Genomic DNA, 144179 nt, shown 5'->3' on the forward strand with positions numbered 1-144179 from the left:
AGCATATGACAGGTTCTAATAGATGAAAAAAATGCAGGGCAGACTGCATGGTGAACAGATTTCTTCTTCACTCCTTGCTGCTTCTTGCCAGAATACGTGGAAACAACTCATTTTACAAAATATGCTTTTTTGTAGAAATAAGGAGGGAGGGGTGTCAAACTGATATTTCAACATTGTAATGCTAGATTGCCCCTTTTTATGTGTGTCATTTTTATGTGTGTCATTATGTCACACACATATGTTATGACCCACGGTTGGCAGACAAGCCACACATACTAGGCAGAAGCTTGGCAACTTTTATTCAACCACCATTCCCCACCATCCCCACAAACCAGCAATTCACAGTCCATTCTCCAAGATCTCTGCCCCCAGATTACTCTTACAGTCCAAGAGCAAGGCTTAAACACACACAAACACCCGCACACACTTCATGCAAATTCTGGGCAGTGAAAGTCCACAGGAGCAGCACCGCTCTACTGGGGCAAGACAGATTCTCAAACTTGGCAAAGTTCATGATGAATGTCAAAGCAAAGGATCAAACCTCAGTCCACACCAGCAAGGATTCTGGACCAAAGTTCTTCTCGGAGCCGTGGACCATGTTGTCACAAAGTACAACATTTGTTCCAACAAAAAACCCTCCCCATGGCATCTCCTTCAAAGGTATTCTCCAGGTGATCCTTAGGAGAAGGGGTGGGGTACCCTCCTCCCAAGTAATCAGGTCCCCTGCACTGACTCTGCCTCCTCTCCATTCTTTGCACTCGGGAATCAGGTGAGGGTTGTCTCTGGAGCTCTGCCCCTCCTCTGCTCCATTGCCTGCCCTTTCCATCTCCTCCCCCCTTCCCCAGTCAGCCTGCATCCTCTCTTCCTCCTTGCCTACTCTTCTGAAGCCTGAGGGACCTGGGACTGCCTTGTCCTCATTCCCAGGTTGTTGCTCATGGGCCATAGGGACTGTACCCTCCCCCTCTGTCAACCCCGGATCCATCTCCTCCTCCTCCTCCTCCTCCTCCTCCTCCTCCTCCTCCTCCTCCTCCTCCTCCTCCTCCTCCTCCTCCTCCTCCTCCTCCTCCTCCTCCTCCTCCTCCTCCTCCTCTTTGGACCCAGGTTCCAATGGGGCTATGACACACATGCCATAAAGGTGTAATATTTATATTATAACACTGCAATGTGCCATTAAACATTTTGATGAATGTAGTGAGATCCTGCAGATGTCATTGATGATCAAACTACTTCCAAGACTTAGGAAGCCCATTGAAAACTATCTCTTCCTTCTAAACCATCTGGGGACAAATAACACTGCAGAAGAAACGCAACCATATTATTGGCAACTGGGAAAAAAGTTTAACTCCAAGGACTCAGATGATGATTTCACAACCCTCCAATCTGATGAAGATGTCTGAAAAGAAAACCACAAGTGCATAACAGATTCTCTAAATAGTATTTAGGGCAGAAATGTGATTTCTGGCATCATATTCTGATATCTGGATGATGAAATGCTGGCACAAGATGAGTTGCACCTCAGGAGAAATAGTAAACCCTGAAGGATTTTATTTCCTTAAATAAAAGCTTATGTGGCGTAGAAGGAAGTGGGAAAGTTGCTGTAATGTAGTTATTAAACCACAGAGTGAAAATCAGAAAGAACAATTGACTGTGTGCTATTCTCATAATACAAATTCAATCTCTTGATATAAGAAAAAAAGTATAATTAACTAAGTGTAACAGAGACCTGTTGGGATGACTGTCATGATAGGAATAAAGCAACTGAAAGAAAAATATTGTTCAAAACCAGCAGAAACAACGGGAAGGACAAGGTTGCAGTACATGTATTAAAAGTATCTACACCTGCTCAAAAATCTATGTAAATAAACTTGACAACAGTGGGGAGGGAACGCTTGATAAAAAGTGGAAAAAACAAATAAAAGTAACATTGCTCTTAGTGTTTATTATTATTGATCCAATCCAGAAGATATGGCGATTTCAGTTGGCAGTAGCCTGGTAGCTGGTTTTTCCATCTTTTAAACTTCAGTCTATATAGCAATGATGTTGTCCTCTCCAGTCTCAAAGTCCTGCTTTTCAATGCCACATCACTTGCCAATACCTAGTAGCATCTAATGTCCAGAATTTAATTTCTTGTGTCAGTGCTGTTCCGGCTATATTATACAGCAATAATAGCAAATGTACAACATTTTGAATGGCATGCCAACATTCAGCGACAGCCAACAACTATTCTTGAAGGCATGCCTCATTCTTGCATGATTTTCGATAACTGCTGAGGCTGTGCAGAAATAGGATATGCCTCGGATAGACACAGGGACTGTCAACAGAAAGAGAATACCACTTAAAGGTGAGCAGCTTGTGGCTTTGCTGAGTGGAAGTGGTGGCCTTAGGGCTGAAGTGAAGGCCTATACCTCCACTTCAAGCCCACCCTCAGTGCTGCCACTAAGTACTGTTGTTCAGGGTGGTCTAAGATGGAAGTCAGAGGGAGAGATTTTCTCAATTTTTGATGTGTTGAGTGAAAAAGATTTGCCATCACTATTCCTCTTTGCTGCAGCAAGCTAGGTTGATGAATGTGGTAGTTTGGCTCCATATGTGCAGCAGAGCACATGATGGAGTTGACTTCTATTCAACTGAGGTCAGCGATTTGAAAGTGGAAGAGCTTTCTGTAACTCCATTGTCAAATGGAGTTTGACAATGTTAAATGTACTTCTAATGTTTCATGAGATAAAACAGGAGGACTTGGAAAATTACAGTTCATTCAGTTTGGCAATATAATTTTTCTTATATTCAAGAATGCAGGTTGTGTGAGACTAAATCCAGTGTGATTCAACAGTATTGTATAGATGTACACACACACACACAAACACACACACAAACATGCACACATATATGCAATACCACTAATGAAAGCAAGGAAAATGCAAAGGAGGAGGAGGAGGAGGAGGAGGAGGAGGAGGAGGAGGAGGAGGAGAAGAAGGAAGAAGAAGAAGAAGAAGAAGAAGAAGAAGAAGAAGAAGAAGGAAGAAGAAGAAGAAGAAGAAGAAGAAGAAGAAGAAGAAGAAGAGAAGAAGAAGAAGAAGAAGAAGAAGAAGAAGAAGAAGAAGAAGAAGAAGAAGAAGAAGAAGTAGTAGTAGTAGTAGTAGTAGTAGTAGTAGTAGTAGTACTGGATCAAAGGATTTTTTTTTTTTTTACAAATAACCTGAATCTGTTCAAGATCATCAAGTTTGGCTTATTTCAGATTCTGGAGCAAGGAATCATTTCATTATAAAAAACGGAAAAACAAAATGCCTAATGTATCTTTTAATCTTAAAAAAATCAGAAAGGGGAAAGTTAGACAGTTGTGTGAGGTGAAGGCATAGAAACCTAGTGCAAAGGGCCTGTGAGCAAACAAAGAAGAAAGGCAGAACCATTGAAATATTTAAAAAAACAGACAAAGCAAAGAGATACAAACAAGGATAAAGAGATTTGTTGTCATCACTGTTTTCTGTGTGTTTTAACCCCTAACATTTACAATCACTCAGCTGAATCCAAGTGAAATAGATATTTCTTGTTTGCTTTTCCTTTCTTTTCAGTGATTTTACTGCTATATTTTTTGTAGCAGGTATCTTGTGGTTGATCGTGATTATATATCAAAGGGGAGATGCCAGAAGACACTTTCAAACATATTGTTCTTGTTAAACTTATCTGTTTTGGGGATCTCTCCAATGTTCAAATCAGTTTGAAAGACGTGGTATATACCTCTCTTCTTTGTGTCAATGCCTGCCAATTCTCTTTGCTAATTGGTCAGAAAACAAAGAGCCGAAATGTATTATAGCTTTTGGGACACTCTTCTTAAACAGAAGAGAGCTTGCTTGATCCAAGCCCAAGTCTGTGGAATTACAAACCTCTTCTTGGTGCTGTATGGCTGTCACATCAAACCAAGAGGTGAAAGGGGAGGGGGAGAAATACGCTCTGAAACAATTTATATCTTCACCACAATAAAAAATCAATGAGATTGTTATAAATTATGAAGAGTTATATGCTGGGTGACTATGAGGCTTCAAAGTCTTATCTGGCACAGTATGTATTTGTAACAAAATGAAAGCACTCATTAAATCATGAAGCAAATCAATCAGCTCCTACTTCTTTTGCTTTGACTATAAGAAGAATGGATGAGAGATGAGAACATTTTTGTATTTCAGTAAAAAAAAAAAAAGCCCAACTATAACTAGAAAACATGATTGCCAATTGTGGGAAATATTTTGCATGAGCTCTCTTGAAATGAATAATCAGCCAAAGAGGGCTATTACGCTATTTCAGTTGTTCCTTGTATCACAAAGATGTATGCACATGTTTTTGGGAGGTAAGAGCAAACTTTAAAGTAACTGTACTCCATTTTTAAAAAAATCCATATAACAGATCTTAGATTCAAGATATGATCTGGAGCAAAATCAGTTTTGATAATCCTACTGGACAAATTAAAGATTTCAGCGCTAATTGTATTAATTCTCCTGGACCAAACAGCATCCTTTGATATAATTCTGGGCTTTTCTGTTATAGGAGAGGTACAAGATATATTAATATCACTGATTATATTCTTATTAATGTGATCAATTTTAAATAAAATGAACGTATGGTATGAATCTTCATCCCAGGTCTTTCTTTCCTACTCAGATTAATACTCAGATGAAAATTTTCTATGAAGACCTCTGGGGTTTTGCCACAAGATTGATGTGGGGGGGAAGTCCAAACTTGAGTGTCCAAAACACTCAAGAGGCCCAATATAAAATCATTCTACTTTAGTTTTATGTTCACTTGGATGAAAAATATCTAAATCATGTTTTCCTTTACAATGGCAATAAAAATCTAATCTATTTCTCCCCTTTTTTTAAAAATAGGGAAAGAGAGAAACACCATAGTTTCAATCTTCTTAATTACAGGCAAACAGAGGCAGCTGGTATTTTTCTGTCTTCTCTTGGGGTTTGTATTTGCCCTGCAGTGGTAAGGTGAAAAGATCACAAACAGAAATGCAGCAATTTTGAGAGGGGATGGGTGTGGAGAGATGCTTTTGGATGTATATATGTCTGTTGGAGGACTTACTTGAGTGTTCATCTAAGTGAGTTTCTTGCTAAGTATGTAGCACATACAGGATACTGTTGACTCTCTCTGAGGAAACAACTCTGAAGTGTGATCGGCTACTAATTTCTTAAGCCTCATTCGCTAAAACTGATTTGTATATTCAGTTTTCTTTTGGAGCACAACAATAATGGTGGCCTGGATATATAGCCATCCATGTTGCGAAGGCTCCGTCATGTTTATTGTTACTGTTCAGTTTTCATAACCCATAGAACTCATTTTACCAGGATTACCTATCAATAACTGCTCTGAAAGGTGTTTGAATATTAGTAGCTTGGGTTGGTAGTAGTTAGGCTGTTGGTTTAAGCTGTGAGCTTGGCAATTTGGTTGCAAACGTTTTGCCACCGTTGGAGGAGGCATCGTCGCTGCATTTTGAATTGTGCTCGTCTGTCAGAACACAAGTCTTTAAATACCTTTTTATGAGAGGCAAATTAGTCTGAATTGTTGTTTGTTCAGATATTTCTGAATCCTGGTCTGATTTCTGATTGTTTGATTGGCTGGTTGTTGTTGCTGGGCTATAATTAAGTACCGTCTGTGTGATGCAGATTAGAGTTATTTTATCTGGGTGCTTCTGAGTCATGGTTTGGTTTCGGCTTGTTTGATAATTTGAGTGGCTGGCTGTTGTTACTGAGACATGGTCCAATTTCTTGTGAGCTGATGGGTTATGATTTTTGTTGTTGCATAGGGGGTGCCTGTTTGTTCATTTTAAATGCTACCTTTGGGATCATGGTTGATGGAATTCTTTCGTTCTCAGTGATTGATAGATTGGATCGATGTCAATGTGTTCGTTGACTTATTGGTGGAAAACCAGGCTTCAAGGAATTCTCTTTGTCTCCTTCATTTCACCTGGGTTACAACTTTGCTCCCAGTTAGAGCAAATTTGTGATCTTCTGAATCTTCATGGACTGACATGATTGGTTTTTTTTTTAAAACTTGTAATTTCATGATTTTGTTATCAGTAATAATACAGAAGAGACAGCATGACAGTGTCAGAATGGTGCCAGGGAAACTCCGGTTATAGTCTACCTCAGCTCCAGAGAAAGCTCAGAGGGTAACCAAGTCATTCAACCTTTCTCAACTCAGCCTATAGTATGAAATAGTTGTGAAGAAGCATGGGAATGCTACTCACACTGCTTTGAGCTTCTTTCTAAAAGGCAGGAGATCTGTAAAAAACAAACAAACTAATTATATAGGCTGTTGCAGTAATGGAGTTTGCCCAAAATACTATAAAACTTAGTCCCAGCACAGCAATGATGGGTTTCCTTTTTTATAACTAACCAAATTGTTGATCTAATTCTAACCTAGAGGAGATATTCCCTCCATTATCTTTAATCATCTATATCACACTCATATCTCACAGGTGTGGGAACATCCGAGATATTTTCCTCATTGCTTGTACGTTGGTCTGGACCTTTCCCAATTGTGGAAAGTAAGCAAAATTAGGGTGGGGCCATGAGTGATTTGAGGTCTTTGACTATTTCAATCCATTTGAAAGCCCATAAAATGCCAACAAACATTATGACTGCAATCTGTCCTTTAAGAGACCTTTTAAGAAAGAGCTTGAAGAAATTTACTGCAGTGTGCATGTGCTGAAATTACCAACATAATAATTATCAAGTTGCTGAGATACTTGGTTTAGTTTTTAATAGCTTTATCAATTTGTTTCTTTTTTCGTTGTTCATAATAGAAAGAAGAATAATTCTGAGGAATAGGAGAAAGAAATAGAAATAGAACCATAGGGATGGAAGGGTCCTTGGAAGTCTCATCCTGCCCAAAGATGATTTGGAGAATAAATCAACCACTACCAAGACAATAGTCAGATAAAGAAATATGAATCTGGGCTAGAACTGTAACCTGAGAAAAAAAAATCAACAAAAATTTCCCTAGTTCTCATGAAGATGAAGGGGGAAAGGGGAGGAGAATGGCCCCCACTCTAGCACTCTTTCGGAAGGCACCAAAGACCTGGTTTTGTCAGCGGGCCTAGGGAACTCAGAACGGGATGGAGCCCATCAAATGGCTAGTGTGATCTGCTGTCGTCGGGGCGGGGGGTGGGAGTTGGGGGATGATTTTTTATTTTTATTTTTTCTAGATTTTGTTCTATTGTACTTTATTAATTTATTTGATTCTTTTTGTTAGTTTTTATTGTTTTTTATTTTTATTTTTTGTTTTAAATATGGTTTTACATTGTGTAAGCTGTCTCAAGTTGCCATGGGCGAATAGGCGGCAATATAAATTAATTAAATAAATAAATATTCAACATGCATGATTCTGTTACAATAGCTCTATATTAAAAGTAGTATTCGTTTGTATGACTTTGGTTTCCTAGTTTCATCTACCTCGAAGGGCTGACCATATGCATTGGCCACTAGTTTTCTATCTATCAATCTACAACAGATTGACTGATGATAGCAATGGCAAATATCTGCTCAGTCCTCTTAGTATTCATTTTACTATTCATTTTACACACTTTCGCCCTTCTGATTTGTGTACTCCGTCTATATACAAGGCATGTCTTTTCCCCCTTTTTTTCTTTGACAGTCAGATTTTTAAAAAATATTATTTATTTATTTGATTTGTCAATAGCTTACAAGATTACAGGTATAAGTATAAACATAGTTTTGAATACATGAGATGGATACGTATAAGAAAAATAAAAAGAAACAATAGGACAGGGATGGTAGGCACGATTGGTGAGTTTATGCACGCTCCCTACAGACCTCTTAGGAAAGGGGTGAGGTCAATAGTAGACAGTCTCAGGTTAAAGTTTTTGGGGTTTAGGGAAGAAACCACAGAGTCGGGTAGAGTATTCCAAACATTGACCACTCTGTTGCTGAAGTCGTATTTTCTGCAATCAAGTTTGGTGCGGTTAACCGTGAGTTTGTATCTATTTGCTCTTGTGTTGTTATGGTTGAAGCTGAAGTATTCATTGACAGGTAGGACATTACAATGTATGATTTTATATATCATGTTTCTCCAACAATACGGCCTCCCCCAATAGAAAGTCCCGGCATGTTTTATCGGCATAAAATCAAATTAAGCCCCTCCCCCCAAATTAAGGCCTATATTAAACATGCAAAATGGGGGGGAATGGTGGTGGTGGGGGCTTGCCGTTAGGAAGTACTTTTGTTGCATACCTGGATATGGTGCTGCCTGCGTTGACTTTGGCGTTGGTGGGGCACTTCGTATCAGGAGACCTTCCACCACCGTTGCTTTCCCTTCTCCCCATGCTGCCGTGGCATTTACAGCAACACTGTGGTGTTTGGCGCAGCCACGTGCGGCCAGCCAGGGCTCCTCCCTGTAACACTCGGAGACACTCGGCTTCAGGTGCTCCTGTCGCTGCCTTCCCTTCACATTCGAAGGCAAAGCCAATTCTTTTAAAAACAACACCCTACTACCGGTACAACAAAGCCTCCCCTGCCCGAGAGGGCAGCCCAACCCCACGTGGGGAGGCGAATCTCCCGGGGCCAGAGCGCAGGATCGGCCCACCCCGGGAGAAGCGCCCAGCCGCCATCCCTGCCTGGCGCCGGGCAGAGCGCAAAGAGGTTCACCTGGGGAGCCCAGCACAGCAGACAGGCAGGCCCTCCTGCCCGGTGGCGGAGCTCTCGCCAAGGCAGCGAGCGCCTCCCTGCCGGGCTCTCTGCTCATCCCGCCAGGGCTGCGCCAGAGCCGTGCGGGCTGGGCAGAGCTGGGAAAGCGAGCTGCGGTGCGCACCCACCTGCCAAGCGAAAGAGCCGGGCCACCCCAAGCTTGGCTTCCTTCCCAAGTCCCTCCAGGCCAAACCCGAAGGGGCCACCAGGAGAGGCCACCCGAGGCAGTGATAGCGCCCACCCATCCATGGACAGAGAGGCAAGGCGACAGCCTGCGCCGCATCCTCCTCCGAGCTGAGCCCTGCCGTGTCAGTGCCTCTGCCCGATGCCCGTGCCGTTGCAGCATTTGGTGCTGCCAGCGCGCATTTGCCCAGGGACGGGCTGGGCGAGGGGTGGAAAGGACAGGCAGCTTCGGGCTCTCTCCGCTGTACCCACCGGCCAGGGAAGCAGTGCTGCCATCGCCTTGCCTCCCTGTCCACGGATGGGTGGGCACTATCACTGCCTTGGGCAGCCCCTCCCAGTGGCCCCTTTGGGTTCGGGCTGGAGGGACTTGGGAAGGAAGCCAAGCTCGGGTTGGCAGGTGGGCATGCACCTGCAGCTCGCTTTCCCGGCTCTGCCCAGTCTGCATGGCTCTGGTGTGGCCCTGGCGGGATGAGTGGAGGGCCTGGCAGGGAGGCGCTCACTGCCTTGGCAAGAGCTCCGCCTCCAGGCAGGACAGCCCGCCTGTCAGCTGCACTGGACACCCCAGGCGAAACTCTTCGCGCTCTGCCCGGTGCCAGGCAGGGATGGCGGCCGGGCGCTTCTCCCGGGGTGGGCCGATCCTGCGCTGCGGCCCCAGGAGATTCGCCTCCCCACGTGGGGTTGGGCTGCCCTCTCGGGCAGGGGAGGCTTTGTCGTACCGGTAGTAGGCCGTCGTTTTTAAAAGAATTGGCTTTGCCTTTGAAGGCGAAGGGAAGGTGGTGGCAGGAGCACCTGAAGCCGAGTGTCTCCGCCGGGCTCCGGTTGCAGGGAGGAGCCCTGGCTGGCCATGTGTGGCTGCGCCAAACACCACGGCATTGCTGTAAATGCCACGGCAGCATGGGAGAAGGGAAAGCAACGGTGGCAGAAGGTCTCCCAATATGAAGTGCCCCACCAACACTGAGGCCAACATCCAAGCCGTCGCCGCCCGCCCACCCGAGGATGCAAGGGGGGGAATTAAGTCACCCCCAAAAAGACGCCCTAGCCATTTTTACGGGGGTCACCCCCCAAAAGAGGCCTGGCCTTATTTTGTGAGAAACACGGTACTATATTTAGATCTGACCGAAGGCAGAGTAGTTCTAGGTTTTCTAAGTCTAGAGTTTCAAGTCTGGTGGCATAAGGTATTCTGCAATGAGTAGAGGAGCAGAGAACTCTTCTTGTGAAATATTTCTGGACTTTCTCAATTGTGTTAATATCAGATACATGATATGGGTTCCAGACTGATAAGCTGTATTCAAGTATATTCTAGCAAATGTTTTGTATGGTCTAGTTAGTAGTGTGATATTACCAGAGAAGAAGCTACGTAGGATTAGATTAACAACTTTTAATGCCTTTTTGGCTATGTAGTTACAGTGGGCTCTAGCACTTGGATCATTAGAGATGAGTACTCCAAGGTCCTTGACAGAGTTTGGATCCTCAACAAGGTCTTGACTACTCAGCTTGTATTTTATTTTCTGAATTTTTTTTTGCCAATATGTAAGACAGAACATTTATTTGTTGAGATTTGAAGATGCCATTTGATTGACCATTCTGATACATAGTCAAGGTCTTTTTGGAGGGTAGTAGTATTGTCTGTGGTGTTGAATAGTTTTACATCATCAGCGAAGAGAATGCAATTGCTCTTAATATGATCACAGAGGTCATTTATGTAGAGTATGAAGCAAGTTGGTCCTAAAACACTGCCTTGGGGGACACCACTGTTGACAGGTACAGAATTTGATAGGACGCTCCCAATTTTGACCATTTGTTGTCTGTTTGACAGGAAATTATCTTTTTTTAGTCTGCTGTTTGTAAATGTTATAGTAACAAGAACCCTAAAAAGGTTAGAGATGATTGGTTCAGTTTGGATTAGTGCTCACAAGACTATATGATCTTATCCACAGCACCTCTGTAACATTTTGGATGGAAATATCATTGCAAAACCTTCTCTTCTGAGATTTCCAGCTAAAGGTTTGTAGAATTAAGGGTTTCTAGGTAAGCTTTATATAAACCTCAGCTCCATTAAGGTTAGATCCAAATTCTAAAGGTTTTGAATTTAGCAGATTTCCATATATATAATCTCCTAGCACTAAAGAGCTTTTGACAACTTAAGCCACTCAGTCTGGAATGTAAACAGTTAGGCAAAGTATTAAGTGCTATGTGTCTTTGATTTGTGAGATTGGTATGTACTATATTGATCAATCTGTACAGAATGTAAAATGTATTGTCCTTTTATCATATCTAGATAATTCAATATTTTGCTGTGATTTTTCTCTGAATTGTTTTAATTTTTATTAAAGTATCGTAGGTTCGGTTTTAAAAAAAGAATTGTCTTTTGTTGCTGTGGGTTCACTGTGGACTGATCATTTTGTACTTGGAGGTGAAGATGATAGTTATTCTAGGGAGTAATTTAAACTCAATCATTTCATTAGGTGTATAGGTGGAGGTAAACTAACATAAAAAAACAGGTTCAAGGCCAGCAAAAAGACCTATTCATATGACCCTATGCTATTTTTAGATCTAGCCGGAAGAAATTTAGTCACATCTACTACTTATCTATCTATCTATCTATCTATCTATCTATCTATCTATCTATCTATCTATCTATCTATTTATCCTCACCTTTATTATTTGTATAACTAATTCAAGGTGACAAATGTACCTAACACTCACTCTTCCCTTCTATTTTCTCCACAACAACCACCCTGTGAGATGGATTGGCTAAGAGAGAGTGACTGACCAAAACACCCATTTGGCTTCATGCTTAAAGCAGGACTAGAACTCACAGTCTCCTAGTTTCTAGCTTGCTGCCTTAACCTCTAGTCTAGATCAAACTGAATCTCATTGCAAATATATCGATTGCACCTTAAGTAGTGCAGAATTTGCATTATGGTCCACAATGAAGCTTCACTGTTGGAATAAATCAAGACATTTTGATCAATGAATAAAAAAAATACAATTGCAAATATATATTCACACCAAGCAATGGTGTATCCAATCAATAGCCACACCTAGTCATAAATATATTTGAATATGGTATAATATATATGGGCTGTGTTTTTGCTGATGATTCTGAAGGTTTAGCTAACATGGAATAGAACTACCAACATGGTGACCATTTGCTGTCATTTGAAATCACATTCAGTATTTCATGTTTGTTTGTTTGTTTATTTCTAAAATGGATATAGTCTCCCTTCTCACAGATATGTTTATTGGTTAACTGTGTTTCTCAATCTATTTCAGGGACAAGGGAATTGTTATTAATTTGTTTGATGTATACCCTATTTTTTTTCTACAGGACACCAAGGTAGCACACACTACATTTCTTCCTCCATTTCCCCCCTCCAAGCAGTATCTTTGTGGATATGTTGAATTGACAGAAAACAACAGGCCCAACATCACTCAGGAAATGAGTTTCTATGGCAGAGGATGAACTAGAACTAATTCTAGTTCTTCTGAGACACTTGGCACTATATATGAAATAAGGAAGAGAGTTATCTCTGTAGCAGTATCCTGGTAAGAATATCCTTCCCATTGAGGTACAACTGACTTATTTTAATGCACTGGATCAAGAACTATTAGTATGCTTAGATATTTTCAGAATAATCTTCTTCTTTTCCTTCTTCTCCTTCTCCTTCTTCTTCCTATTCCTATTCCTCTTCTTCTCCTATTAGTTCCAGTTGTATTTATAAGTGATTTATTTTCATTATATTTTGTAGGTTGGCTTCTTAACAGAAGATTAAGAGGCAGTAGAGTCTGTTTTAAATAAGTAAAACAAATCTCACAGTGATAGTATTACTTTAAAAAATAACATGAGTTTCAAACAAAAAGTTAACTCTAAGCACCAGATTTAAACATTATACTCCACCTGCCAAGTATATATGCAGGAGTAAAGTATACAATGAATTGGAATTTTTGGTCTTGGTGTAATTGCCTTCTTTTGGGATCTATTTTTGTTATTGTTTATAACTTTACTATAAAGGAATATGAAGCTCAAGATTCTTTATTATCTGATAGACCTTGTCTAAATCTTGTGCACAGGTAAATGGGTTGAAAAGAAGATAAGGGTTTCATATAAGTTGCTGTATATGTGTTTATGTATATTTTTAAAATACATCTCAGTCATCCTTCACTCACTACCTTCATTCATTTATGTACATCTGTACCTAACTTTAAAAAATTGAGAACAATTTAGCCAAAGACTTATATATGATCAGGTCCACATCAGGTCTAAAAAAACCACCCTTTTCACACATACCATCAAATATGTCCTTTTCTTTGCTTTCAGGAGAAATGTGGAGAAGGAGGAAGAGAGGACAAGAGGACAAGAGAAAAAGAAGCTGTAGTGGGAAGGACAAAGAACAGAAGGAAACAACAGAAAATGGTAGAAGAAACAATGAAAATAAAACGAAGATGTTGGAAATTCTACATGGGATTGTCCTAGTATCAGCAACCTTAAATTTATGCATTCTTGTTCAACAGTAAGTTTTCCTGAGTTCAGTGGATCCTCAAATAAATAAGGTGAGTACCCTCTAGTCCTGGGCACTCATTATTAAATCCAGCACCAGTTGGTCCTACCAGATGGGAGTTTACTCAGGGGTGGGATTCTACTAGTTCGCACCTATTCGCTGGAACCAGTTGTTAACATTCTAAGCAGTTCAGAGAACCAGTTGTTAGAAGAAATTATTGGCCTAATCCTGTAAGGAAGGCAGGAAGGAAACATTCTGGTGTTGCTTACAGAAACTGCCTCTCCGTTAACCCTTATTACATTCTTGGCAGGACTAGACTTCCTGTCTCAGGAACTTCTCTGGAGTTATTTTTCCCTCCTTTGCTGGTACTTTGCTTGTGTGGAGTGACCATTCAAAGTTACAATGGCACTGAAAAAAGTGACTTATGACCACTTTTCACACTTACGACTGTTGCAGCATCCCCACAGTCATGAGAGGCCATGCGAGGAGATGCGTGCCTCGATGTGAGTGATGTTGAGTTAACCACGCCCAGCCAATAACATGACAACCAAGCCACGCTGACCAACTTAGCCACGCCCACAGAACCAGTTGTTAAAAAATTTGAATCCCACCCTTGATTTTCTTCACCCATTGCCCTTTCCCATTGCTCTTCATATATAGAGGCTGAATATTTGCAGAGAGGGAGATGGGTAGAATAACCACTCCCATGTTAGCCAACATTGTTTCTGCCTCACTGAAAGCAGTCCTGGATTAGCCCTCAAGCAAAATAAGTAGTTGGCTAGAACACTGGGGAGTGGGGGAAACCACAAAGTATTCCTCCCTAATGATCTTGCCCTTACCACACTCACCTTTAGTTTTCAGCATTTATTAAACTCAGTTGCTTAAGGATTGAGGAGCTGTGCTTAGGACATCAATTGGCCTTAATCTGGCCTTAGAGTCCATGACACAGAACCCATCCTTGGACTACTTAGCTAGTTCAAGACAGATTCTGTTGGGTGATTCTCCAATTTAAAAATGAATTATCTGGAGATAAATACAGTGCTTTTACCCAGCTGTATATTAAATTGCTCAGGCAATGTTAATAAGAACATTAGCGTTTACTTTGTGTGTGTGTATATACATGTATGCGCACACACACACACACACGTGTAGACTTTGGGGTTCTTAGTTTTGGGGGAAAAAAACCCTGCATGTTTGAACCCAGAGGTAGAAAGAGTGATCTAGATTTCTTTAGTAACATTTTCTTCTGCCCAAGGCTATGTGGGAGGACAGGATTCTTGTCCCTGAAACCAAACACTGATTATAAAAACATGACAGGGAAAGGTTGTGAACTTTGTTGTGATAACACATAAAACTCTTACTGTTTCTATTTCTGCTGACAACAAATGCTGGCTGATTTTTAAGAAGTACATGTCTTACTGCAGGCAGAACAACAGACCTGTTTTGTGTTCAGTATTTAGGTGAGGGAATAAAGTTAAAACCACCATTCAGTAATATTTGTAATATAGGTAGTCCTCGAGTTATGACTGTTCATAGTCGTAACTTGTGACAATTGTAAAATGGGTTGGTTGCATGATCAACCTAATTTTATGTTATTGTGGCAGTTGTTAAACAAATCACTGTGGATATTCAGTGAACCAGTAATTCACTATCAGCACAGTTTTGACAAAACCCAGAACTAAATGCCAGTTTTCGGGAAAACTGTTATAAAACTCAGTGACATGACTATAGGGTGCTGCAAATGGCCATAAATGCCCAAAGGCATAATCCAGATCATCAGGTAGGTTGATTAGAAGTAAGCAATCAGTCGTAAATCTAGTACTACCTGTCTATTTTTGAAAATCAAATTGGCATCTTGTTTCTTTGCTGCCTCCCCTCTTACAAACAAACACATTCTTCATTATGCCACTATAAGAATCTGTCACAGTCAGGTAAAAGTAGTTATCTTGAGAGAAATGTTGATTTCTCTGCAGTTGCCTTGATATATTTGCAGCGGGGTGTTCTTATGAATGAGTTGCAGAAATCTATTTATAGTCTTAAAATTGACTATCAAAGGTTATCAGTACTTCAGACGGCTTTGTTTCCCCTATAGCCCTGTGGTGAAAAAAAAGTTTGATTTATTTGCGCAGTTTTTTACAATTTATTTTTAACATAGGAATAAAAACTGTTAAATGGCAGACTGCCCACTTCTGGGCCCTGGCTATTTCCATTTTGCAGAGCCTTATCCTCAGTCAGAAAAAAGGCCAGGCTAGGCTGGAAAGAAATAATCTGATCAAATGGTGCATTTTTTCCCATTACTGCCCTGCTATCTGGAAAAGCAAGATGGGCTTTTGGACAGTGATTTTATAATTTGGTAAATAGATATATTCTATTATATGAAATAAGGGACCCTATTTAGGATTTTTAAAAAGTTCTTAAGATTTTATGGATTGGACCCCAGATTCTGAACTGTATTTCGCTTTAACAATGTCTGAAGTATCCAAATATTTTGTCTCTGTCAATCTTTTACAATTTTCTTCAGATTAGATGTTTTTACTTCAGTGCCTTCTTTCACTGACATTTGACCACATTTTAAAGATCTTTTTTTAAAAAAACAAAATGCCATGTATTTCCTTTGTCTGTTAAAAACACATAATTTATCCACTCTCCACACTTAGTATGGAAATTGTTTTTTCTGTAATAACAATTTTAATGTACAAAGGCATGGAATTATTTATGGTAAAGATAATGTTTGACTCTAGGGGGCAGTGCTCATCTCTTTTTCTTAACCAAGGGAGCCAGCATTGTTCAAAGACCCTTCTGTGGTCATGTGACCAGCACGCCTATACACCAAGGTGCGTGGAATGCTTTTACCTTCCCGCCAAAGTGGTACCTATTTATCTACTTGTATTGGCATGCTTTTGAACTGCTAGGTTGGCAGGAGCTGGGGCAAATAACAGGATCTCACCCTGTCACATGGAGCTTGAGTCTCAAACTTGGACTGTCAGCTTTCCAGTTGACAAGCTCAGCGTCTTTAACCATTGAGCCATAGTACCCCTTCATGGAATAATGTACAAAGGCAGAAATCTGTCTCTGACAACAAATGAATGCAGTAGACCTATACTGTTCTCTTCTCCCACTATAAGCCCTATCTTGTTTAATACGGATATAGACAGCAGCAGATACACATTTTGTGCTGTAAACCCTCTTTCCACTAGAATGATCAGTTGAGTGAGATTTCTATTACAGTTCAACAAGTTTCTAATGCTAATCCTAAAATGTTCTACTCATCAAGGCAATAATTTCATTTCTGCAACAATTAAATTAAATAAAGAAAAGTTTCTGGGCTTTTTGTTACATGGGCTGCCACTTTGTATATATAAGGATGGTTCTACCATATAAGGTGTTCAGCCTAGGGCTTCTGAAAGCGTTACTTCATGTCTCTTGCTCAGCTTCAATGCACTCATTTGGTAACTTAGGCAGGGCAAGAAGAAAGAACAAAAAGCAATGGATGGAAGTTAATCAAGGAGAGAAGCAACCTAGAACCAAGGAGAAATTTACTGACTGTTAGAACAGTGGAACGACTTGCCTCCAGAACTTGAGGATGCTCCAACAGTGGAAATTTTTAAGAAGAGATTGGACAACCATTTGTCTGAAATGGTACAGCAAGGTGATTGGTCTAGAAGACCTCAAAGATCCCTCTCAACTCTGTTGTTCTGTCATTCACTTACACTTGGCTGCAGTTTTCTTGGGGCCCACCAGGTGTTTTGCTGTCTCAGATTTTGGATGAAACAAATCTTTTGGAGTGATTTTTTTGTTCATGTCACCCTACTGACTAGATTTTCTTTATTTCTGAAAAGTCAGTTGATTCTGATCTGCTATATTGTGACATCTATTATTGATAATATCATTTAGTCAGGTAAATCAGACTCAAACAGAGGATCTGGGATATATACTACACCTAAATGAACCAACATCACTCACTGGCATTATGTGCATTTTCAGGCTGTCCATGGATAATTCTTAGATGTTTCTATAATATCTTACATGTTTCAAGCAGCACTTTTTTAAACCTAGTCTGAGTTTGTCTCACTATATACTTTCTATGAAGATTACTGGTAAATATACTAGTCATTAGTACAATAACCAGATATTTGCTCAGATGTAAAGGTTTCATTAGTAAACCATGTACTGGTACACTGGCCTTTGTACTATCCATGACATCTGGCACTCATAAACTTGACTGTTGGAAATTTTAGTTGGCTTATAATCAGAAATGACAATTTTCCTTCTGAAACTTGGACAACCACTATAAAAGTTGCCAAGTTTCTAGCAAGAGCTATCACTTGTGAAGCCAATTGACATTGTTTTCTCATTATTAATTGTTTTGGATTTCTATTTTATATATTTTAAATGCTATGTTTTATTCATCAGCAAATATGAATTTGTTATATACTGTTGAATGCATCCTGTACCAGAAAATAGCCTTTTTCCTTAAATATTTTAAACAACTGTAAATAAACCTGACAGTGCGCATTCCGGACAGCAGCAAATTATGTCAAATATGTAACTTCAACTTTTAATACAAAGGCAAAGTGCTTAAAATATAAGTTTTTTTTAAAAGCTCTAAAAGATAACAAATCTTTTCTCCTCAATTTTCTCAAGACCTTCAAGGGAAAGAAATTGACTATAATCTTATCATATCTGAAAGATAAACAAAATCTAGAGATTTTCTTCTCTGATTTTGGAGAGGGATAGGATGAAGAAGCAATTTTGACCAGGAATGTATGTTTAAAAAAAACCAAAGGGCCAAATATTGATATAATAATATGTGGTATTCTGAAGTATCACCGTATCATTAGTTAGTGGGATGGTATCCAGGGATTGACCTGTTTTGTCCTATTTTCCCCCTTAATGACAGGAAGAGAGATTATTACAGGCTATTTCTTCCTGAACAATCCTCCTTCTTGGCATGTGGCTTGCTTAACAAGCGCAAACAGCAAATTAACAAGCTCCCTGCTTTGACCTTAGTAAGATAATTGGTTTGTGCTTTCAACTTTGGAGCAGCTTGTATCTCCCTGCTACTGGTTAGCAAGGCAAACAGCTTGAACTATTACATTCCTTTCTGAGGATAATCCCCATTGTTTGTTTTCACATTCATTTCTCATTGTTTTTTTATTGGAATTTGGTTAAAGTATGTGGGAAGCCCCCCACAGAGAATGAAATATTTTGGGGAATATTAAAAAGAGGCAGAATGTTATATTTCCCCAAAGGAGAAATGGAGAAACATGTTCTTAAAGGTAGAAAGCAACCCCAGTTTTCCTGCCACAGGAAAACAGCCTGAAGCAGAAGCTTGAAGAGGCTGGTCGTTTGGAATGGAGATTTAGTATTCCCACAGAAACTCTGGGCCAATCCAGTCATATCAAAAAATATCTTTAGCCACAAGCTCCCACAGAAGGTTGGAGCTGATAGGATTAAAAAGTAGAAAAACAAAGACTCCTAAAATCTACATTCCTCCACCCAAATTCTAAGGACTGGACATGACCTTTAGGACATAATAGGATTTACCCACCACCATTAGAATAGCAGATAAAGACACAAGGTTCACTACATTGCACAATCCCACTGGAGCATCTCAATCACCAGAACCCAACCAGAACCCTATAAAAATCCAACCATTCACTCAGCCACCCCAGAAACATACTGCTGTCACTAAAGTTTTTCTGGCATCCAAATAAACAGAGACCTTCTTTCCATGCGGCCTGCCTCCATTTTATTTTCAGTTTCTTTCTCCTGGCTTGGAACTGGACCAGATTTTTCTTCCAACAAGTAAATAATCTCATGCTTTATTAATCTCCTGGGACTCTACTAGTTTGATATATCCTAATGGTATATTCTCTGAGGCCTACTGGCATATTCTCTGGGGCCCTACTGATTTGAAGAAACAGTCCCAGTTTTTCATGTGGCTACTTGGGAAAATCAATTGCCCATTTCTGCTCCAGATCTTTAATGTATTGAAAGCCTATGTACCTGAAGGAAACCCTCTTGTGAGTACTTTTGACATTAAAAAAAGAAAGAAAGCCTTGGGACAAGGTTCTCTCCAGGATCCAGATAGCTCCAAGTCTGCTGTTAATTAGAAGAGCCTAAAGACCCTTTCTCCCAGGTCTTTGGGAAGGGAGGACAAGACCCCCTAAGGCCCCCTAGCTTCACCGTGCTTACCATCTTTTATCGTTAACGTTTATCAGTTTTATTGTAGTGTTTTTGATTGTTATGAACCACTCACAGTCACTGAGAATTGGACAATATACAAATTTAATAATAATTATTTTTTGTGAACTTTTAGAATTAGGTAAGAAAACCCTTTTAAGCTACAGCCTGCATTTTGGTCTTCCTTAAAGAAAATTTAAAACTTTTAAAAAAGAGTTTAACTAGAAACATACACATATACATTCATATTTTTCAACCATCCAGAAAACAATCCAGATAAATGAACATATCAAGCCAATTCTATCTTCAGTCTCTCTGAAGAAAACAGAAGCTTTTTTTACATTCCTATGTGCAGAGGTTTAAGTATAGGTCTGAAACTGAGTAGAGGAATAATACTCTCTCAGTGCCTGCGGACATACACAAAGAATCTGTGTCATGGTAATATCTTGAGACTTCACTGTTTTGAAAAATAACACAAAACAAGAATGCTGGTTTTAGAATCAACCAGAAATAGTATTTTTCCCCTTAATCTTTATATTTACCATTTGCTGTGCTGCAGAATTGCAGAAGTCCACCAGGAGCCTTCTCAGAAATTTCTCTCTTTCTCTTCTCTCTTTTTTTTTCTCCCCATAATTCTTTGCTTTGGAAGCCCTTGGCTCAATTTTACATCATGGAAATCAGCCTCCATGTTGCTTGCAAAAAATATCTTTCTCCATGCATACATAAAATAATTGCACTGTAATATGCCTGGACATATAACTAGTTTTCCTGTAGTAGGAGATGCTTTATGCATATCTATCTACAGTCATCCTGAGAATATGTTTCTGCTCAGCTGCAGACCTCTAGTTAAATTTTTCCAGAAGTTTAGATGTTATTTTTAAAATAACCTAGCTTTTAGTTTTTTTCAAAAAGAGTCAGAGTAGGGCTTTCTTGACATAATCATTTTTTCATTGTTTGTTAGAAGGGTTTATTTGCCTTGAGCTCTTCCTGATGGGATCAGGTAACATCATAATAACCAGTAAGGTTTATGGTTTGCTGCCATCTGCACCATAGAGTTATATTTACCTTGATAGCACCACTTAAACTCTGATAACATCCCATTTATTGATTGAAATAAATTCTTTTGTTGTGTCTTCAGTGCTGAGAATAGAATAGAACAGAATTTGCCTTGGTGTAAATACTCTCAGTATACGTACAAGAAACGATGCATTCGTTAAGAATCAAGAATCATAACGTACAACACAATGATAGTCATAGGGTACAATCAGCAATCAAATCATACTAGGAAACAGTCAATATAAATCATAAGAATGGAGGATGGAGGCCACAGGCAAAAAAAAAGAGAGAGATAAAGATAGGGGTTCCATTTGGGTTCCATTCCTTCAACTAGGCCTATGATGTTGATGCCTATAGAAAAGGAGTAGAGATTCTTGTTCTTGCATTATTAAAGAGAAAATATTCATATAGAGTTTTATGGGAAAAAAGACTCAATGTTCTTTCTGTATCTTCTCTCATTAACCTTTTGGATTTTACTGAAGATGTTAACATACTTGTAGACAGGGGTGATTCAAGAAGCAGGGTAAACCCAGAATTCCAGAAAATCTTGAACAAAGGCAGTGGTGGTATTCAGCAGGTTCTGACCAGTTCTGGAGAACCGGTAGCAGAAATCTGGAATAGTTCGGAGAACCGGCAAATGCCACCTCTGACTGGAGAATTTACAGTATCCTTCCCCTGCCATGCCCACCAAGCCACGCCCACAGAACTAGTAGTAAAAAAAAAAATTGAATCCCACCACTGAACAAAGGCCCTTATCAAAACAGTCAAAATGAGCTGCTGTAGGCTAGATGACATGTGCTGCCTAAGAGGGGAATTAGGTGAGAATCAGGACACAAAATAAATGGACTATGTCAGGAAGTGAAAGATTTACTTATATTAAGTTCAAGTGGTTACAACATAAGCAAAGCTGGATCTGAGAATTCTTATGCATTTTCCCCCTTTCCCTGGCCCTCCCACTTTGACCAGTCCACCAGTGTCCAATGGTATTCATTTTTGATGTTTTGAGAATGGCTTTGAGGTTTCTTTGGTGTGGTTTAGCATACCGTTCTAAAGCTCTGTCCTCAATCAGCTGGTTCCTTCTGGATTGACACGTCTGGTTCCTGTCATCCTGTCATCCCCCTTTCTCTTCCTATTCACATGCCCCATTCTTACTTCCCCAGCTGCATCCCTCTCCCTTGCCTTTTATGGCAGCATACCGTCAAAGCAGAGTATGCTGAAGATGGCAAGCCTGACAGACTAAGTGGATTATATGTTCAGAATGTCACCCTCAGCGGATAGGGACCAGTACATTAAAATTATTTGTAAATGTTCTAAGTTTACGTTTAAATATGTTAATCAAGTGGATTGATGATATCAAGTTATTCAAAAATAAAATGAAAGAGGGATTTCAAAGAAACACACGCATAAGTTTCCTGCCTAAGCAAGGGGGTGGACTAGAAGACTTCCAAGGTCCCTTCCAACTCTGTTATTACACACACACACACACACACACACACACACACACACACACGCATATATATGGTATTCAGCTTTGTTTGGGTATTTTCCCACGTCATTATAGTTGTGCTTTTAAAGTTGTGGCAACGTTTTGGCAGAATCTCATCTGCCATCATCAGGCTTCTGTATTGTGTTCGTCTGTGAGTCAGACTTTCACGGCTGTTGATATACACACACACACACGTGTGTGTGTGTGTGTGTGTGTGTGTGTGTGTGTGTTTTTCTTAAGTTTTCGGGTACTTATATGTATGGTATTCGGCTTTGTTTGGGTATTTTCCCACATCATTATAGTTGTGCTTTTAAAGTTGTAGCAACGTTTTGGCAGAATCTCATCTGCCATCATCAGGCTTCTGTATAGTGTTCGTTGAACACTATAGATGAACACTATACAGAAGCCTGATGATTGCAGATGAGATTCTGCCAAACGTTGCTATACTTTAAAAGCACAACTATATACCAAACAAAGCTGAATACCATATATATATATATATATATATATATATATATATATATATGTTTTCTTAAGTTTTCATGGTACTTACATGTATGGTGTTCGGCTTGGTTCGGGTATTTTCCCACGTCATTGTAGTTCTTTTAAAGTTGTAGCAACGTTTCAGCAGAATCTCATCTGCCATCATCAGGCTTCTGTATTGTGTCCGTCTGTGAGTCAGACTTTTACAGTAGTTTCAGATTTGAATTTGGGGCAGCCTATTGCTGTGCCAGAATGGTTTTTCTTCATCCTGATTGGTTGGGGTCTTGGTCTGTGTTTATTGGTCTCGGAGTTTGCTGTGTTCTGCTTGATTGGTGTCTCTAATATCTTCTGTCTGTTTTTGGCTCTTTTTGTATCTTGATTGGCTGGCAGCATTGTGTTGCTTTAATGGAGGCCTTTAGTGCAGCTTGGCTTCGGGTAAATGGACGGCTATCATTAGTTAGGAAGCTGGGTTTCATCTGGGTGCCTGGTTGGGGTGTGTTTGAGCTGGAGGTATCAGGGGATCTGTTTGTGTCCCAGGTGTTTGCCTGGCTTGTGGTGTGGAGATTTTTTGTTTGTGAGTGCAGGCTTCCAAATGATTGACAGCCTGGTGGAATCATCTCTTCTGTTCATGCTTTCTGGTCTTTTTCAATCTCTATGGCTTCTCTGATGATTCTGTGATTAGGGTTTTCTATAGTGGCCAGGGTTTTGGTGCCATTGAAGTTGATGCTATGACCTGTGGCTTCCATGTGTTGGACTAGTGAGGAAGTGTGTTCCAGATTTTTGACTGCATTTTTGTGTTCATCCAGGCGGGTGCTTATTCTTCTATTGGTCTGTCCAATGTATGTGGCCGGGCATGATGCACAGGGGACTTCGTATATGCCTTGGTTTTCCAGGTCAATTTTATCTTTGGGGTTGCTAAGGATGGCTGCTATTTTTCTGTCTGTTTTGAAGGCAGTCCTGATGTGATGTCTGTGTAGTACCTTACTAATTTTGTCTGTAGTACCTCTTATGTAGGGCAGGACAGCTGTTCCATAGGTCTGTTCATCTTCTGGGTCTCTATTATGTTTCAGTGTGTTTTTGTGGATCAAGCTGGTGATTTTGCTTTTGTGGAAGCCGTTGGCTGTCAGTACTTTAGTCAGGGTGCATAGTTCAGTCTTAATGTGTGTCTTGTCTGCCAGGCGTTTGGTTCTGGTAATTAGTGTTTTAGCTACGGAGTTTATCTGTGCTGGGTGGTGGTGGGATTGGGCGTTGAGGTAGCGGTTGGTGTGGGTTTTCTTCTGGTATATGGTGTGTCCTAGTGTGCCATCTGTTTTTTTGTAGATTAGTACATCTAGGAATGGTAGTTGTTTGTTTGTTTCTGTTTCCATGGTGAACTTGATTTTGGGGTGTGCGCTGTTTAGGTGTGTTAGGAAATTGTTTAGGTTTTCTTGTCCATGGGGCCAAATCACGAATGTGTCATCGATGTATCTTAACCATAGTTTGGGTTTGAGGGTGGCATTGGCCAGGGCTCTGGATTCGAATTCTTCCATGAACAGGTTTGCAATGACAGGTGACAGTGGTGATCCCATGGGAGCTCCTTCTATTTGTTTGTATCTTTGTCCTTTGTATATGAAATATGTGTTGGTTAAGCAGTGTTCTGTTAGTTCCATGAGGTGTTTAGCTGGTTGGTATTTATTTTTGATATGCTATAGCACCCCAAAAAATCCCCACAGAATCCATCATATGTGCAGTAGAATCCAGCCTAACTAAATTAAATACAGATGAAGCTGATAAAATAAGACACCAAGTTACCAACATCTTATGCACAAGCAAACCACCAAAAAGCAACTTACAGAAAAATGAAATCAAAGCACTACAAACCCTGAAAAGAGATAGCAGCATAATCATCCTCCCAGCAGACAAAGGGAATGCCACTGTAGTAATGGACAGAAATGACTACGAAACAAAATTGACAGACCTACTCCAAGACTCCACATACAAACCCATAAACACTGACCCAACCACATATCTGGAAAAATTAACCAAGAAGAAAATTATAACCAGCCACATAAGCAAAGAGATCCAACACATGATCATACCCAGAGAGAAATCTTCCAGATGCCCCAAACTATACGGCCTCCCAAAAATACACAAAGAAGGCATACCTCTCAGACCCATAGTCAGCTCCAGAGGAGCACCACTACAAAACCTAGCTAAACACCTAGCAAAAGAGCTACAGCCCCATGCTGAAACAGCAGCTTCTCATGTAAAAAACTCATACCACTTCTTGGAAATGATCAAAGATCTACACGTGGAGCAAGAAGATCTGCTTGTAAGTTTTGACGTGGTTTCACTATTCACTCAAGTCCCGATAAAAGAGACCCTTGAAATCATCAAAAATAAATACCAACCAGCTAAACACCTCATGGAACTAACAGAACACTGCTTAACCAACACATATTTCATATACAAAGGACAAAGATACAAACAAATAGAAGGAGCTCCCATGGGATCACCACTGTCACCTGTCATTGCAAACCTGTTCATGGAAGAATTCGAATCCAGAGCCCTGGCCAATGCCACCTCAAACCCAAACTATGGTTAAGATACATCGATGACACATTCGTGATTTGGCCCCATGGACAAGAAAACCTAAACAATTTCCTAACACACCTAAACAGCGCACACCCCAAAATCAAGTTCACCATGGAAACAGAAACAAACAAACAACTACCATTCCTAGATGTACTAATCTACAAAAAAACAGATGGCACACTAGGACACACCATATACCAGAAGAAAACCCACACCAACCGCTACCTCAACGCCCAATCCCACCACCACCCAGCACAGATAAACTCCGTGGCTAAAACACTAATTACCAGAACCAAACGCCTGGCAGACAAGACACACATTAAGACTGAACTATGCACCCTGACTAAAGTACTGACAGCCAACGGCTTCCACAAAAGCAAAATCACCAGCTTGATCCACAAAAACACACTGAAACATAATAGAGACCCAGAAGATGAACAGACCTATGGAACAGCTGTCCTGCCCTACATAAGAGGTACTACAGACAAAATTAGTAAGGTACTACACAGACATCACATCAGGACTGCCTTCAAAACAGACAGAAAAATAGCAGCCATCCTTAGCAACCCCAAAGATAAAATTGACCTGGAAAACCAAGGCATATACGAAGTCCCCTGTGCATCATGCCCGGCCACATACATTGGACAGACCAATAGAAGAATAAGCACCCGCCTGGATGAACACAAAAATGCAGTCAAAAATCTGGAACACACTTCCTCACTAGTCCAACACATGGAAGCCACAGGTCATAGCATCAACTTCAATGGCACCAAAACCCTGGCCACTATAGAAAACCCTAATCACAGAATCATCAGAGAAGCCATAGAGATTGAAAAAAGACCAGAAAGCATGAACAGAAGAGATGATTCCACCAGGCTGTCAATCATTTGGAAGCCTGCACTCACAAACAAAAAATCTCCACACCACAAGCCAGGCAAACACCTGGACACAAACAGATCCCCCTGATACCTCCAGCTCAAACACACCCCAACCAGGCACCCAGATGAAACCCAGCTTCCTAACTAATGATAGCCGTCCATTTACCCGAAGCCAAGCTGCACTAAAGGCCTCCATTAAAGCAACACAATGCTGCCAGCCAATCAAGATACAAAAAGAGCCAAAAAACAGACAGAAGATATTAGAGACACCAATCAAGCAGAACACAGCAAACTCCGAGACCAATAAACACAGACCAAGACCCCCAACCAATCAGGATGAAGAAAAAAACCATTCTGGCACAGCAATAGGCTGCCCCAAATTCAAATCTGAAACTACTGTAAAAGTCTGACTCACAGACGGACACAATACAGAAGCCTGATGATGGCAGATGAGATTCTGCTGAAACGTTGCTACAACTTTAAAAGAACTACAATGACGTGGGAAAATACCCGAACTAAGCCGAACACCATATATATATATATATATATATATATATATATATATATATATATATATATATATATATATATATATATATATATATATATATATATATATATACACACACACACACACATATATATATATATACACATATATACACACATATATATATACACATACACACACACATGTATGTATGTATGTATGTATGTATGTATGAATAGGATTTTATAGGAAATATATGTATGAATGGGATTTTAATTATTAGAAGCCAATCGTGAAAGAATCTTGAAGGCATAGCTGATAACTGAATAAAAAACATCAGCTCCATGTCCAGCTGTCCAGCTTCTTTAAAAAGGATTTATTCTCTGTTTGGCATCTTGGGAAGGAAACTGAAAATAGCCAGTGTAGTAATCCCATTATATAAATCAAAAGTGAAACCACATTTGGGATATTGTGTAGCTTTAGTTACTGTGCCTCAAAAAAGATGTTGTATGGTTGGAAAAATATCAAGGGACAACCAAATAATGAAGAAGCTGAAGCAGCTTTTCCATAAAGAAAGAATAGTACAAATGGGACATTTGGTTTTAAGCAAAAGATTGGGAAGTTACAACTAAAGTGAATAAAATCATGCATGGTATAAAAAGAATACAATAAATTGTTATCCCTCTCTTATAATGTTAAAGCTTCAGGTCCTTGAAAAAGCATTAAATAAAAAAAGATCAGTACTGATAGAAAGAAATACTTCTTTATGCAACCACAATGTTAAATTGTAGGATTTGCTGCCATTAGATGTGGCCTAATACCCGATTTTGGACAGATTTAAAGGGAAAATAGATAAAATCGATCTCTACAAATCATAAACAGCAGACTTTAAATTCAGGGCATGAGAAACCATTGGTGGGGGGGAGGGACTATCATTGTCCCATCCATATTTATGAACTTGCTTAATGCATCTGAATGCTCCTTTCTGACATAAAAAATATATAGATGAGTTGCTGGTGTGATCCACTAGGCTCTTCTCTAGCAGATACAGGAGAAACTGTACAAATAAGCCTGATCATTATATTAACTTTTCCAACATTAGCTTCCAAATGAATCCTCCCATAATTTATGATATGGTTTATCTATGAAAGTCCTTTATATGTCCAATTAGAGAAATTCAGTTGTTAGATGTTTGAGTTATAACTTTTTAGTAGGAGCAATTATTTTGGACTTTTACATATGGTAAGTACCTTGGCTTTCTTCCTTTATTTTCCATAGGTAAAACAGATTATTGTGTTTTATCAGGCTTTTAATTGTTTCATTAATTGATTGAACTTGATGTTGATGCTGCCTGTATGTAGCAAAGGAAACACCAAAAGAGCAATCCTGGTAACTGACATCAACACATACATAGATCCAGGGGTGGGATTCAAATTTTTTAACAACCGGTTCTGTGGGCGTGGCTTAGTCGGTGGTCATGTGACTGGATGGACATGGCTTGGTGGTCATGTGACTGGGTGGGAGTGGCCAACTCAACATCACTCACATCGAGGCACGCATCTCCTCGCATGGCCTCTCATGACTGTGGGGATGCTGCAACAATCGTAAGTGTGAAAAAGGGTCATAAGTCACTTTTTTCAGTGCCATTGTAACTTTGAATGGTCACTCTACACAAGCAAAGTACCAGCAAAGGAGGGAAAATAAAACTCCAGAGAAGTTCCTGAGACAGGAAGTCTAGTCCTGCCAAGAATGTAATAAGAGTTAACGGAGAGGCAGTTTCTGTAAGCAACACCAGAATGTTTCCTTCCTGCCTTCCTTACAGGATTAGGCCAATAATTTCTTCTAACAACTGGTTCTCTGAACTGCTTAGAATGTTAACAAACGGTTCTAGCGAATAGGTGCGAACTGGTAGAATCCCACCCCTGCATAGATGCCAGAGGGATGTGAGATTAATTTTGTGGAATTGCTTCTCACTGTTCAGTTTTAATTCAAATGTCACTCTTATATGATTTTGTCAGGATGGGCAAATACCTGCAAGGAGGTCCTGCAAGTATAACAAAATAGTAGAATTGGAAGTGTCATTTGAGCAGAGGTGCTATTCAGCAGGTTCTGACCAGTTCTGGAGAACCGGTAGCAGAAATTTTGAGTAGTTTGGACAACTGGCAAATACCACCCCTGACTGTCCCTGCCCCCATCTATTCTCTGCCTCCCAAGTCCAAGCTGATTGGCTGGGTCTTCTTTTGTTGCCCTGCACAGGAGAACGGAGCTGGAAAGCAGGTTAGTGGGGTGGGGTGGGAATGGAGATTTTACAGTATCGTTCCCCTGCCCCGCCACCAAGCCACACCACACCCACCAAGCCACACCCACAGAACCAGTAGTAAAAAATATTTGAATCCCACCACTGCCTTGGAGGTCATCTAGTCCTACCTCCCTGTTCAAGCAAGAGACCCTTATACCACCCTGCAAGAGCGGCAAAGACGATGGTGTTTTCCACTTCAAGTGCCCACAAGAGGAGGGAAAGGACTCTCCATCTTCATGGAGTGAAAGGCAGATGGAAACACAAACCTAGGAAGGCCCATCGTGCCTACCAACCCTCCCCCTTTTGCAATGGGGGACAAGAGCGGGGGGTCTCCCCAGGGAGATTGAGAGATCCTTGTAGCCCAAAGGCAGAAGTTCTCAGCTCGGATCCACTGGTGGCCCTGGAGCAGGAGAAGAGGCCTCTGCAGCCCCTGATGAGCTTTCAGTCAAAGGCCCCAGCCCCGTCACCATTGGGGGGCCTAGCCATATATTGACCCTGGTCCATGTAGAGCTTTAAAGGTGATAGCCAGTACCTTGGATTGTACCTGGAAAGCAACGGGGGAACCCATGCAGCACATACAGCAGTCATGTTACTCAAGTGAAATGAACACCACTCAATTCTGAACCGGTCGCAGCTTAATCTGTGGCTGTTAGCATTAAAATGGAGGCTCTTCTAATCCCCCTTTCTTGGCTAACAGAAGTAGAGGGGGAAAGCCTACCGATCTTAAATATATGAAATGCAAAAAAAAGGGACATTTCTGAGAAATCAAGCAGAAAGCATCTAGCAGATGCAAGTGAGTAGCTTGAAGGAAGGAAGAAACAAAAAGAAAAAAAAAAAACATTTCACAGACCAGATGGGAAGGAACAGCAAGAAACAGACTTTCTCTTCTGTAGGATCAAATCTACAGAACTGTGAGAAAATTCAGATTTGTGAGAACAGTCAAAAGAACATGAAAAACAGATAAATACCACTTCTTCACAACTGCCATACAATTGAATAAACACGCTCCCTTCCCCTCCCCTCCCCTCCCCTCCACAAGGTAACAACATGTAAAAGTGCCATTTTTCCAACCAGCAGTTTAATTAATGATATTTTAAGCTCAAATTGAAAGTAGCTATAATGTTACTAGCATAGAAAATCGGAAGCATACACCAATAGGTTAAGAAAGCATATACAGTACAATAACTGTCACACATTCCATAGCGGAACCAAGTGTGATATAGGCAGCAACTTTCATGTTTCAAGTGACAAGGAAACAGAAATAGTCAATCCTACTCCTTTGTTAGGAATAAACAAAACCTGTCATGATTTCAGTGAAACCAAATGGTGCACTCAAACGTGGTGTTTGATGCAACACAGAAATGGAAACAGGTATAATTGGACATTGTGTGCTCAAAAATACACACAAAACAGTTTATAGGGTGTTTATAAGGGAATATATTTTGGATAGTTGCATCTTTGAAGAAGCTACTTAAATATGACATATAAAGGTTTAATTAAGAAAAATAACAACACTTTTGATTGTTTTAATTGCAAGATAACCACTAACATTAGTGTCATTGGCCATTGTGTAGAATTATAAGTAGATCCCATCCTTGGCTAGTATTGATCAGAAAAGTATGACAAATATCAGGTGTTCAGTTTGTATTATGAAGATTATTGCCATGGTAAAGAAATGTTTATGCCCCTGCTTCATAGTATGTATAATTTATATTATGTCAATTGGCATATAAATAGCATTAATTAAAGATAAATAGGATCAACAATCTGATTACAGTAGAGTCAAAATGCCTTTTTTTAAAATGAAAAATTAGATTGAGATGTCTTTATAAAATAATATACTATATAAGATTTTTTTATGTGTCCTCATAGCATACCAGTAACTATAAAGTACATTTATACCCAAGTACCAATACTTTAGGAGGTAGGGAAAGGAAGGAAGGAAGGCAGGAATATCACTGTATGTTGTTGTTTTTCTTAGAACATTTCCAGGTAATTCTAAAACAATGACCATAATTCTCCATCTTGAATCACTACTCATTTTTCACCAAGGAAATAAAGTGATTTCTTCATGGTAAATCAAAACTGAATTTCATTACATTCTTTACCCTCAGGAGCTCATTAGCTGCTAGGGAGAAGTTCCCTCTTGCCACAAATGTTGCATCAAGCCAGGAGTATAGATAACTGAAAACTCCAGGACAAATCTGACCTTCAGTGGAGTTTCATAAGAAAATGCTAGATTGGTTGAATGATAATGTAAATTGTATATGACATTTTAAAAAGTGGACCCAAGAGAAGCTGTTTTGCAGGTGTTATCAGTGAGAGATGTCCTTTATGTGAATCAGAAGCACATAAAAATGTTTCAAAGAACATGCCCCAGATTTGCTTGAACTATAGTAGAGATGTCAAAATGATGTTTAAACTTTAATAATGGCATTAGCTCTGAAGCACCACAGGGGTATCAGCTATAAAGCACCCTTGAGGAAACAAGTTATTTAGATCTATTTCAGTTTGGATTCAGACTCTGTCATGGGTAAAATAGCACTAGTTCCTTTGATTGATGACTCTGGAGAGTTGGAGGAACCATGATATTCTCCAAGACTGGCTGCAAGGGTTTAGGGTCAGGATCTATTGAGGGACACTGACATAACTTTTAAGAAGGAATGCAAAGTGATATACCAAGTACAACTCTACTTGCAACAGGTGGCCATTATCACAATGACGTATGCTCCAATCACCACCCATTTGTATTTACTCCATGACCCTGCCTTGGAAGGATACTTGGAGACTGCAATTGCTAATAAAATGTGGTAGCCCAAGTATTAATAAATTAAAGTCATGATGATCGGAGAAGACTTGATTGATGGTCGCTACCCTAGTTTCCAGAGACACCTTGGCACCAAAGTACTTACAAGAATGATTCCTCCACACAGAAAGCAACTCATTGCTTCACCCACTGCATCCATGGCCCTCAGGGAAATGAGATGAAAGGGGAAGGGCTTGTAGGCTTTCGCTTCTACTTCCAAAATTGCTAAAGTTCAGAATACCTCCTTGAAGTTGGATTGCAAATTGCATTATTTTTCTTCTGTATTCTTTCTTAGTGAACATTTATTTTGAAGACTATGTTTCTCTTGTTAACGTGAGGTAATTCTTCATATAAAAGATGATGCCAATATACCCAGGCAGTCATCAGTTACACCATGTAGTATGGATTTCCAACAGTTTTTTAAAAAAAATCATAAACTTCATAAGAAATTACTGAATTAATGCATCAATAGATATTTTTCTTCAACAGTTGGTAAAAACAATCATTTAGTGGTGAACATGTTTCTAGATAATAGATTTTAATAAATTAATACAAGGAAAATGAGTCATGGGATTGGTAGTCTTATTAGTTCATTGTATAGGGCTTGTATATCCTCTCCGTACCATGGATAGCAATATCCTGCTCATCATTTGTTAAGAGGATCACTTCTGGAATAATCTGCAGTTTTTAGTTGTTCAAATAACTAGTTCTGCTTCAGGTGATATGTTTAGCTGGCTTTATTACTTTCCTGCTAAAAGTAACATATACTCAATCATAACCTAATCGTAATGTTTGCAATTTGCAGTTAAGAAGCAAATGTTAGTTTACTGTTACTAGATTTATGAAGAGAGCTTGCTTTAGAGATCCAGAGAGGTTTTCTTGGCAGGTCCAGGCCAGCTTCCAAGACAATTGGGGTTCTAAACAATCTGGTGGAACAACAAGAACCCCACTACTTCATCAATTGCAAATACCAGTGGTGGCATTCAGCAGGTTCTGACCAGTTCTGGTGAACTGGTAGCGCAAATTTTGAGTAGTTCGGAGAACCGGCAAATACCACCTCTAACTAGCACTAGTGCTGAAGGATTGTTATTCCATCTATTCTCTGCCTCCCAAGTCCCAGCTGATCAGCTGGGTCTTCTTTTGTTGCCCTACACAGGAGAACAGAGCTGGAAAACAGGTTAGTGGAGTGGGGGCGGAATGGAGATTTTGCAGTATCCTTCCCCTGCCACGCCCACCAAACCACACCACATCCACAGAACCGGTAGTAAAAAAATAATAATCCCACTACTGGCTAATACATTTGCTATCTTGCATACATTTCCAGATCCTCACTAAGAACCAGTTTTGCTTTGTTAAAAACACAGCTCCACCATCTCAGATTCTAAAGCTAAGATCACAAGTCTGTGGTGGTCTCCCATGGAAAGAATGAGACACAAGCGTGTGTACTCGGGATGGGAGCCCAGAGTAAATTCCAGTGCTCCCTTTTATTGAGATTTTAGTACATAGTAAGCATAATCACATTGTGGATTACAATAATTAGATATAGTACAGACTTGTTTACAGTTGTCTGAGCTGCTTAATTGTTTCTAGTGTTTGCTTTTAATTTCCTTGCATTATCTCAGTGACCTTTAAGCAGGCATGTACGTATAAGGCATTATATTAATCATTACTCAAGCCCAAGCCAAAGTTTATTCCCACACAAGTCAGACTATTTTCTTGCCCCATTCCCTTGACACAAGCCCCGCCCTGCTCCCACCCCATGCAGCACTCCTTCCCCAGCCACCACTCCCATTCTGAACTGGAATTGGATGGAGAAGTAAACATATTTACATATTATCTTGGCTCTGTACTAAAATTAGGAATTAATGCAACAACACTGTGTATGGCTGTTTCTCTCTGTGGAATGAGCTGCACACCTGAAATCTTAGCTGTAAATTAATAACTAAAAATCTAGTGCTGAAGGATTGTTATTCCATTGCCTGAAAATGCAATGAACAATGCTGCCTCGAGAATGCAGAAGGCAGACTGACAAGTGATAAAGCAAAATACTAAGACCCAAAGAAACTCATATGTGTGAGGAAAAATTGAGGCTGAAAATTGAACACATGTGATTTTCCTTCTGAACAGATATACATCCAAACCAAGAGCTAGAATGATATCTAACAATTAATTATTGCCTGTTTTTTTTTTCTGTCGGTGCTCCTTAGCTTCAGAATTCTTTTCCCTGGAGGCCAGACTGACATGGATGCTGTCCATCTTTTGACACATGGTGAAGTCATAACTTCTTAGGGCTACCTACAGAACTCAGCATTCAGATGATTTTTGTCCCACTGTATTACTGTGATAATCATTTATATGTGTCAAGATCAGTCTGGGTGGGGTGGGGTGGGGTGGTCTTTCTGAATCCACAGCTTCTGCTCAATGAACAGGTGGCAGTCATGACTAAAGGGACCTTTGGGGTGGGTGCCGGTTGTGTCCTTTCTTGGACCACTTCTGCCCTCATCACATCCCATATGGCTTACTCCAATATGCTCTACATGAGTCTGGGCTTAAAGAGTATTTGGAAGATTCAGCTGGTACAAAATGGGGTAGCACAGACAGATAGGGCAGCACACATTATACATTTCCTGTATTAAATCATTGATTATTAGTTTGCTTCCGGGTTCAATTCAAGGCGCTGGTAATTATATGTGAGGGATCCAGTTCACATCTATTCAATCACATCTACCTATCTACTTCGTTCAGGTCTGGAATGTTATCTGACGGGATGAGGAAAGACTAATGTATATCAGATGGACTACATAAATTTACCAAATAAAGAAATAATAACATTCTTATTTTATCTGTATTTAATGTTTTAATCTTCCTTTTTATCTAGGATCCTCTGTATAGTGAGCAGGTTATTTCTACTTAAAATAAATTATTTCATTTTTTCTGGTTCTCCCAATTCTCCCAAGAATAAATCAGTAAGCCTCAATTCTTGTGTGTGTGTGTGTGTTCATATTGAAAAATCCAACAAAGCAAATATTTTTAAAAAATTAGTTTCATAATATTTCATAAGGAATGTGTGTATGTATGTATACACATATATACATATGTATGTATACACATATATATACATATGTATGTATATATTCACACACACATCACATCTAGTGGTCTCTCTCTCTGTGTGTGTGTGTGTGTGCGTGCATGCATGCAGTAAGTATGGATATCATGCAGTCTTAACTTGTCTCTGATTTTGAAGAGCTTTGAGAGTCTAAAAGAAGCGTCACATCAAATTATTTCCAATTTAGGAGATGAAAGAGGAAAAAGATATGTATAAAGCACTCCAAATCACTCCACTGTGTCAACTGAACAAAAGTAAAAAATAACAGACATGTGGAATGATGTAAAAGACAGCAGCTGTCAAAATGAGAGACAATTTCAGCTCCTGGTATTATTTTGTACTATTTTGTTCTAAACAACATTTAGTTTTACTAGAAACAAAATAATACAAATCCTACCAAGTGTAAATAGGTGTGCATAGGTATTTTAAAAAAACCTAAACGCATAAACAAATTCTCATCCATTCCTATTCTTGAACCCAAGCAACCCTTGGTCACTTATTCAGCCACCATTTTAAAATTATGATGGCACTGAACAATTGCTGGTTTCGATTGGTCCTTGAAGTTCTGGTCATCCCAGCATTCCTGAGGTCACATTATCATGATCTGGGTGTTGGCAAATTGCTAGTATGTATGACAGTTGCAGTGTCCCACAGTCACATAAGAGGTGGAATTCAGCAGGTTCTGACCAGTTCTGGAAAACTGGTAATGGAAATTTTGAATAGTTCAGAGAACCGGCAAATACCACCTCTGACTGGCCCCACCCCCATCTATTCTCTGCCTCCCGAGTCCCAGCTTATCAGCTGGGTCTTCTTTTGTTGCCCTACACAGGAGAACAGAGCTGGAAAACAGGTTAATGCGATGGATAGAGAATGGGGATTTTACAGTATCCTTCCCCTGCCACGCCCACCAAGCCACGCCCACAGAACTGGTAGTAAAAATGTTTGAATCTCACCACTGGGTTACATGATTATGATTTACTTTCATGCCAGCTTTCCACAACAAATGTTGTTGGCAGGAAAGGTTGCAAGTTGCTCAGTTAAGTCTTTGCCCTCACCTGTGCCTCGTTCCTCAGCATCATGGCATACACATTGTGCCTCCTCAGCCACTTGTGTACCCTCACACAATCTCCACAAGCCCTACCACACTCATGCTGCACCTTCCCCACTTCCCCACACAGCCTGACTCACCCTCTCTCACCTGGCAGGTATCACTTTCCTGCCCGCCGGTCTACTTATGAGCTTCCTTGGGCTGCAGGGACTGGTGTCACAAAGTGATGTGGTCATGTGACATTACAACTTTGTTACTTACCAGCTGAAATTCCAATCCCAATTACTTTCATAACTCAAGGACTACCTGTATTCCTTTCTTTTAGCTACTTTTCATTCAACCCCGTCCTTTTCTGTTCTCCGACTACCCACACACATTTTATGGCATCATGTAGAGCTATGGTGTAGCTCAGTGATTGCAGTAGACCTAGGGCAGAACCATACTTTCTATTTGACCCATTGCCAGCACAGGCTGCTCACCTGCAAGAATGGATGGCGTGGCCAGCCTCTTACTTCAGCCTGTTGCAAATGGATGTCGCACTTATGTTTTCCAGCTTGGCTTCGAAACTATTGCTTTCTGACACTTTCATAAGCTTTTCAGAGCAGATCATCAAGAGCTTTAGTCCGTCCCAGTAGTAGTCTCATTAGCAATTGGCTTCAGTGCCTGGCACAATCTCTCCCTGCCGGTGTCTACTATTGACCTCACCCTTTTCCTACCGTCCCTGTCCTATTGTTTCTTTTATTTTTCTTATATGTACCCATTTCATGTATTCATAACTATGTATATACTTATACCTATTATCTTGTAAGCGATTGACAAATCGAAATAAATAAATAAATAAATAATCAACAGCTTGAGTCTGTCCCAGTAGTAGTCTCATTAGCAATTGGCTTCAGTGCCTGGCACAATCTCTCCCTGCCAGTGGCTGAACATATGGCCTCTGCAACCATTTTGTCTTGTGCTACCATGTTTCTATCTTCTCCACATTATTTTATAATCTTGTAATTGATCCAAGGGTGGCCTCTTAAATCAATGAACTGTCCCCTCCTTTCAGAAGATCACATTCCATTCTAGTCTTTCATCTCCAGTGAATATCCATTTGATTTCTTCCTCCATTGGGCTAAGGACACTCCTCTTGCTCTCCTTCCCCTGCCCAAAGTATTGCAAAATTTCCTTCTCTTATTTATTTATGTATTTATCTGCTTGTTATATATATTATAACTATGACCTATCACCTATTACTGTTTATTAGTACACTTTGAGCTTATGCACCAGAGACAAATTCCTTGTGTGTCCAATCATACGTGGCTAATAAGGAATTCTCTTCTCTTCTCTTCTCTTCTCTTCTCTTCTCTTCTCTTCTCTTCTCTTCTCTTCTCTTCTCTTCTCTTCTCTTCTCTTCCCTTCCCTTCCCTTCCATTCCATTCCATTCCATTCCATTCCATTCCATTCCATTCCATTCCATTCTATATTTTTAGGTTGTAGTCTTGGAATTTTGGTATTGTATTTATAAGCATATAAGGTACCATTTCTGTTCCCAGTGGTTTAGAGTACTACAGCACCACAGAAGTGATGTGATAATTTAGTACCACAGGAAATAATGTGGGAAAGAGAAGTGAAGACATTCAGACATGTAAATATCTGGAAAAGCAAAAGAAAGGCATGGAGAGTCATAAGGACGATATGAAAAGTTCTGCATCTGAATAAGAAAATGAAAGTAAAAAAGATGGCTACCACAAGGTAAACTTAAATCCATATTGTGATGAATATAAACGTAAAAGAGGCAAATGCCATTTTGGGTGCATGGCTGGGACATAGGCTGAAACAGGAGTTTTGGAATATTGTGTTTACTTATGGATGGAATAGTTCAAGAAGTACAGTGACAAATTGGAGCAGATTTAGAAAATGGCCCCGAACATGGTGAATAGTCTGGAAACCAAACTTCATGACAAGTAATTAAAATATCTGGCTTTGTAAACCTACAGAAAATATGTACAAGGGATGCTATAAGTGCCTAAGGCACTTTAAGGGCCCACTAAGGCTGAAATGATTCACTGCAACCAGAAATATCACGTAGGAATTAAATGTAGGAATTAAATTAAATTATTTTCCTTATTAATAATGCAATTACTTCATCTACTGATAGATCCACAGATGCACATTATTTTATTTATTTATTTATTTATATTTTATTGTTTATATTTAGGCAGCTACATACTTAGCAAATCTTACTGTTAATCTCACCAGGCAAAATGATGGGAAGATTTCAGGTATCAAAGGTTCAAAGTCCTCTTGTTCCACAGCTACCTTATTACAAGGCCATCACTTTATTAAAATGCTTTAAAAAAACTTTTTGTTTTTATTTCCTCCAGAGGAGAAGAACATCTGATTCCTATTGACCTTCCAAAGGTTAGGAATCAGATGCCATCCACTGACCCTTCAGATACTGGGAGTCACATCCAGATGAGAAAATGCTTAGATAATGAACCATATGGCATCTCCAACTTGATTCTCCCAAGCCTGTTTGCTTGCTGGAATTTAACTTATTTAACCAGGCATACTGTTTAAGCATGGCAAAAGTGTATCAATAGTAGTCTGCAAATATCTGAAGGGTTGTTGCATAGATAGACAGAAGGAGTGGACTTGTTTTCTATTGTCCCAGAGGGCAGGACTAGCATTAATGGGATAACAATAGACATCAAAGGAATATCTTGGCTTGTATGAGTTGCCAACCAGTAGAACAAGTTTCCACATGAAATGATGAGCTCTCTGTAGCTAGAGGTCCTTAACTGGACCATCCAGAGATGCCCTTGTGAGTATTGCACTGAGCGGGAGTTTGGACTAAATGATCTCTAAGATCTCTTCCAATCAATTTTTATATATTTCTTGCCTTTGTTTCTCCTTATGTTTAATCACTACTGCCCACGCTGGGTACTGAGCTACTTTATCCCATTGGTTTCTTGCTTGTAGCCTGAAAAGATTGAAACCTGCTACCATCTTCTATAATTTATAATTTATGAATGTGCAAAAAAACGCATCCAGACTTTTTAAAAAATGAATACACACAAGCACACATGCATACCATTATTTCTGCAGGATTGTTGGTTGCTAGAGAGCAAAATGAGACCTAAAAATTGTGTAACAGCATAGATAAAACAGAGCAGGGGGTAGGTAAAGCTTCCACTTAAACATTCCTTTAGGTTGTAAGAATGGTATAATCTGTGCCATAATCCTCAGCCACTTTCTTCATTGCCTCTTGACTTCAAGTTAAGCAAATAACCCCTGTAGATCCTACAGAGATTTAAGTAAATGTCAGTCAACAATTAAATGTCAGTTAATTCTGGTCATTTATTGAAACTTTAAAGGATGTTGGATGGTCAGAGTAATATACACCTCATGCAATCCTACCTTGATTGAATCCTGCTAAATGCAATGATTTTCAGAACCATTCACAATTTATCCTTTATACACTATCTAAAGATAATTCATGTCTCAAACTTTTGTAAAGCTATGCAGCTTCCTCCCCCCTCCACTCCACTCTTCATTTCTTGTCTGTGCCTGTCAACATTGATTTTGCAAGTGAATGGAACTCAAGTTCCATTTGCTTCAAGTTCCTTACCCTGCACTTTAATTGTCCTGTTTATAGGAGCTCATAAAAATGCACCCAACATAAGACATTCTTCATCAAGCCAACTTTTCTCACTTAATGGGTGCACAATGCAGTTTCAGTTGGTACATTAAGCAATGAATCAATTGAAGCAGGGTTTTCTTTGCTGGATGGAGAATATCCTTGAACTTGTAATAATTGATTTCTGTGCTCTCATCCTTTGATGCAGAGGGTGGACTGAAGTGAGATGGTTTTTATGATAATTACATATTCGGCTACTCACACCAAGGGTAGTAAGCTTTATATTTTGCCAATTTGGAACTGGAGTTCCAAAATTTAGAGATTTATCTGAGAATAATGGATTGTCACTTTCAGGACCAAAATTGGCATGCTTGTACAGGTAACCCTCAACTCACAACGGTTTACATTTGTAACTATTCGAAGTTGCAACAGCACTGAAAAAGGTGACCTGATCACTTTTCACACTTATGACTGTTGCTGCAGCATCCCCATAGACATGTGATCAAAATTCAGATGCTTGGCAATTGAGTCATATTTATGAGGTCATGTGATATGTTTTGCGACCTCTGATAAGCAAAGTCAATGGGGGAACAAGACTTAACACTTAAGAATTGTGGCAATAACAGTCTACAATAGGGCAACATTCTCAATCATTGCCTCGACAACTAAAATTTTGGGTTCAATTGTTATCATAAGTCAACGACTACCTGTAATAGGACATATTTATCTATGTTCTGTAAACAGAAAGTGTAAAAGAGCCCACACTGCACTGTGACTTTAGGGATCTAGAATTGTTCACAAAATAACAAAAAAGGCCATGAATGTTAATAGTGTGAACACAATCAAAACCATAATCTATCTGGCTTTCAACCAGGACTAAACAACCTATGACATTCAAGCTGTGGTTGATCTACAGTTCACAAAGTATCCTGGAAAAACACTGTCATGATTTTTAAAAAAGCTGGTAATTGCAATTCAGCAACATTTGGAGCGCAGGAGATGCCTAGAATTATCATATGAATAAACTGGGACATCTTAGACATCCTTACCTGAACTTCTCAGAAGCTATATAAATGGAAATGCAACTGCTACTATTAAGAGCAAATTGTGCCTCTGTCTTGGAAAGAAACAGGGGGCTTGATATTTCATATGGATCACAGCTGTAGTGTGATAATTGGTATCTTGTGTCTATGCAACAAGAAGTTATTCTTTGCAACCTCTGCTCTACTAGCTGATGAATATAGTGCTCTGCTGGGAACTGGTTAGGTTTTGTTGCACTTGTGATGAGTTTAGGTGTAGAAAATTTGGCTCCATTTCAGTAAACAACTTAATCAAATAGACTCTTCTATTTTATGCAGTATTCAAAGCTAAATACATTCTACAGCAGATTCACCTAAGCTAAAAGTGAATGTCATAGCCTGAAGACATTGTAAGAGCTGGGGTGGCACATGGTTAGAATGCTGTATTGCAGGCTAATTCTGCCCACTGCCAGGAATTCGATCCTGATTGGCTCAAGGTTAACTCAGCCTTCCATCCTTCTGAGGTCAGTAAAATGAGAACTCAGATTGTTGGGGGCAATATGCTGACTCTGTAAATTGCTTAGAGAGGTCTGTAAAGCGCTAGAAAGTGAAATATAAATCTAAGTGCTATTGCTATTCCCATTTTTACCATGTTGAAACAATATACTTGAGGAAATCCATCTCTGTCCTGCATTTTAATACTAAACTCCATTGATGGTTTATTCTCTATCACTTTAATACAGGGCTTTTGTTAAGGACTATGAATTGGATATAACCCAGAACAGTTTTTGAAATTACTGTAATTAAACTAGCTTGTATATTAATTTTGGAGGGTTTGTTCCAATCAAGAGCATAATGATTATGTAACTGGAATATTAGAAGTAGAGAGCACAATTTATAGTCCATAATTGTAAGGGAATGTTGAGTCTAAATGTTAACACTTATAGTATCTTTCGTATTCACACCTTGCATTCACCTGACAACTTTTAAATTATCTGCTACACATTGTACAATGCATTTATTTTTATACTGCAATCTATATTCATATAAAAAGTGGAAAGAAGTAATGAGAATACAAGCCTGAATGCTGCAGAGAATTACCAAAAAGCAACTCTCAAACTTCAATTTCCAACAGAATAAAAATTAGGGAATATTCTAAAGTACTATTTTAGGAGAAGCAGTAAATGAATCGAAAAGATTTTTCTAAATGGTGAGAGGAAAAAGAACTTTTCATGGTAAATTAATCTGTTCATTATAATATATATGATATATTGTGTGTGTATATATATATATATATATATATATATATATATATATATATATATATATATATATATATATATATATATATAATATATTGTTCTCGTTTTATGTGGATCTTTGGTTATTGGTTTTCTCCTGCGTAAGATTAGAAGTATCTATATATATATATATATATATATATTTTTATTCGGTTTTCAAGATTAGAAGTATTGTTTCGATGAAGTCTCATTCATCATCTTCAGGCTTGTGTCTTCAGCTCTGTGCTTCTCAAAGTAATGTGAGCTTGCAGCTGCTTCTTCCTTTTAACTGCTAGTGGGAGTGTGACTTGATTGGGTGGGGGCTTGGCTGTGTTCTGATTGGTTGGGGGGTTGGCCGTGTTCTGATTGGCTGGAGGTGTGTTCTGTTCAGGTGGGGGCTTGGTTGTGCTCAGGTTAGTCTTAGTTGCTGGGGGATTTGAGCTGGTGAGCTGTGATCCTGCTGTTTGGCTTCATGTTTGTTGTCGTGCTGCATCTTCATGGTGGGTGTCAGTTCACTTCATGTATGGCTCGGAGGGCTTTGAAGCAGGTAGTGATGCAGCTGCAGTGCGGCTTCTGGTCCATGGTCATGTCTCATCTTCTGTGTGGGTGTGAGTCTGCTTTCTATGTGGAAGTGTGGTGGTAGCATCTTGTGTGGCCCTCGTGGGTGTGGGTCTGGTGTCATTCTTCATGTTAGGTACTTGTCTGTTCATGAGGGTGGGTTTCCAAATGGTTGGTAGGTGGGAGGTGTCATCTCGTTTATTCATGCTGTGTGGGCGTTTTTCTATCTCTATGGCTTCTTTGATTATTCTGTTGTTGAAGTGTTCAGTTTTGGCGATAGTTCTGGTATTTTTAAAGTCAATCTCATGTCCTGTGGCTTTGAGGTGTTGGACCAGGGAAGAGGTCGGTTCTTCTTTTTTGATTGAGTTCTTATGTTCTTCAATGCATGCACTTATTCTTCTGTTAGTTTGTCCGATGTATGTGGTGGGGCGGGCGGTGCAAGGGATTTCGTATACTCCTTGGTTTTCTAACTCGATTCTGTCTTTAGGGTTTCTTAGGATGGTGGATATTTTTCTGTTTGTGCAGAATGCTGTCTTAATGTTCTGTTTTTGGAGGATCTTGCTGATTTTGTCTGAGTGCCTTTTATATATGGTAGGAGGGCTTTGCCGTTCTCTTGTTCTCTGTCTTGGATTTTGGTTGGGGTTTGTTTTTGGATTAGCCATTAGGACACACCATCTACCAGAAGAAAACACATACAAACCGCTATCTACACGCACTCTCACACCACCACCCAGCACAGATCAATTCCATAGCCGAGACACTCATCTCCAGAACAAAATGCTTAGCCGACGAACAACACCTAAAAACCGAACTACACACTCTCACTAACGTACTAACAGCCAATGGATTCCAAAGAAAGAAGATTACCCACCTAATCCAAAAACAAACCCCAACCAAAATCCAAGACAGAGAACAAGAGAACAAATATATATATATAACCATTATCACTCTCTGAAAGATTTGAAAATTCTTGTTCCGTTATGTATATGGTCTATAAAATTATATATATATATGATTATATATATGAACACACTTTTGAAATCATGAAAGCCTAAAGGAGCTATGATGCTTTAGAGCCGATTATGTTAAATTGGTCCAGCTGCTTTAGTCATCAGCATCAGATCTGTTTACCCCATCAGGTTCAATGGAAGGGAAAATGATACATTTTGTGGAAGAATTGTAGTTCCCACATTAGATATGTTTAGAATAAGTTACATTTCACAAAGCTACCTTATTTGGCATTGCAGAGTATGATGTATGCCTATCATTTTAGTGAATTAAAAATTCAGATCCATTCAAAGCAAATCAGTTTGGAAATCATTTGCAGGAGCAGAACTTCCAAACCTAACCAAATGTTCCAAAATGAATTATTGGGAAAAAAAAAGTTTCAATTCTCCAAAATGTTTTGTTGTTGCTATTCTCGCTATGAAGCAAAAACTACACCTTGCAACAAGGAACAACAAGAACAGCAACAAAAAATCAGTACTCCTGCCCTAAACCGATTCCATTGGACAATCCGTCCAGGAAAAAACAAATTATACTGCATGTAGAGCAATAATGCCATTTGGAAAGTCATATATTCTTTTGATATAGTGCAGCCTAGAGGTCCTCTCGCACTGGGTGTATAGTTAATCAGAAGCTAGTGCATTAACAGCAATGATGTACAGTCTATAAACCACTTTCAGATTAAAAAGGATGAATATAAAGTTTATATATCATTAAGTTGCATTTTATATTAATATTTTGCAGGTTTCTAACCAACTTTTCCTATTTGTACTTCAGATTCATGGACCCTCTGACTCCATACCAAATTCAATAAATGTTCTGCTTTTGGATTTATAGTAGATGTAGAAATAATAAAAGTGGTAGGGATTTCCTACCCTTTTAATAAAATCTAGGAATTCTATCCACAGATTCTGCAGATGTGACTGCTATTTATTCATAAGGTATCATAGTTTTTTTTAAAAATTAGGTTAAAATTGATAAAATATGTTTCCCTTTAGCTCAGGGGTACCAATCTTTCCAGCTTTGAGGACCAATGGTGGGGGAGGGAGGAAAGGGTTATGTGTGAGCAGCAGGCACACACGCTTGCATGCACAGCTCCATTTGCACAAGTGGTGGCCACTCACTCATGCACAGGAAGCTCCATTGGTCCAAGCTACACACGCATGCACGAGTACCTGCCACTCCGTGTGCTCATTCGTGACTTATGCGGCCTGGGAACTGGGGACCCCTGCTTTAGCTAAAGGAAACCCATGGAAACCTTTTAAAAGGGTACTTCACGATGTGCAGAAATTCATAAAAGTTATTTCTTCTTGAATCAACAAAGCAGTCCTTTCTTTCTGCAGACTGCTTCACCACCTCTCTTCCAGTTGTTTCCAGATGTGTGTGCATGCACAAGCACTTTGCTGAGAAAAATGAAGCAGTCTTTAAATCATGACTCCAACCTCCAATATCATGTTCTTAGGTAATGGTACAGGGAACTGAGTTTGTGTCTTCTATGTGCCAGTTCATTTATTTTGTTCATTTCATTCTACTAGCCTTGATCATTTAGGAGAATGTGTTATTCACTGCTTCTTGCAAGAGGTTTTTTTTTTTTTAGAAAGTACTATTAATGGCATAATTATTGTCAATACATTATTCCAGTTCACCCTGTGAGTCAAACTGCCTATAATGCTAGTTGCAAAAATGTTATCCATATTTTTACCCAGCTCAAAATAACCACAAGAATGGTTACACAAGAATGGCAATTTCTAGAGAAATCGGATAGAGTGAGATTGAAGAGGACTTATTTGTTTTTATTCTTTCCTACATTAACAATTGAGAGCAAATTGAGAGCAAATTGAGTTTGTCATTTTTTAAATATACTATCATCGAGAACTTAAGATGACAACGGACCATCTGTGCTAAATGAATGGAGCAAAGTTGTGTTGAGAGGGATACTTAGTGGGACTGGCCCCCAATGTGGGAGTCAAACCAACAAGCTATGATTCTAGGACAGAGTGGCTAGTTATAGAAATATTAACCCCTTAGCATCAGTGCTTTGCTGAAAGAGACAGCATACAGTTCATTGAAGCAGCAATCATTTTGAATTGCCATGGACATCAAGGGGATCTGCACTCTAACATCTACTGCTTTCTATGGTTTTATTGTGTTTGATGTGACCAGAGGAGTTTTGATTGGGATTATTATGATTACTAGCCTTTAGCTGTGTAGAGGTTGAGCTATATTTTTAGTCCTCACTCGTATATACTGCTTGGAGCCTTGAGAATTGAGTGGTATAGAAAAATGTTATAAATAAATAAAAAGGCTTCAGTCTAGCAGTAAAGATTCATAGTCTAGCTATGCTATGTGTCTAAGAGCTTGCAGCAGAACTGAAGTGGAATTTTAAGAATCAAGAATAGAATTTCTGTGGGACTTAACAGACAAATACTGAATTACCACCTATTAATATAGCCTTAAAACTACAAGCCTGGTCCAGAAATGACCAAGACAACTTAAATGTTACATGTTAAAATGCAGCCAGTTTTCAAACCCTACTTTAAAACTGTAGGTATTGTGTCACAAAGGCTGAAGATGCCATCTTCATCTTAGTAATTTCCATCTGAAACTCCACGATCTGTTGGAAATGAATATGCCAATAGTGAGATGCAAGTAGGAACATTTAAAACCTCTACATAAAATTGCTATAGTTTCATTTCTAGTTTTCTAGACTTATTTAGACCAAAATCTCCCATGAAGAAGATTTGTGGAGCCAAAATCCACCCAAAGAGGTAAATCGTTTGGTGCTCGAAGGCTTGCTGCTCATTGAAGGGGAATGTTAAAAACTCTGGCACTAGAACAAAGGATCCCTCAGAAACTGTGCTTTACTCCTCTTAGCATTGACAGGAGAGCTTGCTAAGTGAACCACATTTCACCATTATTTCTCATTGTGGTCAAAAACTATTGGCTCTCCTATTCCATATGGATTTAAATGAAATGGAACCCTGCTTAGCTGTGCTTTGATTTACAACTGTAACCATGGTTATAAGGGTTATCTTGGAAAGGGGAAAAAAACATTTTCTGTGCAGACTAAGATTAGAAGAACCAACAAAAGATCAGAAGGATCCTATAATGAAAGAATTCCAAGAACCACATCTAGCGGTAAAATCATTCCACTTGAATTTAAGTACACATAATATAACTTAGGCCAAAACAGATGTGATGTGGTAGGGGATACAGCAATGTTTTAAGATGGCCTTCAGCTCCAAGTATTCTGTAAGTGGCAAAAATCTGAGGTATAATGCAGGTAGGACTATAAAATAGGTGGTGGTCAATATTTCATTTACTATCAGTACTATTTGATAGAGAAAAGATGGTGGATGTTAAGTAAGCTGGGTTGTGATACTTTTGTTTATTTTTCCTAGGATTTGCAGAGGAATTTTAGATTAATTTCCTTATATTTACCTTTTCTTATATAAATTTGCAACTCAGCTTCAACAATGTGCAGATCCAGTCTATTTGTGTTGTTCTCTATTTAATTCCTATGCTTCCATTAAGTAGTGCACATGCAGTTTACAAGAAAATTCAAATAAATTAACAAAGTTGTATATTTAAAACTTAAGTTGCATGAAGACGGTCTGACCCACTTCAAACTTTAACTCTGTGAAGCTGTCAGTGTAGCCTATCAGTTATCTGCCTTGTTTGTGGAGGAAAAATGGAGCTCCATTTTCCTTGTAGTGTTTGGAGTCTGTTTCTCTTCCATCTTTCTCATTAAGGACTTCTTAGATGCTCTTTTAAAGGATCATGAAAACTGTATAGCTCTAGGGTTCTAGAGAGTAAAACGAGAGGGCTCCTTGGTCCCTCTGAGCTTAGTTGTGTTCTGGAAGGTGTTTCATTACCCCAAACTAGGTAATATGTTCAGTATTTATGTTGTGAGCACTGATGATGTTACTTAGTTTGGGTAATGAAGCATCTGCAAGCCCAACCTTCAGCTACAAATATTCTCCTTTATCAGTGAAACTAGAATGAGCAAGAAGTAGGAGTAAGAAGGAAGTGAGCATGATATGTTGATAATTCTGGCAATTGTGACCTGTTTTTTTTCAAGACACTGTTATATTTTGAGTGTATCATGATTTGTTCTAGGTAAGCTTTCTCTTGCATTCTGTGATGCACAGAAATATACATACAGTGAACTCGTATTCTTTAGTCTTAACCATTGCTTCTGCAACTTCCTACAATCTGAGATGTCTGCAATTTGTCAGAGACTTTTAGCTGGCTTGCACTGGCCAACCCACCCCTATGAAACCCCGATACTATGATCTCAACATTTAATATTGTTTTAAATTGGATTATGTTTTAAACTTAATTTCTCTGTTGGATTCTTGAGCAGTTAAACACCAGGAGCCTGAAGCAGTATGTAAAACCAAGTAATAATGAATAAAGTAAATCTAATATGTTTTAGTTAAAGTAATTGGTAGTGATTGAATCTCAAGAATCACTGTGATTGTGATGACTAATGGTTCTCTGATTATAACAGTCATTCTAATTTTAGGACAGATCTCCCTGTCTTTCTGGTCCCATCTCCATCCTAATGCTTTTAGAAGATGTGAAGAGCTTTCAACCCATTTTTATGGATACTTCATTCTGAATTACTCTGACCTTTCTCATGGTTCAGACCTTATCTCTACTTGAAGAACAATTAAATTGTACCCATCATTGTCTATAGACTTTAAGATCCCTGCCTGACTTCAGTTCACAGTGAAATGAATACTCTGTCTTGTAGTACCACAAAGACCAGTGAATTTAATTCTCAGCCAGCTCAGGGTCCAGGTCAAATGTGCAGAAATACAAGTTGGCACTCACTCAGATGTGAAGTCACGTCTTTATTTCAGATCACAACCCGGCAACCTCACCGACAAGAACAACAGTCAGTGCAAAGCTAGCACTGAGAGCTGCTGTTTCTCAGCGCGTTATATATCTGCCCCGGCTACAACCCAGCATCTGCCTATCCCATTATCTAAATTACCCCTTGTGCCTGTTCCTTGCTAACAGTAACTTGCCACCATCTGCTCCCTCTGTGTCTGCTTCCCACTGGCCTATATGCAACAGCTCCATTATGCTCCTGCTCTGCAGATCGCTGACAAACGCCCGACACAGTTCCTATTCCTCACGCCTGGTCTTTCTCCTGCCTGCCTCTCTGTGGATATGTCGTCTACACCCCATGCCCAGCCTCCTTTCCTCTCTGATCCTCCTGATCTTCCCTGTGTGCGGCTTCTGCTTTGGCATTCTGCGACTGGCTCTGCCTGTTTTCGAGCCCAGGTCAACCACATCAACGGGTGGTTTTGGAGGCTTGCTGGCTGGTCTGCTCATTCCCCCTTCAATGTGTCGGGTTCTGGAATGGGAGGGGGACATCCGGAGCCCAACATTAATGTTGTACCAATGTTAGGATCAGAGGTGGTATTCAGCAGGTTCTGACCAGTTCTGGAGAACCGGTAGAGGAAATTTTGAGTAGTTCGGAGAACCGTCAAATGCCACCTCTGACTGGAGATTTTATAGTATTCTTTCCCTTCCACACCCACCAAGCCACACCAACAGAACCAGTAATAAAAAAATTTGAATCCCACCAGGATGCTATGATGTAGCTTTCTTTAAAGTGTGTCTCTTACAATACATAGATAAGAACATTTTAAACAACAGGTTGAGAGATCAACAACATTCAAGAAATGTGATAGCTGATATAGTTAGAGTAAGGTGTGTTATTAGAGTTCACACCTATGTCCTATTGTACTGTCTTATTGATGTGTATATACATCTACCAGGAGAATACTAAAAGCAATAATTCAGCTAGTGGCAAAAAAGTTTGACCTGCATGAGGAAAGGAAAAAATGCTACATGGGGACTATTACTCTTAGCTATAGGTATACCTGGAGGACTAGGTGTTTTATTCAGGTCAAGTGATGGAATGCTGAATTTACTTTTCAGTTTTGCCTCAGCCACAATTTTGTATTTGCCAGAATTATTTTTATTTATTACCCTGCCTCCCTGGAAGAATGATTTTAAGATACTAAAGTAGGTTATTTATCAACTGGCTTCTCATTGTTGTCTTATAAATATCTAATTTATGTCCAATTGTTTCCTCCCACTGTGACTGCCCTGTTGGCTTATGAAAATAGCAAACATGTGTTGCTGGCAAATGAGGTACAATAAGCAATCAAATCATACTAGGAAACAGTCAATATAAATCATAAGGATACAAGCAACAAAGTTACAGTCATACAGTGACAAGTGGAAGGGGATGGGCGATAAGGAGTGATGAGAAGATTAACAGTAATAGTAGTGCATACTTTGTAAATAGTTGAACAGTGTTGAGGGAATTATTTGTTTAGCAGAGTGATGGCTTTGGGGAAAAATTGTTCTTGTGTCTGGTTGTTCTGGTGTGCAATGCTCTATAGCATTGTTTTGAGGGAAGGAGTTGAAACAGTTTATGTCCAGGATGTGAGGGGTCTGTAAATATTTTCACAGCTTTTTTGATAGACCTTTAGGAAACATTACAACTGAAGCTATTTTGCTGGTAAAGAGTAACTTTGCCTCAACAATCATGCTTTTGTGACTAGATACATAACAGATTAACAGAGTTGGAAGGGACCTTGGAGGTCTTCTAGTCCAACCCCTGCTCAAGCAGGACACTCTATATCATTTTAGACAAGTGGTTGTCCAGTCTCTTCTTAAAAGCTTCCAGTGATGGAACACCCATAACTTCTGAAGGCAATCTGTTTTATTGGTTAATGGTTTATATCATATCCATGATTTTTGTCTCTGGGGTTTAATAAAGCTAAGCATAATCTCATACTATAGACATCTGGATAGATTTCAAAAGGAGAAGTGATATCATGTGTTGTCATTATATTATTTTTTTCCATTCAATTATGTCTAATTCGTAGAGCTTTCCCTAAACAAGTCCCTGCAGTTTTCTTGGCAAAGTGATTTGCCACTGGCTCCTTCCAGGGTCTGAGAGAAAGTGACTGGCCCAAGGTCACCTAGCTGGCTTTGTGCCTAAGGTGGGACTAGGACCCATAGTCTCCCAGTTTCTAGCCTGATACTGTAACCACTATACCTAACTGGCTGTCTTGCATGTTATGGCAACAACAACAACAAAAAAGACACCAATTATTGTCATTTGCATAATGATGTGAAGACACTCTTGGCGTCATTATGAGTTCTACCGGATGCATATATTTATTACTTTGAAAAATCAATCAGATCATCACATTCAAGTTCTTCCAGATTGTTATATTTGGAATTGGAAAATATCTTTGCATTCTAATATAAACTTCTGGAGGGGTGGGGAAGGATTGTTTAATGTCTCTGTAGCTTGTGACTTTATTCCATTATTTATATAGACACCATTATGTAGACATCCTTATGCAGTCTATTCTGTGTTGCACATTGTCTGAGCTACATTGATTGTCTCCTGCTGAGCTTGTAGTAGACAATCTTGCCTTAGGATAGGATATTGGTTCGACTGGCCTATAGGTCTCTCTCAACAGTGGAATTTGGCTGCCCCCAATTGACGTATCTCTACTTAAAAGCTTTTACACTATTTCATCTTGAAGGTGGATGAGTCTTAACTTATTTTCTGTGAGTTTTGTCCATGAGGCATTAGATTGTCTGCTTACTTTGATCAGATTCACAAATCCTTTTGACCGCCATTCTCATTCACTTTAAATCCATGAGCAAAAACAAAGGCCAAAGGTATTATCTGTGGTTTTCAATCCATATGTAAATTTCTGTTTTGCTTACAAAAAGTCTATATACCTCAGGCTTGAAGGCCAGCATCTTGATGATTGATTAAAAAATTAAAGTGAAATTTACCAGCAGATAGGAAAAAATGGAACTTCAGGATTGAATGGTGCCAGGACTCCATAAATACAAATGACGCCTTATTGGGGATAATATTCTTTAGTGATGAAGATTGGTCATGTGTATCCAAACACTATTAGCAATTCACTGATGATTGGTCTTGGATGCATGCATAGAAGCCATCAGAGTTTAGAGCAAAGCCTTTTGATCTGCATTTAGCACTACATTTGATCAATCTTCCCTAGGGTTTTAACTTAAGCAGCTCAAAGAGGCACTATTACAATGTTCTTGTAATGTTGCAAGTGTGCCTTACACATTATAAAAATCTGTAAATAGATAAGATAGTTATGGGATATTATTTTTCATAATGTGCCTGAATATGAAAAAAGTTATAGGGAACAAACTTATGCCAATAGCCATCATAAAGGCATGTGACTGGCTTTTAATTCTCAGAAACTAATTGGATGAAGCGTGTTATGTGAATACAAAGGCAACTGTTTAATCTCACATTTTGGACAGAATAACTGTGCACTGAGACATTGTGATGCAACATCATAATGGGGCGGAAGGAGAATTTGTGTTGCAATTGTTTCAAATGCCCTTTTTGACTCTCGCCCACCTGCTCCTCCCTGTCTCCACCTATCAATGGCCACGTTCAAACAGGGTTGTAGACAGAGGTGGTATTCAGCAGGTTCTGACCAGTTCTGGAGAACTGGCAGTGGAAATTTTGAGTAGTCCGGAGAACCGGCAAATACCACCTCTGACTGGAGATTTTACACTATCCTTCCCCTGCCATGCCCACCAAGCCATGCCCACAGAACCGGTAGTAAAAAAATTTGAACCCCACCACTGGTTGTACGACTTCCCACCTTTATGCCCATAAATATGGTGAATGCTGCTCTCCTATATGGAAGCCGAAAGGTTGGAGTAGTCAAGAGTAGGATAATACTAAATATTATTACTTGTAACTACTTAATAGTAAATTTTAAATAAACCCTTCACATTTGATATAGGATATTCTCAGAAATTAACTTTGGTATGCACATTCCATGAATGATAATTCCTATTTACATAAACTTCCCATTATGCTGCATTTACTCTACCATTCACCACAATAGTAGATTGCCAAAAAAATCTCATAAAACACTCTTTTTCATCCTGCCATGTATCTTGTGAATCTCTCTCTTTCTCTCCCTCTGTGTCTCTTTCTGTGTCTCTGTCTGTCTGTTTGTCTGTCTGTCGGTCTGTCTGTCTGTCTCTCTCTCTCTCCATTTTAACATTTTTATAATGTTCACAGTAATGGTAGGGTATTTGCCTCTGACAGACTAAAAGACTTCATGCTTGCATTTTTATTCTATTCTGCTTTGCTGAACAAAATGATTGTGGGCTTGTCAGGATTTATGTTGTATCAAATAAAGTAAGGGGGAGAAAGTGGATTTTACTTGCCCATCTCAGTGTCAGTGAAGAACTGGATATTGAATAAATATTTTTTTATAAGCAAATGGTCTTAGAATCCTTTCCTGCTTGGTTAAGGAATAGGTTATTCAACATACAAAACATCCACGAACACTTAAAGCAATTGGACACATGGTCAAATCCTTGTAGTATATTTCATAATGTGCATCAGTGTTCTCCAATTTGATAGCTCCCAATCACGCTGGATTTTAACTCCTTTAGCCCCTAGCTAGCTCTTTGGAGTTACAGTAACATCCCTGAGGGCAATAATTTGCACAATAAAGAGGTGTTTGGCTAATAATTTGAAAATAGCTGAAATTCCCTCCCTTTTTTTAAAAAAAAAATACAGATACAAAAGTACTTGGTATGGAGAAGATGAAGGTATTGTGGGATCATCTGTGAAATTAGCAGGAATTAGGAATGTTAACCCTTTTAGACCATTTCTTAATTGAAACAAAAATTTTCCATCTTGTTATTCATTATTAGCTGGAATGGAAAGTCCCATGATGATGGTGTACATTTGACCTGAACAGAGAAGATGATTAGACTTTCCTTCCCTAGGGCGCTGCGATTCTGACCCTCCAAAAAAATCTTCCACTCACTGATCTTCTTAACTAATTAGGGTAGTGCAAATGATATGTTCAGTGTATTACTTCCTAGTTAACCCTTAATCTGTGGCAGTAAGAACAATTATGTTTTTCTTTTAAACCATCAGATTCTTTTTTACCTAAGTAATCTCAGACCATGGAAATAATTTTGTTGTGACCATGGTATCAGAGGTGGTATTCAGCAGGTTCTGACCAGTTCTGGAGAACCGGTAGCGGAAATTTTGAGTGGTTTGGAGAATCAGCAAATACCACCTCTGACTGGAGATTTTACAGTATCTTTCCCCTGCCACACCCACCAAGTCACGCCCACAGAACCAGTAGTAAATAATTTGAATGCTACCACTGCATGGTATGTAAAATTTGGGATAAACTGCATGACAAAAGCAGAGCATAATGGTGATGCCCTATTCTTTACAGTGTTCCTTAAGGTCACTTGGAGCTGATCCTAAAGTATTTTTTAAGCAATAGTACAGTTCGAGAATTCAAAGAGCATATCTACATGATATTCAGGATTACACAACATATAGTTTGAGATGTCCAAATAATTGCAACCAGCTTCATACAGGAAATGTCTTTTTTAAACAAGAAAAAAAATTCATGCCTTGAATTATATTGTATGGTATTTATAATACAACTTCTTTTTATGAGTGTGGGGAGCTGAATGGGGAGGTAGAAATTGCTACATTTTCAGAAGAAAAAATCAGAGATACAAAGAAACAAAGAGATGAGTAGCCAGTGCAAATGACTGCAGATCTCTCTGATAAAACAAGCATGGAGGCAATTGAGATTTGGGGACTTTCATGGATGTCCACATTGAGGGCAAGGGCCCTCAATGCCAAATATGCATTGCAACAGAATTATGCAAACATGTCATTTATAGTCCTGTGTACCATATCGCATACAAGTATGAAAGAGTTTGCATTATTACATCACAATGAGATGTTGTGGTTTGTACCAGAAGCCTAGAAGGCAACTTGCCTAATTAATTCAACCATTGTTCCAAAACTTAAAAGGATCCTTCTCACCTTCAATTCTTTGCATTATCCTCTATTCACCCTTCCTTTCTCGTGCAGCAACCTCTTATCCTAATGCCAGGACATTGAAAATGTTAAATAAATAAATAAATAAATCTGTAAAACGCAGTCTGCAGGATGCTGCAACCACTTGTCAATCTAAACTAATTGCCAAGTGCCCAAAATGTGTGCATGAGTCATAACTTTGAGAACAAGACAAAAATTAGATGAGTATTTTTTTTCAAATCCGTCACATCTGTGAGTGGTCATTAAAAAAAATGGTTGTAATTTGAGAACTACCCGTATGCAGAATACAATAGGTTAAAAAAAAAAGATAGCCATATAAACATGTTAGAAATATATACATACTTGAATAATATTTGCATTAGATAAGTATATATAGAATTGTAACTGTTTATTGTTATAATGACATACTGTACAGGTACTCCTTGGCTTACAATGAGGGGTGGGCTGCTGGGGGTTCGCAGGGGTTCAGGAAAGGCCCCTAGCTAAGATTCTATGCAGTTTGGAGAACCCCCAAATCCCACTGCTGGCTGGCCCCGCCCACCCCACTCTGCCCCTCCCAGGAGTCCCCATTGTGGATGCAGGTAAGTGCAGGGTGTGCACGGAGGCTCGGGGAGGGCAAAAAACGGGCCTCCCTGAAGTTTGGGAAGGCCAGAAATGGGCCCGTTTCCAGCTTCCAGAGAGCCTCCGGAGCCCAGGAAGGCCATTTTCGCCCTCCTGGAGGCTCAAGGAAAACCTCCAGAACATGAGGAAGGCAGAAACACTCCCCCGCACCCGCCGTGGTGTAGGAGGCAGACTAAGCCACGCCCACCATGGCCACGCCCACCCAGCAACCAGGAAGAGAACCCTTTGCTAAAAAAATTTAAAGCCTACCCCTGCTTGCAACCATTCATTTAATGACTGTTTGAAGTTACTGTGACACTAAGAAAAAGTGCCTTAGGATGGGCCCTCACACTCACAACCACTGCAGCATCCTCACCAGGACATGATCAAAACTCGGGCCCTTGGCAACCAGGGTGCATTTTTCCCAGGGAAGCAAAGTAACTCTGCCTCCACATCCATGAAGACACAGTCAGGATCTGGTTTTGAAGCAGCCCCTTGAGCCCTACAAAAGGATTGGCTGCTTTAATTATTCAAAACAAGGAGCTTCTACTTGATATCCGGTTCAGTTTTCCTATGTTTCCTGACCCCTTAATTCTTAGATGGAAACGTAAGCATAAATGGCAACTTTCTTGCCTCCAAAACAAAACCAGGAAAAAAAAGAGAGAAAAGCAATTGCTTGCTGCAGAGTAATGAACAAATAAGTTGCTGTCTCCAGCCTGAATAGAAATAAGTAAGCTGCAATGGTTCTCTATGAACTGGAAATCTACAGCAAAGCCAACCCAAGGGTTTGATAATCTAAAGCCTTAGTACATGTACACGCAGTAATGATCTTTCCAGAAGCCCAAAGGAAAGCTTTAACATTTAAAAAGTCTCTCTCTTCCCCCCTCTCAACCCCGCCCCCGGTTCTGTTACTTTGTAAAGCAGTCAAGAGAGTATCAACAGTGAATTGCATCTTAATGTGCAACCATTTTCAGCTTCATATATTTCTGTCTGGAAGGAAGGAAGGAAGGAATATTAAATGTTCGATAAGTCTCAAAGTTGTCCATTTCTGTTAGAACAGTCTAATATGTACAAATATGTACATTCAGAACCTTCTTCTTACACCCAGGACTTGGATTTAACAGCTTGTGGGCTAGATGAAGTCCCATTATTTTTGGTTTGAGCTATGCAGTGCAGATGATTAGTTCCATGCTTTAAAGTTGATAGCCAGTTGGGTCAAGGGGTTAAAGCTCCAAGAGATGGTGAGTTCTAATCTGGCCTTAGACATGAATGTTGGCTGAGTGGCTTTGGACCAGTTGGTTGTTGATGTGGGAAAAATAAGATGAGAAACATAAATATATTCGCTGCCTTGAGTTAATTATGAAAATCATAAACGGGAATAAAAAATAAATAAAGTTTACAAAAAGAAGCTTCAATTTGCTCCTTTGGCATCTTTCCACTCCCAACTGTTGTGTAGACCAGAGGTCTCCAATTTTGGCCATTTTAAGCCTGGGGGATTTAAACTCCCAGAATTCCTCAGCTGGCTGGGGAATTCTGGGAGTTGAAGCCCCCCAGGCTTAAAATGACCAAGGTTGGAGACCCCTGATGTTGTCAGCCTTTGAAGGGAATAGAGCAGCTACGGAAGAAAGGGTTAATCCTATCTGTCATCCACAAAAATAATGAACACTTTCTAGGTTTATACAAAAGTCTAAATAATGTGAAAGGGAACATATGTCTAAGACTCTGCAAGCCATGTGGGCATCTTTTCTACAATGAGAGGAAGGAAACCAACAAGAGAAAAAAAGGAGAAAGATAGAAAGGGAAAAAAAATAGAAACACTGATTTTTCAGGGCAATTTTTGCAAGGCTTTCAGTAGATGATAACATGTAATATCTACATTGTGTATATAATTATTAAGCCCCAAGAAAGGCAATCAATATTAATACAGGTAGTCCTCAACTTGCAACCACAATGGAGTCCAACATTTCTGTTGCTAAGCAAGACAGCTGTTAAGACAGTTGTCCCATTTTATGCCCTTTTTTGCCACAACTGTTAAGTAAATCACTGCAGTTGTTAACTTGGTTGTTAAGTGAATCTGGTTTCCCTATTGAATTGCTTGTCAGAAGGTCGCCCAAGGTGGTTACATGACCCTGGGAAACTGCACAGTGTCATAAATAAATGCCAGTTGCCAAGCATCCAAAATATGATCATGTGACCATGATTAATGGGACATAATGGGTCATAAATGGGAAAACAGTCATAAGTCACTTTTTTCAGTGCTGTTATAACTTCAAATGACCACTAAATGAATGGTTGTAAGTTGTGGATGGCCTGTACAATAAAATCTCATGCTTCTGCTGATAACTTTGGAATGCGTTAAATTCAGCATTCAAATTCTTCTTGTTTCAAGGAGGTTCAATTACACTCCTGAGTTTTACGGAAACACAATAGGTAACGTTGATTTATTTCTACCCTTAGTATTATTTATGTACCTCCCCTCCCCCAACTGACTCCTTTATGTGCTACAGCAACACTTTTAAGAATTGTGAGTTTTGAACAGTACTTGATGACTTACACAGAGGCTGCTTAATATTAATAGTGATGATAATTGCATTGCTGAGCTGATTTATTGCAATCCCAGCTCCTGGCTATGTGCCAAGGAAGTGGCATAAAGTGAGTCACAGTTCTAAGGAAAAACATAGTAGTGCTGGGTAGCCAGAATCATTCTCTCTGGAAGGTGTAATTGCACCTGTTACAGGGAAGGACCTGAGGTTCCCTGAGGATACCAATTCTACCTGTGTCTGCTCTCAAAAGTTTTTCTAGCCTGGAGTTTGTTTGCCTTGCTCCTTGGATGGTCGTTAAAGGCAAGGCTTGATTGATCTCCTCTGCTCATAAAATCCAACTATACAAGGTGGATTTGTTGCAGAAGATGATGTCGAAGTTTTGATCATAAAACAATAATGTACATATTTCTGGGCTAGCTCAGAAATCAGTAAGATTAATTAATAAGAACTCCCTTTAATAATTAATAAGAATTAATAAGCATGGATGTTATACATGCTTGAGTTAGGCAAAAAGCTGTGCAAGTTGGATAGCGATAAAGTATAACCTATCACAGCCAGATGGGATATGAACAGTCACTGGAGAAAAGAAGTAGATAGCAGATATCCTGCAGGTAGCAGAGTCTCATTCTTAGACTCGTCTTTGATAGCTGGCGTTAATTCCAACCACAGCTGTCCACGTAGCATGTAGAAATTACGAATATAAAATTCATCTAAGAATTTGCTTTTGTGTTAAGCTACAGCTACATATGATATGACACCTGAGGTCAAATGTGTCTGGACTGAACATTGCAGGTAGTTCCTGACTTGCAACCATTCTTTTAGTGACAACAGCACTGAAAAAAAAGTGACTTATGACGGCTTTCACACTTACAACTATTGCAGCAGCCCCCATGGTCATGTGATCAAAATTCCGATGCTTGGCAACTGGCATGTATTTATGACGGTAGCAGTGTCCCAGAGTCATGTCATCACCTCTTGCAAACTTGCAAAGTCAACAGGGAAGCCAGGTTCACTAAACAACCATATTACTGATTTAGCAACGGCAGTGCGTCAACTCATAACATATGTCTATGGTCTTTTTATAGTTGCCAACAGAAAAGGAGGGGGGAGCAGTGCAGCAGCTTGCAAAATCGAAACTGCATTCCACAAATGTTTTCAAAGATAGTAACTAGGTGACCAAAGTTTCTGCCGTGCAAAATTCCAACTGGAGATCATGATTGATGACTCTTGGCAGGGGGTGGGGGAAAACCAGGGTCAAAGGCAGGGGTGGAATTCAAATTTCTTAACAACCGGTTCTATAGGCGTGGCCTAATTTGTGGGTGTGGCTTGGTGGTTATGTGACTGGGTAGGCGTGCCTTGCTGGTCGTGTGACTGGCTGGGTGTGGCTCGTATGTAAATATTATAAATATTTATGTAAATATTGAGTTTTTTTATTTTAAAAAAGAGCAACTTTTACCCAAAATCAGGCAAAGCAGGCAGGCATATTGAGTTGTTCGCAGAATTACAGATTCACTCAGAGATCTATCTTTCTGCAATCTGCTAGCTGAGTCTGCACTGCAAAATAGAAGCTTCAGTCCTAAGGAAGGTTCAGCTCTACTTTTAGATTAGCTAGAAAGCAAGAAATCCAGTGATTTCCTGCTTTCTAGCTAATCTAAATCTCCCAGCACAGCAGAACAGCTGATGCTTGGGGGGGAAGGAAAAATAGCAACTTAGCAGGCAAGTTTGATGGCACGCATGCCAGGTAAGGAGTGAGTGGGTGGGGAGGGGAGGGGAGGGGAGGGCCAGCCAAGGGCATGATTTGCCAGTTCTCTGAACTGGACAGAATCATAACAACTGGTTCTATAGAACCAGTCTGACCAGGTAGAATCCCACCCTTGGTCAAGGGTGACAATGAATGACATGTCTCAGAATTGGTTATACCCAGGCAATGCCGGACCTTTTAACTCCCAATAAATCCTTTTTAAGTTTTGGAAGTTTGGCTCGAGACTGATGGGATTACCTGCCGGAATCCTGACACAGTGGTTCACTTAACAGCTGTGGCAAGAAAGGTCATAAAATGAGGCAAAACTCACTTAACAACTGTCTTTCCTAGCAACAGAAATTTTGGACTCAATCGTGATAGTAAATCAAGGGCTACCTGTATAAATTCATTTGTTTAATAGCATAGAGTCCCAGTCAGATCTTTTCACATAATCTTTCATCAGAAGTCAAGCAACAGAACTGTGACATCAAGTACATCAGCATAAACTGACTTCTGCAGCTATGTGTGAAGGTCTAAGATATGTATAATTTAAGTAAAGAGTTAATTATTTTAATGGCAACCCAGTCAAATCCAAGTCATGAAGTTTGCATGTGTGCAAGTCTGAGTCTTAGACATATATGATGCAATATGAGGCTCCATTTTGCTTTGCATGTGTGTTTTGACAGCACAATCTACAGTATATATACTGTATAAGAAACCTGAATTCTAGTCCTACCTTTGATATCAAGCCAACTGGGTGACTTTGGGCTTGGGATTCTATTTCAGCTCAATTCACTTTTCATTTGTTGGAAAACCAGGAAGAGGAGGAAGTGTTATATATGTCTGCTACCTTGACTTACTTATAAAGTAATAAAAGTCAGGGTAAAAGTCTATTAAATAAATACTTCCCCTTTTCCAAAACTGTCATGGAAAATCTCATTAAAAGAAACCCAGTTTGCCTTAACTCGCAGCACTAAGCCCTCATTTTTGAAGCAGGACCAACTTTGGCATGGTTGTGCACGGTTAACAAATGATATAGAAAGACTATAGTTAACTAAACTAATTTCTGTGCAGCAGGCTGCCGATTCACCGGTTCTATTTTATAGCAATAGCACTTAGACTAATATACCAATTCATACTCTGAGAAGTTGGCAATGTCAGCATATTGCCGCCAACAATCTGGGCCCTATTTTACTGGCCTCAGAAAGATGGAAGGCTGAGTCAACCTTGAGCCCTGTCAGAATTGAAATCCAGACTGTGGGCAGAGTTAGCCTGCAAAATTTCATTCTAACCACTGTGCCACCAGGAGTCATACACCTCATTGGTAGGATTCAATTTTTTTTTTTTACTAGCAGTTCTGTGGTGTGGCTTAGTGAGTGTGGCAAGGGAAGGATACTGCAAAATCCCCATTCCCTCCCCACTCCTGGGGGAACTTTACTGCAAAATCCCATTCCCTCCCCACCCCACTAGTCTGCTTTCCAGTTCTGTTCTCCTGTGCAGGGCAACAAAAGAAGACCCAGCCGATCAGGCTGGGACTTGGGAAGCAGAGAATAAATGGGGGTGGGGCCAGTGAGAGGTGGTATTTGCCGCTTCTCCAAACTACTCAAAATTTCTGCTACCAGTTCTCTAGAACTGGTCAGAACCTGCTGAACACTACTCTGATACACCTGTATCACCTTAAATCCACGAAAATTTCCTTTTTAAAAGTTTCTCAAAGCTTCTCACATGATTTTCACTTTTCCTACGATTATCCTTCTAGTAAGTCATATGAAATATGTTGACATGTGATTGAACAGAAAGATGATCATAGGAAAAAAAAAAGTTATTTTACACTTGTATATCTGTCATGTATATATGTATACACTTGTATATATGTCTACAGAAATATTTTCTGCATAATTTATTTGACATGCTTGATGAAAGAATGTGGATTATGATATTTACTTACTCATACCCCACAACTAGGTGAATTTCTACATTAAAAGCAATTTGGATTTTTGCTTGGGGAAAAAAAAGATATATTTTATTATGAAATAAATATTTTATTTTCAAAGCAGGCAAAAATAGTTGAAATAGTTGTATAAATCAAAGAGAAACAAATGGAACAATGCATTATTTATATTATAAATATACCTAAATGTATGTATTGTGCATGTTTTGAAGCTTCCTCATTCGCATGAATATTTATTTAAATTTTCACAATCTAATGTGTCTTTTGTTTGCTTGTTTGGGGCAGGTACAACACAACAGAAACAGAAGAAAGGTTTTGAATTGGCAAATGTGAAGGCCTTTAGCCTGCTGTTTTAATCAGTTGAAAACACTAGGCAATAAATAGGGTGTTTTTTTCATTTTATGTATTTGCTATAATGTCCAATCATTGGTGTGAACTATCTTTCTTACGAGTTTGTTTGTTGTTTTAACTGACAATTGCCTTGCTGTAGCTATGGGCATAAGATAATATGCTAAGAACATTGCCAGCTATCAATGCTTGGGAAATGTATTTCATCCCTCAGCCATTCTGCCAAATTGATGTTCCTCTGTACTAAATTTATAATTCAATTACAATCAATCTTATACTACCAACTCTTAATGCATGTGGGCAGTTAATACCAACAAAATGGAGAACCGTTATTCTAGATTTCCTGCTACAAGAAAAGAATTCAATCAACACTCAAACTTAAAAGATAATTGGCTTCAGCATATAGTCATATCCTGCTTGTTCATCTGTTAAAATATAACAGAATAAATGTTCTTAGTGATATATTTTAAGAGTTCCAGGTGTTGTGAAAGTTAGTCAACAATTAGAATTATTAATTCAGTAATCAATTAATTTGATTAAATCATATATAAATACTTACAGAAGTGAAAATTCATATTTTGCTCTTCCTACAATCTTGACTTGAATGAAGCATTTCATATTCTAACTACCGTAGGACTAAATTTTGATGATTAATTTTATACTGAAAGTATTTTCTATTTTAACTTTTAAAACAACAAACTAAGCACTGGACAGAACCACAGATTATTATTAGATTAAGTTCCAATACACCTGGCATTATCACATTTTGAGCCATACAGTTTCATCTCTCATCTTTCTTCAGAGGAAAGCATGAGACAAGACCCAAATGTCTTAGCAAAATTTAAAGTGACAGTTGAGGATTCACCCTATGTAATGGCGTTTAGAGCTAGAGAAATATTCAGAAAAAAACTCTTTACATATTCCTCAATTCTTTGGAAAAGGAACAGCAAGTGCAACAGTTGAATTGAAAGTTATTATGAAAAGATCCACACTAATGAACTGAAAAATCAGTCAAGTTCTAATGTAAGATAAATCTAGTATCTGAAATGTATATTTTTTTCTCCCGTACTCTTTCAATAAATTTTGTTAAATAAAACTCTATGGAACACTTATTTGAAGATAAAATAGTTACCAAGAGCCTGGTCTTCCTTTTCCCTCTTGGAAATCATGCCTCAAGGTTCCAGGTTATTTTAGCCCTCATGCTCTTTGACAGGAAAGGCATGGATTTTAAGGTTCTCAGTGCTCTCCACTTTAGAAGGGACTGGGCAGAAGCACTGGAGTTCCTCAGTGATGGGACAGAATAAGGACAGACTTTATGAAAGGATAGGGATTTCTGTGGGAGTATTCACCACCTAAATGTGCAAGCTTGGCTAGCTAAATCTGGTCTACTGACTCCATCACTGCTCCAAAATCAAATTATATTTTGTCCTAAACACTTCTCTCTTTTTCCCCTGTAGCTGTTGAGTTATCAGATGACCTTCTGAAAATAAATTTGAAATAAAATATCTTCACTTATAAGTTGATGTACTTTCTCCAATTCAGAGGAAACGCTTCAGTTATCTACTCATAGCTTGTGGTAAGATTATTATTGCTGCTTGTGAGATTGTGGTTTCATATTTACATTATGGGGAAATGCCTGATTCACAAAATTCTACATTGGACACCACTTGATGAATGTGGAAATTATCAGAGAACAGGCTAGATATCTGGAACTAAATCCAAAGCATTTAAATTTTTAAACATGTTTCCTTTTTTCTGATTTGTATAAGCTTGGGGTAGTTTCACCTTAGATTCCCAAGTTATAAAATATTTACCTACAAGGTTGTGTTAATAATCACTGATAATCACAGGTATGTCTCACATAAAATTAGCAATACCCACCACCCTTTTACACTCAGCAGTGATAAATATAACCATAAAATCTATAACAAGCCAACAGAAACATTACAGTGTATAAATATGAGCTCTGCTCCTGAAAAGAGGTGTCAGAATGTTAGAACCATTTACTGAAACAACTTTGCCTTCATTTGAATCCCTTCAAAATTTCAACTTTCAACTCCGCCCCTCAGGACGCTACTATAGAGCACTGCATGCCAAAACAACTAGATGCAGTTTTTTTCTTTGTGCCATCACTCCACTGAAACCTAATTCTCACAGCACTCTGGGATATTTGCCCATGTAGTATGGCTTTATTATTATCTAATAATAATAATTAGCTAAGTATTATTATTATCCTTCTCATCTTTTCTACTACCTTCTCTTACTAGTATCTTATGATTATATTACTTTGTTGTTTGTATGTACACTGAGAGCTTATGCCCCAGAGATAAATCCCTTAGGTGTCTAAACGCACTTGGCCAATAAAGTATTCTATTCTATTCTATTCTATTCTATTCTATTCTATTCTATTCTATTCTGTTCTGTTCTGTTCTGTTCTGTTCTGTTCTGTTCTGTTCTATCCTATCCTATTGAAACACAGCAGTTGAACACCTGGTTTCATATTTAAGGTTTCAAGATCTGACCCTAAGTGTAGCAAAAAATGAGTTTGGGTTCAAACCATGGATATTTCCTGCCTAGATGATACTGAGATAAGATAGATCAGTAGCTTGACTCAGTATAAAGCAGGTTCCTATTTCCTGAAGGATGTTCTGAGACCCATGGACAACTGGTCCGCTTCCTCATTGGTCCATTGTTTTTCAGCTGCCCTTCATATCCTCATCGTCGTCATCATCATCATCATCATCATCATCATCACTCTTTGCAGTTTACATGGCATAGAAAGAGACCTGAGATATCTGGCCTCTTTTCAGCAGGAGTGAATTTTATCCACCTATCTTAACTCTAATTTTAAATAGACCCAATACTGAATGTGAGATAATTCCCCAAACTCATGCTATAGTTTCCCTTCAGCTTTTTAGCACTAGCGTTTACACTTTCCTAGGCAAAATAAATTGATTGAATATCTTTATATTTTAAAGGAAGACAATTAAACCTCTACTAAATACAACAGTGTAGGTTATTGCTATGCAAATAGCTCCAGGTTTAATTTAAATTTAAAAATCAACGGAGTAATAAAAACACAGTTTTACACCCAGTATATAATTAACAAGATAGACATTTTATCTTTCACTTAATTGATTTTTCCATATTTGCACTGAATGCTTTGTTTAACACAGATTCCCTCTTGAATATTGATCTAACACTAATAAATATATTAATGGTACCCTTTTTACATGAGTTTAATAGTACATGTAATAGGTTTCCCAATGATTTGAGAACTGCAAAATATGGTATAGGATGCTATTATTTCCTATTATAGACAAAACCCTACTTAGCAAATTGATCTGCTGTTCAAGGTATGCTTTCTCTCCTATGCATTATTACTCTACCTACAGATAGGCCACCCTCATTAAATGTTAGTTATCCTTTTCTACCCCTAATGGTAAAACATAAATCTAAAATAACACTAAAGCTTGTTGGGTCATCATAGAACATGCAGGTTTATATAGACTGCCCAAATTCACCCTTGGATATGGAGATACAGGTTATAGATTCAGAAGTCTAGGTTACTATACTATAAAAATAGGAACAGATTGATGCAGAGTAGCTTCAGTGACCCTGAATCTGGCTGAGATGCTTGTATTAGTTGATCTGTGGTAAGGTAGATTGTCCTTCCTATACATCACACTGCTAAAAACAATAGATCATTTGCACTGATATTGCACTGAGGCAATATCTATGCTATAAAACTATCCTTAAATAAATGTCTAATTGTAGATTAGTGAACTATATAATGATACAGCAGAGTACTTATGAGGATAAGTTATCTTATCTTATTCAATATGAAGTATTGGATAAAACAGTTGCTTGTTGTTTGTTTATTTGTTTATTTACCTACTTATTACATCCAGTCTTTCTTTTAGAACCCCAGAGTAGAAGATAGAGCACTCTTTTTCCTATTATCATACAACAAAAACTACAAGGTAGATTGGACCTAAAAAAAAAGAATGAACCAAAATGTCACCTGCTTCCAAGACTGTGCTTCCATGACTGAAGGTGGATTTGAAATAGAGTCTTCCTGATCTGAATCCAACACATTAACCACCATACCACACCACATGGATTAGTTGATTTATTGCTGGCATCTCTATCCCATCTCAAAGTGGCATATGCAGTGCTTCCTCCTCTTATTATTCTCATAGTTATGACTCTGTGGGATAGGTTGGTGGGTTGGTTGTTGGTTGGTTGAGAGAGAGAGTATCCCAGAGTTATCCTGTGAGTTTGTCTGTCTAAGAACTGGAACCTGAATATGAGTCATCTTACTCTTAGTCCAACACTTAAACTACTAGCCTTGATATCTAACTTTGACTTCCTATTAACCTGTTATGAATACAACACACTACAAACAACAGGAAGAAGTCACAGGTTAAAATAGCCAATGAAATTTCAGAACAAAGCTGAGCACACATTCTGTGATATATCAACACACACACATACACACACACAGACAGACAGACAGACACACCCCAGAACGCACATTTAAAGGTTTGTTCCTTTCTAAAGCATATGATGAGATTTCCCTCCTCTTTTCCAAAATAGTCATGTATTAATTCCATAAGCAGAAAGACACATGAATCTTCTTGACATTGGATTGAGTAGAAAATGGTCCAGAAATTTATTATGTTATAGACACAGGTCTGTAGTATCAGTGACAGTTAGGAAACCTTCAGAAACTACATTCTTTCTGTAGCTACATATAGAGCTTATTACATTTCCCTTTAGAATTAGCATGTCTCTAGAAAATATTTATGAAATATTGCTAGCCAATTTATCCTATTCAAATGTTTGCAAATTTGTTAATACAATTTGGGAAGGAATAATAATATTCAAAGATGTCACTATATATTAATATTAATATATTAATATTTTGGATCCCATCAGTACAAAATAATAACTGAAGTGAAAAATTAAGTAAAATAATTATTTCACTTTTGATGGATTGAGTATATATATTTGCTTTCATATTTGAATCAGCGGTATACTGATGGAATGCTAAACTGAACAATAAGGGGCTGTATGATCAAGATTTGATGCTATATTTAATAACTGAGTTATTTTCCCTGTATATTGCTACTACATATGGTGGTCTTACTTGATTTTCCCCCTCTTTTTATTTTTTGTTTTTGACGTGTTTTTATCCCATTTTAACTTGGTACGCCAAGATATTGCTGCTGATGTGATTCCAGTGGGGCAGTGAGAAAATCCTTCAAGTCCTTCAATATTATGGTTGCTGACAAAACTAAATACTTGCTTTGGACTTCTATTCCATGATATCTCTGGCTGGCACATAGCACTTACAAAATTTACTGCATAAAAATAGCTCAGATAAGATACTTGTGTGCCTGGTAAGCAAGCCTGCCAAACCATAAAATCATTTTAGCATGGGGAATGCATGAAAAGCTATAGATTATATATCCCAATTTTCTGGTGTGCTATGGAAATCTCTTCTGATGGGCTATGTATGAGCAATAACAAAAGTAAGCTAAAATTGGCACTAAAATTCATTGGGTTTCTATTTCTGGAAATCTGTTTGTTCAAGAAAATAGATGTGTGTGATGCTAATGTAACTAGGCAGAACCTAAAATGCAGCCTTAAAATGTTGATGATGTAATTTCTTAATGTTGTATTGCTATATGAAGGAGGCTGTTATAATACAGTGAAAATTCTCTTTTATAATCTCAAATGACTAGAAAATGTTTTTAAAACAATAGTCACACAAGTAGTAATCTAAAATATCCTGACTAAATCACAAATTTATATTTTTCCCCTACTGTTAAATGGTTTTCTATGTTTAAGGGGAAAAAAAACTGTGTTAGACACAATCTTTTACAAAAGTCATAAAGAAATTTCCAATTATACTTCATGCATTTCAAGAAGGCAGATAAATATTGTCTGTATGTGGATATATATACAGACAAGTACATAGGTTTAAATGTACCTGCTATTTAAGAATATATAACTGATTGTTACTACAGCACAATGGATATCAATTAATTAATTTACTGCATAAGAGCAAAAATTAGTTATAAAAAAATATACATCCCTGCTTTGATGATGCATATCTTAAAATATGAAATACCTTTCTTAAATTTTGTAAAGTGCTTGAAATTAAAGTAAATCTGGACTATTTTATTTAGTGCAGCGCTGTGAAATCAACATGCAAGCCATTGTTTTTAGGTAAAGATGCTCAAAAAGGGAGTAACTAATAGTAAACAAATGCAGTAGGCAATTAAAGGTATGAGATAAGAAAAGGAAATATAGCTAAATCTACTTCACACCAGGGGCCCGATGGCTCAGCACTTAAATATGTTGAGCTTCTCAGCTAGAAACCTGACAGGGTTTGAGACCCAAGCTCCATGCAATGGCATGAGCTCCCATTACTTGCCCCAGCTCCTGCCCACCTAACAGTTTGAAAGCATGCAAATGCAATAAGATTAATATGTACAAGTTCAGTAGGAATGTAACTGTGTTCTGTGCATCTTTGGCATATAGCCACTCTGACCACATGACCATGGAAATTGTCTTTCCTGGCTTCCTTGGCCAAGAAATGGAGATAAGTACCATGTCCTAGAGTCAGAAATGACTGACAGGGAAACCTTTACCTTTTTACTTCATACCATTAACTATGGCACTATAGTTTTCCATATATCCATATTTTCCTAACCTTGCAATTCTTCCTTCCTTCGATCCATCACATCTCCTCTTCATGTGTTGCCTTTTTTGCGGCCCTGCTTTTGAAGCAAGGATGAATGCTGGAGCAGCACCTGCCAGGCAGGATGTGTATGCAAGGTTTTCTGGGAAGTTGGCACTAAGTAGATGTCAGGGTATGCTTGAGTCACAGCTTAGAAGTAAGCAGCACATGATGAGCTTTCTAAGGGCCAAAGAGATGTTAGATAAGTTAAATGGTCTGACATTGGGAGCATAGCATAATCTTGGAATGCCAACGGGTGAGCCAAAGTCTGAGTCAGGAAAAAGCTCAGGTCAAGAGACTAACAGAAATCAGAGATACAAAACACAGTGTACGGGACGTCCGGTTTGAGCCTCTTCGCGGACAGACTGAAACCACGATCATGCGTGGTTTCGATCGGTGCTCGCCACTGGAGCGCCCTGAGCCGGCTGGTTTCGGGCCTAAGCCACCCAGTAGAGGTGGTGAAGAGGGGGGAGACTGACAGCAGGGTTGAGGAAAGCCGCATCTCTCCTCCTCAGCTGGCCATTACTCCCTTTCCCGAAGGCGGTTGCAGCGGTGGTCAGAAATGGCCACCTCAGAAGAACTCGACTGGAAAAGAATGTGCAGGAGGAAGATAAGAAGAGAAAGTTTTGGTTGACTGAGTTAAACTGCAAAAGCAACAACTAAGGTACCCTGGAATTTAAACTAAAAAAAAAGTAATGTTGTTCCCAAAGAAGATTTTGAAGCAGCGAAGGAGAGAGAAAAGGGAAAGGATTTGGTTTTTTTTTCTTTCTTCTCTTCTTTTCCCTATACTGACAGCTAAGAGATCTAAATATGAAATTGGAAAAAAAATCCACTTTGACATCAATAGGCATTTAAGCTGAAAATAAAATGTCAAAGGGATAATAAAGATTTCTGGATACTTAAAACCTTTTAAAAGCAGGAAAGGAGAGAAAAAGAATAAAAGGGCAGGATCTGGAAAAAAGGGAGGAGACTGTCTGGAATTAAAAGGAATTTACAGGAAAACCTCAACAAGACTTCTAAAAGATACATTTTAACTGAAACTTGGCAACAAAATAGTAGAACCCCAGGAAGAGAAAGTGGAAAAAAGAAGCATGAAGAAACAGCTTGGAAGTATTTGGATTATTTGTTGATCTCTGGATTTTTGGTTATTGCATTTGAATGACTAAAATCAATTGGGTGGTTGTTTAAAAGTGTTTAAAATGGCACTACTTGTAGATGAACTGAAAATGGAACTTAAAAAGTACAAAGAAGATGCACAAGAAGGGAGAGGTTCTTTTGGCTTCGTATTTCAATTCTTAGAAATGGAGATCTCGAACTATGAGAAACAACAAGAAATGCCTGCAGAACAAGAAGACTGGGACAAAGAAGAAGCCATCTTTAATGAACAAGTAATTTTATGTGGGGGGAAAAAGGAAAGGGGGGAAAGAGAATGAAAAGTTTAAAATTTGAAAAAACAACCAAGAAAAGGAATAACAACTTGAAAAATAAGTATAATATTAGAAAGCAACAGAAGAGGGGAATACAGAAGAGAGAATTAGAAGTAGAGAGACAAGGGGGTAAAAAGGGGAAGGAGAAGAAGAGAGGGAAGAAGGAAAGGAAAAGAAGTTATAAAGGACAGAAACAAGATATGGAGAAACGGCCTATTTAGAGATAATGGGTGAAAATTTAATTGAAAAAGGGATTCTGCAAAGGTACATAAGATAGTATTGTTATATTAGAAATAGAAATAATTTTAGAAAATGTGAAACAATGTATGATTAAAATGATGGATAAAATAGTTATTGTAATCTAGTGAAATGTTTGTTAATAAATAAATGAAATAAAATGAATGAGAGAATTGAATTAGGAAAGGATGGGAACATTTTAATCATTTAATGTTTTATAAAATATAAGGGAAGAGAAATAGGGGAAAAAAATTAATTACGGAAAGCTTATAAGTGTTCCCAAGGAAGTATGATATTTAATTGAAAAGTAATGTTAAAGATGTTAAGATTTTAATGAATATTAATGATAGAACTGACTTGGAATAGAATGAGGGTTTATAATTACATATATTTACAATCTTTCTTTCTTTTTTTTTTAAAGAATATAGTGTGTATTATAAGAATGTACCAAGCAGAATTCGATTAGAAGTTATGTATTATATTGAATGTTATAACCTTAAGGTATATATTGAAGCTTAAATAAGAGTTGAATGGATAAAATTAAAAAGATATAAAGGTGTCATACTCCAATTAGTAACTACAGGAGAAAATTTGTTTAATGAGAAAAGAAAATAAGAAATTGAAACAGGACAGACAAAAGTATAAATATAATGATTTGAATTGATATGAGATAAAATTGAGAAAATTAAGAGAGGAGAAAAACTATGTAGAAAATGTAAAACAGTAATAACATATGGAATAGAACATAAAAGTAAACATGAAATTGAGTTTGTGTCTGTATAAAGAAGTGTAACCCGGGACCATGCTATTTTCAAACAAAGATGTTTTATTTGTATTATGGTTTGTTTGTTTTTTTGTGAAAACCCAAATAAAATTTTCAAAACAAAACAACACAGTGCACGGAGATGGCTAGTTCCAGCAATGAAGTGGTGATTGGCACATTGTCTGAATCCTCTCCTGGTTGAGAATGTACAGCTGCTGTCCCTTTTGCATTACTGGCATTTTTGCTCCTAACTTGTAGAATACAGTACCATGGCTGGTGTGGTCTGTCAAACTTTCTAAAACCTTTGTTGGTTGGGAAGCTCTGTAATGACAGGGGAATGGTCTGATAGTGTCACATTTTGGAAACTAAAGATTTAAGTTTCTCCAGCACAATCTGCTGGTATCCCTGGGCCCTTCTTGGCCATGACATCTTTCCCCCTATCTTTGATTGTTTTTCTCTTTATACACTGGAGCTAGTTTTTATTTACTCCTCTTAAATTCTACATTGCATTATTCCATGTAATGGAAATAGTTAACTCCTATAGATGTAATTATATACAGTAGATACCACATTTCATGGAAATATTCAGCAAGTTTCTGATCTAGAGACTGACTGAAGACATTTAGAAATCAACAATTAAAACTATGGAATTTTGTAAAAAAAATGGACACAATGAGAATCTTTGAGTTGTGGTCTGGGATGCATTCAGTTTTGGTGTTGTCTTTTTAGAGACTGAAATGATTATCATGGTACAAAGTACCTTTTATTAGCTACAGTAGCTCTTTTTTCTAAATAAAGATATTTAATCCTCATTTGTTAAGAGATATTATTTGATGCAGTACATTTATAAACAACGGCTTTGAAAGCTTCTCAGAAACTTCCTGGAACTATTCATATGGAATATGTCACCAACTGTGAAAGAATTGCAGTAATTTTTCATTTGTCTCTGAACATCATTCAAAACATTAATTTATATATTAAAATACTTGAATGACTAGTAACAAAGATACCTAAAGATCAACTTCCTCTGAAATAATCTATTTGATTACCAATTACAAAGATATTTAGGAGTTTGTTATAAAGGGATTAGGGATAGCAATTCTTTGGTGGTAACATTACCATTCTTTAACAGTTGGCATAGTTCTTGTATAATGTCTATTCTGGAGTAGTAGAACATTTTCATTTTCCCAAGGCTTTTAAGTATAAGTAGGAATGCATTTTTTACTATAGCTGCTGTGATACAAATAGAAACCTTTATAATAATTTGATGTATTTTATCTTGTGTAAGCACTTCAATGGATGAGAAAGTAATATTATAGTAATTAAGTACTGTAATAATAATCAATAAAAATCTACTTAAAGATGCTTTCTCAGGACGTGTTTCTTGTTTTAAAATTATTAATCACTATAAGAGTCTCATTAATTAAAAAAATACAGGCTAGGTCAATAGGTTGATAACATTTATTCAGCTTTTGAACTTTTTTTTTGCAGGTTTTTCCCTCTTCAAGACTGGCAAAGTCAAACTAAATATAGCCAAACTAAATATATCCCTTCAAGGCCTCAAAGTCAGCTATATTTTTTTAAAAGAAATCAATCCAATTGTATGGTATACTAACATAAATGGCAGACAAAATTTAGAAGTGTGTATGTTGGAGCAGCAAAATAATGTTTATTAAGTATGGTAACTGATGATTTCTACTAGCATTTTACCAAAGATGCTAAATTTGAACAGGGTGATCCTGTTGAGGTAAATGCAAAAACAACACAGACAAAAAGCTTGTCATCTCATCCTATTTTCTTTTCTCTGTGTTGGTATCTGACCTGCTTTTTACAAACGTAGTTTGTTCAGAAAATGAAAAAGATTAGATTGCAAACAGGCTAAATCTGATTAAAATGTACTTCCTAATATGATACCATTCTCTATTGCCCCTCCCCCCATCCATCTGGTTTCAAGAAGGTATTTTAACTAATTCAAGATCTCAATGTATGGAAGATGATACTTTTTATAGAAAGTATCCCTACCTTTTGTATGTCTTGATCCTAAAGTGTGTTTATTAGTACTCTTTCAAACTTATATAATCAATTTTCAGTCTATGCAAGGACTACTAATATGGTAAGGAGCAGTGGTGGGATTCAATTTTTTTTTTACTACCAGTTCTGTGGGTGTGGCTTGGTGGGCGTGGCAGGGGGAAGGATACTGTAAAATCTCCAGTCAGAGATAGTATTTGCCGGTTCTCCGAACTACTCAAAATTTCTGCTACTGGTTCTCCAGAACTGGTCAGAACCTGCTGAATACCACCTCTGGTAAGGTGCAGAGGTAATATTCAGCAGGTTCTGACCAGTTCTGGAGAACCGGTAGCAGAAATTTTGAATAGTTCAGACAACTGGCAAATGGCACCTCTGACTGGCCCTGCCCCCATCTATTCCCTGCCTCCTGAGTCCCAGCTGATCGGCTGGGTCTTCTTTTGTTCCCCTGCACAGGAGACTGGAGCTGGAAAACAGGTTAGTGAGGTACGGAGGGAATGGAATTTTGCAGTAACCTTCCCCCAAGAGTGGGGAGGGAATGGAGATTTTACAATATCCTTCCCCTGCCATGCCTCCCAAACCATGCCCACAGAACCGATAGTAAAACATTTTGAATCCCACCACTGGTAAGGAGCCTTTCTGTGATTAGTGATTTTATCTGCATCCAACAAATTATCTCTATTACTTAATTTTTGACACATACTAAAACCATAGCAAGAATAGATTACCCATTATAGGGCGATGGCAAATACATATATTGATTCTTTTTCTACAAAAATAGTCCTTCTTATTAATGTGGGTGTTGCTTTATCCAGCAGAATATGCACACAAAAATAAAGCTAAATAAAGTAAAATGAAATTAAATCATAAAATAGAAATAATTGAGGTATACACAGAAAGCATTCTGCAAACTGGTGCTTATCATGGCAAAGAAGAAGAATTGTTATAATGATGTTACTATTACACAGAAAATTAAAATACCTGATTTAAATGTGAAAAAATTAAAGGCCATGGATCTGCTAAACCATATGAAGCTGGAAGGATGTCAAGTTCATTATCAGAGAAGAGGGAGACATGATTGTGGGATCAAAAAGCTGGGACTGGAAATTATAATAGCCCAAGATTATCAATGTAATCAATTAGAAGCACGCCAGATAGAATTAAAGAAGTTAAAGGATGTTTTCCTATTACTGAGTTATAGCAACTTAATAATTTCAGCCAGCCATACTTGAAGCAACATAATGTCTATCCTTGTTATAATTATTTTGGCACAAGGATGATTAGATTATTCTAAAAGGCACAGTAAATCGCTTGGGGTGAAATTGTAGAAGAGAGACTGGCTGAGCCAGAGCCAGGGCGAGGAGTTAAACATGGACTTAGTCTAGAATCCCTACATGGGCACATGATAGCAATGTCTGACCCTCCTTGAATGCTGTTGAACCCTATCAAGTCCCACTCAGGTGCAAATTACTAGTCTGAGAAGATTTCTATATATAGGCAATTAATCAGCTAATTGAATTCTTTATGTGTAGACCTGGTTGCTCACACCTGACAGAAATAATCCAAATAGGCACTCCTTGTTAAGCTAACTTTAACTATACCTATTGCTTTCAATAGTCAAAAGAATAAGAAAGTACAATACAGCAATGCTGGATTTTCCAATATTCCAGTCACTTGATTTGTAACACAACCTCCCAATCCTTTAAAAAAAATATGGACTATATTAACCATTTCCAAGCCTTTGATTCAGAGATTATTTTATAGTCAGTAAATGCATATAGGTTGAACTTCTTATCTGAGTTTTAATAACTTTTCAATTTATATAAAATGGTTTAAGTGGAATGTATGAATGACCCTGGGGACAGAGGGAAAGCGATGCTACCTAGGAAACAATCAGATAGGAGAGAAGGAGGTACAATGTCTTGACAGTCAGAGGAGCAAACTTAGGAAGGATCCTAATGGATCAAGCAGTTAAAAGTAGTGGTGAAAATGTGTGCCTTGAGTTTTGGAAGATTCTGCTCATGCGGGTTTATAATAAAGTTGGTTTATCTTGCCATGTTTCCTGTTTGGTTTATCTGTGGGAGGTTGACACCAATCTTTCTGGGGCAGGGTCCTAGGATTCTCACAGCACTGTTGTAGTATATTTTTTCTTTGAAATTTCTAATTGGTTTGCCATAATATTCTGCATGGTGTGCATTCCCATAGTACCATAAAGCATATTTCCCCTGTCGTTCCTAGACTAATACTAAAGATTACTGTATTTCATTAGTCCTTTCTGCTTCATTCTGTTTATGTCCACCTTCTCATCCTTTAAACCGAAACACTAATACAATTCCAATTTTGGTTTAGGATTTTTATTTGCTTGTTTAGCTTTGCTGAAAAAAAAACCCTCAGCTTTTTTTCTCAGTAGTCTAGCCACTGTATTTGAATATGATTTATTTCTACTACTACCACCCTAATGGGCAATCATCATCATCCCCTGGAGATGGTTTCTTCTGGGCAGATAAGATACTTTACAGTTCTTTTCTCTTCAACATTTTTTGCAAACTTTTTTCTTCTCTTTTATGATAAGGCTGGTTAGAGAAGCCCAAGCTGTGTGATAGCTCTTGGAATAGAGGTTTATTTGAAACAGAAACCAGTACCTAAGATATATATTTTCAAGATACAGATTTCAATGTAAGCATCAAGAACATTCTTAAAAATCTTCTTTTGAAATAAATATGATTTTGAAGTGCTTACCCTTGGTTCCTTCTTTTTCCCTTTCAGTAACTAAAGTTGCAATAAATAGCCCATGATTTACTTTAAGAAGATAAGCAGGGTCAGGCCTCATTATCATCTGGTTGACAGGCCACCAGAGAATACCAGAGCTGAAGGTTAGGTTGGGAAGTAAAAAATAAATCCACAAGACAGAAATGATAAATACATTCTGTACTGTTTGTAATTAAAATTGCATATATGTGGGTCTATGAAATCCTCAGATGTGGAGCGTGAGTTGAAGGAGACTACTGAAATGTCTCTGTATGTCCATAAAAACAAGATCTTCACATATAAAATTGGTCTTTCATCTCTCAGCCCAGTAGCTTCACTAGCTAGACCAGACAAACCCACAGGAAGACTACTCTTTATCAGAATTGTCTATAGTAATAGAACCTTGAAAGTCTGATTGTGCTTAATTTCCTTTTGTTGTTATACCCCAGTGAATTAGGGAGAGTAAAATTTCTGAATTTTATCTGCTTACTAGAATTTAAAAATGTTTCAGTCTTCTTTGCCGAGGTCAGTGATGTGAACAGATGACACATATGCCAAATATGACATGCTATGACATTTGGGCTGACATACCAGTGTTCACCAACACCCAACAAAAACTATTCTCAAAAACATGCTTCATGCTCACCCAATGTTCTGACCAAGGCTTCCTGTGACCATAATTAAGCACACGCTTAGTTAAAACAACTCTTGTTTTATTTCAATGCTGGGAATTATGTTCATTCCCAGCCTATAATGAGTTCCAAACAGTCCCTCAAGATAAGCACCCACCTTTCTCTCCTTTGAATTGCTGCCAACAACAAAAGTGCCAAATGAACTATAAAAAACTAATCGAAGTACAAAGTCCACACAGAGTTTCAAGGATTAATCCAAACAGAAAGAATGACTTTGCTTCCTACAAAGGTTTCTTCACCTTTGCCTTTCCATTATATCTTATGGGAGGGGTTATCATCTCCCAGCCTTACTCCCAAGTTGCCCCTTTTGTCTCAGTTGCTCTTGCCTTGGTTCCTCGCTGCTGCCAGACTCTGGAGGCTCCGGAGTCAGCACACCACTCCCAAATGGTTCTGGTCCCATCTCTGCATCCTCGTCCAAGTCCTCTCCAGACTCCAGCACTGGTCCCCATTCTTTCCCACTGTCCAATTCTGCTGCCATCTGCACAGGCTGCTGGTGATCCGCAACAGCTAATTTTCAGAGGCTGCAGTAGCTGCACGAGAATGGGACATACTTTTGCATGGCCTCTGGAGTCTCCAAAAGTTGCCCAAGAATGGTGTGTGCTTCCACATGGTTGTTACAGGTTGCAGAAGTGGATTCTCTGTAGTGGTTTCAAGAGTTCAAAAAAAACTTCAAAAGTTCTTGCATATTTCTGTCAATTCATGAAGCAGCCTTAGTAGGCTTGGGGCTCTCACCAGAGAGAGAACACTGCCTGAAGATAAGTGTGTGGCAGACCCTGGGGAGTGCTGGGCTCTTATGATAATCATGCCATCCCCCAAGTCTTGCACAACTTGCTACACAATGGTGCAAGGTGACCTTTTCAAGTGACAGTGGGGGCAGGAGGGCTGAGGTTGAAGCCCAGGCCATTGCTGCCTAGTGCTGTTGTTCAGGGTGGCCTTGATGCCTAGTTGATAGGGGAGATAGATAATTGTTTCTCTTTTGCTAGGGATGGGAGTCAAATTAGACGTTTTCCCATTTTTTTTATGTACTGAGCCAAAAGTTCTTGTATATTTCTGTCAAGGTCATCTTCCTTACAACTCCAAACTCTTTTTTTTTTTTTGCTCTCTAACAAAGGACTAGGAGTGTAAACTATGGTAATTAAATAAAACCAAAGAGATGCTCTCTCTTTTCATCCACAGTAAGCTAGCATGATTTTGAGGCTGGTAGATCAACTGCCAAATAAAGCCCTACCTCAGCTCATGTGGGAATGCTCTGTTATTCTGCTATTTAGCTGGCTACCTCTCTCTCTCAGCCAACTATTAGACCATGAAGAATTTGAAATGACAGGCTAATGATCACAGTTGTTTAAAGGATGATGAACAACCAGTCCTTCTAGCCAAACCTGTGATGAATCTGCACTGTAGTGAGCTTTTCTTCCTACTGATATCCATTTAGTCTCAAATTATAAAGCTGGCACAATCTTTGCTTTATTATCCAAATATGAACCCTTGTTCACTCTAAACTACAATTTAAAGTATTTAGGATTATCTATATTCTGTTTCTCCAAGAAGGCAACATTGTTAAAAAGAAAACGTAGGAATGTCATTTAGATTCCTTGGGAATTGTAGATTATTTTTGCACTTGGTTGATAATTTGATAATTAGAAACCTTCATAATCTCTTCTTCTATATTCATATTTAATGAATGAAAGAAAGCATAAAACTTAGAGGTTCTTGGTTCTCTCTGAACTTCGATGTTTTCTTACAGATATTTCATTACCAAACTAGGTAACATCTTCAGTGTTGGAAGAGAATGAGGTTTTATTTCCTTTTATATTCTTGTAACCTGTCGTTGTGTGTGGGAGTGGTTTGGGGGTTCCTTGGTTGGGCTGTTTACTGTTAGTTTGATTGGGGTATTGTTTGCTTCTTGCATTGTGGTATGATTTTAATCTTGGTGTTAATTTCTGCTCATCCAGGTGGTGATTGCTGGTGAGGTGTTTTGATATTTGTTCCTTTTTTGGCTTGTTGATTGTGTCTTTTGAATTGTCTGTAGATCTTGCTACTATCTACCTGCCTGTTGATGGCTGATTTGTCAGAGTGCCAGGCTGCCAGGAAATTTCTAGCATTTTTGAATTTGGCTTGGTCTAGGATGGTCACACTTTCCCAGTTGAAACTATGGTTAAGTCTGTTATTGTGTTGTGAAATTAAGGGGTTTTCTTCATTTCTTCTCATTCCTAACTGGAGTTAATGGATATACTCTTCTAGTCAGCGGTGGGCTGAAGCTGGTTTAACAACCAATTCAGTGAACGCACATGAAGCGTTCAAAAACCACCCATTTTAAGCTTAAAAACTTACCTTCTATGTCAGCACTGGTGAATAAAACAGCTGAGGCGTGGCAATCCACTGTGCCACGTGAATTAGCTGAGCTAAAAAACAGGGAAATATAGGACAGGAAAGGGCAGGGGTTGGTGGATGGGACCAACTGCTCACCGGAACTAGATCAGGTCTGAACCGGTAGCAGCCCACCGGAACTAGATCAGGTCCGAACCGGTAGCAGCCCACCATTGCTTCTAGTCTTCCGCCTGTTTGTCCTATGTAGTGGCTGTTGCAATCCTTACCCTGTATGTTGTAAAGAGCTCCCATTTTTTCTTCTTCTAGAGCTGCTGGGCCTTTCGGTTTACTTAGGATGTTTTGGAAGGCTTTAGTTGGTTTGTGTGCTACAACTAATGTATAAAAGTAATGTGTAATGCTACAAAGATTGTATATGAGTTTTTAAAATTTGAAAAAGTTCAATAAAAATAAAAATGAAATTTGAAAATGGAATGAAATATTTGAACTATACCTGTACATTGATCTGTTAAGACTATGCCCTTCTGCCCAGCTCAGGATTTTGAGATAAAAAAAACAAATGAGATCAAAATATGACATAGATTAAAATTAAATCAATTTTAGTTCTGCTTTAGGCAAGAAAGATAGCTAGATGACTTTGAGCCAGCCATATTCTCTCAGCCCAACCAACCTCACAGGGTTGTTATTGTGTGTGTGTGTGTGGGGGGGGAGGATGGAGTCTTAAGCATTCTCGCTACTTTGAATTATTTATAACAAGGCAGGATAAAAAAATGATAAATCAGTGAATCTGTTTGAAACCTTTAATCTTTACATGATTTTTTTTTTCTGTTTCTTACTTACAGATTATTTTATAACAGAAGACACATTTATTTCAAGCATTTTATGGCATGAAAACTACAAATGGCTGGTTCAGTCTTGTACAGAAAGATATTTTCCCACCTTGTGGTTTGAGGGCAGAAAAACCCACTCCCTAGAGTATTTTGTACATGGAAAAATTAGTCTTACAACAGGTAAGCATTAGGAATCAGCCAGATTTAGTTTCCTTGGCCAAATGAATAACTGTTTCAGCAAATGTCTGCCTTTCCTTTCTTTGTTTATTTTACTAAGTAATTTTGATTCACACTTTGATTCTCAACTTTCCTCCTTTATCTATCAAGGCGCCCTTTCCATACGTTTTCTGAATATTTCATGGTGTCACGGGCACCGTTAAATATTGACAGATTTAACCACAGCAGCCATGATTTAAGAAAAAAAAATCCCATGAGCTTAAGAGCCAATATATTCACACAAACTACTGAGGTTTCTTTGTTATATAACTTGTGTCCCACTATTTGGAATTAATCAAGGAAAGAGAAGCAGATAGTAGCGTTCTTTAGCATAGATTCCCCTGGCACTATGCAAAGAGACTTTCCAGTTATTTTATGACGAACAAAGTCATACAATCGCAAAGCAAAGAAAAATTAACAATGTAATATTATTTAAATTGCTATCCTTTTTTTAGTTAAAAGCAGTTGGCGGATTAACAACTCCATTTCCTTGTCTTTTTTCCCAGTCAAGTTCACTGCAGAATACCAATGAGGCTCACTGAAATGGAAACTTTTCATTCTGAATAATTAGCATAAATGGAACGTGCACCCATTTTCAATGTGATTCCTTTAATTCTGTTTTTTTAAAAATGTTTTTAGTAGAAAAAGTATGAAGCAATCATCAGTCTGATGAAGAAGGAAACAGCAATTCATAACCACTTTTCAACTGATTGAAGTGTTATAAAAGTTGCACTAAATAAATAAATGCACGTATACATAAAACATTAAAACAATAGTCAAGAAAGGAAATTCTGAATATATAGTTGCAGGAAAAAAAAAATTAATTAAGAAAAGATAGGTGTGATATATTGAGGGTCTGCAAGCATGCTGATATTTATTTCTTTGGAACCCATAAATACTGAACATATGAAGATCATACCATATAGATTCCTCTTTAAACATTAGCAAGTTCTTCAGCTCCTAGTCAATATGAGTAATTTCTGAAAATCTTTTTCTTTTCTTTCTATATGAATGGATAACTCAAAACAGTACTTGTTAACAATGGATTTTTTTCACATTTTTTTCACATTCCAAGCTCAGTTGTGTGGTATGTTTAATATAGTGATTGCAATAGTTATTTGTTTAATTACAGCTCTTGCCATCAGTTGTGAATGCAAACCATGACATTTCATGAATGTCTTTAAAAGCTGAGATCAAGAATGAAGATAATGAAAAAGATGAAGCCTGGCTTTGTTTCTCCAGTTAGCAAGTGTGGTATAGTGACTATGGATACAGTGTTTTGACTACATGAGCAATAGCTGAGCAATCAAAACCCTCTCAAAGTCAATTGCAGGTTCTTCACTCACAGAAATGACAAGTATTGGCAAGCTAAATGACATGGGATTAGTTCCTTAAAAAATTAATTCATTCTCAGTAGGTATTTAGCATGACTGAGCATCTGAAAAAAATATATCTCTTGAATCAATTTTGGATCCAGTTGCTAACCTAACAGGGGAAAAAATAGCATAGTGTTTGCAGTCTGGTGCTCCTTCTACAAATAAATAGCAAAAATTTGCTAAGTGATCTGACCGCAGTAAGGTTTATGGACCTCACGGGACTTGCAAAACTTCAGCTGCAATTCAAAACAGAAGGAGCTTAAGCACAAATAAAGGAAGAAGTCCCTGTTGTGGTGAGGACAAAGGAAGAACTTGTTCTTCTGGTCAGGGGTCTTGGCTTTTGTTTAAAACAAAAGTAGAAGGCATTTAAAATGAGTGGTCTAGTCATTCAATCTACTGGCATGCCATTAAAAGAATTAAGGTAAGAAAAGAGCAATACCGGTCCTGAGAATTAAGCAAGGTTGGTGGCTTTTGAATAGGGCCTCCTCCCAGAATATGGTCCTTTGTTTTGCCAGATTTCAGGAAACCTAAGTTTATTTGGATGCCTATGGGTGTTCCCAGCACCCAAGGGCAGCAGAAACTATGAATATGATAGAAGTCACAAAGACAAAGACAAAACACAGAATTAGAAGACTGTTCCACAAAAATGAATAGCAATCTTGCTTGTGTCATTTACAATTAAAAGTTCAACTGTACTGGGGAACATCATCTCCCCTTCTCCAGGGAACAGATTGGCCCCAACTCCACTGGCTTTTTGCAAGGTCCCCGAAGAGATGGTTTTGTCGATGAGCATGGGGAGGTGGCAGTGGGCTAGGGCTGTTGGAAGGGCTGTTCTGATTGCTTGGATGAATAGATTACCTTGGCTGTGACTTTTATGTATTTTATGAAGGCTTTTTAAAAAAGTATGTTTTATATTGGGCTTTTTTATTTTTTAAATTGCTGTTCTTTTTTATGCTTTTATATTTGCTTTAATTGTTTATAAGCCTTCTCTCTCCCCCTTTCCTCTCCCCTCCCCTTTTCAGTTCCCATTCCTTTCCCTTCCTCTTCTTCTTTCTCTCCCACCCTCTCTTCTCTTCTCTCCTCTCCCACACCTACCCCTCCCTTCCCCCTGCCCTCCGCTCTCCCTCCTTCCTCCTGTTCTTTTTTATGCTTTTATATTTGCTTTAATTGCTTATAAGCCAACCAGAGACACATATATGAGACGAGCAGCTAGATAAATTTGAAAAATAAAGGAAGAATGACAGAAAGGACATTCTAGCCTTTTTCCTTTCAATCTTCTGTTACCTAATGCAACGATCATTTGATTTTAGTTCCTTTTCCCAGGCATTGCTATTTGATAATACACCTTCATTTATTTGTTTTCTTGATTTGAATTTGCAAGCTGCTTTATTTTACCCTTATAAAAACAACCATATAAAGAGATTGGCTTGAGAAATAGCAGCTGCCCCTCACTGAGCCTGAAAGCTTGCAGAGAAGAATAAAATAAGTCAAGATTTAGTATAGTATTCTATAATATAGTTAGTATACTCTGATTCTTTGCTCATCCTCCCAGGAACCTCACTCCACCACAGTGAGTGATTCCAGGAGGTTCTGGGGGGAAACAAGACAATGCTAAATCCTAAAAGTGACTAAAGTTTCTAACCTACCAGTATTCTAACCTCCTCATACATACAGAAGAAGCAGGATCAATTTTATGAGGAAGGGCAAAAAGGAAAAGAATGTCCATATTAAACAGTTTAATACAATTTCTAAGTCACATATTATAAAGGAATGACTCCAGTGGTCCTCAGGTCCATAAGTATGCATCCTTAATCTATAAGCAAGATGTGGAAGATAAATTGTGTGAGAAGTCTAATCTAGAAATCATATGTTGAAAAAACAGAATTCAGCTTTGGTCTAATCTACTCAAGCAAATTGAGAAATCGTTTATGAATTCATTAGTTCTGTCACTTTTTAAACTTACTTTAGCCAAGTAGAAGGCATTACAGATACTTATGCTTTCAAAAAACAGAAATAACTATTAAACACAAGCATGCAGCACTTCTCCACATATCCACATCTATCTGTGACATTTTCTATGCACTGAACATTAAAAAAGATGCAAGAAACAAGATGGAGGCCAATACAAGGGCAGTTGAGAAGACTTGCCATGTTAGACATAGCAGGGTATAGTTACATACCATGTTACCATACCTTGTAATCAGTGGTGGGATTCAGCCAGTTCGCCCCACTTCGGGAGAACCAGTTGTTAACTTTCTGAGCAGTTTGGTGAACTGGTTGTTGGAAGAAATCATTAGGGCAGAGAACCGGTTATTAAATTATTTGAATCACACCACCGCTTGTAATCTTTCAAGATTCTTGGAAGAAAAATGTTGATGGCAGCTAGAAGCCTTGGAATCATCAATAGATTGATTTGAAGGGCTACACACAAAATGAAAACATAGAAATGGAGAGGAAAAGTGATCCATTGATGTCAAGTTATATAATGCTAGTTAAGCAAATAGCAGCATGAGATAGAAAATCGCATTTAACTGCGCAATAGAAATATGTTTCATTTATTGGAGAAGAACAATGATTATACATCCTGATGAATTTATTCATCTTCCATGATTATACTATTAGACAAAAAGTTCAAGGGAATGCATGAACCAAATAAATTAAAAACAATGGGGAGTATAGATGTATGAAATAAGAAAGATAATTCTCCAGCCTTTCTGTTTTATGCTTTCATCCTTTTCTCAGTCATAGATTTTTTTAGCTGAATTGAGATATGAAGATTGCATAGAAGAAAACATTTCACTTGCACTTCGTGTTCATTTAAAGAACAACTCTCATTACTCATCAGGCAAAAGCTGCTTAATTTCAGGCAAATTGGGTATTCTAAGATGATTTTTCTGTAAAAAATTATTTTCTAGATATTTCTTCCTAGATAATATTGGGTGTTGTTTTAGTCTAGTTATTGCTAAAATTTATTCATATTTTCCGTGAAAAAATTGCAAGGAAATTAAACAATCAAAATAGATGAAGGCATGTAATTACTTGATTGATGGGTGATTTAAAACTCGTAGGAATTTTAAAATAATCTAGATAACTGCAAGCATCATAGCAGAGAAAATGCCTTGGTTAGACTTACAGAATCATAAAACATTCTGCGCGTGAGATAATAGCAAATTCAAAATAGCCAATTTTATGTGCTTTTCGAACAATTCTTTCCTTTTTCTAGACAGAACTGGTAGGAGATAGGTGCCAGGGGTCAGCATGCAATTCACCTCAGCTTTGTGCTGTTTTTGAGGTATGGTACAATATAGTAGTTTCAGGTTGCTTTTTAGAAAGGCACCTTCCAAGGGATGCTTTGCTTGAAATGAAGCAAACTTTCAACATTTTGCAGTACCAGTAAAAACACCAAATTGCATTCTACTGAAGATGTATCTGTAGAATAATAAAAAATCACAACAACAGTTTTCAGGCCTTACCTGAATGACTTCTTTCCAAAACTTTAGCATATTTTGTATAAAATTTTTATTCTTTGCTTTATTTGAGTGTCGGGTAGCGGTCTTTTTGGGCTGGAATTTATTTTAGTGCTCCTAGGCCCTAGAATGCCTACTTTAATTTATGTACAATAAATAAATTTGTTAAGTTATTTGCATAATTGAGATTTTTGTTTAAGCAATTTATTTACCTCAGATAAATGGTATATATCTCAGAAAGGACTAGATCTGGTTTATAGGTAGCATTGAATCTGAAGATTCAGATTCTGTCTGAAATGGAAAGAAGAGTTTAAAAAGTTGGCTGAAGAATTCTGGGAGTTGAAATCCACATATCTTAAAATTGTCAAGGTTGAGAAACACTGATCTAGAGAATCACAAAGCAGCTAGAGTCTATACAGTGAACATGACAAAGACAGATTGGAATGTCAACCAAGACAAGAATTTTGCATACTTTTGTTAATATTTTATTCATCACCTGTTAACTGCCTAGTGAAGAATGAGAAGTTTAGGTAGGAAAATATTGGAGAAAAGAGGTCTGTCTTTGAGCAAACAAAGTGCAGTTTTATAATTATAACTTGTGGCACATTTCACATCTCTCTGAATTTGGTTGTGATTATTAGTAACAAATAAACATATTGGTTGTGATTGTTGGTAGTAAGAATTAGAAGTTGAGAATTTTTTTTGAACAGTTTTGCAGAGAATCAGAGCAATCAAGATGATAATGAAAGAAGCATAGCTAGTTTCCTACTTACCCAAGTGAGCATATACATTGGTTTCAATTGCAGACTTTTGGAAAATAACATTTAATCTGAAAGCAAATGTTTATCTTCTCTTTTGTTTTTGGAGTTGATTTCATAACATTGACATTTCATTAATTGCATCTGATTTCATTATGTATAAACCTGGAATGCTAGAGCTGAAAAGGAGGACCATCAGGCTCCTGGACTTGAAATGAAGTTCTCCAAAGGATTTTGGGTAGCTAGTAAAGCCCATCTATGTAATCCTGTATAGCCATCTTTCCCTGTTGATGAGTTTGTTAATATCCCACCTTTCTTTCAGGAGATGAAGGCAGCCAACTTATCACCCCCTCATCTCACCATAATAACAACGCTGCTAGTTTGGGCTGAAAGGTGCTAGTCCAAGTCAGCCACTGGCCTTCTATGGCTGACAAAGGAGTTGACTTGACATTTTCCCACTGTCAGGATGACATCATAATCACCACATAACACTACTGTACAATGCAAAGTAATGCAATAAATGAAACAGAGCACCTTTTGTCTGTTAGATTTTTAAAAACAATGGCACTGAGGTTTCATTTCTCATTGTGTATTTATATGTATGATGTGGGAAGGAAGTTAAGCATTGCAGCTTGCTGACATGAGTAGCTGTAATCTTCCCTTTCGCAATGGCAAATCATAGCTATATGAAATTTGATCGATACTCTTAGTCATTGAACAGATCTGCTGCTGAATGACTTTAATGCTGCAAATGTGGCTGATTCTGGTCTGTAATTCAGAAAAGGAAGAAAGCCTTTGGACAGAAAAACCACACATCTTTGAACAGCAACAAATCATAATAATTTCCCTGAAGATCTATCAAAGGGTGGGAGACAACTATAGAGGCTATCAGAGCTACCTTATAGTCTATAATCTGAAGAAAGATTGAAGGCAAGAAAAAATAGTGCTTGATGTAGGTAATGGGCTGTAGTAACATATGAAGTTAACTGTTTTCTCTGTGTATGAAACAAAATAAAAAGTTGAAAGCAAAACAACAGATTTATGAAAATAATCACGCTTCCAAAAGGCTTATGTTAGGGCCAGAGTAGATGGATTTGATTTTTTTCCAAACACTCTGATTAAACCCACTTATCCTCTCATGCATTTGTTTCAGTTTTATGTATTCTTCCATAGTAATAAAATAACCCACACACATATGCCACAATAGATCCACAGAAACATTCACTGGGAGTCTTTTTAGCAACTTTATTTGGGCAATGAAAGTATCAACTTTCTTCAATAACTTTCCCTTTAATAGCTTCTCACTAGGTGGCCAAATCCTTTCTGTTCAATATGGCTTAGAGAACATCAATGGCATTTCTGCTCCTGCATTTTAGGAACCAATATAATTTGACTAATGGTGCAAACCTGTGTGTGTATATGTGTGTTTATTGTGTGAGGGGCATATATGTGAGCCTCAAAGAAGTCAATTAGGTATACCTTTCCCCCCACAAGTAAGTATACACTTGGGTTGTAACCTGAATTGCTAAAATCACTGTGTGCATTTTCTGTCCTTTTTGTACTACTGATTTCATTAAGTTGGTTGTTTTATTATCTTTTAAAACTTTTGTTTCTATTTGAGGAAAGGCTCTAAAATTTAGTTAAGGAAAGTAAAGTTTATTTAAAACAAATGAACAAACAAACAAACAAACAAACATGAAATAATATTTCAACACTGAACTGGTATCCAAAGGAGGCAACAGTGGCATTCTAGCCTCTGTTCCTTAATTTGTCATAGAACAGGTCTAATATGTTAGTGTGTTTTGTATATCACTTTTATTTGTTTATGACATATGTATCTAATTCTTTCTACAAGCTGCCTGGGATAGCATTTAATGATTTCAGAAACCTGTCTCTGAAAAGAGATGCCCATTGAGATAAATAAAATCAAGATTACCTCTTCCAAGATAACCATGGTACCATTGCTCATGGTACTTTATGACAGTGACCGCCTCATAATGTCCCTAATGCAGCCTGGGATTAGCCTATTTTCCAAAAATATGATTCATCTTCTCCCACCCCTATTCCTGCTAAAAATTTCATATATATTTTGGTGATGGATTTTCTTTAATAAAAGAGCTAGAGTTATAAAACATTTACATTTGATATTAAGTCAAGCTGAGATGAACAACTGGCAATCTAAGAGCTGAATCTGACCTGGAAGAACTTTAATTTAGTCCACAGCTGCTCTACCAAATTTGAATTATATTTCTGCCATCACAAATCATACCTACATACATACAGAACAGCTGTTAATCAAAGAGAAGAATATCAGGATTTCCCAGATCACATAATGTTTGAAACATGACTGCAACTTAAACCTTGAATAATGCAATTCAAGAATATTATGCTATAACTCTAATACTGCAAATATCCTTTTTTTTTAGAAAGAAAAGATGATTGGTTTTCTATACTGCCAGATCTTACATCTCTGAATCATTTATAACTGTAGAATAAAGCAATAATTCTACACAATAATAAAATAAATAAAGCTACATTCATCCATAAAACAAAATAATTCAGCACACAGAGAGCTATGCCAAAATTACAATGATGTTTGTCTATGTTGATAGTCATCATGGTGCAGGTAGCCTTGTGTTCCAAAGAGCCCGTGGAATAATTCAGTCCTCATTGTTTTGCAGAATAATGTTAACATGTGTACTTTTCTAGGCTGGGGGGGAGGGGGAGAAGGAGAAGCTATGTGATAAAGGGGAAGGGCGTAGTTGAAAACCACAGTTCTTGGACCCTCTACATTGGGAATAGTTGCTCTACCCTGCATGGAATGGATGAAATGGAAAAGGCAAGCCTTAGAGAAGCCAAGTCATATACAGAAAAAGTAAAAGAAAAAGTATTAAAGTTTACAAATACAAAAATAAAAAACAAATACAAGCTAGGAAAAATATAAAAAGTAAACCAGAGGAGAAAGAGACATGGAAATAGATAAAAAAGAAAACTAAAAAATACAAGAATGTGAGTATGTCTCTCTGTGTGTGTCTGTGTGTGTCCATGATGACTTCTCCCCTCACTCCAAATAAATATAAACAGTGTCAGTAAGGAAGCTTCAATCCAAAAAGAAATCATTTTGATGGAAAAACAAATCTGGTTATGCCACCAGATAAAGACTGAATGCACCAATTATCACATTAAACAAGAGGAAAACCTTCTATGCACCAATTCCACCCGCGCTTTCTACAATTTTGTAAACAAACTAAAAGACTCAAGGTCCATCCCACCCCTGATAGGACCTTATGGTAAAGACTGCAATGACGACACCATTAAAGCCAACATCTTTAACACCTTCTTTGGCTCAGTATTTGTAAACAGCAATGGATCATGCCCAGTATTTCCCAGTCGAACCACAGACAACTACAATGATCTAATACATATCGATTTTACAGAAGACAATGTTGAAAAAGCACTACACAATCTAAAACCATCTCTATATATTGGACCGGACGGAATATGTGCCTACTTCTTAAAAAAGCTATCTACTGCCATAGTCGAACCTCCAAACATAATCTTTAAATAATCTTTCAGGACCAGCTCCTTGCCAAACCTATGGTCACTAGCCACAGTCATTCCCATTTTCAAAAAGGGAGACCCCAGCCTAGTTGAAAATTACAGACCAATCTCTTTATGCTGCGTCACCTGTAAAGTCATGGAATCAATTATTAACCGATCCATCATCCCCCACTTAGAGGCAAACAACCTACTCTCTAATAAACAATTTGGTTTCAGAAAAAAACTATCCTGTAATCTGCAACTCTTACGCTGCAAAAACATATGGACTACACACCTCGATCAGGGCAAAGCAATAGACGCAATCTACATAGACTTCTCTAAAGCCTTTGATTCAGTGGTACATGATAAACTACTCCTAAAAACTAAAGTCTTATGGTATCTCTGGACACCTACATAACTGGATAGAAGCATTCCTGTCAAACAGACAACAAATGGTCAAAATTGGGAGTGTCCTATCAAATTCTGTTCCTGCCAACAGTGGTGTCCCCCAAGGCAGTGTTTTAGGACCAACTCTCTTCATACTCTACATAAATGACCTCTGTGATCATATTAAGAGCAACTGCATTTTCTTCACTGATGATGTAAAGCTCTTCAATACCACCGACAATACTGCTACCCTTCAAAAAGATCTTGACTATGTATCAAAATGGTCAAACAAATGGCAACTTCAAATCTCAACAAATAAATGCTCTGTCTTACATATTGGCAAAAAAAATTAATCAGAAAATAAAATACAAGCTGAATAGTCAAGACCTTGTTGATGATCCAAGCTCTGTAAAGTGCTAAAACCCACTGTAACTACATAGCCAAAAAGGCATTACGAGTTGTTAACCTAATCCTACGTAACTTTTTCTCTGGTAATATCACACTATTAACTAGAGCATACAAAACATTTGCTAGACCAATATTTGAACACAGCTCATCAGTCTGGAACCCACATTACGTATCTGATATTAATACAGTTGAGAAAGTCCAGAAATATTTCACAAGAAGAATTCTCCACTTCTCTACTTGTTGCAGAATACCTTATGCCACCAGACTTGAAATTCTAGACCTAGAAAACCTTGAACTACTCCGCCTTAGGTCCGATCTGAGTACAGTATATAAAATTATACATTGTAATGTACTATCTATCAATGAATACTTTAGCTTCAACCATAACAATACAAGAGCACATAATAGATACAAACTCAAGGTAAACCTCACCAAACATGATTGCAGGAAATACAATTTCAGCAACAGAGTGGTCAAGGTTTGGAATACTCTACCTGACTCTGTGGTTTCTTCCCCAAACCCCAAAAACTTTAACCTTAGACTGTCTACTATTGACCTCACCCCTTTCCTAAGAGGTTTGTAGGGGGCGTGCATAAGCGCACCAACGTGCCTACTGTCCCTGTCCTATTGTTTCTTTTATTTTTCTTATATGTATCCATTTCATGTATTCATAACTATGTTTATACTTATACCTGTTATAATCGCTTCACAAAATAAATAAATAAAAAATAAACTGAATGCTCTCTCTAATGTTGCAATAAAATATTAAAACATTAGAGAAATATTCTTATATTTTGACCCTTACCAATAAACATATTATGAAAAACAACTTATGTCAGTCCCAATCAGTAAAAATGTATTAATATGTACCAGAAATACAGTATACAATACTGTATAGAAATACTGTATACAATGTATACAGAAATACACATACAGATAGTCCTTACAACGCCATTTTGAAGTTACGGCCATTGCAGCATCCCCTCTGAAGCATCCCCACATTTGCCCTTTGCCCTTTTAACATGACAAAAAAACAAATAAAAATGGGCATGCTCAAAATGGCAAAAGGCTTATGAACAGTTGCCGTGGTGCAGTGGTTAGAATGAAGTACTGCAGGCTATTTCTGCTGACTGCTGGCTGCTTGCAATTTGGCAGTTTGAATCTCACCAGGCTCAAAGTTGACTCAGCCTTCCATCCTTCTGAGTTTGGTAAAATGAGGACCCAGATTGTTGGGGGCAAGAGGCTGACTCTGTAAACTGCTTAGAGGGGGCTGTAAAGCACTGTGAAGTGGCATACAAGTCTGAGTGCTATTTCTATTTCTATTGGGGTAAGGGAGAAAGGCCTGTGGGGACCCTGTGGGGACCCTGTGGGAGGGGGAAGCCTGCAGAGATCTACGTAAAGGAAGCAGAGTGTGGGATGTCTTGTGGGTGGGGAGAGTCTTTAGGAGACTCAGGGCAGGCAGGCCTCAGCCTATGTGATGCCTCCAATGGTCTGTCCCACCCCTGGGGCATCCCATGCTCTACTTAACAACCCACACATTCATTTAATGGTTATATCAGGGAGAGCAGAGGGTGGGTGTCATTAAACAAGGTGGTATCACTTAACAGCCATCATGATATGCAAATATAATGGGCAGGCTCTATTACGGTCATATCTTAAGGACTACCTGTATATTTTCAACTCAGCAAGTAACTCCACTTTGCATTTCACTTTCTTTAAGACTTAAAGCAAAAGAAAACTTTGTCATTCAGTCCTGGTCAAAAAGAAAGGATTGCTACGAGTAATCACAACACATATATTTTAACTGTAGTCAAATAAGTTGACTTTATATTTCATACATCTCCTAAAAATACGAGTTCCAGGTGTAGCTATAAAAGAAAAGACAGACATCACGATCTACGGAACTTAAACTAGATTATCCACTTAGCTTTCGTTAGCCTCTGCTAACATCGTCAGAGTGTAAAAACTACCATTAAAGAGATATTCGCCTTTATGCATCATTAATCAATTTAGCCATTGTGCATGTAATAGGCCCATCCACCCACCTCCCACCTGTGATTAGCTCTATCATTTTTACTTCAGACATGTTAATCAATGGAGGCTTAACTTCTACTGCTTCCTCCCCTACCGCACCACGCTTAGGCTGCTCATCCCCTGAGAATGGTGCTGAACTGTGAGCTATTACTTTGATGGCATTCTCCTCCCTCACACCAATGGACCTCCGTCTCACAGGCATATTCGATATATTAACCAGGTTCATTTGTTGTTTTGCCCATGATCTTGTAATTGGCCCAGCCTTTTCTTCATTGTCCATATCTATTACGGCTTGAGGCAACTCTGCAGGGCTCTTCTGTATTCAGCCCAGACTATCAATGCTTATATGGACTTACAGCACTGTCTGGGTGGTTTACAGAGTCAGAATATTGCCACCAACAATCTGGGTCCTCGTTTTACCAACCTTGAAAAGATGGAAGGCTGAATCAACCTTAAAGCCGTCAAGATTGAATTCCTGCTGGTGGGCACAGTTAGCCTGCAATACTGCATTCTAACCACTGTGTCACTAGGGCTCAGGTGTAAATGATGCCTTCATGTTTGCAACTCCAGAAAGAAGAGTACTTCCCCCCTCCCCAAATCTAGACTAGAAAAAGGGATTCTCCTTATTGGTAGGAAAGCAGCACACTGGCGTGATTTCAAGCAGACCAATGGCAGAATAAGAAACAGCAATGCATGTTTTTGATCCTCTTGCATTTACAGGTACTTTTCAATTTACGACCACAACTGGAACTGGAACTTCTGTTGCCAAGTGAGGTGGTTGTTAAGTGAGTCATACCCAATTTTACTATCTTTTTTCCTGCATTTGTTAAGCGAATCATGAAGTCCCTAAGCAAATCACATAGTCATTAAGCTAATCTGGCTTCCCCTATTTACTTTGTTTGACAGAAGAGCCCTGGGAATATCACAAATGGCAATCATGTTCACCTTGGAATGCTGCAACTATCATAATACATTTGCCAATTGTCCAAATTTTGATCACATGAATCATGGGCATGTTACAATGGTCATAAGTGTACAAACCAGTTGTAACTCACTTCTTTCTGCACCATTGTAACTTTGAAAAGTCGCTAAATGAATGTAAGTCAAGAACTACCTACTACCTACTACCTTCTAGCTACTGAAACTTGATGGTATTAACAATAATAAAAACTGAAAGACCTGATTATCATGCTGTTTGATCCTAAGAGTTACTATTGGCAAAGGCATCCGCAACAGGAGTTCCAAAGAATGGAGTGTTCACAACTTCACAATCTTGCGATGACACCTTTAACACCATCAAACAACATCCATATATATTAGGCCTTAGAAAGGACTTCATAGGTGGATAAACATCTGGCTGACTGTGTGACCAACCATAATAATTTTTACATTTGTATGTTGTTGACTCCCAGTGATTCTGGGCTGTTTAACAAGCAGGGAAACTCAGATAAGTCAAAACAATTATCTAAATTGTAATAAACCCTGGTATAGTTTTACATCTCAAAGTTATTATTTTTCATTAAGGCTGGAAAGCAATGGAATGGTAGGCATATATGTGCGTGAGAGCACACATTAAATAAATATCATGTACACACAATACACACATGCATATATATTGTAAATACTTCATTTCACTCCTAATGTGGTAAAGAACAATGAGAAAAATCATTGATTTAGTACTGTATAAAGTCAAATGGAAATTAACTGCAGGCAAGATATACAAATAAATAGGTTTCTTCTCCTTTCTGCTTCAGATTCTTTATGGCAGCTGAAAATACTTTTCATCATCGTACATTTACCGTGTACTATGTAAATGCATGCATATGAAACTGTCTGTAAAAAACAAAGTGAAAAATTGAAATGCATAATTATATAGAGGCCGTTTCAAAGGCAAGAATAGATGGAAATGCTGTGTAAATGCAGGGAATAAAGATAGCACCTTCTTCTAGTTTGTTTTGTTTTAAATCATCCTGTTTGCCAGATATATAGCTCATGCAGTAAATGTTGTAGGCAATGGTACAATTTTAGAAGTAGTTTAGGGTGCTATTTATTTCAGAGCCTGAAGCACGTGGCATAGAAGTGCTCCTGTTTATAAACTGTATGTTGACAGATTATGAAAGCTTACATATCACTTTTTACCATCATTCTGTCAGCCTTGTGACCTTCAGAATGATTTGCCTTCAATAATATGCAGTGTGAGAGGAAAGATCCCAGATTGTGTTCTTAACATCAGATGTAAAAGTTGCTTATATAATAAAAGTGAAAGAGGGTGATAGCTGAAAAATACATTTGTTAGCCCATTAGTCTCAATAGGTGAATGTAAATTTTCCCATTTACAGCTGTGAATAACTACTATAGAGATAAATGAATATAAAGATATATCATGTGTGTTCCATGACCTAAGCAAATGACATCATGAACCTCTTATATCAGGTTCATTTTTTAATGTAAAATTAATCATTCCTGAAATTGATATATACATATTATTTATTCAATTGAAATCACACTTCTCCAAGCTAACATTAATACAAGCTGACAAGATATTTATGTAGTGTGATTCCATAATAACCAGCAGGATGGGATACCTGGAAGTCTTGGTCAAGGGTAATGGTTCTTTACCCCTTCTTTATATCTTTTCATGATGATCTCACCTCTGCAGCAAAGTATGTTTAGAAATACAGAAAATGGTGGACTCTTTTCACTTATTTTTTTAAAAGCTTAAATTAAAGTTTAATTTTGACCTGAAATACTAGAGCATATCATTCACAGTAGGAGCAAGTAACAAGGGATAGGAAACAGGTATTGATCCTGATTATCTACCATGATTAACTAAACTGCATTATGCATTATATTGTTGTTGTTGTTGTTTTTTCATTTAAATATGATAGAATTTGCCAGCATTAGCAAGAGGAAGAGTCCCAAGATGGCTCATACATTGCAGTAAATCCTGGTTTAATTTAGCCCTATATCAGTCGGTAACTGCATTGGCACATTACACTAAGCCAAAACCATTACTTACAAATTACCATGACTGGGTTCTCACAATATGCTGAGCCAAAACTTTGTGGTAGTTTAATCCCCATAATCCATTACTAACTAATGTACCTGTCAACTCACAAAGCATTCCTGACCTGCTCTCCTCAGCTTGGTCTGAGACTCATGATTTAATTAGGGCATTGGTCAGAACCCTGACAGCGCCTTAAATAGGACAGACCCACCTGGTTTGGTTTCAAAAATACAATGGACTACTGAAACAATGCTTCAGGGATGATACTTTTGGTAGGCAAAGATAAAAGCAGACTGTAAGAAGGAGATAATAAGAATCATACAGTTTAAAGTCTTGTGTACTTCCTTGCTTTTATTCAACTAGAGAGCTCTGAAAGGAAGTCAGTTGTTTTCTTCCCTCACAGAAAGAAATCTGGCTGAAATCTCTGTTCATCTACTTGGCACTTAATTACTTTCTGGCAAAGAGGCAAATCCTTCAGAAGTGTAACTGTCTTAATTGGAAGGTCAAAGAAATAAGTGGAACCTCTTACCGTTTCAGTTGCACAGATAAGATCTGATGAAAAAGAAGTGAGGGGTCCTTTCTGTGCATTCATTGAGTCTGACATGAATTCCACTATTTTTTCATGATTCCATCTTGCTACAAAGCTGAAGCTCACTTGAATAAGATGCAAATCTGAAACCCTAAACATGGATCCTAATATGGGATGATATAAAGTTTCTCAATTTTTCAATGATGCTGAACAGAGCTGAATTTAAAAAGTAAGTTCCCTTCCATCCCACAAAACCAGCCTTTCAAATCCGCAAACAAACCTTCTGTGAATGTTCTCTCTTTTTTAAAGTTGTCAGCCAGCAATGGAACACAAGGAAAGATAGAGTAGGATGCTCTTGATATTCCAAGTAGAAAGGTCTCATTTGACCCTAATTTGATGGACCTTGGCAGGCTGTTACCGCATATGTAGATGTGAAGCTTCTTGGGAGAATTATTGAGTATATGATAACCTAACATCCCTTGTTAAATCTGGTAATCCAGTTTATTATTCAGAAAATGGACCTTCCTTTAAAATTTTCTCACAGCTAGCATTTGTTAGACATATTTGTATCTATTTGTCTAACCCATGCGGAGCTCATCAAAATTAAACCTATAGAGTTCATAATGATACAATTTCTTAAAAAGGAAGGTTTTTTTGAAATCTTGCAAAGCCAACAAACTATTACTTTTATCACACCAAAATGGAGGTAGAGTCAATGTGCTGGCATACATTCATAACAACGAATATTTATCCAGTATATATGCAATTAGACCCTAGAGAAACAGAGAGATGGATATTCCTATTAAACATGGGAAAAAAATAATGCCCACTAGGAGATCGGTCAACATTTCAACACCTAGTTATGACCTGAAGGTTTTTGGTGCCAATTGAAGATTGCTTGTAGTAGTCCAAGATGAATCTGTTAATATATATTAACTCCATATTTGCAGCAAATATTAGACACATAATAACTGGATCTTAATCCAGCCTCTTTAAATTAATGGCCTGCACAGCCTGTGATTTCATCAAACTAGCAACAAAGCAGAAAATAGGAAAATACTAGAAAAACTGATACCGGTAAAAGCTAATGGCTCTGGACTTCCGGTTTGTCGGCTTCGCGAGCGGCAGGGATTTGCGACTCTCTGCGATCCCTGCCGCGCTAGCCGTTTTTGGTGCTCCGATCCGGACGGGTTTGGAGCTAGGCTACCCTGCAGGGCTAGCTGAAGATAGGGGGGATCCGGAGAGGGGTTTGGGGGTGTTGCAGACCCCCTCCCCGGCCGGCAGAACCCCCTTTTCCCAAGACGGTGCAGCGGCGGTCCGCAATGGCCGCCACAAAGAAGCCGGCAGCTGGGTAAGAATGCGCAGGAGGAAGAGGAGAAAGCCTTTGAGAGTGAAAGTTTTCTTGGTTGATCCAGGACTCTAAGATACATTTAATATAACTCCTGGAAATTATGGCTTTTTGGATGATTCTTTCCACAAGAGAAAATAAGCGGCAACTTTGAAGTGCTGAAAGGAAAGTTTATTCTTCCTCCCGACGGAATTAATAAGTGGATATTGAGAAACCTGTTTTTTTTCAGGTAAAACTAGCTTTATGTGATAAGTCGGAAGGGAGAGGACAAAAAAGATATTCATTTGGTCTGATGTTGTTGGAGGAGATGCCTTAAGGATTTGAAGACAGAAATATAATTTCAATAAGGCTTTAAAATACAGATTTGGATTTTCTTTTTTCTTTTGTCTGATACTACCCCTGGAAGAGAAAGGGAGAATTTTGTCTTGGCTTGGATTGATTGAGGACTTTGGGATTGTTCTATCTTTTTCTTGAAATATCTTGGTTGGTGTAAGGAGAAAGAGGGAAAAAAGAAAAGAAAAGATTTATAATGGCTTTTCCTTTTGAGGATCTGAGGGAAGAATATGAGCAAACAAAAACAGACAGTAAAGATGGTATGGAAAGAGCCTTCCTTTTTTTAGAAATGGCGCTGGTTAACTATCAACAGACAATACAACAGATCGAGGCAGAAGAACAACAACAAGAAGAAGACGAAGAAGCCATCTTTAATGAATTTCAAAATTTAACTAAGAAAGAAGGAAGGAAGAAAGCGACGAAAATGAAGGACTTAAGATTTAAAAAAACATTCAAGAAAGAGAAAAATAAGATGCAAAATAAATATAATGATAGTAAACAAAAGAAAAAGGGAACACAACAGAGAAGGGATGCTAGCAAGGCAGAGGCTAGAAGAAGGGGGGGGTAGGAAGATTTGGTGGGGGAAGAAAGAAAGGGGAAAGGCGGAGAAAAGCCACAAAGTTTTGAAATTAGATGGGAAAAGAGGAATTTTTTTTAGGGACAAAGGGTAAAGTACAATTTCGTTAAAAAAGATTTTGCAAGGTACATAAGATGGTATTGCAACACTTGTATTAGAAATAGAAAATTAGAATGGCTTAAGAGTTAATAAGAAATTAAAATGTTGAAATGTTTAATAATGATTGATTTTAAAATTTAATAAAATATTAAAGGGAATGTTTAGAATATTGAGTTTTAATTAAAGAGTTTAATATGACTATGGTATTGATGTTATTATAAAACTATTATAGTAGCATTTGTTTTTTGAAAAGGCAATGGGAAAGCTATAAGATTTAATATTTAGATTTATTATTTAACTATGTATTCAATCATTTTGGATTTATTACTCTGTTTTATTATTATTAAAAAAAAATAGTAGATAGAAAGTACCAAGCAGAATCAGATTGAGTATTAGGTGTTATTTTAAATGTTAATCTAATTAATTTAGGGGGAGGATAGAAAGGCATCATACTCTGAGTAGTGATTTCAGGAGAAATTCTTTTTCTTTTTATTATAAGGAATGAGATAGAGGGATAATAAAAAATGGGCAAAAGATACAAATATAATGATTTAAATTAAGATGGATTAAATAAGATAGAATTAAGAAGAGTGAAATGTGTGGAGAAGTTTTTATAGAAGATATAGAATGGTAAATAAAATAGGTAATGATATGTAAGATGAGCATGAATATAATTGAAGCCCGTGTAAAGAGAGGTACCTGGAGCCAAGTTACTTTCCTAAAAGATTTTTTATATGTTTGTTTGTTGTGTGTTTATGTTGTTGGAAGAATTAATAAAACCTTGTAAAAATACAGAATGAGAATAATGGTAACCAAGTCAGAAAGAAATAGATGAAATAATAATAGTGAAATTGAATAAGAGTAAAGAGAAGTAAAGAGAAATTGGATAAGAGGTATTTTTATGCTCATATGGAAATGGCTTAAAATAGAATTATATTGTATAAAATAAGGTTTTATCTGACTTGTAACACTTATAATGGAAAAAGGTTCAAGTATGTAATGGTTGATGATGATTTGTTTGTTTTTGAAATTAATAAAATTTGTTTAAAAAAAAAAAAGCTAATGGCTCTTGATGGATCTCAATCCTTAAGTTTTCTTTAATTGTATTGATTGAACTACAAACATTTTAAGAGACTATTGTTACTTTCATAATTCCAATCTCAGGCTCAAATTATCCTATTTTGGGTACATCATATGAAGACCTAGTTCTCTAAAGAAACTGTTAATGCTGGGAAAGATGGAAGGAAAGAGAAGAAAAGGACAACCAGCAGCAAGCTGGATGGACTAAGTTACAGTAGCAATGGGGACACCATTGGGAGATCTGAAAGACTAGACTAAGGATAGACCATCATTGAGAAAAACTATGTGGTTGTTAGGAATTAAAAACAATTTGATGGCACATAATTGATCAAAAATCAATTTCAAACTGTTAAAAAAGAAAGAAAGCAGATCATACTAATATTAATGAATTAACCTGATAAGTGTAATTAGTAAACTTTATGTCAGGCATATATATTGGAAACTCCTCAATTGATTTAAGTAAAAACAACATATAAACACACGAATAACACATTTTAATAAGATAAACAAAGATTATTTATAATGGAAAAAATATATTTCTAAGTTGCGTGAAACCTTTGCTAACTATAAATCAGCTTTTGAAATGATCCCTTAGGACAAGCTATGGAAGAAATTGACATATTCTTCATAGGTAGATGATTACTGTTGTTGTTTATTCATCAAAGTATTTCAATAAAAGTTAGGTTAGAAATACAGATAGACCTGAACTTATGACTTCAATTGAACCCAAAATTTCTGTTGAATATGAGTCATTTGCCAAGCATCTGAATTTTGATTTCGTGATGAAAATTTTGTGATGAAAAGTTTGATTTTGTCAATGGTCATAACTGTAAAAAAATGGTCATAAGTCACTTTGAGCAGTCACTAAATAAACTGTTGTTAAGTTGAGGACTACCTATAAATCTCATGAAACAAATGTGTATTTTGGCTGCATTGTATTTAATTTTTATATTAATTCCCTGTCAAAAGTCTTACCAGCTCAGATTTTTATCTGCAAAAATTTATCCTGACAATTTTGTACAATATATAGGTGATATATTAGTACTTTTATAATATCTACTGTATTAAGGAAAACTCCATGGGTGCTCAATATTATTATCAGAAAGACTATTGATCAGAAACTTAAACAATTTAAAGTTTTCTGTGAAGATTCTCAGTCATCTGGATCATAGTTCACCCAAAGTTGTTTTCCAAAAGGCAACTGGATTTTCCTTGTTTATTCTTTGAAAAAAATTCACTTTTCAGAACTGAACAAGCTTCTTGGATGAGAAGCAAAATGTTTTCAAAGAAAAAAACCAAGGAAATCCAGTTGCCTTTTGAAAACAGCACCCTTGGACAACTGAAAGTTATATTTCCCTCCAAAATGTAAATACGTAGAATAGAAGGAACAAATAAGCATAATATAAATATAATTATAATTATATAACTATTCCGCATGTTGAACTCCATAAATGTTTAATGGTTGATTTTCAAACTATGACCTCATGGAAAATATATATTTAATATTGTATTGCCTCCAGACTTTTTGCTGGTTCTTAAATATTATTTTAATATAACAGAGGCCATTAGGATCCATTTAGAATAAAATATGTTGTAATAAAGATAACAGGTCCCACATACAACCTACTTTAATTTTGGTTTTGGCTCCAATATATAAAACAAGTGTCTCTTCTAGTTTAATCAATGTCTGCACTTGCTGGTTAATCTGGTCAATTTTGGTAGATAATGAATCCAGATGGGAAGAGGACTAGTGGAAAAGCTTCTGCCTTGGATTTCACTTTTCCCTAATTTGTAGCTATTCTGGATTTTTAACCATGTGAAAAAGATTGTTTAATTTAGGACTCTGACTTTCAAAAGGATATAGATTCAGGCCCTGAAGATCACTTCCTGTGGGATATAGGAGGAGAGTTTCTACTCTGTTTAATATCACACTTAAGTACCAACATTGCATAGTGCTTTTATGCTGGCTTGGTTTAATGGCTTGCCTTCGATGCAGTTGGTGAGCAGTGATCAACAATTTATTTTATTCATCTTTGTGACACTGGAGAGATATACTGTAGACAGTGAGTCATTTTATATTTTATCCTTGTTTAAAAGGATATTTGCTCCACTCTTCTTGCCTATATTTTTAAAAAGACAACAGAAAAGTAGTGGGATTTTATGTCTGCCACCTTGTATTTTTAGTAACATTTGCTGCACCGTCATATGTTCTGCAAGTCATCATTTACTTAAAGCTAAGCCTGCTTTGTTAGATATTGAGATAAAGTAACATTAGAAAAATGACGATGATATAGCTTGGTTGCCAAATTCTTTGTGTACAAAATATATATTGTAAGAAATATGTGCGTTGTTTTATTTTATGTCTCACGCCTGAGCTTTCTGTGCTGGTTTAATTGACTAAAACAAATCAAGAAGTGTATTAAATCTACAAGGAGATGGAAAAGGACAAAACTTCTTTTCATTCATAAAAGATCACTGCTTCTGCTTATTCTATCACTTTCTTTTTATATGTCTGTTATCTATTCATGCTCTTGTCATTTTGCAAAACTCCAGCAGCTTATTAAAAAAGATCAAAGTAAGTAGAAATATCTAACAAACTGTCAAAATGATAAAAATCATGATCAAAACATGGCAACATAAAAGGAGCCACAAAGAAGTCCTCCTCAAAAACATGGAACTGTATCCGTTTTAAAATTGCCAAATAAATCATCTCCTGCATAAAGGTGTTCTTTAGGAAGTGAAATCAGGGCAAGTGTCTCTCCTCAGTGGGACCAACTCGCCCCTCTCAGGCCAGGGGAAGAAGCCTGCCTCAGATCTCATCTGATAAGGCATTCCAGCAGCGGGTTCAAGGAGAAAAGTCTCCTCTGCTCTGGCTCCATTGCTGTGGGACACTGGAGGATATCAAAAGTGGCTTTCCCAGTTGGCTTGGGACACCGAGGGGAGGGCTCCCCACTGGAGGCGGCTAACAGGGCAGGAAGACCTCATCCCCATTGTGTCCATCCCCAGTCCCATCTATCTCTTGGTCCTAGTTTCAGTATAATTTATAATCATAATATGTGTAATTTTAATGTTTTAATATTCAATTATTTCTTATTTATTTTATTTACTTGTAAGCCACCCTGTCACCTTATAGGGAAGATGGGTGACATAAAAATGTACTATAAATAAATAAATAAATAAACACACACACACGCCCACATACACACACACACACACACACACACACACACACATACAGCGGGCTTGCTAGATGTTCCTATTTTGTGTTCTTCTATTTTTCCTGTCCTTTTTTATATTGTAAACAATCTCATTATGAAATTAGCTGCGAAAGCTTATTGTTCCAAGTCCTGAATGACCAAAAGCAGACTTCCCCACCCCACCCCAAATATATATATCTTATAGCACAATATTAAAAAAAAATAAGCAAATTTGTGCTGACAGATCTGTATTATGACATATTAAAGGATAGATTTTCTGGCTGGTAAGCAAATTCTAAACACTCCAAAACACTGACTGTTGAAGCTTCAGTATGAGTGTGCAGTTACCGTTTTGAATGCTCTAAATGTCAGGTTTAAAAACTTCATCTCTAGAATCAATCAATAATATTCTTAATTTTATTATTCGTATGCCCATGTCCTTGTGAGTGCCCATATGCAAGCGTGCACTTTGCATTTTAGAAATGCTGTACCAGCAATATTTTCTTTTTTAAAATGGGAGAGAAGGAGAAAGGTATACATTAAATGACTGCTATTTAATACTAAGTAAGCACTTAATGTAGTAAATGCATTAAGCTGAGAACCAGATGAATCTCCATGATCAAAGTTTCCAATAATAATGAAATAAAAGTTGTATCCTATACTTTGTGACTTATACCAGCAACTGGTAAGATTAGGGATATATATATATATATACTTACATGTATGGTATTCAGCTTTATTCGGGTATTTTCCCACGTCATTTTAGTTGTGCTTTTAAAGTTGTAGTAACGTTTCGTCAGAATCTCATCTGCCATCATCAGGCTTCTGTATAGTGTTCGTCTGTGAGTCAGACTTCCACAGCCGTTTCTGTTATAAATTTGGTGCTAGCCTACTGCTGTGCCAGAATGGTTTTTTCTTCATCCTGATTGGTTGGGAGTCTTCGTCTATGTTTATTGGTCTTGGAGTTTGCTGTGTTCTGCTTGATTGGTGTTTCTAATGTCTTCTGTCTGTTTTGTAGCTTATTTTTTTGTCTTGATTGGCTGGCAACATTGTGTTTCCTGTATTGGAGGCTTTTAGTGCGGCTTGGCTCTGAGTAAATGGACGGCTATCATTTATTAGGAAGCTAGGTTTCATCTGGGTGCCTGGTTGGGGTGTGTTTGGGCTGGAGGTATCGGGGGGGTGTCTGTTTGTGCCCAGGTGTTTGGCTGGCTTGTGGTGTGGAGATTCTTTTGTTTGAAAGTGCAGGCTTCCAGATAATTGACAGTCCGGTGGATTTATCTCTTCTATTCATGCTTTCAGGTCTTTTTTCAATCCGAAATCCTGCTGGGAGTTTTGACTCTGATGACTCTGAAGATGGAAGGTTGGAGCCTGCTGTGAATGTGGAGTCTGAATTATCAGAGGACACAGATGTGAGCCAGGAGGATGAGAGATTGTCAGAGAGACAATCCTCCCCAGAACCTTCGACTTCGCTCATGCCAGCAACTGATCCACAAAATGAGTCAGAAGCTTCTAGTGGGGAAACTGACAGATCTTGGCTTGACGCTAGAACTAGGAGACGATTGAAATGTCAATCTGAAGGGAGGCGTCAAGCCAGACATTGATTAGAGAGACTGACACGCCCATCCAGGTGATTTAAGGAGGCGTGCTGACTCTCAAACTTTGCTTGGAAGCAAAGTGTTTGATGAGTCGAAAGGATACGTGTGGAGTATGGTATTTAGGTTTATTTGGGTATTTTCCCACATCTTAATATTTGTGCTTTTATTATAGCGACGTTTTGGCAGAATCTCATCTGCCATCCTCAGGCTTGTGTATTGGGTTCTTTTTAATCTTGTGTGTCAGGCTTTTTTGTTTGAATTTGGTGCTGGCTTTCTGCTTTATTTGAATGGTTTTTTCCTCATCTTGATTGGCTGGGTCTGTTTTTATTGGTCTTCGAGTTGCTGTGTTCTTGATTAGTTGGCAACATTGTGTTTTGTGCATTGGGGTTTCTTAGTGCAACTTGGTTTCTTGTGAATGGCCGATAATTATTTATTAGGAAGCTATATATATATATATAGCTTTAAATCCATAATGAATAATACAACTATCAAAATGACTAAAGCAATCAGTATCTCTTCAAATTCAGCAGTGAAAACTAACATGGTCCTAAAAGGTTTGCCTAAATAAAAAAATGTGTTCACCTGGCAAGGAAAAAAAATAAAGAAATTATAACAGATAACAGATAATCAGAGTTGGAAGGGACCTTGTAAGTCATCTAGTCCAACCCCCACCCAAGCGGAGACCCTACACCATTTCTGACAGATGGCAGTCCAATCTCTTCTTGAAAGTCTCAAGTGATGGCACTCCCACAACTTCTGAGGGCAAGGTGTTCCATATACAAAATTATTTGGCTTCAATTATTTGGCTGACCAAGAGTAACTTGAGAACCAACAGCAACCAAGAAAGGATATTATCATCAAATGGCTCTTTGACACTAATGGGATTGAGAAATGGTGCATTGTTTTATGGTATAAAATTGTATTGCTCAGTCAGTTTCATAAGAGAACAGATCATTGGAAACCTAAAGGTCAAGTCTTCCTTGAGAAGAGCTCAAGTTTCTGAAGACTCCTTTTTGGAAGGCAGGATATTATGAATACCTTTCATTACCATTGTGAAATATATTCAAATAAAAAAAGGAAAGACCCTTCAAGTCAAGCTTATACTCTACATCTTATTTTCTTGGCAATAGTGTGAAATTGGTTTGCCATTGCCTTCTTCTGAGAACCATTTTAGATTTCCCAGATGTGGACTGTATTGATGATCTCCCTGCCAAGTATTACCTAGGTCAGAGGTCTCCAAACTTGGCAACTTTTTAAGACTTGTTTTAAGAAAGTTGCCAAGTTTGGGGACACCTGACCTAGGTCCAAATACACTAAGATTTTCTGACAAAGCTTACCATTTTGGAAACTAACCAAAGGTCAGTTGAGTTCTGCCATTTACAGCAACATATGAAATATAGTTACTGTGACATTCACAGGGATTGCATTTTATTATAAAACCCACAAGCCCTGCGAAATTATTTCCCATAATTCTTTTTTTTTAAAGTTTTGTAGGAATTTTTTTCAGCAAAGGGTTGCAAAATCTTTACTTTGTGGATCAGTACCTGCACAATTTTTCATCCACATTCTTTGAATAACTGTAACCTAATGTAGAATGCTTGTTTGGCTGTGGCTTATGAATTAATGAGGAAATGAAATTATGATTTCTAATTCTATGAATTACAACAGTCAAACCCTCTATCTTGGATTAGAGAATGAGTTGTACTAAAATATCTTCAGCCTCAGAAAATTAAGAAACTACCAAATCAATACATTGTGAGTTTAGCTAGCCTATATGCATCTTACATGCTTTAGCACCTTGTATATACTGTAGAGATAATATTTATGGTAGCCACTTTAGCAACTTAGTCAGCCAGTAGAGTATGGAGCTATCCAAGGTTCTGTTTTCTTCAGACTGTATTAAGGTGTTTTGCCTCAGTTTTGCTTACCTTGATTTTTAGTTCACTTAGTGACCTTGCTTACTTTGACTGGACTTAGCTTCCTTGGTCTAAACAATTTAGATACCACTGTCCTTCCTGAGAATCATAAATATCTACAGAATTCCTGGAAGCTATATATTTTGCATACAAATGGCGTAGTTGTATGGTGTTCCAACTACCTTGTGTTTGAAAGTGCTCTGAATTTATATGCTGATGTGGCATAAGGTTGCTTAGTCTGTTGGCCGAAACTGGATTAACAAATTAAGCTGGAGCTTAAATATGGATTTATTCTATGGTCAAAGGCATGTATCTAATCTCTGTGGACGATGAGATCAATGTCAATTCAAAGGCATAGCTTTTGTATCCTTTCCATGTGACTGTGCATAAAAGAAAATTGTTCATAGCAGAAGATTGTTATTTTTCTTCAATATTTTTCACTCATAAAATGTGAAGAGAAATGAGAGAAAAGAGACTGAAAAAGAAAATACTACAGGTTTATGTATCAACAATTCATCACACTTTTTTTTTCTCCTTGAGGCTGTAAAAAAACCATTATTACTTTGATCACAAGTACTATTTATAGTCTGTGGGGTAAGAGACTCAAGTAAACTGAACTTCTTTTTACAATTCAAAACTTAATGATTGTTTTCAGACGTCTAACAAAATAGTGTATGATACTTTACTGCAATTAACAACATAATGAATGTAACAAAAAAATTAATTTAAATATAAAAATAAATTTGTGAAATGGCAAAGGTAAGCAAACTGAAATTCATAAGTAGGAAATCCATCTCTTTTGCTGGTGTACCAACTTTCTGGTCCAGCTGACATATCATTTTAAAATAATTAAAGTGGAAATTGATATAACACACTTTCCAGCATTATGTTTAATTCCAGGAGAACTACCCACTTGGTGTGTGTGTGTGTGTGTGTGTGTTTGTGTGTATGTATGTATGTATGTATGTATGTATGTATGTATGTATGTATGTATGTATGGTATTCGGCTTTGTTCGGGTATTTTCCCACGTCATTATAGTTGTGCTTTTAAAGTTGTAGCAACGTTTCGGCAGAATCTCATCTGCCATCATCAGGCTTCTGTATTGTGTTCGTCTGTGAGTCAGACTTTTACAGTTGTTTCAGTTTTAAATTTGGGGCTAGCCTACTGCTGTGCCAGAATGGTTTTTTCTTCATCCTGATTGATTGGGAGTCTTGGTCTGTGTTTACTGGTCTTGGAGTTTGCTGTGTTCTGCTTGATTGGTGTTTCTAATATCTTCTGTCTGTTTTGTGGCTCTTTTTGTGTCTTGATTGGCTGGCAACATTGTGTTCCTGTATTGGAGGCTTTTAGTGCAGCTTGGCTCTGAGTAAATGGACAGCTATCATATGTTAGGAAGCTAGGTTTCATCTGGGTACCTGGTTGGGATGTGTTTGAGCTGGAGGTATTAGGGGGGATCTGTTGTGCCCAGGTGTTTGCCTGGCTAGTGGTGTGGAGATTTTTTTGTTTGAGAGTGCAGGCTTCCAGATAATTGACAGTCTGGTGGAGTCATCTCTTCTATTCATGCTTTCACGTCTTTTTCAATCTCTATGGCTTCTCTGATAATTCTGTAGCTGGGGTTTTCTATAGTGGGTAGGGTTTTGGTTCCATTGAAGTTGATGCTATGACCTGTGGCTTTCATGTGTTGGACTAGTAAGGAAGTGTGTTCCAGCTTTTTTACTGCATTTTTGTGTTTATCCAGGCAGGTACTTATTCTTCTATTGGTCTGTCCAATGTATGTGGCCGGGCATGATGCACAGGGGACTTCATATATGCCTTGGTTTTCCAGGTCAATTTTATCTTTGGGGTTTCTAAGGATGGCTGCTATTTTTCTGTCTGTTTTGAAGGCAGTCTTGATGTGATGTCTGTGTAGTATCTTACTGATTTTGTCTGTAGTACCTCTTATGTAGGGCAGAACAGCTGTTCCATAGGTCTGTTCATCTTCTAGGTCTCCATTATGTCTCAGTGTGTTTTTGTGGATCAAGTACTAATCTACAAAAAAACAGATGGCACACTAAGACACACCATATACCAGAAGAAAACACACACCAACCACTACCTCAACACCCAATCCCACCACCACCCAGCACAGATAAACTCCATGGCCAAAACACTAATCGCTAGAACCAAACGCCTGGCAGACAAGACACACATAAAGACTGAACTATGCACCCTGACTAAAGTACTGACAGCCAACGGCTTCCACAAAAGCAAAATCACCGGCTTGATCCTGTGCGGCATCCCCACAGTCATGAGAGGCCAGCAAGGAGATGTGGGCCTCGATGTGAGTGATATTGAGTTGGCCACGCCCAGCCAATAACATGACCACCAAGCCACGTCCACCCAGTCACATGACCACCAAGCCACACCCACCAATTAAGACATGCCCACAGAACCGGTTGTTAAAAAATTGAATCCCACCCCTGGATGTGTAACTTTAAAAAAACCTGGGCTTATATCATATTTGATTAATATTAATTATAGTGCATTAAAATGATGTAAAAAAATTGAAAGCATTTTGAAGGATATCAGATGCTTGATCGGTTATTTTTTTTTTTTATTCATTCCACTTCAGTAATATGCAGTAGTAAAGTACAGCATTTTTACCATTACTGTATCATTTATTTCAGAGCACTATTCTTTTACACTAAGTATTTTAGACATCTATTTTAGGAAAGTAGGATTATGTATCATGCATATTTATATATCTTGGCAAAACCCTTCCCCATCCAGTGAATTCTGAGGCTGCCACAGGTGCACACAGGAGTCCAGCCTAGGCAGGCACAAAGAATCCATCAGCAAACAAAAATTCATTGACAGCTTTCAGTTTCACACTTCAAAGCATCCCCTTGATGCAATACCTATTCACTCTAACATAGCTTTGCCAAAGAACATTTTCTTTTAAAAGCTGGAAATGTTTTAAATGACTAGCTGGTCTAATAATAGACATCATTTCAAGCATTTCACCTTGGAAAGTCAGCGGGGAAAAAACCCTCTAATTGGAAAGAAAATTTGGTAGAAGACTTTTCCTTATTATCTCCTGAAATCAGTATGCTTCTCAATTTCATAAAAAGCCTTTTTTAATCCACATTTTGCTGTTTACTGCCATCTTATTTATGATGTTGTTTATCCCTTAGTTTAAGACAGGGGTGGGCAAACCGTAGTTCATTGTGCCCCTATTTTGTGGCTTAGTTGTTATACTGCTAACATTTGATAATAACATGTTGATGAAATTTGTTTGTTTGCTTGCTGGCTTGTTTCCTGTCTTAACAGAGAGGAGAAAGGAAATAAATTTGTCAAATCTTTGGAATGTAGAATTACCTATTTCTGCTTTCACTTCCAGTAAGCCTCCCAATGTGCAAGTATGATGAGTCAAAGTGGCATACTGGAGGATGTGCTGGTCTAGGAAGGTATATAGATGGATCCAAATTCTCCCTTGGGCTCTTGGGCCCATCTCTAGATGCCTCATAGGATTGGTGGGCAAATGAAAAGGAAATGCTATGAACTTCTCCTTTAGTTCTTGAATGAAAATATTTTATTTATTTGTATTTATTTATTTTGATTTGTCAATCGCTTACAAGATAATAGGTATAAGTATATACGTATATAAGTATATATTATGAATACATGAAATGGGTACATATAAGAAAAATAAAAGAAACAATAGGACAGGGACGGTAGGCACGTTGGTGAACTTATGCATGCCCTCTACAGACCTCTTAGGAAAGGGGTGGGGTCAATAGTAGACAGTCTAAGGTTAAAGTTTTTGGGGTTTAGGGAAGAAACCACAGAGTCAGGTAGAGTATTCCAAACCTTGACCAATCTGTTGCTGAAGTTGTATTTTCTGCAATCAAGTTTGGTACGGTTAAACTTGACTTTGTATCTATTGTGTGCTCTTGTATTGTTATGATTGAAGCTGAAGTATTCATTGACAGGTAGGACATTGCAATGTATGATTTTATATACTATATTTAGATTGGACTGAAGACGGTGTAGTTCAAGGTTTTCTAGGTCTAGAATTTCAAGTCTGGTGGCATAAGGTATTCTACAACGAGTAGAGGAGTGGAGAACTCTTCTTGTGAAATATTTCTGGACTTTCTCAACTGAGGTAATATCAGATAGGTAATGTGGGTTCCAAACTGATGAGCTGTATTCGAGTATTGGTCTAGCAAATGTTTTGTATAGTTAGTAGAGTGATATTACCAGAGAAAAAGCTACGTAGGATTAAGTTAACAACTCTTAATGCCTTTTTGGCGGTGTTGTTACAGTGGGCTCTAGAACTTAGATCATTAGAGATGAGTATTCCAAGGTCCTTTACAGAGCTTGGATCATCAACAAGGTCTTGACTATTCAGCTTGTATTTTATTTTCTGATTTTTTTTTGCCAATATGTAAGACAGAGCATTTATTTGTTGAGATTTGAAATTGCCATTTGTTTGACCATTCTGATACATAGTCAAGATCTTTTTGAAGGGTAGCAGTATTGTCTGTGGTATTGAACAGCTTTACATCATCAGTGAAGAAAACGCAGTTGCTCTTAATATGATCAAAGAGATCATTTATGTAGAGTATGAAGATAGTTGGTCCTAGAACACTGCCTTGAGGGACACCACTATTGACAGGTACAGAATTTGATAGGACACTCCCAGTTTTGACCATTTGTTGTCTGTTTGACAGGAATGCTTCTATCCAGTTATGCAGTTGTCCAGAGATACCATAAGATTTTAGTTTTAGGAGTAGTTTGTCATGTACCACTGAATCAAAGGCTTTAGAGAAGTCTATGTAGATTGCGTCTATTGCTTTGCCCTGATCGAGTTGTGTAGTCCATATGTTTTTGCAGTGTAAGAGTTGCAGATTACAGGATAGTTTTTTTCTGAAACCAAATTGTTTATTGGAGAGTAGGTTGTTTGTTTCTAAGTGGAGGATGATGGATTGGTTAATAACTGATTCCATGACTTTACAGGTGACGCAGGATAAAGAGATTGGTCTGTAATTTTCAACTAGGCTGGGGTCTCCCTTTTTGAAGATGGGGATGACCGTGGCTTATGACCATAGGTTAAGCAAGGAGCTCGTCCTGAAAGATTTTTCAAAGATTATGCTTAGAGGTTCGACTGTGGCAGTGGATAGCTTTTTTAAGAAGTAGGCACATATTCCGTCCGGTCCAATAGATAGAGATGGTTTTAGATTGCACAGTGCTTTTTCAACATTGTCTTCTCTGAAATTGATATGTATTAGATCATTGTAGTTTTCTGTAGTTCGGCTAGGAAATACTGGGCATGATCCATTGCTCTTTACAAATACTGAGCCAAAGAATGTGTTAAAGATGTTGGCTTTAATGGTGTCGTCATTGCAGTCTTTACCATAAGGTCCTATCAGGGGTGGGATGGACCTTGAGTCTTTTAGTTTGTTTACAAAATTGTAGAAAGCGCGGGTGGAATTGGTGCGTAGAAGGTTTTCCTCTTGTTTAATGTGATAATTGGTGCATTCAGTCTTTATCTGGTGGCATAAATTTTTGTGTCGGCTTTTGAAGTTGGCAACGTGACCAGATTTGTTTTTCCGTCAAAATGATTTCTTTTTGGATTGAAGCTTCCTTACTGACACTGTTTATATTTATCTGGAGTGAGGGGAGAAGTCATCATGGACACACACAGACACACACACACAGACATACACACATTCTTGTATTTTTTAGTTTTATTTTTTATCTATTTCCGTGTCTCTTTCTCCTCTGGTTTACTTTTTATATTTTTCCTAGCTTGTATTTGTTTTTTATTTTTGTATTTGTAAACTTTAATACTTTTTCTTTTACTTTTTCTGTATATGACTTGGCTTCTCTAAGGCTTGCCTTTTCCATTTCATCCATTCCATGCAGGGTAGAGCAACTATTCCCAATGTAGAGGGTCCAAGAACTGTGGTTTTCAACTACGCCCCTTCCCCTTTATCACATAGCTTCTCCTTCTCCCCCTCCCCTAGAAAAGTACACATGTTAACATTATTCTGCAAAACAATGAGGACTGAATTATTCCACAGGTGGGATGGACCTTGAGTCTTTTAGTTTGTTGTTTACAAAATTGTAAAAAGCGTCAGTGGAATTGGTGCATAGAAGGTTTTCCTCTTGTTTAATGTGATAATTGGTGCATTCAGTCTTTATCTGGTGGCATAAATTTTTGCATCAGCTTTTGAAGTTGGCAACGTGAGCAGATTTGTTTTTCCGCCAAAGTGATTTCTTTTTGGATTGAAGCTTCCTTATTGTTATTGGTAATTTGTTTTTTCTGGTTTTTGGAGGTGTTATTGGTACATATAGTTTGATGACTCTTTTGACTTCAAGGAAAAATATGTTGCAATGGTCTTCAACAGTATTGCATCCAGTGAATAGAGATTGCTAATCAAGGGATGAGAGATCGTTGTCTATAAGATCATAGTTGCCTTTTTTGAAGTTATAATTGGGGATTACATCATTGTGATAATTTTTGTGTGGGCGTATGTTGAGACAAAAGTCAATCATATTGTGGTCACTGTTGGAAAAGGGTTCTTTAGTTTGTATTCTGTAAATTAAATTCAAACTATTGCAGAAGATGAGATCGAGGCAGTTGTTAAGTCTAGTATTGTTGGTTACTAGTTGTTCCAGTCCCAGATTTGCAACAGCATTGTAGAAGGTTGCATGTGTGGATTCAGTTGTACATTCGTTTAGGGTCCAGTTAATATGAGGTAGATTGATGTCACCAAGAAAGATAAAAGCATGTGTGGGTTCAGTTGTACATTCGTTTAGGGTCCAGTTAATATGAGGTAGATTGAAGTCACCAAGAAAGATAAAAGCATGTGGGCAGGATGTTGCCCATGTTAGTAGTGAATTTGTCTTGTTTACATGTTCGATGTCATAATCAGGTGCTCTGTAACATAGTAAGAATCGAAATGTGATATTTAAGGATAGTTCACAGATGATGGTATTAATAACTAACAACAACAATTGTGTATTCTTGTGTGTGTGTGTGTGTGTGTGTATGGGACATGATGGCTCAGCAGTTAAAGATTCTGAGCTTATCAGCTGGAAAGCAATGCAATGGGGTGAGTTCCCGAAACTTGCTCCAGTTCCTGGCCACCTAGCAGTTCAAAAGCATGCAGATGTGAGTAGATAAATAGGTACCACTTTGGCAGGAAGGTAATGGTGCATTCTGTGCACTTTGGCATAAAGTCGTACTGGCCACATGACAATAGAAAGATCTTCATATAATGCTGACGACCCCTGCTAAGAAACAGGGATGAGAGTTGGACTCTTTAGAGTTGGACTGGCAGGGGAAACATATATATACACACACATATATACATTGTGTGTATGTGTGTGTGTGTAAATACACAGTATATATTGTATGCACAGTATATACAGTACTGTGCAAAGTAGTGTTCAATTATCCGAACATCAGGAGGAGGAGGAGGAGGAGGAGGAGGAGGAGGAGGAGGAGGAGGAGGAGGAGGAGGAGGAAGAAGAGGAAGAGGAAGAGGAAGAGGAAGATACAATATTTACAGTGTATATGTGTGTGTATATACAGACGAACACAATACAGAAACCTGATGATGGCAGATGAGATTCTGCCGAAATGTTGCTACAACTTTAAAAGCACAACTACAATGACGAGGGAAAATACCCGAACAAAGCTGAATACCATACATGTAAGTATCCGCGAAAACTTAAGAAAACAAATATACACATACATGTTGTGACTGGAAGGATCGATCCTGCTGGGAGTTTTGACTCTGATGACTCTGAAGATGGAAGGCTGGAGCCTGCTGTGAATGTGGAGTCTGAATTATTAGAGGACACAGATGTGAGCCAGGAGGATGAGAGATTGTCACAGAGACAACCCTCCCCAGAACCTTCGACTTCATTCATGCCAGCAACTGATCCACAAAATGAGTCAGAGGCTTCGAGTGGGGAAACTGACAGATCGTGGCTTGACGCCAGAACTAGGAGGAGACTGAAACGTCAAGCCAGACATTGATTAGAGATACTGACACGCCCATCCAGGTGATTTAAGGAGGCGTGATGATTCTCAAACTTTGCTTGGAAGCAAAGTGTTTGATGTGTCAAAAGCATACGTGTGGAGCGGTCTTTGTAATTTATGGACATTCTGAATTACCAGACAGATTCCGGGAAGTCTGCCAAGGACTGGAATATAGTACTGTTAACCCTTTTTTAGTCTGCTTCTGTTTTGTTTGAATGTTTTGAACTGTGGAACTCTGTATTCTCACTTGTGAAAATAGGTGAGACATAACACATACATATATACATACATATGTACATATAGATACATACATACATGTATATACTATACATACATACATCTCTCTCTCTCTCTCTCTCTCTCTCACACACACACACACACACACACACACACACGCACATACTCACATAATTTTAGTCTTATTTATACCACCCAAATCACTTGTTTGTGACATTAGTGGCCATATAAATTTGATGAATAAATAGATACATTTGGACACTAGGTACCATTCAATATAAGACATTTCATTTAAAAATGCTGTTCTTGGAAAATGATTCATAAGAATTTTTGGCTCAGTTTGACTAGAACAAATATGATTTTAATTGACTAAACAGTGGACTGTGAAATATTTTTGAATACAGTTTTCTGCTAACAACTTTCATTCTCTCTGTGTGTGCCTTGATGCATATTATAGTTTCTTGGAATTGAGAAACTTTTGATTTCCTGCTATTATAATATAAACTTCCTTTTACTGACCCAGCTGTGGCCTCAATGTTATTTTTTTGATCCAATTTCATCAATTTTGCCAATGGAGATGCTTATATCCTACTTTCTTCCACTGAAGGAGTTACATCAATAATTCCTACATCATTTATTAGCACAAGCAGGACAATAATAGAAAATGTTTTTCAAGGACCATGAGCCCATAACTCAGAATAACTGAGAGATGAACATCAATCAATGTCTCCAAAGCTCCATTCCCATTTTTAATGTCAAGCACAAAATCAGTGAGGAGGCAAAGAATTAACAGGGGCTGGGCAATAATAACTTTATTACAACCAAATGACTTTCAAAATATGTGGGAATAAACCCTTTGTGTGTTCTGATTTAATTAGAACTATGTCTCAAAAGAGAGGTTAAGCAGAAGCTGGGCAACAGGAGACCAATCAAATAATTTTATCCTGGAAATACAAAGCTTTTCATCTATTTACATGTACCACAAAATGTGAAAATGTCAGCAATGTAACTGATCAGTGTAAAACTGTATTGGAGGAGACATGGAGAGTTCCACTTGTGGCAAAGACTAAAGGCAATAATATTAAGGTATCCATGGTTTTATTTATTGCCATGCTCCTGGTCAGATGTTTGTTTTCCCTCTGCTGCAGCAATAGATTGTGCTTAACCTTTTGTTTCACACAGAGAACAACTTTTTCCATTCTTCTGCAAAGGACTCAAGAGGAGTTCTGCAGGAACATTATGTCCCAGTTATAACGGATGGGTCATACTTTACTGGTACATGGTGATAGCATATACTGCACAGTTGAATGGAGAAAAAGAAAACATCGCACGCAGGTTGTGAATATTATGAAAGAGAAGTTTTTTCTCTCTGAAGAATAGATTACTGATGAAGCTACATTAATATGCTAGAGCATGATTCTCTAAACCTTTTGCTGGTCCACCCTGGCCATTACAGAAACTGCATGTTTATTTTTATCCATGTTCATATCTTTTATCAACTGTTCTCTCTGTATTCTTTTGAACTTTTCTTTCTTTCCTTATAGAATAGAATAGAATAGAATAGATTAGAATAGAATAGAATAGAATAGAATAGAATAGAATAGAATAGAATAGAATAGAATAGAATATTCTTTATTGGCCAACTGTGATTGGACACGCAAGGAATTCGTCTTGGTGCATATGCTCTCAGTGTACATAAAATAAAAGGCACATTCATCAAGAATCATAAGGTGTAATACTTAATAATAGTCATAGGGTACAATAAGCAATCAAAACATACTAGGAAACAGTCAATATAAACGTAAGGATACAAGCAACAAAGTTACAGTCATACAGTCATACAGTCACAAGTGGGAGGGGATGGGCAATAAGGAGTGATGAGAAGATTAATAGTAATAGTAGTGCAGACTTTGTAAATAGTTGAACAGTGTTGAGGGAATTATTTGTTTAGCAGAGTGATGGTGTTTGGAAAAAACCTGTCCTTGTGTCTAGTTGTTCTGGTGTGCAGTGCTCTATAGTGTTGTTTTGAGTTGAAACAGTTTATGTCTGGGATGTGAGGGGTCTGTAAGTAGTTATGTTTTCCTCTTCTGCCCGGTTGCTTAATCTGTAAAAATTTTAGTCATCATTTACTTACCTGGCAGGGGAGATAACTTGATCATGATTTATTTAGATTTAGATGCTAGCTAAATGTCCATACTTTTAGCTGCCCAAGAACTTGAAGAGTAAATTTGATGCTTCATGTGAATCTGAGTGGCAGGCAGGTGGGTAGTCAAGTGGCAGGCGAGTGGGTGGAAGGGCCTGAAAAAAGTTTGATATTAAGTTTGTTAGCTCTACCGCTGAGGAAAAGTAATAGTGCCTGGACAATCTCCTACCTGCTGTGTAATTGGAAAGCAATTAGAAATAGTCCACACCCCACTTCAAAATTGAAGGGTTATCCAAGTTCTACTGACTACAGGGGAAACCTTAGAAATCACATTCCTAGAGGAGGAATGTTCGAGGAGGACTTGTTTTTTATTTTTTTAAAAATCACCTGTGCTGCTCAATAAGGTGACTTTAGATAAGCCACTTTCAGTTCTTTCCTGAGAGCTATTTAAACAACAAATGTTAGGATCTTGAAACATTTCAAGTATTTTGATTACTGAAAACACTGTGTGCTACATAGAACTGTGGACCAGCCAAAACTCCTTCCTTCTTTTATTTTTTATTTGTTCCTTCCTTCCTAGCTTCCTTCCTTCCTGTCCTCTTTCCCTCCCTCCCTCTTCCATATTTAGCCATATAAAGCTCATGTTCAATTCTACTCAAAATGTTTCTCACTGTATATTGCAGAAATGCCATCTAAGCAAGAGATGGAAAGACTGAAATAAGAACTGCTTCCGCTTTATTGCAAGTAAACCTAAAGAATTATTCAGATATTCTGATCTGTGTAATATGCTACCATGTTAGTTATCTGAAGAAGATATAAGGGGAGATGTTGTTCTGCATCTGCTTGAACCTTGATGTACTCAATGAACATTCTCTCCTTGCAGCCATAGATGCCAGGTTAGTGCGCTAGGGACTCTTACTTGCAATTGGATTTTCTTCATTTTGTATGAGGGCATCTCCACTGCAAAGTACACATATGTAACCCTTTCAGAATAACATGAGTTTAATGTAGCCAAATCATAATAGGGACAATGTCAGTAGATGCAGTGCTGCCTTCCTCTCATGCATTGACACTACACACATTTTAATCGGAAACTACAACATTAATAGCTATACTGATGTTGTGACTCGGAGGTTTGAACCTGCTCTGTCAGAAGACATAGGCTCGAGTGATGAGGAAGATCTGGCATTAAGGTTTGAGCCTGCTTTGTTGAGTGACATAGACGGGAGTCAGGAGGAAGAGGAGGACTTGGCTCTAAGATTTGAGCCTGCTTTGCTGGAAGTTTCGGAGTCATCTTCCTCCCCAGAATCTTCCTCCCTGATTGTGCCTCAGTTGTCGGCAGATAATCAGGAGAGCATGCCGGAGTCATTGGCTGAAGATCAAGCCGAGAAATGCTGGTCTGATGCAAGGCAAAGACGCAGGCAGAAACGTGAAATACAACGTAAAAGGAAATGTCAAATCAGGGACTGAGAAAAGAGACTGACACGCCCCTCAGGGAATATAAGGAGGCGTGTTAGCTCTGAATCCCTGTTCGGGTCAACTTGTTTATTTGAGTTAGCAGTTCGGACAAATTATTCTGTGTGGCGTTTGCCTCTGATTTATGGTTCTGTTCGTTATCAGACTTGGTAGGCAGCTTCTGGGAAAACTGCCAAAGACGAATTCAGCCAAAGGAAGTTAACTCTGTCGTTCCTGTTCCTGTCTGTTTGTGTATTTTCCTTTGGAAATTTGGACTCTCACCTTGTGGCTACAGCTGAGACAGAACATTCTGATATTTTAAAAAATTCTTCACCTTTGAAACAGAAAAGAAGGCTACCTGATGATAAAAAGTGTGGAAACTATTATTCTGGGGGGTGGGGGTGTCATTTTTCTATTGAAAATCATTGTGGGGTAATGCAAGGATGCTGGATTTGACTTGGAGAGAGGTGATTTCAAATCTGTTCCTGTATTAGTCAAGATCTTATCTGCTGGACTGTTTCAACACAGAAACATTTTAATCAATAGATGAAGAAGATGGAAATGAATTGAAATAGATGTCAAGTTAGATATGTTCTAGTTAAACCTTAGCAATGGAACTCAGAAAAGATCAAATGCACAAATTTTTAATGATCTAGAGTGGGAAAACTGATGTTCAGATGGCAGTTCTTATGGATTTGAGATTTACATACAAATTACAATCTGTTGTTACCTGTCTGCAATACTGTATTAGCAATATGGAATAATTATCCCCTGCTTTGGGTTTTTCATTCTGATCTGCTTGAGCTGCTCCAAAAATGTTTGAAGATACCTGAAAGGATGCGAAACAACTTAGCAACTGCTCTTAGAGTTTCAAAGACCACATAAAAATGCTAGACAACATGCTGATCTAATGGGACCTAATTAAGACCATGTATTTCATGTATATGCCTATTCTAACTTGAATAGCAATGGTAAGTGAAATCTGCTGTGAACCCAAGATTTGTATAATAACATCTTTGATGTCAAAATTAAACATGTATGTATGCAAAAATTAAACAGATGTATATTACGTGTTGCGTGGCACAATTATAGCATTTTCCTTTAACCTACTAAAAAGCCAGCAAGTGCTAAGGACATGCAATGCTAAACAATGCTATCTATTTTAATTAAAGTTGCACAAGGATCATCCAATCATTTCATAACAAGACCAAGCTATGTTTATTCTTAAAAAAAAGATAGTCATTAAACCACTAATTTGGTAAACACCCGTGATACTTTTTATTATTTCTGGGAAGAAGAACAAACAGTTAAATGAAGGTTTCTTTCTCAGGTTATTTGGTTCTTATAGACCAAGGCCAAAGACCAAGGTGTAATCATAAGGACTTTTATTTGGGATGAACCTGTAAATCTCTTAAATAAGATTCTCTTTTTCCCATCCTAGAAAGAAATTTTATAACATCATATACTGTAAGTTTGTTATTTTATTTTGTTTTGGGCAGAATTTTCTGAAAAGCAGAAAGTGGGAACGGCAAAATAAAACTTCCCTTTCCCTTTCCTTTCTCCTTCTCCTTTTTCTCTCCCCCTCCTCCTCCTTCTCCTTCTCTCCTTCCTCCTCCTCCTCCTCCTCTAAGGATCACCACCTGATCCTCAGATTTAGAAGGTTATAGAGGTTGCTGTTTTTATTCACTATTATTATTGTTCTTTTAGACAACACATGTTCTTATTAGTTTAATTCTTTCAATTAGGCACTTTTATTTAACATTTTTTCTGTTTGTCAATTTCAGTTTCTTTCTTTTTTATTGAAAGGCAGAATAAAATACTTGTACAAAATTATAGTTAAAAAAGACATTCTCAAATTAATCCACTCAGGTCCAGGCTTGAAAATCTTATGGATGGAGGAAAAACCTCTTTTTACCACAATCTGCCCTAAATCACTCTTCATCACTAGAACATTCTGGTGCTCACCTACAGCTCTGGATGTACACAAAAGCCTCTATATGTATTCCTTCTAAGTTCAATATATTCTGTTGGTTACACATTTCTGTTCTCTGAGTTTCCTGCAGGCATTTGCCCTTTGGGATGATAAGCATAATTTGAATTCATCATACATGCTGCTAATAAATAGCCTTGTTTCTCTGTGTTTTATTTTCTGTGCCTGTTGAAATAAGCAGTGAAGAAACACCATCAAACTTCAAGGTGGGGGACAAGTTGAAGTGGAATGGTTTTATTTCATCAGGACAGATACATGTACAAAGACCTTTTCAGAGCCTGGGAGAGAGGAGAGAAATTGGCAAAATAGTACAAGTTCAGAGTATCTCCACATACTTCGAAAATGGGTAGCCGGATCTCTACCGCATCAATTGGCAGCCAGCAAGAGCTTATAATGGTTTCCTATGCCATAGCAACGGATGGCTTGCTAATAACTAGCAATCATTAAATGCACTTAAATCTACGATGCTTTCATTTTAATAGCTAGCTGGTTCTTTGAAAGAAAATACTAGCGTCTAATCAATAATATAATTCCCAGGAAGAAAATCTTTTTCTAAAATGTCTCAAACCTTTTACCTTATTATGTGTATACTGAATATACATGATGAGCTGATCTGGAATCAGAGTAAAATTACTGCCATTAAGAAAATAGCCAAGTTGATTGATAAAATAATTGGCTACAAAGAACTGGATTTTTGTCCCCAAAGGCCAAAAATATCAATACATAGAATGGATAAAAATCAGAGAGGTGTATCATAAAAAGTTTGAAATTATGAACATAATCTTCCAGGCTATTAATGGATGCAAAAATTTTTAAAAATGAAAATGTATTTTCTTATATGGATTGTATCATGTCATTGTTTAGTCATTGAACAAAGGAGAAAGAGGACAAACTTCCTTTCTTTTTCCCCCAAAGAGAGGAATCTTTATCATTTCAGTATCTTGTCTGCCTGTCTGCCGAGAAAAAATGCTGCTGTTCATCACGAGAACCCAATAGTTCTGGTTTTGATGCATGCATCATTTCAAAAAATGGTATCATAATTGGTGGTTCCTTCTGGGAAGGTCAGCTGGAAGCAACAGATGAATTTTGAACTTAATCATAAAGGAAATATGAAGAGCTCTTTCATAGATTTTCAGTTGTTGTATTCCCCAGTCTGGGTGTTGTGCCATTGAGGCATTTGCACCAGAGGTGGTATTCAGCAGGTTCTGACCAGTTCTGGAGAACCGGTAGTGGAAATTTTGAGTAGTTCGGAGAACCGACAAATACCACCTCTGACTAGTCCCGCCCCCATCTATTCTCTGCCTCCGGAGTCCCAGCTGATCGGCTGGGTCTTCTTTTGTTGCCTTGCACAGGAGAACAGAGCTGGAAAGCAGGTTAGTGGGGTGAGGAGTGAATGGGAGTTTGCAGTAACCTTCCCCCAGGAGAGGGGTGGAAATGGAGATTTTGCAATATCCTTCCTCTGCCATGCCCACCAAGCCATGCCCACCAAGCCATGCCCACAGAACTGGTAATAAAAATTTTTTGAAACCCACCACTGATTTGAATGTAAATCAACTTTGGTTGATTCGCATGCAACCAAACCTTTCTTCCATACTAGTGAACGGTCAGATGATTTATATCAGAATAAGGGGCTAATGAGTTAATGGATCCACTCTATGGGGATCATTCAAGTAAATTTTGTAAAGGTGAGGTTGAACAGACACATGTGTGAATGCACACGGTTTACACACATACAAAAGGGAGAGAAAAAAAGAGCCAAGCTGACAGTTAAAACCTCTCTCATCTAGCATAATTAATATTTTCTTTTTGAGAGTTAATGTCACAAATTTGATCATCACATTTCTCGCTTGAAGTAACCTGTCCAATGCCAAATCAAGCACGTCTGTTTGCTTTGTACACTGTGTCAGCCTTCCAAGTAACAAATCCCCTGAATAAAGTTCCAAGGCATCCATCTTTCTTTAAAGTCTCTTTATTAGGGATATATTAAATTGGCAAGAAACTGGTGTAATTCTGACTCTGGCTAGATTCTGGAAATACACCCAATAAAAGCAAAAGTTTGAAACTTCCCCACAGAGTCACAATCTCCAATAACTCATAGTGCAACAGTCCAATGACTCCAAACTCCACCTTCCTCCAGCTGCAGGCATCTGTTCTCACGGGAAAGAATACCACCTAGACATAATAATCCCCCCTTATCTCTATAACCCCCCTCTCACCAGCTAAAGAGTGGCGAGCCTGAAGTAACATTACATTCTTTTGTAGAAAGCTTAAAAAAATAAAGGAAAAAAATAGACAAAAGCTAGAATAAAATATGGCTACACTCAGGTCATCTTCAGGATTGATACACTGAGGTCGATGTTGAATATACAATTCGAGTTTTAAAATAAAAATAAATATTTTCAGCTGGTGTTTGTGCTGTGCTTTGAGCAAAAGGCTTCATCTTTTGATGATTGGAATGGCATCAAGCGACGTATGTGATCTAGGTGTTTTTCAAACCTGACAGCTTTTATTATGTATGAGCTTTCATTCCCAGAATTCTTCAGCCAACATGGCTGGCTGAGGAATGTTCAATGAGGAATTATGAGACTTGAAGTCCACACATCTTAAAGTTGCCAATTTGAAAAATACTGCTCTAACAGAATGTAAAGAAAGAAATGACACACTTTGGTGCTCATGCAGGAAGATCTGCAACCGTACAATTAAAGCCCCTCCCTTTTTTGATGTGCAGTGGATGATAAAGAGGCAGAGGTTGATTGCATGGTCACAGCAGCCATCTTGAGTTTGTTTTAGTCCTCTGCCCCTATCCTCCTGTGAATACCCTGACAGAACAGGGTATGGTGAACAAAGGGGTGTCACACGGTAAGCGTGGGCCTTTTTTTGCATCTCTACCAATGTGCCTACAGAGAGGAAAAACTTGTATTGTGACTGCCTGTTGCTGTTTCTGTCATATGCTCCTCTTCTTTAATGGCCCCTGGCACCAGTGTCCATACCATATAGCCAAAATAGTCAAGATGGCAGTCTCAAGGCTGTGATGGAAACTCTACCATTTTTGTGGCACAACTCACATAATGGGTGGGGCTTTGATGGCGGTGCTTCCTGTTCCTGTTCCATTGGTTGATTCTTCTCACTGTCTCCTTATTTCCAGGTTAACATTTCCTATTCAATAGAGGTGTAATGGAGGTTCTCCTTGTACAATACAATTCTTCCTTCCTTCCATTTTAACTTTTTGTGTGACATTTGCTGTCATCCCAACCAGCCATGTTTTTGATGGTTAGCAGTGCTCTGATTTCAGCTTCCTGCAGTCAGCTAGATTGCAGCCATGCTGGAGCTGTGAGACTGATTGAGATGTTTTTTCTTTTGACATCCCCAGTTGCTAGTAAGGAAAGAAATACATTCAGCTGTTACCAGCAATTCTAGGTAACAAATTGTTACTGAGCACAGCAAATCAGTGATGAGAAGAGCAATAAAAAGTGCATCTTTAGTTTTTCCCATTCCACCACTTACAACTCAGATGACACTATTGCCAAGTTGGATCTTTCTGTTTTCCTCTCCTTCACCCTCCAACCTGAACTGTAAACATTGGGAAGATTGAGTAGTGGGAAAGCCATTTTATTGTTTCAGCAGCATGCATAGAGAATTTTAAGATATGTGGTCAATTTAATTATTAGCTTCAAGTTTTCTGTTTCTTCAAGTGAAACTATAGCTTGGTTCCTGTTCCATTGGTTGATTCTTCTCACTGTCTCCTTATTTCCAGGTTAACATTTCCAGGTTAACATTTCCTATTCAACAGAGGTGTAATGGAGGCTCTCCTTGTACAATACAATCCTTCCTTCCTTCCTTCCTTCCTTCCTTCCTTCCTTCCTTCCTTCCTTCCTTCCTTCCTTCCTTCCTTCTCAAGTTTATATTGGACAAGAAATCACATTTCTCTTATTCCATGATTCCTGTCTCCTGCCAGATTTTGTCAAATAATCTGGTGTTCTCCAAGACTATTTATGACTTATCAACTCCAGCTTGGCCATCTCAGATTTAAACTCCTGATAAATACTATTATGTCATGTCTTACAGAGTGACAGTGAGAAAAGAGGCAATATCATTAACTCAGCATGTTTGCTCCAACGAATTTTATATTTGAATATTTCTAAAATGTTAATCATTACTATTAGGGTGTTACAGATAGTTTTAGCTGTCTATGATGAACAAAGAATGTTTCATTTTGATATTATAAGATTACAAAGACATACAGTATTTTGGTTTTTGATTAAAAATGTACAGCATGAATATAATTAAAATACAAAATGCTCTTTGAAAAAAATGAATAATTTATAACCTTCTTGCCTGAAAGTCTTCTGTATAATGTTGTTTCAGTCTAAAACCTGTAATCCCTCATTTGTTCAGGTCTGTTTCCATCTACTATGCAACACAAGTAACTATCTCTTACTCCTCCTTTCACCTCTACATGCAATATTTATACATCCAGTTCTTGTTTTTTCTAGTAGGTCTAGCATATTAAAATAGGAAACATGTTTTGGTTCAGATTTTGCTTAGAAATCTCTTCAACTTCTGCTTCATCTGTCTCCCCATAAATGCACTTAGTCCTTTTCCCACAAGTGTGGGAACACCAAAGAGCATCTGACCCTGTCAAAAAAATTTAATGTTCATTTAATGTAAAAAAAATTAAATGTAATCCAGCGCCTGGGGTTGAACTACTTTCTTCCAGTCAGTGATGCTGTGGGAACACATCATCTCATTCAGCTGACCTGTTTTACTTACTCTGACATCCAGGAGGAAGAGCAAAAGAGAAAAAGGAATCCAGTCCATGATTCAACTTAGTGCCAGAGACAGGCAGTTCAGTGCACATCTTGTGAGTCTTAATTGACTACAGGGACCAAGCCACATCTGCAACTCCTACTGGTCAGAGGAGGAGAAGTTAGCCATGTCATGAAGCCTTGCCAATTGCCTTTGGATGTAAAGCTCATGGGATACTAAGCACAACTTGGATAGAATGGGTGGGTATTTTATCTAGTCCCAAATGGTGAATTACGACCAGATTCATGTAATTGTGTGCCTCCAAGACCACCAACAAGGATATTGACATCTGTCTGTTAAAGCCCTTTGGATTCACTCTGCATAGAAGACCAGCCTTGATGCAGGACCAGTGGTGGTTATGAGGGCTGAGTCTTGTTTCTGGGAGGAGTTCAAGCCCATTAAAATTGAGAAAGTGGATAGGTGTTTTTTTTTTTGAAAACAATTTTATTGATTTTTAAAGACAAACAAAACAGACAAAACATAAAAACATCCAACTTTCTTTCATAAATATACAAACAGTGTATCGGTTGGTTTACCAATTTTTTGTGCATCCATTTCGTGGTCTCAATTACAATTACCTTACATAATATCTCATATTGTCAATCAGAAATTATATACCCTAGTATCACTATTAAACAATCATTTGACCATGATTTTATTCATTCATACTTTGCGAGATAACTATAGTTTACTTAATTTATTTTATAACAAATCATATAATCATACCAAATCTATCCTAATAACATTTTATAAATATAATATCAAAAAAGAAAAGAAATAGATATATTCGTTATTTTCTAAAATTCTAAATATTCTATTATTGTATTTTATTACTAACCATTGATAGAAAAGGTCCCAAATTTTATAGAATTGTTTATCCTCTTGTTCTCTAATTTCAAATGTCAATCTACTCATTTCAGCACATTCCAATATTTTCTTAATGATTTCCTCCTGCAATGGTATAGGATAGGGTTTTGTAGCTGTTAGTTTGGCCACTTTTCTGTTAGATCCATGCCCTGATCAAGGCTCTCTGCAAGAAGACACTTCACGGGGTCTTTCTGTGTATGGAAGGGAATTCCTGCACAGGCTAGAAAAAATGAAGCTGGGATCCCAAAGATCTGAGCTTTGTTTCTCCAGCCCAGTGCAGGAGTTCTGTTCTACGCACAGAGGGCAAAGGAACTCCTGAAGCAGATGGTGGCACTAAGCTTGGATCCAGAAGATCCAAAGTCTGTTTCTGGACCCAGGTGAAGGAGTTCCTTCCATGCATGCAGGTGAAGTGCCTGTCTTCCTTTGGCAGGAAACTCTCATTCATTCACTTAAGAATCCATGCAGTTGCTTAAGACCACAACTGTCAGGTCTGCTATCTTCAGCTTGGTGCCTTGCTGGGTTGCTATCATGAAAGGTTAAGGGGGCAGGAGCATGGGGATAAGAACAAATGTACAATAAACATGTATGGGTATGTTATGGGAAATAGGCATGGGGGAATGACAGCTTGACAAAGAGAAGCTCAGAACCAGTTTGTGCCAGCATCCTGAGAAGGAATGTGGATTCCTTCCACATGTCATGGGGGGTGGGGGGTGGGATGAGGACAGCCTTTTAGCATGGGAAATCTAGTTCTAGCCTGACTTTACTGCAGTCAATATCTTTTAGTAAAAGAAACTATCACTTCATCCAAAAGGAATCAAGGGTCTTTCTTTCCTAAGGGATCGGACTGGGCCAGGTATGACTGAGAGCCAGGATTGTACTCATTGATCAAAACAGTAATCTTGCTTAATGCCATTTCATTCAATGTTTGAAATTCAGAACTCCATTGTGGTTGTAAGCTGAAAACTACCTATGACATAGAATAGAATAGAATAGAATAGAATAGAATAGAATAGAATAGAATAGAATAGAATAGAATAGAATAGAATAGAATAGAATATTCTTTATTGGCCAAGTGTGGACACACAAGGAATTTGTCTCTTGCGCATAAGCTCTCAGTTTAGAGTGTATAGTATACAGTGTGCATTGTCTCTAGTGAAGCACACCCAGGACCTATAAACGTTTCTCATTGTTTTTTCTTTTTTGATCTCTTATAATTTGTTCTTCCCCAAAGGATGTATTTGTCAGCCTTCAAGATTTTCTTCCTTCGCTTTGCATCTTTCCGCTGTCATAAGTAACGGGGCGGGGGAGGAGGGGGGACATGGTTATGGGAAGCGAGCTGGAGGTGTTACAAAACAGAACTGTATAAGTTGGGCGGGGGAAGGTTCTTGCTTAGGCTTCTATTCTATGCTATGTGCAGCCGCAACTCTTTATCAAAATATGTCAAGGTCAATGGATAGAGGCCTCATCACCACCTGGAGATGCCCACATGATGCTATACACAACTTTTAATTGGATGAGCCAATTGAATTATTGGGGGTGGGAACGTTGCCATCACTTTGTATATGTGATTTACATGCTCATTTTCTCAGATTCAGTATTCTTTTGTTGCTACCACTTGACTTCCAGTAAAAGATATCTTGTCTCTAATTAACGGAGTCTAAGTATTTCTTTCTTGGATTTTGAATGGAGCACCATCTGACAGTATTCTATCTTGTCAATGTCCTACCTAGAATGGGGTGCTCAGAACAGTCCACAATATTTATAGATTGGCAAATCAAATAAATAAATAAATAAATAAAACAGGCCACAATATTTATAGGAAAGTAGACTGGCTTCAAGGTTCAGGATTTCTTATTAGAGATCTAGAGAAGTACTTTACATATTACACAGCTTTTCATCAATGATGGGACCATGTTTTTTGCATTGAGGCATTATCTCATTTTGAAGTTCCCACCAGAAGAAGGATAAGACATTTCTGGATCAATAGTTCCTTTTGTCCCTAGTTGTGATACCATCATAATGTATCCTTTCTCCAGTATTATTAATACTAATGGAAGTGGGGAGAAAACTTTCTACAAACTTAGAATGCTTCTAAATATAGATTTCATTGTGTCTTAACTTAAACCACATAGCATTATTCAGAGTGGAAGTTGTACAGGATATTTTCTTCCACTTGTCAACTATATTTTGCCTTCCCTTTTCTCCTTTCTTGTCCTACATTCCATTATTTCATTCAGACTTTCTTAATGACCACATTTTCATGTCCTGAATTATAATTAAAGAACATTAAATGAAATTAATTACTTTAAATAGTCATGACTAACCTGCTTGCTTCTAATGGCCTCCCACAGCTTGTCTTACTCTGGATCCAATCATAGAACTTTATGGCAATGCAAGATGTTGACCAACCTGCATCTGAATGAGCTACAGAAGCTTTGATATGCCAGGATTGGGTTAAATTCTTGACAATTTTGCAAGATTTTTCTAAGAATCTGGATTACTTGCAGAAACCTGCTTAACACAATTTTGTTAGAGAAAGCATGGGCATAAAGTAATAGTAGAAGTGGGGGAAGAGCCGCACATTCAAATGCAGAACCATACAAGCTGTTTAAAATTATTGTTTCTGTCAATTAGCTTCTGAACTATTACTTGTTAATTGTCCCATTTTCATCATTATCTCTTTCTCCGTCAACTGTACTGTGTTATTCCTAAGAGCATGGAATTAATAGGTATCTCTGCCCTTTCCATCCTGACCAATGGCAACTAACAGCCCATATAACATATAAAGTTCCTGTATCATCCTTTCTATCACTAACTAGGTAATTAAATTTTATAATTGGGTACAAATTGCTACTAACGGGCTGTTTTGATTTCAGCAGCAATGGCTCCTAAATAGGGACATGTCAGCTGCTCTATTTGTATTAGATTTTTGTGTAAATGCTGCAATTTTTCAAGTACTATGAAACACACACTGCTTAATTACAATGTGGCTCATCAGAGAAGTAATTTAATTGGGACATCACTCATGATCCATTTTAAGTCCAGTGATAATTGATAGCAATGAGTACACAGTAATTGGCGGTGTAATTCTTCTAGGGATATTCTCTAAAGATTCAGTACTGATAATGTCTTTCCCAGTTTCGATTATCATTTGTTTTAGCTATTTACATTACAAAGAACAAGCTTTATATTTGGAAAAAGAAATAGATAATATATAGATGAGAGGGGGGGAGGGAGGAGGGAGGGATCCGCCCAAAACTATCCAACGAACTTCATAGGTAAATGGCTGTTGAACATACTGTATTTTACTGAACAGATGTATTTTTCATACATCTAATTCTTCATAGCACCTTTCTACAGACTGGTGGTATTTATACAACCAGACAGTTCCAGAATTCCCAACAAGATGGTCTTTTAGGCAGGGATAGATGTTCTGACATATCTAAAAGAATTCAGATTTAAGGAGGTTATTTTTTTCTTACCACTTCTGCATTGTGTCTTGTGGAAAAACAAATACCTAGGATTTTTTTTTCTGAATTCATGCTTCTTATAAAATGACATCCATTTAATAGTTATTTCCAAATAAAGTGACATTATTTGTGGGAGGAGATTTTAATATCTGTATTTCTTAGAGATGGGAGTTGTTTTGAAATATCCTTTCACTGGAAATCAAAACAATTTAGCATCAGAAACAAATTAATTCAATACAGTCTCTCTTTTTTTAATTTTTAAAAGTTAATATGTGAGAAATGTTTTATAGCAAAGCTCTGTTTTGGAAATGTGCATACATGTCATATCAGTCTTACACCTAGAAGTCCCCATGTATTCAAAATGACTTATCAAATAGGATGAATGTTTAGGGTGATAAAGATAGTATTACAAATATTCTTTAATACAATTAGCATGGTTTTTTACATGAAAATACAAAGAGGCTTTGCTTATAATTTATTTTTTAGAACAGATAAAATATTTCTTGTGAGAAAAATTACATTTACTTCTGAACTTCATGGCCAAATGAGAATTTAAGCATGAACTTTCCTGGTCCTGGTACCCCAACCATGGTCTCCAAACTTTTCAGGCCAATGGGCACATTTGGAGTTTTGAGAGTTAGTTTTGAGAGTTTTATGGACACTATCATAAAATGGTTGTATCATTATTGTAGCCAATCACCATACCCCCACATATCAAAAGGCAACCTGCTGACGTTTTATTATCTAAGAATGTCCCTAAATTCTATGTGGGACTTGTGAGAAATATATATTATGCTCAAGGGAAATGTCTAGCTTTGCAACATATAAGTATCTTATTCTTTTCTTGCTTAAATAAATATAAACATTCAACATTATATTGGGAATCAAATTTTATACTGAGAAATATATTAATGGCTACATTATTAACCTAAACCTTATCGTGAAGATCCAGATTTTAACTATTAAATTACAGTCCTGAACTGAGGATGTAAAACCAGGAAAGTGTTAAGGTATTAAGATGGTTATATTAATAACACCAAGATTATTCAGCACTGTACCTCAGTGTATCACGGCCCCCCTTACTGAGCAAATTAATATTTCAGAAAGGCTTATTTTTAAACTCTTCATTTCACAACAGAAAATGTAGATGAATGGTAGAACTGAATCCCTGTTGGGTAGGAAAAGAAGGAAATTGATAAACCTGTGAGTTTTAATTCATAGATTACCAGATCTTAAAAACACAAAGAACTTTTGTGTGAGATTGTATGTGTGTGTGCGTGTGTGTCTAAAAGCCACAAGAGCACCTTGAAATGCCATCTTTGAAGAATTAATCAGGGAAGAAAAGAAACCTGAAAGCACATTTTATTAGGTTTTTAGAAAATCTCTACAATAGAATGTCCAAAATGTAGATTTTTACACTTCCGTTTTGATTACTTTATTTGAACAGATAACACATGAGACAACTTCAGCATACAACATAGTAGTTTTGCCATGTTGTATGATTTCTGGGCATAGTAAAGAAAGGGGATATTTTCTTAAAGTGCTCTTGTTCAATGTATACCTCTTTCTCAGGTATATTGGATTAAAACTGTCACCATACACCTGAAGGGCATAGATGCCTAAATATCATAATTATCTTTAGTGGTGTCTTTTAACCGTTGCACCCTTTACCTTTCTCTTCATTTACCCAAGTATCCACTTTCTTTCTAACTCTAGGGCTCTGGTTCTCTGATTTTTTTTTTTCTTCAATAGGTCAAAGGGTTAGGTTCTTTCTAACTTCACTGGAACTTCACCTCTGGGCAAAGGAGAAAATACTGTTTCTGTTTTCAAATGCAAAAACTAGATGATTTTCTCGACAGTTACAATGTGGTAACCTGTCCATCTAGCTTTAATGGATTAGAGGATTTTTTTTCCTAATGGTTCCAAAGCTTTACGAAACTAACAATAATGATGAGGTCTGTTCAGACATAAACATTGAAAATCAATTGGTATTGATATAACATGAGCCCATTTGTAAACATTTGATGTAGAATTTTTCATAGAAGTTTGTTTTAGAGAGGCAAGTGTGCCAAAATGCTGTTTCATTTGTGAATGAAAGTTGGCCAAATATCATCATATTTTGTCTTTTCAATGCATAGCATTTCTGTAGGGTTCTTGGAGGTCTCTGAACTATTTTCTTGCAGACATTTCATTACCCAAACTAGGTAGGTAACATCATCATGTTAGCTAGTTTATTAATAAAACATCTGCAGAAAAACAACCAAGCTCAGAGACTTTCAAGGTCAACTCTGGGCTACAAATATTCTCTTTCCTTTAGCATTTCATCCCCACTGATATCTTATGCAATAAGATCGTGCATTGCATAGTTTAATTAGGTGTGCTTTGAAGAAGTACTGCATTTTCCCTGTTCTGAATTTACCATCCATCAGCTTCATGGTTTCATCTTGTTAGAGAAGTTCATTTTTGTGAGAAAGGGAGAGAGAAAAATCTCAAGAGATTTAATCCACACTGCATATATTTTTATATTTCTCTTTTATGTTCTCTGACTCTTTTCTTTAAAAATATTATTAAAAAGTGCAGACATCATAGCCATTCTTTGTGGAGCCAGTACTGTAGTCCCCAAATAATTTGGAGCTCCTCTTTTAATACTCTGGTATCTTCAGGTTCAGGAAACAAACTATACACAGTATTCCATTTGCATAAGGTTTTATTTTATATTGCATCCCTAAAGGTCTAACATAGAATTCAACATTTCTGTTGCTGCATTTCACCAAGTCAGCAGACCAAAGTATCTTTCCTGCCATGTCAATTTTATTTCCCAGGATGTTCTCCTGGTGTGTGTTTGTGTGTGTGTGTGTGTGTGCAGGCCATTTGAAAGAGGCCATTGAAACCTGCTGCTTCAAAAATTGTTTCAGCAATCTCCACATATGTGCACTTACATAAACAACTCACCTTACTGAAGGAGCAGCAGAAGAGTTGTCTCTGCAGGCATGCATGCGCACACACAAACACATTTGTACACCCACAATTGGAGATCCCCTTTGAAGTGGCTGTGTGAATCTTGCAAAGAATGCAACTGTTCTGCAACTAATCTATTATTTTGAAGCCCTCTTTCAAACGTTTTACACAGTCTTTGCATCGTGAATTGCATTTGGCAGTTCTGAACTCCAGATCATAAATCGGAGATCCTTCTTCTACATAGATCCTTTGTGAGTGTTGTGTGTTAACTCTCTGATTATTTATGTTGGCTTCATAATTCCTATCCACTGGTTGTTTCTTTCATTATACAGAATAGGAGAAAACACCTGGTGTCTTACTAGGTGATTCTTTAATCTGTTCTTGTTATGTACATAAAAGTATGAAAATGGAAATAATCAAGGAAAATCCATGCTAGTTACCACAGGATTATTTCCATTGGCTCTAGAATTTTGATCTCTGTTGGCATCAATAGATATAATTACATAGATTATATAGATTGTTGCCTGACTTTTACTCCATTTTCCCCATTTAATCTTTGTTTATTGTTCACAGATGTTTAATAAATAGAGCTATATTGCTAGATGTACTGTGTAATGTGCAGGCATTCTCTGATCTGGATCTTATAAGGATCGATGAGGAATGTACCGGGTGCTAACTAAAATGGAAATTGCCTGGAGTAATTTTCCAACATTTTAAATGGGTCATTTTACCCTATTCAAATGTGGGATTTTGTCAAAAGTTGTTTGGAAATCAGAATACCCAAATTCTACTAGATTATCCACCTGTAGTCCTCTGAGAACTTCAAAGTTCAATATTTCGGAATATTTTCCATACATGTATTACACCACCTTGAGAAAAATTGTCACATTGCTACATTGCAGTGATCAAGAACATTAGAGACAAGTTGCATATATTAAGCATGCTTAATGTAGGATGTCACATTTTATATGATCATATATTCTTGAGTTCTCCAGTAATGGCGGCCTATGATTCCTTCAGTCCATTCTTAAATGATTTTCTCATTTGGGTCAATCAAGTATAATGGCCTAATTTAGATGACATCTAAGCTAGCAATTATGAACTGGAAACTACTCACTGAAATGGATTTCCAAGTGTAGTTAGGAGACCAAATGCAAGCCCAAATATGCATTAATATTGTTTTAAAATCTTTTTTCCAGTCTTCAAATATTTTCTTTCTCTGTAAAATTTCTTTCTTTCTTCATTCATAATGTGCTTTAACATCATTTTAGCATTTTTTAGTTTACCTTATTACACTGAATAATATTTCTTTTCCCTTTTCTTCTCTTCTCTTTTTTCTTTTTCTTCATCATTTTGCAGATTCCCTGACTTGCTCGGTTTCCTGATCTGAGATCCTGCAATCTTCCATGGGAATTTTATTGGGGCAAGAGAAATCATGGAATCTGCCAGTCACCGGAAATATTATATGAGATGAAAAATATCTTAAAGTTCCTGAGATTGAGAAAAACATGCTCTATCACGTACAGTGTACATACATTCATTTTTCATTTTAATATTCATTTATTTAAACTATGGAAGATCAAAAGCCCAAATATGTATTTATTTTTTCAACTGATTTTTTTTCAGTTCTAAATCCCATAACTATTTTAGACTTTTCTGAGAATGTTGACTTTGATTTGTAATGCCAAAAAAAGGGAAATCTGTTATCAAAGTAGAACTTTCCAAGGAAGGGAGGGAGGGAGGGAGGGAGGGAGGGACAAACTTTTTAAAAATAGCATTTTGAGAGAGGATAATGAACTGCTTAAAAATCCTTTGAAAAATGATCCAGATAATTAAAAGTGGCAGAAAATCATAGAAATAAAAGTAGGTGAGAAAGAATGAATGTATCAAGAAAATTCATAAGTAATAAGAAATAAAAGATAGGTGACATCTAAGCTATATGAATAACCTGTTAAATAAAACTAGTATTGGCACCAAATATTAGGTTGATCTTTGGCAAGAAGAAGCTATGCTTTGGAACAGACAGAATTCTCAGATAGCTAGTGTAACAGCATGCTTTTGAACTGCATTTTAAATTCCACTTCAGCAGGTTTGCTGAAATATGTCTTTGGCCCATCTGGGCTACTATATTCTCTTCTAGTTACCAGTATGGGACACTAGCATGCATTGAAATAAGGAGACAGTCATAGCATCTTCTATATTAAGTGTACAGTGGCAAAAGCATACAGTAGTAAATGCTCTGAGTTACCATGATGTAGCTATACTGGATCTTCAAAATTGCTTCTGCATAGCTCTGTACACAATTTTATGAAAAGCTACAAGACTTGTCTTGAACAGATGAAGACCTTTCATTCTGCTTGAGGCTGGGAGAAACTAAGAATTGGGATGATGAGAAACCATATAAGCCATGGTTGCAGAACTACAAAAAATACCTGCCTGCTCAATTAAACACTACTTTTCTTTCCATAATCATTTTTAGATATTCAATTTGCTTTCATTTTGACTGATTTCTTCCTTATTTGTTTAGGTTTTTATGTTTTTTTTAAAGTGTCATGCTGCTCATCATAACAGAGTTTTCCTAACACAACACAACATTAGAGGCTATTTTAAAAAACTTTTAAGTTAGTAGTTAAAAATCCACTGTTAACATTCAGTGAATGAAGGGACAGCTGACAAAAATAAACGGGTGTAAAAGTTCTATTGATATTTATAATGATGCAAAAACCCTTGGGTGCATACAAAATAATAAAGGAGTTGGTAGAAGAAAAAATATTTCAGAGCTGGACAATTACCACTAAGCTATGTTTCCATCTGGGGATGTATAGTAGACAGTACAGAAGATGATCCTGATGGACTTTTGCAAGAAATGTTACCTAGGAAAAGGAATCTCAAACATTCCTTAAGTCCTAAAAAGCAAGGTAATATTTGGGAGCAGTTCCACCAAAAGCCTTCCTGATTTATTAGGGTATATAGGATATAGGAGAAGCTACACTACAATCATACTTGCAAGATTCTGTTATTACAGCCTATCTCAATAAGGTAAAGGCCTAGTCTTTATGGTGCAATTGGTTTCCTAGTTTGGTCTAAGTAATGGGGTTGATTGGGGAACAACACAGAACAGAGCAGAACCTCCTTTGTCAGCAGGTTTTGACCAGGTAATGTGAATTGCTCTGATCTCTATTAGCTTCTATTGAAAGAATGTTATAACTGCAGTGAAAGCTATTGACCAGTTTATATGTAGCTTTCTAAAGACTTTAGGAGGGACACGGTGGCTCAGAGGCTAAGACACTGAGCTTGTTGATCAGAAAGGTCAGCAGTTCGGTAGTTCAAATCGCTAGTGCCATGTAACGGAGTGAGCTCCCATTACTTGTCCCAGCTTCTGATAACCTAGCAGTTCAAAAGCATGTCAACATGCAAGTAGAAAAATAGAGACCACTTTGGTGGGAAAGTAACAGCATTCTGTGCACCTTTGGCATTTAGTCATGCTGGCCACATGACCATGGAGACATCTTTGGACAGCACTGGCTCTTTGGCTTTGTAACAGAGAGGAGCACTGCCCCCTAGAGCCAGAAACGGCTAGCACATATGTGCGAGGGGAATCTTTACCTTTTACTAGAGACTGAGGATGATGCTGAAAATGTAGTCATCTATAGTGCTGGAACAGAAGAAGGTTGTCAGATTCAACTGCATCTGTATATCTGTCATCACAGCTTTAGTAATATTGGCAGAGAGACTGGGAAAAGGCAAATGTATTAACTCTACTAAACCATCTGAACCAGGCATGTGCTTTGCTGCAGCTAGAGCTGATTATAAGTCCACAACCATCTATGTTAAGCATAGTTGTAAAGACTGCCAATTCAATATCACTGGAAGAGAGGTTTCTTGCTTTATTCATTCTGCCCATTCATTTTTCTTAGCAATAGAAACAAGTTTTGAATAAAATGGCCTTTCTGGACAAATGTATAACCTTATAAATGCTTCCTAATGTTTAGTAGCATACATGCAAAATGCAATAAGAACAATAACAACAACAACAATAATGGAACAATTACTTTTATTTCATTAAACACTTATATATCATTACAAATATGGATCAATTGTTCATTTTACTAATTGCTAATTCATTTTGCTGATCTTAGATTCACAGAACACACACTTCACAATCCCTTTTCAAAAATCCCAAACAAATGCATTGATTCAATTCTCATTTGTGGAGTCTGTCCTCCAGGTGTTTGGCATGTAGTTTCCACTTTTATGTGGGAATTGGAAACCTGACCATATGGAGCAGGGGTCGCCAATCTTTTGGACCTCAGGGACCACCAAACTCATAATTTTAAATCCCAGGGACCACTAATATGAATTTTGACTGACGGTGGCTTGCTGACATTGGTGGGAGAGAGAGAGAGAGAGATCTGATCTAACCTCTCTCTCACCCTCCCTCTCTCTCTCTCTCTCTCTCTCTCTCACACACACACACACACACACACACAGAGGCAGGGGTGGGATTCAAATTTCTTAACAACTGGTTCTGTGGGTGTGCCCTAATTTGTGGGTGTGGCTTGGTGGTCATGTGACTGGCTGGGCATGGTTTGTATGTAAATATTATAAATATTTATGTAAATATTGAATTTTTTATAAAAAAGAGCAACTTTTACCCAAAATCAGGCAAAGCAGGCAGGCAGATTGCATTGCTCACAGAATTACAGATTCATTCAGAGATCTATCTTTCTGCCATTGGCTGCCTGAGTCTGCACTAAATAATCGAAGCTTCAGTCCTAAGGAAGGTTTGGCTCTGTTTAAAAGCAGAGCCAAAGATCTAAAGATTAGCTAGAAAGCAAGAAATCCAATGGTTTCCTGCTTTCTAGCAAATTCAAATCTCCTGGCACAGCAGAACAACTGATGGTCGGGGAAAATAAAAGGAAAAACAGCAACTTATCAGGCAAGTTTGCCAGGTAAGGAGTGAGTGGGCAGGGAGGGTTCCCACGGGTCATGTGAGCAGCACAGCCTTGTGCAGCCTGGATTAACTGCTTTGGGGGGTGCTCTGGGTGTGACATTTCTCTGCAGACCACCAAAATTTTCTCGTGGACCACCAGTTGGTTGCAGCACACCAGTTGATGACCACTGATATGGAGGATATCAGAAATCATGGTGATGGTACTAAAGCAAGGACAGCATATCCATAACATCAACAACGGCATTTGCAGTAAGCCACAATTCCAGTAAAATGGTGCAAAATCTTTTGTAATATCATAGCACACATTCCACTCCCTGTGTAATTGTATGCGTGTTGTACAGTTCTTGCATTTCAGCATCCCAATGCTTTGTCATTCATTTCCACTTGACCCTGCTTTGTGGATATCCCAAGTGAAGGTTCTAAAGAAAGCATCTTCTTCTGTGAATCAACAGACAATAGCAGCTAATGGCACTGTTACCTTTAGGGAGACAATGTGAACTGTCTTGGAAAAGAACACTGACATTAGTTACAAGTTAAAGCTGTATATTAATTCATGAAAACATATCCAACTCTCAGGGTGATACCTCTGGCAATCAAGTAAAGGCCTCCATTCCTAAACCAAGAGCTTTCCCCATACACCCCTTGCATTTTCCATCTCTCTCCTTCTCATGCAGCATATAAGATTTTAGTTCTGACATGGTATTTTATCATAATCAATCATGGTGCTTTTTACATTTCAGGCTAAAAAAAATCAAAATGAACAATAAGTTTCAGGCATCAGAAAATAAACCCAAAGATGTATTAGTTTAATCATAAGATCCACTTATAAACTTTGACAAGCTTATCGTTGTACTGTTCAGAGTCACCTTATTAAATATTTCTGTACATTTTTCAAGCAAAGCATTAGTACAAGTTCAAGTGCAGGACTTTCAAAGTAGAATTCGTTCAAAAATCAGTGAATTACTTGCCTTGTAAATCTGGCATGGGATCATATATATAGATGATAGATAGATAGGAGGGGAGAGAGAGAGAGAGAGCAATTACAGCTATAGTTATTGTACAATAGTAAGTCAAAGCCATTATTAATTTATCTTTTTGTTAAACACCCTCATCATAATAGAGATCTAAATTGACCTTGATGTCCAGTTACATCAAAATAGGACAATTCATTCACTCAGCTACAACCACTCTTTATCTCACACAGTGCCTGAAATATGCAAGTAGACTTAGGCTTGCTATCAATTTTAGTAAGCGACAATCAGTGGCACCAGGGAAAGATAGACTATACATCTATTGGCAACTATATGTGAACTTCCAATGGTTAGAAAGTCTTTTAGAATATAAGATGTTCCATACTTTTTATATTCTCTGTTATCTCTGTCTCTAATAGAGTACCCAGAGCCTATTAAAGGAAATCACTTCTGGCCATCTCTCTTCCCTAGAAGGTATCAAGAAGGTTTTCTGAAGGGAAAGTCATATTTCCAAGAAGATTGTCATCATCCAAACAGAAGGCACAGCTAGAACAAGCAAATCCTTCATAACAAAACAAATACACTGATTCAGCAATTGTTTCATTTTAATTGCTTGAAAAACTAGACAATCATTTATGGCCTTTAGGCATTTGTTGTGCTTTTCCTGTGACAAAAATAAGGAGATGGGTGTTACAACCTCAGATTGTGTGTGTTACAGAAATGGGTAGGATTAATGAATACTGAGGTGATTAATTTTACCTTGGAACTGATAAAAAATAATATTTTTAAATGTTGATTTGTTCTGTTTTCTTATGAACCATGAAAACATGTGATAAGCTTTTGTTAGATTGACATTGATCTGGTGGCGCTGGCTTCCATTAATAAGAGAATTTTTCTCTTTCCACATTTTCCTATAAATACGTTTGGATGGAAGATTCTTCATATGATATTCACCATTATTATCAGCTGCTTATTACTATTAGCTTAAGCATTTATTATAATAAATAGTAATAGTAATAGTTGTAGCACATTTATTTCAGACAGAGGTTTTCTGAAATAGGCTGAGATATACAGTCAGCATAATAAAGCTGTAATGTAATAAAAACTGTTCTTCTTAGATTATTGTGTGATACAGTCAAATAAGAAAAGCGAAGACAATAAAGGGCTGGTCCTCACTTTGCCTTTTCTGTAACATTGATTCATTTATTGATTGGTTAGTTGGTTGATTTTAAATGTAGATATTAAATAGGAATGGGGAAAATTTCAAACACTGGGGCAACCCAAAGAGTAGGCACTGCAACCTGGACCTTTCCTCCCACCAACACCAACCACTGGATAGAGAATAAAGGACTGATGACTCACTACGCCCATCCTTCTGCTGCCAGACTTCATCCAGCAGAGGGGTCAATACCATTTCAGGCCCATGACAATGCCTGAAACCTAACTTGTTGTGGTTCACCGGCAGCCGGTGCAGAAGGCAGCGGAATTGGGCAGTGGGGAAGAACGGGGACCAGTCAGGGAGTCTGGAGAGGATTCAGTTGAGGATCCTGCATCTGATGCAGAGATGGGGCCAGGACCATCTGGGAGTGTCATGCTGTCTCCGGAGCCTCTGCGGTCTGGCAGCAGCAAGGCAGAGACTCAGTAGAGCCTGTTCCTAGTGCGCAGAGCTGCTAGAAGGTGAGAGCAGCTGAAACAAAAGGGGCGACTAGAGAGTAAGACTGGGAGGTGATTGCCCCTCCCATAAGGTATAAAGGTCAGGCAAAGATGATGAAAACTTTGCAGGAAGCGAAGTAATTCTTTCGGTTCAGATTCATTCTTGAAGCTCTTTGTACTTCAGTTGGTTTTTTTTCTAGTTCATTTGATACTTCTATTATTGGCAGCACTTCAAAGAAAAGAAAGGTGGGTGCTTATCTCGGGGGACTGTTTAAGATTCATTCCGTCTGGGAATGAAAACAATTCCCAACATTGCAATAAACTAAGTCTTGTTTTTAAAATAAGTGTGTGCTTAATTACGGTTTAGGAAGCCTCGGTCAGAACATAACTGAAAGGTTCCAGATAATCTGCTTCTTCCAGAGTTGTCTGCAGCTGTAGCATGACCACCTTGTTAACCCCCCTCCCCCAAAAGGTTGAAGATAAGAGGAAATTGTCCAAAACAGTACAATCTTGGAATGGCATTATAACATAATTCAGTTCATCTATGTAATGATGAACTGAATTAAGTCCACTCAGGAAAACATCAGGGTTTCTTCTAAATATTTTCAGCAAAAAAAAAAATTGCTTTGCTATTTGACAAAACCTGTCTAGATGAGGGAAGATGAGACTGTGGAAGCAGTGAACTTACAAAATCAGTTTTAGGTGATTGGCAAGCATATACTGAATTTAATAGCAATAGCACTTAGACTTATATACCACTTCACAGTGCTTTACAGCCAGGGGTGGGATTCCATTTTTTAAACAACCGGTTCTCTGGGTGTGGCTTAGTTGGTGGGCGTGGCTTGATGGACATGTGACTGGGTGGACATGGCTTGATGGTCATGTTATTGGCTGGGTGTGGCCAACTCAATATTACTCACATTGAGGCATGCATCTCCTCGCCTGGCCTCTCATGACTGTGGGGATGCTGCAACAGTTATAAGTGTGAAAAATGGTCATAAGTCACTTTTTTCAGTGCCATTGTACCCTTGAATAGTCATTCCACACAAGCAAAGTACCAGCAAAGGAGGGGGAAAAAACTCCAGAGACGTTCCTGACACAGGAAGTCTAGTCCTGCCAAGAATGTAATAAGGATTAACGGAGAGGCGGTTTCTGTAAGCAACACCAGAATGTTTCCTTACAGGATTAGGCCAGTAATTTCTTCTAACAATCGGTTCTCTGAACTGCTTAGAATGTTAATAACCGGTTCTAGAGAATAGGTGCGAACTGGTAGAATCCCACCCCTGTTTACAGCCCTCTCTAAGAGGTTTACTGTGGTAGCATATTGCCCCCAACAATCTGAGTCCTTGTTTTACTGACCTCGGAAGGATGGAAGGCTGAGTCAACTTTGAGCCATTGAGACTAAAATTGCTCCACTGCTGGCAGCTGCAAATCAGCAGAAGTATCTTGCAGTACTCATTCTAACCACTGTGCCACCATGGCTCAATTGATACTGAATTTAAACTTAGAAAGAGGAGACGTGTCTTTGCTTCGACTTGGTTTAGTTCCCAGCTGATTTTATTTCCTTATATAAATGTCATTTGTGTGAGCCTCATCTGTCTTGGAGACACTATTCAAGGATTCAGCCTGTAATTAAGATGATCTTTCATCATCAGAGCTGTTTAAGTTCATTAAGGTTCTGAGAAGAATGTCACTTCTCAGTCTGAAAGGATGTTTCTTATAGCAATAATCCTTCAAATCCACCTGATAGCTGTTATTTTTTGCACATGTAAGATTTTATCATAGCCTTCATTACCATATCAAAACATATTCACATAAAAAGGTCAAGATTTCTTTGCATCAACTTTAATTTCTGGGGTCTATATGGACATATTTCCCTAGGTTGTTTAGCTATAATTGCAGAAGGGATTCACCACTTCCACATTTTCTTCCAAAATGCTTTTCATCTTCCCAATTAGCCACATCTGATCTAGTTCTTCATTTGTCATTAGAACATCTGCCTCAAGAGACAAGTCTTCATTGAGAGTGATGGATTCAAATATGTTGTCTCTGATGTCCAATCTGCTGTCAGCTCTTTCAGGTAAACCAGACAGGAAATATGACTAGATGAGTTAATTCTACTTTATTGTTAAGCAACATTAACATATCTTGCAAGTTTGAAGGTACAAATCTCCCACTGCCACATTTCACCATCCAATTAGGGTGGATCCTTCCTAAGTTTCTTTCTCTGAAGAAGCCACTGGGGCTTAACTGAGTGTTCCTCTGTCTGTTGTCTGATTGCTCCTAGACATCATCTCCTCCCCTCATTCCTCAAGGTCATTACCATATACCACTGCACCACTCCTCTGATTACCATTCTGTACCAGAGACTTTCTCAAAGAAAAATACTAAGAATCAAATGCCAATCCAGCTGGATCTACTGGGAAGAAAAAGAAGCTTAGTTGCCCTTTGCTTCAAAGATAGTCTCAAATGTAATTCTCACAGTCTAGCTACTGGGATCAGTGTTTTAAATGCAGCTAATTTCTTTATAGATCCACCTCCTGGTTTTGTGAACCTTGAATTTTCAATTCATTTTTTTCTTGTCTTTTATATTTTAAATGTTATGTCATATAGTATTCCTTATTTTAATTGTGATGACACAAATAAACAAAGATCTCAAATATGGCTAATTTTATGCCTGTCTTGTCTTCTGCTTGTCACTGTCCATCTATAGTAACTAGCTTCATTTTAATAGATTGAAGTGCTCTGGTGCTTTGTCACACCATAAGTTGAAAATCCTTGGCATAAGCCATAAAATGGTCTAAATATTTTTGAAAGCAAATGCTCCATTGTGGTTTACCACAATGAAGTTAATAATGTTTCCCTGTGTCTGCTGAAACTTTGGCTGTATCTATATGGCTGTCTTCAAAGTAATATTCATCAAATGTGATTTCCTTGTGCTTCAAGGACCACCATGCTGGAAAGGGCACAAAGTAAATCAAGGTTGTCTCTGGCAAATAAGTTTTGACACCCAGTATTTATCTCACTTATTTCCAATATGCATGAGAAGCCCTTGGAAAAGAAGCAAAGAGTTTATATAGGAAGAAAGGAAGGACGGAAATAGCTACAATTAGGTTTTTTTTTAAACTAATTCTGGGATGCCCCATTGCTCCAGTTGAGAGAGCCAGTTTGGTGTAGTGGTTAAGGCACTCAATTAGAAGCCAGGAGACTGTGAATTCTAGTCACACTTTAGGCACAAAGCCAGCTAGGTGACCTTGGGCTATTCCATCTCTCTCAGCCATGGGAAGAGACGAAGGGAAACCCTTCCAAAATTTTGCCAAGAAAACTGCAGGGACTAGTTCAGGCAATTGCCAAGAAAAAACATTGACTGAAACAGAAAGGGGGAAGAGAGACAGAGGGAGGGAGGGAGAGAGAGAGAGAGAAAGTGAGAAAGAGAGACAGACAGAGACAGAGAGAGAGAAAGAGAGATAAAGAGACAGAGAGAGAGAGAGAGACAGAGACACAGAGAGAGAGACAGAGAGACAGAGACAGAGACAGAGACAGAGACAGAGAGACAGAGACAGAGAGAGAGAGAGAGAGAGAGAGAGAGACAGAGACAGAGAGAGAGAGAGACAGAGAGAGAGACAGAGAGACAGAGACACACACAGAGAGACAGACAGACAGAGAGAGAGACAGAGACAGAGAGTGAGACAGAGAGACAGAGACAGAGACAGAGAGACAGAGACACACACACGGAGAGAGAGAGAGAGAGACAGAGACACACACACAGAGAGAGAGACAGACAGAGAGAGAGACAGAGACAGAGAGTGAGACAGAGAGACAGAGACAGCGACAGAGAGACAGAGACAGAGAGACAGAGACACACACAGAGAGACAGGGAGAGAGAGAGAGAGAGAGACAGAGAGAGAGACAGAGACAGAGAGACAGAGACAGACAGAGACAGACAGAGACAGAGGGAGAGAGAGACACACACAGAGAGAGACAGAGACAGAGAGAGAAAGAGAGAGAGAGATTATTCCAATTTCTCAACTCCTGAGAAGATTCTTTTCTTATGAAGAGAATATTAGAAAAGCATGATAAGGGAGAACACAAGCCAATACCAGTCACCATCAAGATCTCTAATATTTCCTTTCAGGTTCTTTTACATATCATATCATATCATATCAAATCATATCATATAATGAAAGAATTTGAAAAGAAATGTTACAGATCTTGATAGCGATCAGCAATACAGAGACACACACAAAATACACACACAATACACATATGTGCACATTCATATACACACGTATAGACATATAGACATATATACAGAGACACAAAAATACACACAAAGGAGAACAATATTCATCAAGAACATACCACATTTACAATGTCCAAAACTTAATTTAATTATATAATATGATCTAACTACATGTAAATACTTTTTGACATAGTCACATATTAAACCAGAACTGGGGGGGAATTAAACATATTAGAGTACACTGTCTAAATTTTGAAATAATCTCCAAGGAAGTCCTTCCTAGGAAGGAAAGGTTTGCTCAGATACAGAAAAAGAGATATGCTATTTATATCTCTGTCTTGTTAATGGAAAATAGCTTTGTCATGTACAGTTCTTCCTCAATCAAAAACATGTGCTCTTCGTTTCTGTAGCTCTCAAATTTCTAATCACTGAAATGTAATTCAAAAGAACTTGAACGTTTATTTAAAAAAAGCAAAGGGATTTTCCAGGATCAAATTAATATTTGCAACTATTTTATTTCAAAACAGTCATACTAGCTCACGACCACATTGTGATTGTGTGTAAACTCAGATTGCCTTTTGAGAAACATTTCCAATCTTTTTTTTAAAAAAAACAAGTTTTATTTTCAAAACAAACAATACATAGATACACATAAAACAAAACATAAAAACATTTCCAATCTTTGACTAAAATAAAGGTAACAGAATGAAAATAATTTTTTTTCCAATTACCATTAGCCTACAGAGATCCAAAGCCAAGATGTGGTCTATGTTTAAGTTTGCATTTTATTATATTTTTCATAACATTCTATATTCATTCTGATCAACCTACTATTCTCCAGTGTTTTTGAATTCCTCCCCTTTAATTCTTCCCTGATGGCTGGTCTATATAGGACAGGGCAGTGGTGGTATTCAAATTTTTTTACTACCGGTTCTGTGGGTGTGGCTTGGTGTGCGTGGCGGGGAAGGATGAGCCTGGTCAACATGCGTCTGGCTTGCAGCTGTTGACTTTAACAAAGAAAAGGCAGGAAAGGAAGGAAGGAAAATATGTATTTAAGGAAAGGAAGAGCAGATAAGCTGATGGAGAAGAGAAAATGAGCAGGAAGAGATTTAATAGATGAGAATGCATTGAGAGTTCTGAAATCAAAGACCGTGGTATGGAAGGAAGACCACTGAAATCACAGGGGTGATAGAGATAGAGAAGGATAACAACAATCTATTCACATAGCAGAAGTACGCAAACAGATCTTTTCCAATAACTCCCATCAGTCCCAATCCTGGGCCGGAATTTGTGTAAAGCATACTCCAACAACATCTGGATGATATC

The sequence above is a fragment of the Notechis scutatus genome, chromosome 5 (assembly GCF_049901735.1).
Source record: "Notechis scutatus isolate UNSWTSFEM ecotype Mainland chromosome 5, rNotScu1.2, whole genome shotgun sequence".
In the NCBI taxonomy this organism is placed as follows: domain Eukaryota; kingdom Metazoa; phylum Chordata; class Lepidosauria; order Squamata; family Elapidae; genus Notechis; species Notechis scutatus.